This window comes from Diabrotica undecimpunctata, chromosome 9 (assembly GCF_040954645.1).
Source record: "Diabrotica undecimpunctata isolate CICGRU chromosome 9, icDiaUnde3, whole genome shotgun sequence".
Classification (NCBI taxonomy): domain Eukaryota; kingdom Metazoa; phylum Arthropoda; class Insecta; order Coleoptera; family Chrysomelidae; genus Diabrotica; species Diabrotica undecimpunctata.
The window spans coordinates 130,986,625-131,099,587 of NC_092811.1; the positions used below are offsets into that span (position 1 = coordinate 130,986,625).

Consider the following 112,963-nt stretch of genomic DNA (forward strand, 5'->3'; position numbering starts at 1 on the left):
ACCTCTGTGTCAAGATGTTAAAGGCAAATAATGCTTCACGAGTTCCATATCCCTCCCGGAATCCAAACTGAGTTTCTCCTATATCTTCTTCCAATTTTCTGTAAATTTTATTGTGAATTATTTTAAGGAATATTTTTTAGGCTATGGCTCATCAGACTGATCGTGCGATGATCACTGCACTGCTTAGCATGTGCCTTCTTGGGAAGAGGGACAAAGGTTGATCTTCTATACACTACTAGACCTATTTGTTGTACCATGAATTCTCCTTGTAGTGAACTGTCAAAATTTTTATTTAATAAATATATACAATCATTTGCAAATAAAAATACCACATCCATAAAAAATATACATTTTTTAATTAAATTATCGAATATTGAATTGTGCCATTAGATAAGACTTAAGCTAAATATAATCAAAACAAAATTAGAGAATGATCATACATTGGCAACTAGAACAAAACTAATGGAGTTATTGACATTATGTACTGATAATACCCATTTTCAACTAAATAATGGATTCTGTAAACTAAATTTTGGATATCCATATAGTCCATATGAATATTCATATAGTTTCAAGGATCACAGTTGTTGGACACATTCCTGAATGATATAAATGATAAAGAAACAATAACATTTACCATGGAAAAGGAGTATATGTGGCTTACTCCCAATACAAATAGTAATTGCGTTAAGATGCCACAAGAAAATAGCTTCACAACAATACCTCATACTGGATATCACTATTGTTATCACTATCATATAGTAAAGAGACAATTTTTCCCGGATAAAAAATTTCAGTGCATTTGACAATTACAAAATTATTTTTCCGATACATTTCTGTAGCTATTTGAGACTTTGAGATAATTTTTCGTCATCTTCTTCTTTGATAATTTAGCATCAGCAACTTTTCCTTTCTTTGACTTTATATTTGTATCATTTCCTCTTTCTGTATTTTATTCTTTTTTAAGTCCATCAGTCTTCTTCTTTTCTTCTTTTGTTTTAAAATGTTCTTGCCATTGTAGAGATGTGGCTACAGTAGGAACTTTATCTTTGCGCCTCTGTTTTTGTTTACCTTTTCAGCAGGTTGTGGCAAAAATAAATTTTTTTAAGGGTGGTAGTATGGGTGTAGAGTCATTATCTTGTGCAGTCATTTTATGTGTCTGGTGTGACGTATTCATCAGATTGACAGTGCTGTACTTTTTTTTCTGGCGTTTTATATTAAATAAATTAAAGGAATGTTTTGATGAGCTTCTAAATTAATAATACATATAAAGAAAACGACAATGGTATGCAAAGGAAAAACAGGATGGGAACATAAATAAAATCAGTGATTTTAGTACTCGACAAAAAATTTCCTTGTGCTTAAACTAAATTCATATATGACCGCAGCTCGTTAACACTCTTCCAAAATAAAATTACTCTAACGGTACGAACGCAAATTCTTAACAATCAGTTATATCAACCCATTCATACCGTAAAGAACAAATTAAGAGTTTAAAATTTATTATGCTGGGATTGTATTCCGACGACATACTTTCCCAAATACCTTAAATTTGATGTGCAAAAGTAACTGTAACGCCAAGTACGAGTATATCTTATTCTTTTGTATGGGAACATTACGTCAAGAAAGAAGTACGAAAATTTTTAAACACTGCTAATAAAGAAACTGTTTTGATAATTTATTATAAGAGTCACTTCATATTCATTCACAAATATAGTGCCTTGACTTATGAATCTATTGTATTGCGTGAAGACATCTATTACTACAATTTCGCATGAATATCTAAAATCAAAAAGAAAAAAGAAGCAAGAATGGATGACAGATAAAATATTACAGATGATGGAAGAGCAAAGAAAATTGAAAGGTAGAAATGACAACGTATACAAAAAGTTGCATAAGGCTATACTAAAGAAGATAAAAGTAGTAAAAGAAGCATGGCTGACGGAGAAATGTACGGAAATTGAAACACTACAACGCAAACATGACGGCTACAACTACGGCCCAGAAATAACAAACGAACAAGTAACTATGGCCATTAAGCGTATTAAAGATGGGAAATCACCAGGACCTGATGAGGTGCACACCAAAGCACAGCTCTTACGAAGCTATTCAACAACATCTACTAGACTGGTTATTTACCAAAAGACTGGCTACTATCAATATTCATTCCACTTCCTAAAGAAGCCAACGCTAGAAAATGTGAGGAACATAGATTAATTAGTTTGATGAACCATGTACTTAAAGTACTCCTTACTATCATTCACTCACGCATAAATATTTTAGGGATTCTACAGTATTCACTGCCTTCCCTCGCTCAACCGTTTCCATCTCTCTCTGTTGTTCCATTCTCCATCGTTTAGCCCTCTCTTACTCATGGCGTCGTCTACTTCGTTCCTCCAGGATTTTCGGGGTCGTCCTCTTTTCCTCCTTCCTATGGGGCTCCATTCGGTTATTCTTTTTATCCATCTGCTGTCGCTAGCTCTTCTTACATGTCCATACCACTTTAGTCTTTTTTGTTCTATATATGTTAGTATGTCTGTTTCTATTGATGTTCTTTGCTTTATTTCGTCATTACTTCTCCTATCCATTCTTGTTACTCTGCAGCATCTTCGCAGGCATTCCATCTCTGTTGCTATTATCTTACTGCTGTTTTTCTTGTTTATGATCCAATTTTCGGCCCCATATGTCATAATACTTCGCACTAATGTTTTATAAATCTGCGTTTTTGTCTTCATATTTAGGTGTCTATCCCACCATACTGAGTTAAGTTGTCGGATTGCTGTTCTTGTTTGTCCTAATCTTTGTGTAATTTCTTCCTCTGTTGTTGCCTTTTTCGTGATTATAAACCCCAGGTATTTGAATTTATCCTTTCCTTTGATTGTCACGTTGTCATCAATCTGTAGATCTTCTATGTCTTCTTCACTTGTAGATAGGTACTCTGTTTTCGCGAGGTTAATATCTAGGCCAGCCTTGGTATATTCTTCTTGTAGTTTCTTCATCATGTAGCTGAGGTCGTCTTGGTCTTGTGCAATCACTACTTGATCGTCTGCAAAACTTAACGTATATAGGTATTCGTTCCGTACCGGTACTCCCATGCCTTCGCATTTTCTTTTCCATGTAGTCAATTCTTTCTCTAAGTATATTTTGAATAGGGTTGGAGATGTGGAACAACCCTGCAGGAGCCCTTTTGTTGTGGTGAAGTCTCCTATGATTCTTGTTCCCATTTTAATGGACACTTTATTTTCTTTATACAGAGCTTTTGTAGCTTCTATGAGTTCCGTCTGTATTTCTAATTTGTACATTGCCTCCCATAGTTCTGACCTTGGTACAGAATCATACGCCTTTCTCAGATCCACAAATGCCAAGTGTATATCTCTATTTTTTGCTTTTTTCTTTTCCAACAGTTGTTCCAGTGTGTATATGTGGTCTATGCATGATCTTCCTGCCGTGAAGCCTGCCTGATCCTCCCCGATTTTGCCTTTTATCGCTTGCTCTATCTTTTCTCGCAGTATCTTCCCATATAATCTTCCTATTGATGATATTACGCTTATTCCTCTGTAGTTTTCGCATCGTTTTCTATCTCCTTTCTTAAATATAGATGTCATATATGCCGCCGTCCATTCCTTTGGGAGCTGTTCTCCATTTATGGCTTTCTGAAATATCCATTGTATCATCCGGTGTAATTTTTTTGATCCGTATTTTATAAGCTCAGGTGAGATGCCTCCAGGTCCCGGTGCTTTCTTATTTTTGATTGCTTTTATGGCCGTTCTCATTTCCCTATCTGTTATTTATATTTCTTGTTGTGGGAATCTGCTTCGTCTTCGCCTGTTTTCTTTTCCAATGAATTGTGGTCTTTGTTCTGTTAATAGTTCCTTGTAGTAGTCCTTCCATTCTTTGTCCTGTATATTTTCCCAATTTAGTTTTTTCTTTTGAGTTTTGTTTCAATCCTCTCAGTACTTTCCATGACTCCGAAGTTCTTGTACCTCCTATATATGTTTCAATATTTAAGCAGATTCTTTCCCATTCTTCATTCTTTTGCTGTGTTATTTGTTTTTTCACTTCTCTATCTTTTTTTCTATATTCTTTATAAACTTCATCGTTGTTTGTAGTCAGCCATTTTCTGTATAGTTGCTTTTTTTCTTCAATTATTCTTTTTGTTGGTTCATTTATTTCATTATAGTGCTGTTTATTTGTTATATGTTCTTTTTCCCCAAGGGCTTCGAATGCTGCTTGCTTTATACTCGCCTTTATATGCTCGTATATTTCTTCGATGTTGCCGTATCTAAATTCTATTAATTTTTGGTCTAGACATTGTTGGTATAGTTCTCTTATTGATTGTTGGAGTAGTTCTATATTGTATTGTTTTTCTCTTATAGTGTTCAACGGTTCTTCTGTGGAGGGGGTCTTGTTATATTTCCAATTAATGCCCATTTTTGCTGTCAGTAGTCTATGGTCCGTTCCACATTCTGCTCCTCTTTTGACTCGCACATCTTTGATCTTTATTGTGGTATCTTGTTTGATTATTATGTAGTCTATTATCGATTTCAGCTTTCGTGTTTCTTGCGTCCATGTATATTTATGAATATTTTTATGTCTGAAGAATCCGTTGGTGATTTTTAGGTTGTTTAGTTCGCATAATTCAATCAGACGTTCTCCGTTATCGTTTTGTTCATCCTCTCCAAATCTCCCCACTACTTTATCGTTTTCTTTCCTTCCGGTTCTGCCGTTAAGGTCTCCTGCTATAATTATCTCCACGTTCTTTTTAATTAGCTCTATTTGATTCTGGAGTTGTTCCGTGAAATGTTCTTTTTTTTTTCACGCATATACACCAAATTAGAAGAACTGAGTGAAGTTCAATTTGGATTCAAAGTAGGACTCGGAACGAGGGAAGCACTTTTTAGTTTGCAAGTTCTAATACATAGAACCAGGGATGTCAACTGCGATGTGTATGCATGTTTCATTAATTTCGAGAATGCATTTTGATATCCTAAAAACATCAGGACTCGAAGGTAAGGGTATAAGACTGATCTCAAACTTATATACCTATCCAACAAAAACTAACAGTGCAATTAGAAAATGAACTGCCCGAGATCTTCACAGTCGAAAAAGGAGTTAGCCAGGGTTGCATATTGTCACCGGCATCATTTAACGTATACTCTGAAAACATCTTTAGAGAGGCCTTGGACGAATCACAAGATGGGATTGCTGTAAATGGCCAACTTATAAACAATATTAGATATGCAGACAATACAGTGTTGCTAGCAGATAATGACTATTTAAATGGGAATAAGCCACAATTAAAGGTTAAAATACGTTTATTGACGTTTCAATTTCCACTTCGGAAATCGTTCTCAAAATACAAACATTAGTAAAGTAAACAATGTATTTTGAGACCGATTTCCGAAGTGGAAATTGAAACGTCAATAAACGTATTTTAACCTTTAATTGTGGCTTATTCCCATTTAGATAGTAATTAATGAAGATAGGAATTTTTAACTTTTTCTAATATGTGTAATTATATGCTGCCAGCTGATAATATTAATATTTTGTACTTCACTATTAATAAGTTGACTTACAAAAGCGATTAGAGTAGGTGTAACATTGTTTCTCCTGATCCCAGATTTTAATTGATGCCACATGTGTTCTACAGGAATAAAAATGCAATAATATGATGGCAGTCTTTGTATGACCCATACTTTCTTTTTTTATTTTCATACACTTTTTTTATAGATAAGATCTTTAAAATTGAAATAAATCGGTTTTCATATATGTTTCTTCAAAATAAATATCATTATCCAACATGTAATTTTTAATAGTAACTTTATTTACTAACACAAGGAGATTTCTTTAATTATCCAAGCACTGGCCATACCAAAGACACTGTTTGGTGGTACATATATATTTGCTATTAATTTATTTTTAACCACTATTCAAATACTTTCTCGGGTGTGTGTTGGTGATAATCGACGCAATATTTACTAAAGTTTGGCAAATAAAGACCCGAGAGTTTGGAACACACCCGACTACTGATCCCGCGTGGAATATTGAATATTGTTACGAGTTTTCCTTTATTGGAAGGTGCTTTTGTTGCACAGTGTTCTCTGTTTTCAAACCAATCTTTTGATAAAGTAAGTGTGTGTCGAACCAGGTCTCACCTATATAAATATTTGATTTATTTTTTCTCCGGTACTATTTTATTTTCGTTAAATATTCCGTTCGCCATAGGCGCAGACGATAGGAGTTTATAAGTATATGCCTTTTGTTTATTTTCTTAAACAGTCAATCCTATGCGTGCAAATACTTTCGCAAACTTGTTCCACCACACTTAATTCTAATGTCATCTGTATTGAGATTATTGAGAAGATTATCCAATGTTATACTGTATACATAGCGTTTTACTTTACAATGAATTATATCTTCATCCGCACTATTACCCCACGTCAAATATGCAAAGTTCGGGCATATTCTATATCTATACTCTAAAATATGATGATTTAGAGGTAATGGATTTTGACAAGAATTATGAGTCATCCCGATGCAGTACACAAGTTTACCCGTTATATACAAGGTCACAGCTCTTGTCAAAATTGTCTATTACCTATACCAAATTTTAACCTTCTATGTCCAAAATAGCGCTCTATATGCATAATTAAATAATTTTTTCGTATTTTTATCACTTTTTCTTGCATAGCGGGTTCTAGATGCTCAAAAAAATATCCAAAAATACATTTTAGAAGTAAAATTTTCTGCTGAACACGATCCCGATATTAAAATTAGACCAACTGTCAAGGGAAATTAACAAAATGTAAAAAAGCCTCTTTTTCTTAAAAAAATCATATCTCAAAAACATATTTTTTTTTCTTTCAACATTTAGAAAACATTGTTAAAAGATGTATACAGGGTGTACAGAAACTCTCCTGACAAACCAAAACCACAGATTCCTTAGATAATTTTAAGAAAATTTAATCCAATTGACCTAGTGCGAAAATGCTTCCTAAGGGAGCTAGAACTCTTTGCAGATGGCGCCATGTAAGTATTTTTTTTAATAACTCGAGAACGCTTCTGTTCGGCTCACGATTAGTTTACCGTGAGATATATTTGCTATAAAATACTAATTTATCAAATTAAAATAATATACGATGACAAATTTTGATAGAACTTTTATTGACTAAGCCAAACGTATGTACAGAACTGTGTTTCGAATGATACCCCCAAACAATACATTACAAAGCGTCTAACAGAAGCCCCTAGTGGAGGGGAGGTCGTTTCTAAAAACTATAAAATTTTATCTTGGGAAAGCACGTATTGTCCTTCTCAGAAATACATAAATACGTAGCGGGTACGAGAACAATGAACCGCTTGATTCGACTAATTGTAAATGTTAAAACTACCTAGTTTCCAAAGACAGGGATGGTTATCTACAAATTTTTCCCAGAAATATGTAAAACTGATAAACATTTTAATCTCTTAATAGATTTATGGAAGCTAATTTACCCAAAATTTAAGAATTGCCGATATCAATCTAAAATAATAAAGTAAAATTGACAAACAACATGAAGTAAATTATAATGAGACGGAACAGCTTCTATTTAGAAAAATGAAAACTGGCACGATTATTTATCCTTCAGAGCTGAATCGATTCCATTAATTGCGAATTTCTAGTACCGTTCATAGAAGGTATATCTATTAATGGAGAAGTTTTGAATAACTTACGTTTTGCAGACGATACAGTAATCATGACAGATAACAACAATGATTTACAGAACGTAATGCAACGCCTTAATGAACGCTGTCATGAGTATGGACTGAAGATAAATTTAAAGAGAACTAAATGCATGATCATGACTAAATCTGCACATGCAAATATCCAACTGACTATTGAAGATACTGCAATTGAGAGTGTTAATAACTATAAATACTTAGGAACATGGATAACATCAGATGTAGACCAAACCAAAGAAATTAAGACACGCATTGAAATAGCACGTGCATCATTCATTAAACTTAAAAAGTTTGTTTGTTGTCGGGATATAAGGTTAGAACTACGCCTGAGAATACTTCGATGTTACGTGTTCTCTACTCTTCTTTATGGCTTGGAAGCGTGGACACTAAAACAAGTCCATCTGAATAAGTTGGCCGCCTTTGGATTTTGGTGTTACAGAAGAATCGTACGAATATCATGGATTTAAAGAATGTCAAACGTGGAAGTAACTAGAAGGATAGGAAAAGATGAAAACTTGAGTACTTGGGACATGTGATGAGAGGGCAAAAATACGCATTATTACAACTTATTATGCAAGGCAAAATCCGAGGAAAGCGAAATGTGGAAAGACGAAGAATATCCTGGCTTAAGAACTTAAGGGAATGGTTTGAATGCAGTAGTGCAGAACTTTTTAGAGCGGCAGTCAACAGAGTCCGCATAGCCATGATGATTTCCAACCTTCGATAGAAGATGGAACTTAAACAAGAAGAAGTACAGTTCATAGGCGTCTGTTTTGGGTAAGTCAACGGGTATTTTAACGCATAACTTTTTTGTCTGTAACTTGTAAGCATTTGTGATACTGACTTATTAAATTTTCAGGTATTCTAGTACTAAAAGGTACTCTTACTTTAAGACGGTAGGATTCACTGTTTTCGATAAAAATCAATTTGAAAATTTTTCGTTTTTGGTCATGACAGTTAAATTAATATTTTTTGCACTAGTAGGCTTTGAACTGTAAACAAAACTATAACCAACGGTTTTTGTTGTCAAACTCTTGTCAGTTCGTGAAGTTGCTCTTGTGGTTTTTACTTTGTGGCATTTAAAAACAATAATTTCAATTAAACAAAAATGGATTTTACTAATGAGAAATACGCTGATATACATTTAGTTTGTTGCAAAATGAGATGTAAACTCATTTTAAAAAACTAATGATGCCACAAAATTCATTTGATTTGAACGTACTCAAAAGTTTGGGGGGATATAGTGCTGCACACCTTCCTTAAAATTTTTCTGTGAGCTTAGATTTTGTTATTTCTTTGTATGTAAGATGCTTTCAGGACAAGAAAGTAACGTGTCCATTTTTATTACAAACTGTCAAGTAGTTTAGAAGTTAATGCAAAAAACTAATTTTTATTTTGTAACTTCAAAGGGCTGTAACATTTTTTTGTGTACACGTTTGTACTAAGGTAAGTTGGATTCAATCAATTTATTTTTGTCCCCGGAATGCGTGATTTAATTTACGATATACCTTTTTGAAACACCCAGTATAAAGAAACGAGAATATTTGTCCATCCCGTATACATACGTGATACAGATAATACATTTATAATCAAAGATGCAGAGTATATAATTTTTTGTGCAAATCTTCATCTACCATTACCACAGCAGCCGAAGAGAGTACAAAACCAAATGAAGTACTCGCTACCCAAGACCTCAAAATTTACTTCCGCCATTTACGGTACACTGTGCACGGGGAAACATTCTGTGTACTGTGTGTTTGCGTAGTAGATTCCAAAATAACATCCGTCAGACAACCAGACTTGACTTTGTTAAATCATATCGGTTTTTGAGTTGGTGCACGCATACATAAGTCAATTAAAGGTACCATTCGTGTACTAAAACATCTTCATTTGTCGTTTGTGCAGTGTTATTTGTGTTTAACCGGTTCACTGGATGGTTGTTGGTGGTACCGGGTTAGTGTCCGAAGTTGTTGTTGATTCTAGCACTTGGACTAACTGTAACTACAATATTTACTTGTTTTTGTTAAGTTAATAGGGCTAACAGTGGTGGGAATGAAAGGTAAGTACCTCATGTACAATTTTTTGTGTAGTACTAATGTAAAAATATTTATAAACATTGAAATCTATAGTGACAGCAAGACAGTGACCTTTCTTTGTAAAATGTTAATATAATTGGATCAAAAACATCTTTAATCAAACAGATGAGACAATAATTTTCCATAAATAAAACTGTCATATCAGCGGGAGTTCCAATTTGCTATTTGGTTCAAAAAGTGTTTGTGAAATAAAACATATTTTTTAAAATAAATTATAAAATGTATTTTTTGTTACTGACCCTTGTAATTTCATCATTTGACTGTCAAATATTGCGTTATTTTTTATACTCAGTGTGTTTTTTGTCTCGATTCTCTTTCTGTAGTGTCACCTATATTACTCTCTAGCTGAACCTTTTTTTCTTTTATTCGGTATATACATATTCAAACCACGTCAGTTCCCATTTTTGAATACCAATGTTTTTATTTGCATTTTTTCTTTAATGAAATCTTTTTAGTATGTTCTAGCGTTGATTAAAATATTGAATCCCTCCGATAATATTTTAATCAACGGTTCTAGTCTGAATTTTCGGCTGATTGTCATTTTACCCACATATCTGCACCATAGTTTATTATAATTTTCATCAAACCTCCATAGATTTTTTCTCTGATAAATTCCATGTCAAAGTAGGTATTTAGTCCTTATTCTCATTCCGTGTTGGATCTTATTCATCAACATTCTCATTAGTGTTGGATCAGATAATAAGTAAACTCCATGGTAACATTCCCGGTATCTTGATGATTAGTGTTAGTAGGAGATACTGAAAAAGATTTAAAACAAAAGCTGGAAAAGTGGAGTCAAGCTCTTGAGGAAAAAGGTTTGAAATTTAGTTCTTCTTCTTATTGGGCCGTTCTCTTTTCGCAGGTTGGCGATTCAAATGGCAATTGTAGCTTCGGAAATTGCTGCACGAAAGATTTCTGGGGAGGAGCGGTCAAACTATCTCCTCAGGTCTTTCAGTCACGAGTTCTGGCGTCTTCCAACTGACCTTTTGCCTGCACTTCACCTTCCATCGTCCATTGTCCAACTTTCACAGCAATACAGCAAAACAGAGAAAACGTAACATCTGATCATTGTTGAAAATGTTGTCAAAATATTTTCATGTTCATGAGTGCTTTCCTCGCTTATTCGATTCTTAACAGGATTTCTTGTTTTGTGTTACACTGGCTGTTGATATTTGCCCCCAAATATTTTAGGGAAGATACCTGTTCTATTATTTGTCCCTCGGCGTACAAATGCAAGTTTGTTGGTATGTTTGGAAATACTAGAATTTTAGTTTTAGACACATTTAGGTGTCAACTGAATATTTTGCTATCACGAACTACCGCATTTATTATATTTTGTAGTTCTTAGGACGGTATCATCAGCGGACCTCATGTTGTCTATGTTGGTTCCGTTAATCTTGATTCCACCTTGAACCTCGTATACTGCTTTTCTGAATATAGATTCCGAATACAGATTAAATAATAGTGGTGATAAGAAGCAACCTTGTCGCAATCCTCGTCGCATTCGTATATTTTCGGATGTTGTGTGCTCTATTTCAATTGTTGCCGTTTTGTACCAATAGAGCTCTGAGATAATTTGCAAGTCTTTTTTGACATCTCAAAATTTCGATCATCTTCTGATGGTTAACGCAGTCAAATGCTTTTCGACAATCAATAAAACATGCATATACATCTACATTCAAGTTTCTGCATCGTTGTGTTAACACATTTAAGGCAAGAAGAGCTTCTTGTGTTTCCAATCCATTTCGAAATCCGAATTGAGTACCATTCATCTGAAACTTACATTTTAGTAGGACAAAAACAGAGTATTTGATACGTTTACTCAAAGATAGAGTCTAGATCTTTATTTAAAGATTAAATAAAATGATTTACACAATAGTTTTAAGTACCTAGGAGCGTCATTACTGCTTAATAACAAGGAAATATATGTACATGCATGTGGTAGAATTAGGGTTGTATGGATGAAGCAAAAGGAAGCGAATGGTGTGTTGTGAAACACACCACTATTAGAAAGATTCCAATACTACTGAAAGGAAAATTCTACAAAACTCTTATAGGACATCTTCTTCTAGTTCCATGACCGTTATCGATCGTTGTATATCATGTTGGCTATCATATTCGCTATCGTGACTTTATTGACAGTAGCTCTAAATAACGATGTAGTGGATTTTCCATACCATTGACTTAGATTTTTCAGCCATGATGTTCGTCTTCGACCAGGACCACGATTACCTTGGATCTTTCCCTGAATGATCAGATATAAAAGATCATATTTTTCAGGGTGTCTCATAATGTGACCGAAGTATTCTAGCTTGCGTTTCTTTATTATATTGACCAGTTGTGTTGTTTGGTTCAGCCGTCTAAGGACCTTCTCATTTCTAACTCTGTCGACCCAGCTTATTTTCAGTAGTCGTCTGTATACCCACATCTCAAAGGCTGTCAAGCGTCTAAGGATAGCCTCAGTTAGAGTGCACGCTTCCACTCCATACAGTAGGACAGGAAAGATGTAGCAAGATATCATTCGAACTCATAAGGTCAATGCTAAGATCGTGACTGCAAAGTACGTTTCTCATTTTTACAAAGACAGCTCGGGCTTGTTCTATTCGGCTTTGAATTTCGGCGGTTGGATCCCAGCTCTCATTGATATTACTGCCAAGATACATGAGTTTCTCTACTCTGTCCAGTGTGGCATCTCCGACTTTTATATCGTCATCCTGTATACAATTTTGTTTGCTAACTATCATTTATTTAGTTTTCTTAACGTTGAGTTTTATTCCATACTGATTACTAAGTCTGTTTTATTTTGTTTATTAGATTTTGAAGGTCTTCTCCGCAATTAGCAAGCACTAAGGTATCGTCAGCATATCTAATATTGTTGACGGTTACCATTCACAATAATACCTTCGGTTGTCTCCATTAAGGCTTCCTTAAATATTTCCTCCGAATATAAGTTAAAAAGTAAAGGCGACAATATACAGCCTTGTTCAACCTTTATTTTTGCCACTTGATGCCAGTATAGATTTGTAATTATTCGTAGATCTTTATCGTCCAATCCAGCTGTTTCCAATATTTCTAGCATTTTGTTATGTCGGACTTTGTCAAAAACCTTTTCAAAATCGATTGCACAAATGTACACATCTTGATTTACATCTCTGCATCTCTGTACTAGCACCTGTATACTAAACAAGGCTTCTCTTGTACCCAAGCCACTCCTAAACCCAAATTGAGTATAGCTAATTCTGTCCTCTAACAGCGTGTAAATTCTGCTGTGTATTACTCGCAGGAAGATCTTCAAAACGTTTTATTCAATCAAATCTTCAAATTTATTTTCCGATAATCACCGCATGTCTTTGGACGATGTTTCTTAGGTATTGTGACAAATGTCGACTTCAACCAATCAGTTGGTAATATACCAGTGTCATAAATTCTGTTAAAGAGATTACACAGAGCTTTAATTCCATTTTCTCCCAAAAACTTTAGTATTTCAGCACTTACTTCATAGGACTTATAGGACAAGGCAAGTTAATCAAAAAGATATTGTACTTATTTTGAAACAATGACTTAAACTAACACAATATGTCAGATCATGCAGGGGAGCAAACGCTGAAAAAAACGGTCAAAACTGAAGATATAGAGAATGATTGGAACAACATCAAAACAAGCGACAAAAGCAATAGAGCAAATTAAAAGAGTAGTTTGATGAAGCATATAAAGCCGAAAACTTAGAGAAGAAATAAGTATGGATGGTATGGATAAAAATCGGAAATTCAGATCAAAAACTGAATGAATTAAAGAGTAAATGAAAGCAATATAGGCAAATAACAAACACAACAAAATACTATACGTACTAACTTACCAGTACAAAATTAAATAAAGCAGGAATATTGAGAAAGTAGATAAAAGGGATGAAAGAGACGAAAAAAAAACGCTCTCACGTACAAGGAATTTATTGAACCAGTGAAGAAGTTGATATAGAGAAAAGCAGCAGGACTGGATGCAATTAACAATGCATTAATAAAAAATGGAGGTAAAGAACTCATACACCCGATTCATAAAATGATAAAAAATATATGGAATTCGGAAAATATGTCGATGGAGGGGCGAAAGAGCCACGCAATAACATAAATACCAGTAACTATAGAGGATAATGCTACTGAACTCCGCATACCAAATATTGACAAGCATTTTGAGAAACAGAATATATATAAATGCACCAAAAATACACTAGGGCTAAATACCAATAAGGCTTAAGAAAAAAAAATAGACCATAGACGTCATTCACCTATTATGCAACTGATTGAATAGTGCTTAAGACATAACATAAATTTACACCTATCGTTTATAGACTTTCGGCAACTCTTTGTTACTTTGCAACTCACACTAAAGTGTTATGTGTGGTCTCTATTACTATATGGCTGTGAGACCTGGATATTAAAACAGGAATGTTAAGAATAAGCTGGACCAGCAGAACTACGAATGATGAATTACTGAGAGCAATGAACACACTCCCTTATCTGGTCAATACAATCAAAATTAGAAAGACTTCATATCTAGGACACATAATGCGCCATAGGGAATTTGAGCAGCTCCAAGTAATATTAGAAGGCAAGATTGAAGGTAAAAGGGGCATAGGACTAAAGAAAAAATCTTGTCTACGAAACATCAGAGATTGGACCCACACAAAAGGAAATGAATTAATTCATCAAGCCCAGAATAGAGAGAAATTTGTCATATTGATCGCCAACCTCAACAGAGAAGGCACTTAAGAGGAGGAGGTTAATTTTAAGAAAAACTTGTAACGTAGAAAATCTAAAGATTGAACAATGTATATTTCGAAACATAGAGAGATTTAAATATCTAGGTGTAACAATAGACAGCTCAAACGACAAGAGCGTAGAGATACCTGAAAGAGTAAAAACAGGCAATAGACCATATTGTTAATACCAAAAACTACTAATAGACAGATATATCAACGAAAAAAAAGATAGCGTTAAATTATCCGTGAATTTTGGGCGAAAAATGACGATATAATGGTCGAAATGAGAAAACTGCATAAAGAACAAAAAGAGACACTGGATTCAAACAGAAAAATTTAGAACTAGAGAAGGAACTTATTGAGGCAAATAAGAGAATCGAACAGCTAGAGAAAGACAAAACAAAGATACATATAGTTATAAAAGGCTAAGATCTAAAAACTAATGATGGGAGAGATACTAAAGATATAAACTAGAGCAATTTATGAAAACAAATCTGCACCCCAACATTAAATTAAAGGAAGGTAGCAAAGTAGGCGAAAAAATGTTTCTCGGTAAAATGGAAAACATGACGGACAAAGTGAATGTGCTGGAAACCAAAAGCAAAGACAGAGCATATATAGAGTCGCGCATGATAAGACAAAAATAGAAAGAGGAGTACAGGCTGCAATTAAAAAAATAGCAAGAGAAGAAAATATCACGGGATGGAAAAGAAAACACGAAACTTCAAATAAAAACGGCATGCTGCTATAAATTTTGCAATAGAACAAAATATGAAAATCATAAATACACATTTTGACAGAAAAGATGTCTATAAAACAACATGGATTTCCCTGGATGGTAATACTACCAATTAGATAGACCACGTTTTTATTGAAAATAAACACGTCAATACCATCACAAATGTTAGAAGTTTCCGAGGGAGAGGCTGCAACATGGATCATTTGAAGGTAGTAGCAACTATAAAAGAAGAAATTCTAAGGGACCTAAGCAAAAACTAAATGCAACCAAGCATTTTAATATAAAAAAGATAAAGGAGAAAAGTATCAAAAATTTGTTAAAACGGAATATAACAAAAATATTTGAAGACATAATTCCAAATGAAGATACTGACCAAGAATGGAAACAAATAGAAAAGATAATCTAACCTAACCTAACCTAACTTAACCTAACCTAACGGAAGCAACAGAAAAGGCATTAGGAAACATAAACAAATCAAACAGTAAATATTAGTTCGAATGTAAAAGGGATTTAGAAGCCAGAAGAAAAGCTAAAATATAAATAAATATACTAATACAACAGAAACGAGGAAAAGCTATGAACCAGCAAAAAAAAGCAAAACAGGCCTGTCGCAAAAAAAACGAGAATACTGGGAAATGAAGTTAGAGGACATGGAAAATTATATAATAAACAAAGAGATTAAGAAGTTTTACCAAGAAGTTAAAGTCATTAAAACTACAGGTCCCGGAATCAGAAGTGCAGAAGTAAAGAAGGCACGCTAATGGGTGACTAACCAAGAAAACTAGAGAGAAAGGCAGAATACTTTGAGGAACTGCTGAACCCAGAGAAAAATACCAATAAAATAGTTTCACAAACCGGACCGAAGCAATGCAATAATGAGGTCTAAATAAATGATGAGTGGAAAAAATAGTGAAGAGAATATAAGCCATGGGTCTCCAGGCCTGAAGAGCTGTTACGAGAATAAACGTTAAAATCTACAAATACAAGACCTATCAGAAGATCGAAGTGCAGATGGGAAGATCAGGACAGAGAAGTTATTAATAGAATCAAGATACCTCCCTAGAAAATAAAAATAGAACATAGAAAGGAATGGAGCTTATTCACCAATCGGCCCAAATCACACAACAACCTGTGAAGCAAGATAACAGAGAACAACAAAACAAAGAAAAGGCGGAGGGATCACCGGCGAAAAACAGATGATCAGAAGAGCTTATATTATATATATATATATATATATATATATATATATATATATATATATATATATATATATATATATATATATATATATATATATATATATATATATATATTATTTGAAGCTTTTATTGGACTACTATTAACATTTTTGGAATTGATTCCCATATTACTCTTACCTCTATTTACCACGGTATCTAAATTTAGACCATCTTGTATAACAAACCTTTCGTTTCATTTCTGCTTTCATCAACGTGGGTACGAAAATATTCAGTCAAACATTACATACGAAGAACTTGTTTAAACTTCACATAACAGTGTTCCACTTTTGTTTGGTCGAAATATTTTTGTTTATATAACATTGAGTTTATTGGGGTGAAAATTTTATATAATGATTCTAATTAATTAGTTGAAACCTCATAAATATTAAAATACCATTGAAATTGTGCCATATGTGCCACACTGTGATTTAATAGTACTGTTCAGGTATGAAAAATTATCATTGGGAAGTAAGGTACATTCACAAATATGGTGTCTTGACTTATGCATGATTTTGGTAAGCGGTAAACCAAGCAACAAACACAGTGAAGGTTAAAGAATGAAAAGCTTTAACTTTGAACTTTTAAAAGGGTCGTACTAAGCCCAAGTACCCATCATTACCAATATTTATAAAAAAGTTAAGCACATGAATATACAAAATTGAAGAACTGAAGAAATAAAAGCAAATGCAATATTTATTTAATATTAATTACATGTTTAGTTACAAAATTATAATACTAGTACGGTCGTCAGAGATCTCAAAAGACAAGATCAATCAAGTATAGATATTTAAATCATGACAAATCATGAATGTGTTGCTTATGTGAGTCCATTTTAAAAAGGTAAAAAAGAAATAATTAGACTTACTCACAATCAGTTTAATTTTACTACCTCAGACTACCGGTTTCGCTTTCTAAAATTTGCAAAGCATCATCAGGTCGGTGGTACAAAGTAAATTAAATGCTGAAATTATAAAAAGCCCATATTAGGGTGCTGTCTTATAAGGATATAGATCAAAAAGTTATAGATCAAAAAAAAGTTTTAGTAATTATGCCAATATTACATGTCTGTGTTAATTAATATGCATAAATTGCATTAGCAGACAGAGTAACAACCAACAAATTGGTAATAGAAAAAGTATGTTGAATTGTGATACATTAGAAATAAACAAAATATTACTTACATTCCGGCACAAGAATTACTATATAGTGATTGGTGATTCATAGTTCAAACTATCTCTTATTACTGATAATGAGTGATCTTCGGTCAATGTTGTAACTGTCTAACAAGTTAGGAGGAAGTTTCTTGAGGGGATGGGTGTTAACAGATGATGTAGGAGTAAGGTATATGTTATTGTTTGTTGAAAGAAAATGTGATGTTTTATATTATTTAAATTATTATAGTTATTTATATTTATTGAAGAGATATATTTTGAAATGTGTGTTAAATTATTGAAATTTATTTATAAAGAAAGAGGACAGTTATATGACGATGAATGAAAGTACTTGTACTGTTTTGTGGGTGTGCAATTTCTTTGACTTGTAATTATAAACTTTTGATTGAAAAGCATTTAATTTCTGCTAGGAAGAGAATTGTGATGTGATGTTAAATGTTAAAAATAATAAATTAAAACACAATTATGGACAAACAGGACACAATTAACAGGACAAAACAAACATAAAACTTTAAAATAGGGATTTATAGGCACTACATTACTTGCTAGGATGGGAATTGGAATTTTTGTTGTCTACTAGTATTTTTAAGAGGTAAATTTGACAAGATATTTTACCTTTTTATAGATATTTAGTTTTTTTGTTAATTGTTTAAGTTTTATTTTAAACCTGAACTGGTGGCTCCCCATATCGAAACGCCAGTAGTGGCGCCAAGTCTGACAGACCCAATGAATAATTATTAAAATTATTAATTAGAAAATCAAAACACTTCTACTACATTATCAAGCTTTACTTCTTTATGAATATCATTTAAACGATAAAATGTAATTGGGCTTAATAAATAATATAACCTTATAAAATAATTATTAAATCCTGGATGTTCATGAATTGTCGTCATGTAATCGTGAAAAATAAAACAAAAGTTCATGCAACTTAATTTTTATTATATTATGGGTACAAAACATTAAAATAGAAGATTTATTTGTGCAACTGGATCCTATGAATTGCACTTTAAACATTTTGTAGGTCCACGATATAATCAGGGCACTGAAACTTGGCATTTGTTAAGCAAATAAATTTTTAGCATATTTAACAAAAATAACATCGTTTTTTAATATTTAAATGTACGGAATTACCTCTTGGAAGTTAATTTAAAGTTCCAGCCATTTATTGGCGTCGTTTGGTAGTATCTCGAGAGATATTTTCCACCATTGAACGACGCTTTAGATTCTGGTCGATTAGCTCTGTGAACAAACGATTTATGTATATTCTACGAAGCAACTTATCATTTTGATTATTAGCCAGATATATAATTTTTGAGTTTATTTCAGTCACATTCATAACTGAACAAAAAATCAACATTGGCCATCTCCGAGAATTTCGAGCTACATTATACGTGGCACAAAGTTCGTCAACGGTATCGACCTCACCTTTCGTTGAATTATAAAACATTATAATCTCTGGCTTTTTCGTCTACGTGATCATTACTGTGCATTCTTGGGTAGATAGGACACTATTGTAGTATTTTCTTGGAATCCAAACATACTTGAATAAACAGGTCAATGTTTGGTGTTTATAAACTGCAATAGTAAATTATCTTTTTTTTCCCGCTATACCGACAAACGAGTTCTCAATTGTCCCATGTGTATATCAAGATTTCCACCAGCCGAGCGCTGTCGCATCATTGTCAAAAGCGCCACCTCTTTGTAGCACTTTTAGTACCCAAATAATGGCTCCGTAAGTTAGCATTGAACTAATAACAGCAGTGTAGACCGACGATCCAGTATGTTGGACCAATTAATACTAGCTGGACCATTTTTTAAATGAAAGCGTCCCTCTGGATGTAAACCAACATAATAGTTCTAGATTTAAAGTAAATCTGGTATTTGCATCAACTAAGGCAAAACATTTTAATCCGTATTTGATGGATTTGATAGATTTGAAAGGGATGTACTGTTTAAAACCGCATCTTCCCCGAAAAGTTTCTCGTCTATAGTGCCATACTTGCTAATTGTATAGACATTTTTGCAATTTTTTACAAAACTTGTAAACAGTTGTCTTCTAAACCTAAGTTTATCAGACAATTTTCTTTCGTCTTCAGTTTCTAAATCATAAAATCTAAGATGTCTTAACAAAAATAAAGAACGTTGCTGCAACATTGTTAACCAAAATATTTCAACCCCGCTGCCATTTTGCTCCCAAAATTCTTCTGTGCTTAACCGATTACTTTTAAAACACCCAGTTAAATATAGCAAACCTAGTAAAGCTCTTATTTTAATTACATCAGTGTTTTCATCAGAACTTTCCTTTGATCTATATGTTTATTCGTACTTTTAACGATAATGTTTAATATATTTTCAGAAAAAAAAAACAAATTCAAACAATCAGTTATGGATTTGGCATTCTTGCCATATGATTTTACATCCGTAAACTTTATTATTTTGGCGGATTCTTACCGTTTGCACCGGGCAGTGATTTTTCCAGACTGCTCCATCATTGCCTATAAAATAGCAATCCGTGAAAATTTCCAGGTATTACATAAACTTCGCAATCATCGCCATCTTATCCTACACAGTGCCTGTAAACAAGAACAGTTACTTAAGCTACTTAAGTGGTCGCGCCAAGTCTAATAGACCCTAATATAAAGAAGGCACCAAGAGCACGAAGTTCATACGCAAGCAAGAAATTTAATAAAACTCAGCCTGTGAGACTTGTACACCCCTTAGAATTACGTTCAGGTGTAACAATTTATTGGAGCGAGGTGTATTAACTCGAGTAAAAACAGGAAGATCTACAGATTGATGACAACGTAACAATCAAAGGAAAGGATACATTCAAATACCTGGGGGTTATAATCACGAAAAAGGCAACAACAGAGGAAGAAATTACACAAAGATTAGGACAAACAAGAACAGCAATCCGACAACTTAACTCAGTATGGTGGGATAGACACCTAAATATGAAGACAAAAACGCAGATTTATAAAACATTAGTGCGAAGTATTATGACATATGGGGCTGAAAATTTGATCATAAACAAGAAAAACAGCAATAAGATAGTAGCAACAGAGATGGAATGCCTGCGAAGATGCTGCAGAGTACCAAGAATGGATAGGAGAAGTAATGACGAAATAAAGCAAAGAACATCAATAGAAACAGACATACTAACATATATAGAACAAAAAAGACTAAAGTGGTATGGATATGTAAGAAGAACTAGCGACAGCAGATGGATAAAGAGAATAACCGAATGGAACCCCATAGGAAGGAGGAAAAGAGGACGACCCCGAAAATCCTGGAGGAACGAATTAGACGACGCCATGAGTAAGAGAGGACTAAACGATGGAGAATGGAACAACAGAGAGAGATGGAAACGGTTGAGCGAGGGAAGGCAGTGAATACTGTAGAATCCCTAAATATATATATATATAAAAACAGGAGTCACTCTACCTCGCTCCAATGCTCCAGACCATAGCATTTTCATGTCCCTTTTCCCCCTATAGCACTCTGATGTGCGATAGGGGCACAACTATCAGCCAAATGCTCTTCATGTGGGAGTCCTGGGTAATAGAACTCCAACACGGTTCCCTAACCGATTCAACTTTATTCCTGTGATGTGACTTATACGCGGAACTGAAATTGCTTGCTTGGGCCTTAAGTCTCTGCTCTGAGCTGACGCTCAATTCGGAGAGTTTGGGCCTTACGTGCCTGGTTTTTTGGGTTTTTTAAATTTTGTTGTGAGTGGCTTGCGTCGGTTTTTTGTTAGTAATTTTTTGATTTTATTTAATGTTTTTTATTGATTTTTTTTAGTAGGATGTCGTGGTGGTAAGATGTTTTTTGTTAGGGCCTACACAGTGTTTTGTGTTAGTCTGAATTTATAGAGCTACGAACTATACTCTTTCTTTCCTTTATTTTCTTGCTGAAGGGTTGTTCTCTATAGGATTTGTATTCTCTCCGGGTATTTATATTAGTTCTCTCTCTTGGGTTTGTTTTCTCTATAGGGTTTGTATTTATTCATGCCTTTCTGACAAATTCTGCAGAATACTGAGTCGGATAAAAAATGGTTATTAATAAAGACAGAAATAGATAAAAGTCAAAAAGAAAATCCAATACCAACCAGATATAAAAAGAAGCAATGGATGACGCAATAAATTTTAGATTTAATGTAAGAAAGACGTCAATATAAAAACAAAGATAATCAGATGTACAAAAAGTGGATAAACAGATAAAATACAGAATTAAGAAAGCGAAAGAACAATGGTTAAAAAAACAATGCGCAGAAATAGAAGAATACCAGAAAAGACATGATGGTTTTAACACACATAAAAAAAAATTAAAGAATTAACTCACAACAATAGAACAAGAAAACCGGGAATAGTGAAATATGTAAATGAGAAACTTGTGTTGAATACTAACGATAAATTAAAGAGATGGACATAATACATCAATGAACTGTTCAAAGACAATAGAACAGAACAAATGAAGATAGAAGTAGAAGAGGATATGTTTTTAAAGATATTAAAAGAGGAAATTAAAATGGCATTAAAAAACAGCGAAAATGATAAAGCAGTAGGTCCAGACCAAATCCCTATAGAAACCTTAAAATGCATAAATGATGAAACCTTAGACATTATAGTAGACTTATTTAACTCAGTATACAAAACAGGACACATACCGAAACTATGGTTACTCTCCACCTTTTGTGCTATCCCTAAAAATACAAACGCTAAATATTGGAGTGAATACAGAACAATATCACTAATAAGTCACATTCTCAAATTATTCCTGAAAATAATACATGGTCGTATAAATAAAAAACTAGAAGAAGGAATAGATGATAGTCAGTTTGGGTTCAGAAACGGACTAGGAACCAGAGAAGCGTTATTTGCTTTTAATGTGTTAGCTCAAAGATGCATGGATATGCATGTTTGATAGAAAGGGTTGATAAATACAAATACCTAGGAACCTGGATTTTAAAAAATAATGATCAAACAACCGAAATAAGAGCCAGGATAGAAATAGCAAGAAATGCGTTTGTAAAAATGAAAACAATTCTCTGCAACAAAGACCTTAGATTAGAACTGAGAGTAAGAGTACTGAGATGCTACTCAGATGCTGAGTGTTTTCGATACTGCAATATGGACTTGAAAGCTGGTCATTAAAGCAAGAACATATAAATAAGTTAAAGTCCTTTGAAATGTGGTGTTACAGGAGAATGCTTAGAACAGCATGGAAACAGAAGAAAACTAACACAGAAGTATTGCCAGAAATGGGCAAACAATGCCAAATAGTAAACACAATAAAAATAAGTAAGTTACAATATCTGGGACACGTAATGAGGGGACAGCGATATGAACTGCTAAGTCTGATAATACAGGGAAAGATAAAAGAAGGAAGGAGTATAGGAAGAAGGAGAGTGTCATGGTTGAAAAATTTAAGGGACTAGTTTAAATGCAGTTCTATAGAACTCTTCAGAGCATCAGTAGATAGAGTAAAGATAGTGATGATGATATTCAACCTCCGATCGGGAGACGGCACCTAAAGAAGAAGGATACCTTTTATGTTATTCCACTACTTGTTGTTTTGGACGTTTGTGTTTCCGTCGATGGAATGCGTCGTATCTCGTGATCTCTGGCAGTATGGGACTGGATGATTCTCCAGTTTTTATCGAATTTTATCCTTGATTTTTTCTTTATTATGTCCGTCACCCTGATTTGTTGCAGTTCTCTGAAAAGAAAACGTTCTCCAACGTATCTTGGAACGAAGTTCATAGTTTAAACCCTACTCTTTTTATACCGTCCAGTACGACGCTTGGGTTTCAGAGACTTGGCCCCACCGCTGCAGGGTTAATTAATTTAAACAATGATGTATTTTATGCACAGTAAAATGCAGTAATATATTTTATAATTATTATAAAATTACTCTAAAAATAATAATCGTTGGACCTTCAGCAAGTTATACTCGTATAAGTACTTTCATCTATCTTACCAACCTATCATGCAAAAAACTAGTTAAAAACTTTTAAACGCTTGTTTCAGTTTGCGTAAAAACCAATGAATCACAAAAAGTGATTAAACCACTTAAACCACTACATTTAAGGACATGTAAAATCCTGAGCAATTCCTCCTGCGTGCCATTGACTTAAAACGAAATAAAAAATATTTCATGTCTGATTACCAAGATTCCTCGAACACAGATCTGAAGGCCAGATAAAAGAATGCAGCCATTGTATTAATCTACCGGAACTTGCGCATGCAGACATTAAAATCCGCATTTACTGGAACAAGAAAAGACGTATTTATGTAGCAATCACTGTTATTGATATTCATCGGCGGCTCTAGCTTCTCTTTAACAACAGAATGCGCGCTTTAATAGGGGATATCTCGCAACGATGACTATTAAAGCAAGTCACAGAGATAAAATCATACATTTCTTGGAAAATATTTCTACAGTGGTTGTAAAACGTAAACTTTTATTTTCGAGTTCAAAGCGAAAATTATGTACAATCTAGAGCAGGGGTTACTAAACTTTTTTGTACCACTCCTCCTTTTGTTGAAGTTAAAGTTTCTCGCGCCCCCCCCCCCCACTCCTTAACAATAAATTGTATGGGCATAGGAACAAAACAACAATAAATAAGTATTACATAGAAAACAAAAACATGTATTTATACTGCCATAAGATACAATAATTCAGTTTTTACAAAATACAAAAATTATTAATAAAAGGCATAAAGATTAGGTTGGTTAGTGAGATGGATGTGCTTGCATTTTCTTTACTAGTACGTCTATACGTGGCTGAGTTCTAGTAAGCGCACAAGGCAAGTAACTAGCAGCATCAAGTTTATTCCGATACTTTGTTTTAATTGCCACAAGTATTTAAAATGCTTTTTTGCACAAATAGGTGCTTGAAAAAGGAAAATATAAATGAAGAGCTTCCCGTGATACACTGGGATACACTTTGAAATATTTTAACCAAAATGAAGGTTAGTCCATTATATCAAAGTTATATTTGGCAGAGTTATGTTTTACTTGCAAAGCATCTTCTTGAAGTGATTCAGGCAGGGAGTTATGTTGACACGGAATGGGTCAATTGACATTCTGAAAATACTATCGTCACAAGTGCTTGGGAAGTATTTCTGGAACTCTTCAATTAGGTTCTACAAATGGTTTGATATTTGGATTTTCAAACTTGATCCTTCATAAATGTCCTTGAAGCGTATTTCTTCTGAGATTGACTCTACTTCTCGAATAATTATGGAGGTTTGCTGATATTTTACGCTTCTAAAGTTGCAATTTCTCAATATACATCTTCATCGCATCACGATGAGTAACTATATTTGAGTTTCCACCCTGCAGTTTTAGGTTAACGCTGTTCAGCGAGTCAAAGATTTCTGACAAATAAGCCAATATTAATTGGGTACAATGTTTTTTGAAGCTTATTTCATTTTAATTTTCCTGTTCCAAGAAGGTGATTACTTTATCTCGAAGGTCAAATAATCTTGCCAACACGTTTCCTTTTGAGAGCCATCGTACTTCTGTATGAAATAGCAGTGTTTTGTGATCACCCCTTAAATCTTCATAAAGAGTTTTCAACAGCCGAGTATTCAACGCACTGTTTTTATGTAATTCACTACTTTAATACACAACTCTAACACAGCATTCAGTTCATTTGAAAGAGTTTGTGCTGCCAAGGCTTACTGATGTATAACACAATGTATTCCAGTCACATCAGCATTTTTCTCTCTTACTAATTGTACAAATCCTGAGCGAGAACCAAGCATTGAAGGAGCGCCATCCGTAGATACACCGATCAGTTTTTGCCAAGAGAGTTCATGTTTGTCAAAAAAGTCTGACACTGCTTTCATAACATCAATAGCTTTTGTCGTGGTCTCCAACTCTGTAAAAAAGGGTAGCTCGTCTTTCATTCTTTCATTTTCAATATATCGAACATAAACAATTAATATTGTTCTGAAGCTATTTTCTTGTGACATTTTAAATTAATTTATATTTAAATGGGAATAAGCCACAATTAAAGGTTAAAATACGTTTATTGACGTTTCAATTTCCACTTCGGAAATCGTTCTCAAAATACAAACATTAGTTTGTATTTTGAGAACGATTTCCGAAGTGGAAATTGAAACGTCAATAAACGTATTTTAACCTTTAATTGTGCTTATTCCCATTTAAATATAAAATAAACCATTAACTGAAAACATTGTGCTGTCTGTACTCTCGCCTAACTAAATCGCAAAAAATGGCGATTGTTTTACTGCATCAACTACCTAGTTTTGTATGTCTTCGGCCTTATCATTAATGCAACGTTTCACAGTGTTGTCAAAAAGAGGTATTTAAGATAACTTTTGCTTACTCTGCGTTCCAAGAGGGAGGCAGTGCTTGGAAACACTCGGTTGTTAAATGCGCGCTATTGCCACATTGAATGGCTCACATTCCATTCTTTCAAGCATTCGATTTCCAATTTATGTGTAAACTCAGATGTAACAGTGGTTTGTTTTAATTTTCTAAACATCATGATTAATTTAGAATTTTAGAAATTTAAATTTAATTTTTGACTTGTCTCGTGCCCCTCCTGACATGTCCCCACACCCCCAGGAGTGGCGAGCCTATAGTTTAGGAACCCCCGATCTCGAGAAATAAGTTTTTCCCAGGACTTAACAATAGATATATATTTGACGAGTTTTTCGATAATATATTAAGAGAGTATTGTGAGAATAACCGCATACTTTGATGCTGAATTTTGATATGATGAAAAGCCAAATATGAAAAAAAAATAAAATTATTTAGTTGCAATGCTTATATTTTAAGAAGATCAAAGCTTGATTCTCGTAGTGAAAAGCTAATTACAATGGTTTATTCCATCCAAAAGGGATTTTATCCCAAAAGGGATATAATACATGCACGGAATATAATTGTTGATGAAATTTCAAGTGAAAAAGATAAAATTAGAATAATTATTGAGCATGAACAAATTGCAGAAATTCAAACTGATAATAGAGTGCAAAATATTCCAGAAAGAATCACTGAGAAAAATATACAGAAAGAAGGAGAAGTAGGTGAAGGAATTAATAAAAATAGAAGAAATACAAGAAATAAAGAGACCAACGTATCTTGAAGACTACCATTGTGAGTATGATTCAAATACAAATCTACTAGCAGCTTTATCATTTTCTTGATGATGTTCTTCAAACCTTTGCTGAAGCAGACAAAGACGTGGCATGAAAACAAGCAATAGCAATAAACTTTAGTTACTGGAAGAAAACATCACATAGACTTTGGTGAAACAACCAAAAAGTATGAGTGTAATAGGCTTGAAAGTGTTTGACAGTTGACAACCCTTGCTAGTTGGTGAATTACAAATAATGAACTTGATAGTCTCTTTGTTATCTGGATTATTATGGTAATTACTTGCAGATATAACTGTATCATCTGCAAATTGTACGGATTTGTACAAAGATATGAATTTAGGCTAATCGTTGACATCAATAATAAACAAAAGAGGTCCTAAGACCGAACCTTGTGGGACTTTATGTTTTACGGAGAGAAAATCGTAGAGATGACCTTTAGATACTACCGCCTGGTGTTTGCCACATCAATAAGAAGTTGTAAGTTTAAGAGGGATATCTCTGATTCCATAGTAATTTAATTTATGGAGAAAACTGTCGTGTAAAACGCAGTCAAAAGAGAAAATGCTATGCGATTGCCGCGTTCAAGCCCCTTAATAACCTCGCCCAAACATTAAATACCGCGTTGCTAGTAGAACGAGCACTTCTGAATCCTATTGTGAGTTGCTAAAGTAATCATTTAACTCAAAATAGCAATAAAATTGTTGTTTGATAACCTTTTCAATAACTTTCCCAAAAGTAGAAACAATTCTTATGGGTCTGTAATTGTCGATTTTTGAGGAATCACCTTTTTTGTAGATAGGTCGTACTTTTGAATATTTTAGTACTTTCCGAAATACTCCAGTTGATATAATTAAATTAATAAGATGAGTGAAAGGTGTTTGGTAAAATTCTTTTAAAATTTTGCTAGTAATTTCGTGAACATTCCTACAATTAGAATTACTAAGAGACTTTATTATTTGAGAGACCTCTTCTTAAACAACGGGACGAAAAAAGGACTTACTCTGATAAGGATAATATCTTTAATTGAAGAGAATACGTTAATAGTGGGAAGAGATCTAATTATATTCTCTGCAATTATAGTAAAAAATTAATTTATTTCGTCTGGAGGTAGATTAGGTTTTACCGAACTGGATCTTGTATTGTTTCTTTAGCAATTTACGATTTTCCATGAGTCTCTAAGTTTATTATTGGAATTAGTAATATACATAATCCAGTAAGCTGACTTTTTAGTATTTTGTAATTGCCGATTATGTTCAAATTTTTGTTATTTATATACTTTAAACAAATAGGGATTCTTAGTGGCATCTGCAATGTTTTTAATAAGAGAAAGATTAGGTTAGATCTGTAAAACCCTAATTCATTATTAAACCATTGGACGGGTGTTTTTTTAGCAGTTTGTCGTACTTTTTTAGTGGAAAATGCTTTAATATTAAGTTGTAATGAGTTTCCGTAAGAAATACTGTCAAAAAATCAGGATCATTATTAGTATCATAGAAAAGTCCATCTTTGTACTAGCTAGCTCACGTTTGAGCTTCTGTAAACCAGAAGAAGTAATAAACCGTTAAAATGTTTGATTAGTGTCAACAACTTTATGCTCAGAGTCAATAAATAAAAATTGAGCTTAATGGTCAGAAAAACAAGGTTGAAATACTCCCACTCTATAGATATTTTCAGAAAAATTTGTCATAATGTTGTCGATGCAACTACTGGTAATCATTTATAGTAACTTTTAGACCAAAAGAATTTAATAGATTTTGAATAACAAAAGGAGGGTCAGATTTAATTTTAAAATTTATATTAAAATAACCAAGTATGATCAGTTTGTCTGCTTTACTAAGCAAGGACGTTATGACATTCTCAAAATTCACCAAAAACAAGTCAAAGTGACCCTTATCCTATCTGTATATGGTTAAAATATTGGTTTTTATTGAAGGTACATAAATTGCACAAAACTCTGAACTTTGCTCTACATTATATTTATTTAGATGAAGAGAAGAATACATAAGATTTTCTTTGACATAAATTGCAACCCCACCTCCTCCCCCTCCAAAGTAAACGAAAAGTTAGTTAAGAAACCTAGATTGGTAACTTTCGTAAAATATAAATTAGAAAAAACAAATGAATTATACTAAGAATATATAAGAAGTGAAGCTTATACTCGCCCACCGAAGAAAAGGCGATCCAACATCAGTTGAGGCTAAAAACCAAAGTAAAACAGGCATGAGCCTTTCAATAAAGGAGGAGGATGACGAAAATTATAGACGGCTAAAGCATAAAACTTGTTTGTTTTTGTAAGCATCATAAATATGTCAAAAATATTCTCTAACAGGACATGATTTCCTATACGGTTGAATTAAACAACGACCTTCTTATAGGTGTTAGCCAATTAGCAACATTAGCAGATTCGTAATGGTGTAATAATATTTGACCGTGTCATTAACGCATATCAATCACATAGAGGTTACAGCTTGTTTTATCAATACACGGTACATTCCAATAGCGTTTTTTTTATTATAATTATTAAACTGAAGATAAATGTATCACCAAAATAGATTAAAAATGCGTAAAAATATGAAAGAAAACTGTAAATACACATTTTTAACTTATTGTTTTTTAGAAAGATTAAAAAAAAAAATTTTACATTTTGTAGCAAATTTAATTATAAATAATTATTTGTTTAAATATTTTCAGGTCCGAGATAACACAGACCATGATGCGTAGCCGCACCCCCTCTCAAGGAGGGGGCTCGCAAGGATTCGAAATGGAGAGGAAATACTCAGTACCGTCTAACCCGGAATCCAGAGCTTTTTCGGGAGGAACCACCAGCGAAGATCTGCACGCATGGTCCATATATAGGTCAGCATTTTATTTTAAAAAAATATCTTTTATTTAAGAATAAAAATAATTTTTTATACATTTTTTAAAATAGCTTGAATAGATAACGAGCCCCTTTCCATATAAGTTGGGCCACCTATGCAATTTGCAATTTAAGTCGATTACCATAAACAAATTATACTCTGCATGTTCTTATAAGTTCCCATATTAATTAATATGACATTTTTATTAATATTTTTGAGAAACATTACCCTTATGGTTTTTTATTTATTTTCAACAATAAAACAAATTTCACTAAACCCTGGCTATGGATTTACTTATGATTTTTTTATAATTACGTTTAATCCAGAGGTATCTATGGGAAAATGACACCAAAACAATAATGTTGTCAGTTAATGTCAAATGTATTTTGTAGTATTGTAAAGCTTTTTGCCGTTTGTGGATTGTACAATTGGTGGAGGTAAAGTTATAATCATCATCATCACTGGCTCGACAACCCTTTTTGGGTCTTGGCCTGTTCCAGGATTCTTCTCCATTCTGATCTGTTTCGTGCTTTTTTTCTCCAGTTTTTTATTTTTAAGGTTGTTATATCATTTTCTATTTGTTCTAAGTATCTCAGTTTTGGTCTTCCTCTTGTTCTTTTTTCTACTGGCATCTGTTTGAATATTTTGTTTGGTATTTCGCCTTCTTCCATTCTTTCTACATGTCCTATCCAACGCAGCCGTCCTATTTTAATGAATGTTATAATATCCGGATCCTGGTATATTTTGTATAGTTCAGAGTTGTATCGTCTTCGAAATATTTCGTTTTCTTTTGTGCCCTTATCTATGTGTCGCAAGATTTTTCTTTCGAAGGTGGCTAACAACGTTTCCTCTCTTTTAGTGAGTGTCCAGGTTTCTGAGCCATGTGTGAGTACCGGTCTTATTAGGGTTTTATATATTTGGCATTTTGTCTTTCTTGCGACGTTATCTGATCTTAGGTGTCTAATTAAGCCATGGTAACATTTATTTGCAATAAATATTCGCCTCTTCACTTCCTCCGTAACGTTATTATCAGACGTGACTAGGGATCCCAAGTATATATAAGTTTTTTACCCCCTCTATGTTGTATTCTCCTATTGTTATATTTTGTGGCTGCCTTATTTTTGCGTTTTTACTTACCTGCATATATTTTGTTTTGGTCTGATTGATTTTAAGACCACTATTTTGTGCAGCTCGTTCTATTTGGTTGTATGCCTCTATCATTTCTCTTCTTGATCTTGCGATTATGTCAACATCATCTGCAAATGCTAGTATTTGCACGCTTTTATTAATGATTGTTTCTCGTGTATTGACTGTTGTGTCCCTCAGTATTTTCTCGAGTACGATGTTGAACAAGATGCATGATAGAGCGTCTCCCTGGCGTAGTCCCTTTTTCACGTCTATTGTTTCCGGTAATTCATTTTGTATCCGGATTCTACTATCTACTTTTAGAGATTCTTTTATCAGTTCTATTAGTTGTGTTGGTATATTAAATTCTTTCATTGCTTTTATTAAGAATTCTCGGTTTATATTGTCATATGCGCTTTCAAAGTCTATGAAGAGATGATGTGTGTCGATGTTATATTCACTTGTTTTTTCGAGGATCTGTCGCACAACAAATATCTGGTCTATTGTTGACTTCTGTCTACAGAAGCCACTTATTGGTATTTGCCAACTATTTTTTCAGCGTGTGGTCTGTCTTTCATAAATGACATTGGACATTATTTTGTATGCTGCATTCAGCAGCGTGATTCCACGGTAGTTTCCACATTCTAACTGATTTCTTTTTTTATGTTATGGTACAATAATACCGCTATTCCACTCTGTTGGTAGCTGTTTATTCGACCATATCTTTGTTATCAATTCATGTATTGTTTTTTGTAGTGCGTCTCCTCCTTCCTTTAGTAACTCCGATGCTATTTGGTCCGATCCCGGTGCTTTATTGTTCTTTAATTTTTCTACTGCTGCTCTAATCTCGGCTATTGTTGGTGGAGTCTTTTCTCTGTTGTCTGCTTGGTCTGATGGTATGTCAGGGGTCGTCTCTCTCCGATCTCCTTCAAACTTTTCCGTAAAATGTTCTGGTTATCTACTTAGTATCTCTTGCTGTTCTGTCAATATATTACCTTTCTTATCTCTACACATCGTTGTTCTCGGTTTGAAGTCTTTTCTGCTTTTGTTTAGTCTCTGATAAAATTTTCTTGTCTCTGTTGATTTACTTAGTTCTTGTACTTCTTGAAGTTATTTGTTCATATATTCTCTCTTTTTTCTTCGGTGAGTTTTCTTTTCTTCTTTGCGTAGTCGTTTATATTCTTCCTCTGCTTGTCGGGTTCTGTGCCCCTGTTGCATCAGTAAATATGCTCTGTTTTTTTTTGTCTGTGATAATCTGACATTCTTCGTCAAACCAGTCATTCGTTCTTGTTTTTCTTTCTCTACCTTTTATGCCTAGTACTTCTTTAGCTGCCTCTTTTATGATGTCTCTGCATTCTTCTCACTCTTTATTTAGGTTTTCATGTGTTATTCTGTTTTCTAGTTTGTTGTTTATCTTTTCTTTATACTCTTTATTTTTGTTTGTTTCTTTGAGTCTTTCTACCTTGTATCGTTCATGTTTAGAGCCTCTTTCCTTTTTGATGTTTGAAATTCTAGACCTTACCCTACTTTCGACCAGGTAGTGATCAGAATCCGCATTTGCCCCTCTTCTGGTGCGGAGGTAAAGTTATCGATGAGAAAATTTGTTCAATCATTATTAGATTTTTTAATTCTGGAAAATCCAATTCGGAAATCGCGAATATGTTGCAATTGTCACGCTATAGTGTAAGAAATACACTACTCAACAATTGAAGTGGATAATTTTAAAATTCCTAAAATTAACATATAAAACTATTTTTTTAAATAATTCCCTGTACTATACTCTATATGCTATCTTTATTGCCAATATTTTTGCATGTGGTTTTTTTCTTCCTATTCTTATCGGCCCTTATCTCGTACAAAGAGAGACATGTTGTTCCAATCATGAATATATCATTCGTATAAAAGTGCTTGTATTGGCTTTACCAGTTGTCAATAAGTCAAGAAATCTATTTATCACAAAAACATTATGCCGCAAAGACGTTTAGAACTAGTGCAGCTCGAGCAATTAGTTCGTTGGATCCAACAAGGCATAACTGAACAAGAGGTTGCTATGAGGCCAAATGCGTCGCAAAGTGTGATAAGTCGTGCATGGAATCGGTATGTAGCAACGATCTACAACTCGTCAGCAAGATCGTTTTGTAATTCTGACGGCAAGAAGAAACCCAACATTCACGGCTTCCAGAATTAACAGTATCTTCAGCCATGCTACTGGACGAGCGATTTCCAGTCAAACTGTCAGAAGACGGTTACACGCATCCAATTTAAGGGCTAGACGGCGCGCTACCCATCCACGACTAACTAGGGAGCTGCGTGCATGCAGATATCGCTGGGCGATGGAACACTATCAGTGGAATTTCGAAAATTGAAGGAATTAATTGTCTATTTACTGACGAGTCCAGATTTCGTTTGTATACGAATGATAGCCTAATATTTGTGTGGAGGGAAAGAGGACAGAGTTACAATGAAAATCTGAGAGTCCCAACCACTCTTTTTGGAGGTGGATCCGTTTGCGTGTGGGGAGACATATGTTTTGACGGTCGCACGGACTTATAGTCGTCTTAATTAATGAGACAATGACTGCTACACAATATCGAGACAGAGTCATAGTACCAATAGTTGTTCAATTTTTTGGTGCAATAGGCGAACAATTTGTTCTGATTGATGATAATGCTCGCCCTCCCCGTGCGAGATAGTTCCTCTTCTACTTTTACTTTTATTGTGTCGTTTTGGTAGATATTTTCGATCGTTTTGATTCTTCCTTAAGATATTTTTCTTACGTATAATAAGTTGATAACGATAATTGGACCCGGTCAAATTCATTTTTAAGATCCACGAGACATAGAAATGCTGGTTTGCTGTATCCTAATGAATTCGCTTGCACTTGCCTCATTATAAATAGTGTCGGTGCATGGTCTTCCCGACCTAAAACCTCTATCTTCTGCTAGAGCTATAATCTCATTCAGTTTGTTTGTTATTACCTTGGTTGTTTAATAAATTAATTCCTCTGTAGGAATTCTGTTTTGTTTTGTTATTTTTTTTGGATTAGGTTTAATAGTTCTTTGGTCAGATCTGGTCCTCCATAGTTTGGGAATTCGGTCGGTATTCTGTCCTCTGCTGGTGATTTTCTATTTTTTAATTTCCTTAATGCTTTCTTTTTTTGTAATTTGTAAATATGTATTCTATGAATTTTTTTCGTATAACTTCGTGAATAGCAAAAAATGCGTGTTTTAGTAAAGCACTAAATAAACAAAACATTTTTTCAGCTTCGATAAAAGTCATTATGATAGTACGACCCGTTTTACATCGACCCAGTTCATAAAATTTTAACATTTGCTTGAATTATGCAGTGAAGACCTAAATGATAACAAAAATTGTGCGTTCGCTATCAGACTATTAGAAATATAGTAGCTAAAATTTTTGTATACGGGGTTTGATAAAATATTCAATTTGTAAAGAATAAATATTTGTTATGTGATTGCAAATATTTCATTTTAGAATATTTTATGTATGTAATAAACTAAGAGAGTCAGTAATTACCACAGCTTTGGAGACTCTTAATTCTTAACACTTAGAATTACTTGCAGGATACTTACTTGTTTCCCAGAGAGGATATTACTGATTGATGGTAATTTAAATTGTAATATTTATAGTTTTTGAAGTATTAACTCCTAATCCTACATCATCATCAACAGTGGCTCTACAATCCGTTGTGGATCTTGGCCTGCTCACAAATAAGTCGCCACTGCTGTCGATTCCGGGCAACTTCCCTCCATAATCTGACACTTATAATCTGTAGGTATTTTTCCACATCATCCATCCAGCTTCATCGTGGTCGTCCTCTCCTTCTTGTGCCTTCTGGTTTTGAAAATGTTAATCTCTTCGTGTATTCGTCATCCGACATCCTAGCAATGTGTCTAGCCCATCTAAGCCTCTGCACTTTAACGAATTTCACAATATCTGGATCGGTATATAGTTCAAAGTTGTATCTTCGATGCCATAGTCCATTTTCATTTACAGCCCCAAAAATCTTTCTAAGAATTTTTCTCTCAAAAATACCAATAAGTCTTTCATCATTTTGAGATAAGGTCCACGTTTCAGCCCCATATATCAAAACCGATCTTATTAAGATCTTGTATATATTGAGCTTTATTGCACGTTTTATATTTTTATTTTTTAAATATTTCTGGAGACCATTAACCATTCTGTTTACCATGCGTCTTTTTATTTCGTCGCTTGTCGTGTTTGTTGCATTTACTAGCGATCCAAGATATGTGAATTCTTAGACTTGTTCAAAGAAATGGTTGTTAATTTGAATTCTCTATTCGGTATTACAGGGGTTTTTAGAAACCAAAATAATATTTGGTTTTTTCCCCGTTTTCCACAAGTCCTAATTCACGTGTCGAGTCCGCAAGCATTATAAAACACTGCACCATGTCTCTCATACTTCTGTTCACTATAACTACATCGTCAGCGAATGCGAGAATTTGCGTCGATCAATTAAAAATAGTTCCATTCATTCTTATATTTAATTGTCTGATTGTTTTTTCCAAGGTAATATTAAAGATGAGGCACGCCAGCGCGTCCTCTTGTCTTAGACCACGTCAAAGAACGTATAGTTTTCTCCTTCAGTCTAACTAACTAACTTGGGTGAGATCCCAAAGTCTATCATTGATTTATATAACGCAGTTCTTTTCACACTGTCATAGGCTGCTTTGAAGTCGACGAAAAGATGGTGTGTATCTATGTTATATTCTATTGACTTTTCTAGAATCTGGCTATGTGCTTTAATTTGATATGTAGTTGACTTTACGGACACATTACTCCCTTTAGCCACTCTTCTGGTACCAATTCATTCTGCCATATAAGTACTATTTGTTTATGAATTGCTGCAAAAAGTTGATCGCCACCTTTTTTTATACATTTTTGAACAGATTTCATCGATTCCTGGGGCTTTATTGCCTTTGAGTTTAGGACAGCATTTGACACTTCTTCCCTTGTTAGATCTTCACTGTGTAGTTGACGTTGTAGATTTTGTTGATTGTCTATGTTAAGAACTATGTAAGTTTTTATCACGTAGAATTTTACCGTTAGTGTCTTTACAAATTTTTAATCGTGGTTTAAATTCTCGACGGCTATTATTTAAGGATTTGTAGAATTTTTCGTTTCATTTTTATCGAATAAACTTCCTATCTTATTGAGAGTGTTCTGTCTATATTTTCTCTTCTTGTGAAAGTCGATGGATACGTTTTTCCTCTCTTCTAAGACGTCTACACTATTTTTTTTTCTCCGTGTACAACCAGCGTCGATGGTTTTTTGATATGCTGCGTTCTTTCTATTTGTGACCATTTCGCACTCATGATCAAACCAATGATTTTTTTTTCTGACTTGGATTTGCACAATATTTTAACCGATTTCTGAAATTCTGCTAATTCTACACCATTAGTAATTTCGATTCACCTGTAAAAATGTGGTAATAATGGAAATAACAGCAAAGTTTGTTATAGAAATAATGATTTAATGTGGCGTCAGAGGTTTCAAATTTATTATATTTAGTGAAAGTTAGATCACATTCTATAGGTGTAGTCTACGATAGAGTTTAAGTACAATAAAGCATTATTTGACTGATTTTACTGTAAGTACTGAATATCTGACGAAAAGAAGGACGAAACTTAAAAATAAGGAGCAATGTTAAAGAAATGACTAAGCACTGGAATACACAAAAAGAAGAAATGTTTTTCAGTATCCTAAATCTCGTATATGAAAGCAAAATTAATATTACAAACCCACTGAAACATTTCCAAACATTTCATAATTATATGCGGGTTCAAATTTGAAATAACTTATTAGCAATTGTCATTTAAATAAATTCATACTAGAGGCACACTCCTCGCTATTTCGTTAGTATTCCGAAAAGTAGGCCAACTTTAATGAAAATCGTTACATCATAGAAACCTATTTGTTTCTCCTTGGCTGAAGTAATTACCATGTGGTTGTTGATAAAATTTAATAGAGGCTTTAACGTATTATGAGATATTAGATAGTCAAATTTTTTATAAATGATAACCTGGTTTTTTGACTTTTTTCTTGTCAGTCATTTATGGTACAAAGTTATTGTAGTGTTCGTTCATTTGTAAGTGTTACACTTTCTTCTCAATTTTGTTTTTTAATTAATTTGTTTTTTCTTTAGAATCTTATTCAGGTTTCATCCACTCGTCAGTATGAAACCTGAATAAGATTTAGGTTTCACACTGAAAAGTGTGAGTTTAAGAACCGCCTTTAAAGAAGGTGATTGATAAAATCACCAGTTTTAACTGACAGTGACAGTCTGGGTAACTAACGGTTTTTTTTTATTTATCGTGTGGTACTTAATACATTTATATTTAAATTTACATATATTTTTGTATAAAATATAATACATATGTTTACAAAGACACCTAACTTATTTATATAGTCTATCGACTCTGGATTGGCAATTATTAAATCCTCTGACCTGCCTTGATAGGATCTTGTGAGACACTGTTCTGTGATTTAACAGATGGTTTGTGGTTGTTCGCAGTCACAGAGTGGGGATGGTCATTTACTCCATTTGTGCATCATGTAACCACATCTGCTGTGTTGGGTTCTGATTCGGTTCAGCATAGTCCATGTGTTGCGTGGTAAGTCAAAACCTGGTGTTTTTTGTGTGATGCAGGGTAAGCTGCTATTTTGTTGTTCCATCCATTCTCTTCTCCAATGGTTGTTAAGTTGAACTAATTTTTCACAGCAGTCTGTGCTGTTTTTATTGGTGGTCGTCTGGAGCGTAGACGGTTACCGTTGGCAGCGTCTATATCTTGATGGATTGGCAGGATCTCGTTGCTAAGTATCTTTCTGTACTCACTAGTGGGGGAGTATATGTGCCGTAGTTTGGGTGGTGGAATGTGGCTCAGTACTAGGAGCCATTGCGTACGGGTGGATTTGATAACGTCAGCAATCATTCTCATTGTATTGTTCAATTGTGCATCCACTTTGTGTTTATGTGGGCTGTTAAGCCAGGATGAAGAGCAGTTTCGCGGTTGAGAAGATAAGGCCCAGGGCAGATGATCGCAAGGTTCAAGCCGATGCTCCCTATGTTGTACCGCACAGCTTCTTGTTTCTGGATTTAAGTTTTTCCCCTGTTTTTAACATATTCCTTGGAAGATAGGGTTCTGTCAAGAGTCACCCCAAGGTACTTTGGTATTTTATTGTAGGCGAGAGTGGTGTTTTTGAATTGGATGTTGATTATTCTTCCTGCAAGCTTTTTATTTAGATGAAAACTGGAAACCTCTGTTTTGGTAGCGTTGGGTTGGAGCCTCCATTTACGAAAATACTTTCTCACTGCTTTTAAGTCCTCCGTGAGGATTTTTTCTGCTTCTTCAAATGACTTACACCTTGTTGCAAGGACCCTGTCATCGGCGTAATCAAACTTTCTTGATTTGGTTTCTGGTATATCCGCGATGTACAGGCTAAAGAGAAGAGGAGCTAGGATAGATCCCTGAGGCAGTGGATTCTTCAGTTTTCTTGGGGTTTTCAATAGTTGAATCGATCGGTCGGCTAGTATGCTGTTGATTATTCCAACAGTGGATTTACAGAAGATTGTACGGAGGAGGTTGTATATCATGCCTTCTCTCCAAACTGTATGTAGGCCGCTGTTAGGTCTATGAATACCGCTGCAGTTTAAAGTTTTCTCTAGAACCCTGCCTCAATAAATGTGGTAAGTTAAAGAACCTGATCTGCAATGCTTCTTTTCGGTCGGAAACCTGCCTGATCAACCGGTATTGATTCAAGTAGCTCTGGACTAATTCTGTTGTAGATAAGTCGTTCTAGTAGCTTGAACGTCGCCGATAGTAGGGCTATTGATCTGTAGTTCTTAGGGTTGTTATCATTTGGTTTTCCTGGTTTTAATATGGCAATAACCTTCGAGCATTTGAGTTCCTGTGGTATGGTACCGGTCTTCATAATTACTGTGAAAAAGTGGGCAATCCATTCTCTCGTATATTTGCTGCTGTTAATTAAGAATTCGGGATGAATATTGTTAAAACTTGGGGCTTTAACTAGCTTTACATAGCTTTACATCCTTGAGAGCTATAGTGACTTCTTCATAATTGAAAGGGCAGGAGTATTTGATTTCTGTAGATTGGAATTTTAAAGTTTTGAGCTCTAGTTTTACCTTGATTGTGTGTGGCTTGTCTTTCGGGGCTCTAGATGTCGATACCCGCCAGATGTGAGGCAATAGTGTTTGAGTTAACTGTTGTTTTGTTCCTTGTTGTGGGAGTTCTATTTCCTAATGTTTGCCTACTTAATGTTTGAAAACGATGACTTTCTACATTTTCTGTCGATTTTTGTTAGTGTCGCTGCATCTAGGCTATGGAGCAATTCATCGGCTAATCTTGATCGCTGCTTTCAAGAAAATTTTGGTACAGTTCCTCGCTGTTATGGGACCAATCATGAATGTATTCTTTTTGATAGCTTTTTGGTATATGCTTTTTGGCCGTGCTTATTACGGCTCCAACAAATCTTCTGCAATTTCTGATGATAGGGGGTATCCAGCCTAGAGTCTTGTCCAGTTCCGTCGAAAACCTTCCCCACACATAGCTTTTTTAGATTCCACAGTGGTCGAGGGATGGATGTAATTATATGAATTTGGGTTCCTGCCATTATGATCACTGAGCAGTGTTGGCTCTGTGGGAAGTCGTCCATTACTTTTCGAGAGACTGCTAGAGGTTGCCCGTTTTACTAACAGTGGTGTGCACTATTCACTATATTCGGATTCAGGAGAAGAATTCAGTGCTGTCCTTATGGCAAGCGAGGTTGCCGTTTAAAAGTTACGCACGTTCTTTATCGGCACGCACAAAACAGGGCCGTGCTGGCCATCATTTCAAATGTTAATTGTAATTTTGCTTACTAAATTATACAGGGTATGACAACGAGACGGAGTCTACTAGGGAAATTGTTCAACAAAAATATGTAGATCCACTTGGATTAATAACACAGGAGTGCAAAAAGTATTTTTTGAAAGTTGTTTGAAATTTGATAACTCACTTTTATGTACTTTCTTGCGCTGATTTCAAAAATATTTTTTTTTTTTCATTTTTGTCTATCACGTCAGGTTTTCTCAAAAAGTAGGGAGTATGTTTGGGTATAATAATAAAATTTAAGTAATGTTTCACCTTTTTCCAACGTTATAAAATTTAGTTCATTTATTAATAATATCCTAAACTAATTTCCATTACAGTTATATTTCTCTTTAGGTTCCTAAATCCTTATAATAACGCTTTCGCTTTCTGTCAAAACTCCTTTTACTGCTTTTCTAGCTGTGAAGTCGTTGAGAATCATCTCTTTTCATAATCCAACAGTAGTTTGCTATCATGCTCACATTCTATCTTCCTTGGTATCTTCTTTTCATTTCTTTGATGCCTTGGTGAAATCTTCCGCTTTATTGACATCACCAAGGTTTGCCGGGAAGTATCAAGATGTGAGTGAAGAAAGTGAAGTTGATTGTTCATGTTACAGTTGTCGATCATGTCTGCGACGATTTTCTTATAGTTGGGATGTCTTTTTATCTAGAAAGCTAATAACAACTACTTTAAAATATGTCCATGCTGCTTTTTTATTTGTTTCCATTTTGTCCACAAAGTTGCCTCCCCTTCTTTAGTCAATACCTTGACAAATTGTTTTATCAGCCTCAACTTCATGTGAAGTGGTGGAAGTGATGTTTCGTTAGTTTTCTAATGACAGATCACTCCCCTTCTTTAGTCAATGCCTTGACAAATTGTTTTATCAGCCTCAACTTAATACGAAGTGGTGGACATAACACCTTTGTGGGCTCTTCCTCTCGTCAACATTTTTAACCCCTACTTGTAAGATTTCTCTCAAGGGCCACGCTTCTTTTTAATGTGGTGTTGCTTTCTGTCTCGACTGTCCTATGACAGAGAAAGCAAGGGAACTTTGTATAGAAACTTTATTGACCAAGCAGCATTAAAATCACTTTTAAATCAGCACATAATGTCCATTTGTAATCTGAATAGCACAGTTTGCTTAAAACCACTTTAAAGTTTTCGTAATATTCTTTCCCGTAAACCGAGTGTCCAACTGGTATAGAAGCATACTTATTGCTATTGTGTAGAAATACTGCTTTAGGGCTTCTTTTTAAAGAATCTATCAAAAGTCTCCACTTATCAGGAGCATATTCTAGTTTGAAATGTGTCATAAGTCCAAGAACATCACTGTAGAACACCAGGTCATCTTCTTGGGAGAAGAAAAATACAAATATTTTTCTTAGATCGATACCAAGAAAAGAACGTTTTCGGAACAAACATATGTTTAATTTTCAATCTAGATCCTAAAACTTCTGCCGATTCTTTTACTAAATCATTCACTGTCTTCTTCACTATCACCTTGCTGATCCAATGGCTCGTGACCATCATGTATATCATCCAAAGAATCTGGAGGAGAAGGTATGGCACTTCAAGTCCACGAGGAACAGGGCGAATGGCTGATTAAATATTAGGGTAAGAAATATCTTTTTTGTTTCTCAAATTAAAACCTCGTACGTTGCAAGAACAAAAATAACAGTCATTACTATGATTTTTGGGCTCACTCTATACCATTAGTATTCCAAAACGTAAGAACTCACTTTGAAACCATTACTTCAGTTCTTCAACACACACTGAACAACACTTTGTGTGGGTCCCAAGGCTTATCTTGATCGCCTAACTTTATACCAAAATAAGCAAAATGTACTTTTTCAACGAAATCGGAAACGTTTCTTTGTTGATGTTTAACGGTATAGTTATCGCAAATGTAACAAAAGCAATCTGGCAAGTTTATACGTTCTCTGGTAGCCATTGTCCAATGTCTAGACAGCACAATAACTTCACAATACAAGAAAATAGTCACTACTTTAAAGCACGAATAAAAACAACACCAAGCAAAGAGCTGCTGTGAATTGTAAGGCATTTCCAAAGGCTCACTGCTTGTTATTGGTGGAGAAAGGGGCAGCACGACAGATAGTTACTGACACGAAGTAAAGCACAGTGTGTCATCAAGTGGATGGGTAGGGGGTACGCAAGAACAAGTGCTGACTTGAAAATACTGCTCTTTATATCATTTTGTGAAATAACTGTACGTAATGGAATTTTTTCACTATTTTTTCCGAAATCAGCGTTAAACACAGTATGAAAATCAGTTATTAAATTTTAAACAATTTTTTGGTCGCAGACCTGTGTAATACATATATTTTAATATTTTATAAAGCAAATCCTTTATGGTTTTTGGGTACGTCTGCATTATGATCCAATCCTATTTGATGAAGTTTCCATACAGAGCTGTACTTATAGAAACAATTTATGTTGGAGTCACATTGAAATTTGTTTTTGTTGTATACAAATCCAAGATTTGTCCTTGTTTGAAACTTTTCACCTTTGAATGCTCCATGTTTTTGACGCAGTAGATAAAAGAAGTTTAAAAATAAATTGCATTTATTTTTTGATTGGTTAACGTCTCTTTTCGAATACACAAACAAAACTGTTAAAATGTTTATAGAATTGCAATTCGTCAGTAAGCTGTTTTCTTATTTATTAAATTAAAGGCTTCAATATATCGATTTAGTTTATGTGAGTAGGAAAGAGACGTAATATAAAAATAATGTCATACTTGTGCAAAGATCTAACGGATGGACTGTAATTACATTCCTTATCCTTATAGTGTAAATCATATTTCGATCATAAACGAACGATAATTTACCTATCGATTTCTCGCATAACTAATCACAAACATTTTTATGCGTATACTTTTCTATAATAGCTGATTCTTCCGCTATAAGTAAAGATGATGTTGTTTATTTTTGTTAACCGCATACCTACATAAACCGTTCGTAGATAATCCACGTATTTAATTTCTTTTATTCGTAAGCAATAAACCTACTTTAACTTAGGTGTGTCTCAAGAGATCTCTCCAACGAACAATAAAAAGCGAACGGCGCGGCGGTGTGTACCTAGATTATTAAGAAGTGTTGTTTTTATTTAAATGTAACTAATATAATTAGAGTTGTCCTGGAAATAGCATAAAAACTAAGCTTTAACGTTTTATTATGTAGGTATAGCAATAGCCTGTTGCAATGGAATAAAAATATTACAAAAACAAAAAATTTAATGTATATAAATCTTTAATATAAACCATTTATTGTATATATATTTTCCTGGGTTTGTCGGTCTGATGTAAATAAAACTATTTAACTTTTGCTTAAACGTTTCGGCATATTTGCCATTTTCAATAAGCACTTTATTTTATTTTATAAACATTACATTTTACAATTTAATTTCATGTTTACACTTTTTTAAAGGTTTAACATGGATTAAAAAATTGGTATCCGACATTTGTAACGATAATATTTTGCCTACCATAGGGTAAGATTTTGGGGGTAGAAAATTGGGGACAGAAACTATGGGGGCGAAGATAGGGTAAGCAAAATAAACGCTACTTGTGCGAACGGCACTCAGGGTTTGTTAGGAGAGCTGGGGTCGTGGATAAGTAAATATCATCAAGGGGTTTGAATTGGGGCAACTACAAAAATATGAAACAAACGGTCATGAATCTCTTGGGACAAAATAAAAAGAAACAGGAAACACCTCTAGTAATTTATAAAGAGCGCCACTTCAAGGTGCCTAATTATAACTATTACAACAACTAGTTGTAACTTGAGATATAATTATTAAACATAAAAAACATATCTTTTCCAAATGGAAACTCAAAAAAAAGGGTTAGTTAAAAAAAGAATAAACAAAATGTTAACAAACAAAATTTAACATTTATTTTTGTGTCACCACAAACAGTTACAAAATAGACAGTGAAAAAATAATACAACAATAGTCGCAAAATACAAAAATACAAAAAAGACTTACATGTTTCATCTGTTTACAAATTCCAGGAGTTGGAGATACTATTATAAACTTACAAAATTTACCGCACAGAGATTAACCTTTTTTTAAAAATAAAACAAATTAAAATCAAAAATAATAAAACAAGCTGTCGTGAGTTAACATTAAATTAAAAAAAAAACTGAACAAATAAATTGACAGCTAAAGTCAAACCCTAAAATTTTACAATTTATTAATTATTACAAATCCTTTTTGTTATATGAAAGCAAATTCTTATTATTAAAAAAATGTCTGTCTTTACTTTAAAACTTGAAAGTTACCTGGATTTCACAAAAATTACACTTGCGCTGTAAACTGAACTTCTTAAAAACTCAACAATGGCTGGGAATTTATGACACACGAACAAAAAGGAAAATGGGTCACTGGAACACAAACCTTGGAAACTAAACTGGACTTGGCTTCTTAAAAACAGGAAAAGGTACAACTGGATACAATGGCAACATTTTAAAACTCACTTAAAACTGTAACTGAACCATTAAACTGCTACTATATTTTACATATTTTTCATAAAAAAAGACGAACAACGAGGAACATTTCAAATTTGACGTAAAATTTGGACATAACGCTGAAGACCACCGCTCTTCACCGCGGCTCCAACGAAAGTAACCAAACTATTTAAAAAAATTGATCGCATAAGTTGGAATAAACAAAACACTTTGGGTTTAAGACACATAAACAAGACACAACGGAAATTAAGACGTAAATTCTTAATTTGAAAACGCAATATTGGGCGGTTTGAACAAAGAAATATCGAAGAAATTTGCGCCTCTGACATAAACAAACAATAAAATGATTTATTATCGACGGCGGCGACCTAAAAAGAACGAAAGATTATTTGGGTTTTAAATTGAAGGATACGAACTAAGAAACATTGAAAAATTCTTCGTTATTATAATGCATATATAAGGGGATTTCAATTGACACATATACGAGGGGATTCCAATAAATTTCAAATGCTACACATTTACAGATGACATTTGGCAGGTATCTTAAAATAGAAGTGGTTTAGGGTCGTATCTTAAATATCTGCCATAGTGCATTTAAAAAACAACTTAATTTATTATTTGTAATATTTAATACTTAAATTCCTTACCAGAGTAATGAGACTTTTCGACTGGAAATGTCGTTGTGTGGCTCCGGATAAGTTCCCCAGTTCCAGCATCAATAATGTTCCCTTTTATATTTTTCCCTTTTTAGCTGTAGGTATCACAATACATACCACAAGTCTGTTAATTCTTTTTAGCCTTTCTCTTCCAATGGCGTGAATACTTTCCAAAACATTTTCGGATATCTTTTTTTTAGTCTGATCAATATTAACAAAGAGCTTGTAACTTCTGGTCCTATCTTTACCATCTTCATTACGTTTTCTTCTTCTAGACACCTCCATTACTTCTATTAATGCTTTTAGATATATATCCTGTTCGTTTTTTGTTGTCATACTGTGAAAATTACCAAAAAAATGTTCCTTTGATCTTCGTTCTCGATTTCAAAACATTTGAGTAGACACCTAAAAAATGTATTTACAAACTGAAAAATTTTATATTTTTATTGTCTTACTTGCACTGTGTTATTTGCTTTGCTTCCATTGCCTTATTTTTGTAGCTAATATACAGAGTGTTTCAAAAAGGTATGTCATAAATTAAATGACGCATTCCGGGGACAAAAATAAATTGATTGAATCCAACTTACCTTAGTACAAAAGTGTACACAAAAAAAGTTACAGCCCTTTGAAGTTACAAAATAAAAGTTGTTTTTCTGCATTATCTCCTAAACTACTTGACATTTTGTAATAAAAATAGACACGTTCCGTTCTTGTTCTGAAAGCATTTTTCATACAAATCAAACAACAAAAGCTAAGCGCACAGAAAAATTTTAAGGGGGGTGTGCAGCCCTAAACCCCCCAAACTTTTGAGTACGTTCAAATTGAATGAATTTTGTGGCATCATTAGTTTAACACATTATTTTTAAAACTTTTTTGGCTCTTATCAATTTTTTCAAAAAACAGTTTTTATCGAGTTACGGCCCTTTTCATTAACTTTTAAAAAATTACGTGCAACTAAATAAATGGCTTAAATGAATTAACAAGTACAAAAAATGTCTATTCGCTCCGTGCGTGACCATGGTAGAGGTACCTTGAAACGATGCCAGCGTTCGTAGCGGCGAAATATGACAAAATTGAAATCATGGAATCTTTTTACGCATAAATTTTATCAAAAATGTGTGCAAATACATGTTTATTTAATTGTGCTAATAATAGCAAAAATAGTAAGTGTAGTTTTTATAGGTTCCCAAAGATTACATATAAATTAGAGAAAAGAAAAAGATGGATCCGTGCCATTAATATGAAAAAGTAAATATCACATAACCTCATTTTTATGCAATTGAAATAGGAAATATTTAAATAATTTACCTTAAATGATATTTTATAAGGCTTCAAGCTAACTGCAGAGTGCCTGATGACTTTAGCTTTTATATCATACCTTTTACTATTACTGTTTTTAATTATATGCTCTTTCACGTGAAAAACTTGATTTGCCAGTACTAGATTTTTCCATTCTTTTCCGTTTGTGGTTGAAGAGATATATTATGATGAATTTTGAGAAACCCAGTTTTTAATACTTCATTTATTTTGTACATAAACTGAAAAAATATAATTAAAAAGTTAATTATTAATTATTGTCAATTTCGCCTGTATTTAACAATGTCAAACATATGTCATATGTTTAACCTGAAAATTGGTAGGTCCAAAACAGTCAGATGAAGGCGGTAGGTGTCGCGTCAGTCACGCACGGAGCGAATAACCTCTATAAATATGATAATTGAAAATTGAAATTGATCAGGATTTGTTTTAGCATAAAAATTTGATTGGTTATTGATCTTTCTTTCCGAAACCCTCCCTGAAAATTCTTTTCTATATATATTTCTAATCGTTTTTTAATCAGTATGGCGAGCAATTTATATATTACCTCTAATAAGGATATTCCTCTATAGTTTGCTCATTCAGTTCTATCTCCCTTTTTGTGTATAGGAATTATAATCGACTAATTTCATTCTTGAGGCATTTCTTCGGGATCCCACACTTCTAGTTTTAGCTAAGTTGGTATATTAAAGCCTCTTTTCCATATTTTAATTTCTCTGCCACAATGCCATTCTCCCCGCGGCTTTTTGATTTTTCATATCTTTTATTATTTCTTCAATCTCTTCTCTTGTGGGCTTTGGTATTTCTTCTATTACTATTTTGAGGTTTAGGAACATTATGATTTTCTTCAGTATTCACTCCGTCATTTAGCATCTCTTCGAAATATTCTTTCCACCTTTCACATATTTGGCTTCATCACCACACAGCTTAGAAAAATAAAAAAAATAATAATAACAATAACAATTAAAATTTACTAAAATTAGATAAATCGTCACTACACTATTACAGATTAAAACATAATAAAATAAAATAAACAATACAAGATGTGGTCCATTTGATTAGTTTCATTTGATCCTGGAGTTTTCCACGTTCCTTTATATATTTTTTCTCCTGAAATCCGTACTTATTATTTTTATCCTGTTTTTAATTGCGAATGTAATCAATCTTTGGCCATTATCATTTGTATTGATATGTTTACTTTCACCCCCTGTTTCGCCTTTAATAATTTTAATATCTTGTCTGGGCGTTTCTTCAGACAATGACTCTTATTCTTCATAAAATTCATCTTTCACTTCTCTTTTTTCGTTTGTTGGAGCATGTATATTTATCAGCGATATCATGTTTTCTTTTCCTTTAATTCTAATTGCATACATTCTGTCAGATTTAGCTTCGAATCGTTTTACCTGCTTCATGTCTTCATGCACCAAAAAACCCACACCAAAGTTCATATTATCGCCTTCAATTGTATACAACGTATATGGGCTAATCTTCTCAATGTTGTTTACAGTCATATGTGTTTCTTGTATGGCTATGATGTGCATTTTATATTTTTTAAGTTCTTCTATTAGGTTAATTAATGCTCCGTCCTCGTACATTCCATGTCGCAATGTTTAGGTACGTAGTCTTATACTAGGTGTATTCTGCATTAAATTGTGAAAGGTTTTTTCTGAAATAAGCGATTCCATTATATTTCTCAATAAGTTTTTATTTTGGGTGTTTCCAATGTCGATCCGTTTTTGGCTGAATGAATAATGTTTATGCCATTAAAAAAATAATATGTCCTGCCTTAACGTCATACATGTTACAGAAAAAGATTATTGTTTATAAACTAATCTTGAATAACCTGGAAATAATACTCAAACCGTATACATTGTTATTATTTAAACAGGTTATCAATTTATTATTTCTCTTTTATTTCATTCAATAACTAGCGTAGCAATTCCTGATATAATTGAAATATTAAAAATTTTCCTATAAAATGGGACGATTTTCAGAGCTCATATAACAATTTCAATAAATATTTTGCTTTTTGTCCTACTTTTCAATTCGAGCACATTTTATTCGTCACTCCAATATATTTTCCCTCTATTCGAGGCAATGTTTTAAAATATTTGTACTTCAGTTAGGGATTTGTAGAGTATTTTATAAAGAATGATTGAATTCGTGATGTAAATTTTTTTCACCATTTGTATATAGTATTGTGCGATGTGCGAATTAATGTGAATACAACATAAGTATTACCACCGTGAGGAATTTAAAACCGGTACACAACCTGCTGCATCATCTTCGTAAATTCACATGATTTCAATGGGAATCCATCTTCCTCTGCCATGTGCTAGACCGTATGTTCGCAATTTAAAACTGTTTTATAATGGTGTATTTACTTCGAAAGATATCTATATATGTTTCTAGTTGTACTCGTACATCGTTTTATAGATATAGTGAGTATTAAGGGGCGGCAGTAAATGTTCATACAAATTCTACACATCATTTAAAAACAAACCAAAATAAAAAGAATTCCTTGAAAAACTAAGAAATAGTCAAAATAGCCAAATACATAAAAAAGAAAGGAATAATATCAGTTTTCAGGACAACTTAGGCAAATATATTAATACCAAAAAGAGCCAAAAGAAAAAACAATTAAACAGCGGTGTATACAAACTTAAATGTGGCGACTGCTCAAAAACTTACATCGGTCAAACTGGTAGAACTTTTATCAAACGTCTAGCAGAACATAAAAGGGCTTTCAATAATAGAAAAACAGACTCTACGTACGCACTTCACCTTTTAGATGATAATCATTATTTTATAGACGAATTTCAAATTCTTCACATTTAAAATAAAGGCCTTAAGCTGTCTTTACTAGAATCTATGGAAATCAACAAATTAAAAAATACAGACATAATTCTGAATGATTAACTTGAGACGAACAGTTCTCCTCTCCTCAACTTATTCAGTTAAAGACTATAAAGTGTAAACACATACCAAAACTAGATCACTTGAGAAAGACACTCTGGTCGAAACAGCGGTAGTGATAATCATTTAAAATAAATTTTGTAGAAGTGTTCAAAACTAGAGTTTTCAGTGTTAGGGTGAGAAATTAATGTGACTGGCAATATGGGGATTGTCTGATAGAATTAAAAGACGTTTCTGAGAAAGAAAAAATAATGCAGAATAAATACAAATTAAAAAGTTTGTATAAATCACGATTTGAGTAAAAAAAGAAAGGAAAATGCAGAGCATGATAATTCAAAGAGCAATTGAAGAAAGAAAAACTGGAAAACAAGTAAAAATACGCTATAGTAAGATAAGAATAGAAGGATAGATGTGAAAGTGGAATAAAGAAATTGAAAAATTAGAAAAAGCAAAATACTGATGTGAGGATAGGACTGAAGAAAGGCAATGATTATTGGTTATAATAAGTTGTAAAGTATAAACAGGAAAAATAATAGAAAGGAGAAAAAAAAAACCTGATAGGGGAGCCTAAAAAAGAAAACGCACAGACGAGATGATACTAGCTACCTGAAATATTAGAGGGTCGTTTTATGAGGGAGCGTTTAAAGAGCTAACTAACGAGAAAAAAAAAACGGGTGTGGCAGTCCAGTGGGACTGCCGGTGGAAGTTACACTTCTATACACGCATTCGCCGTTACAAATTTATTTGGGAGTCAATCTGCACAATCATTACATATGTAATTCTATAGGTAAGACATATCAGAAAGAGAAACAGAATTAATAACAACTTACTAACAATGAAGGATTGAATCAATATTTTGATGAAAATGTATATTTTTATTTTCATATATGTATGAAAAGAGTTGAATGCAAATTTTTTTTACACATACTCTGCAGTAAAATTCATTGTTTATTTGGTTATTAATATAATAATACAATTGTGTTTTCATCTTGTTCAGCATTTGTGTTTGGGCATAAAATGTTATGAGTATGATTGTAGATATGCTTTTCTCGATTTGAACTGTCTTTTAGCAAAGCAAGTTCCATATACGAGCTAGACTTTTGCTTATATTTAGTACAAGTTTGTTTTTCGTTGTTAGAAAAGTCTTCTAATTTTATTTTAGAAAACGGTAAAAAGATATTTAAAATACCAAAATTTAGACCTAAAATAATACACTACAATACAGTGCAACATAATTCCATATAACAATACAATACAAATTAAAATGTAATATCCATAAGTATTTAAAAATGACAATAATGTAATAATATTAACAAAAAAGTCCTCCCCGACTGGGAATCGAACCCCGGTCTCCCGCGTGATAGGTGGGGATACTGACTACTACACTACCGAGGACATAACACAAATGTATTTCAAAATTGACAGTTCTGGATCATACAGTGATTTATTGAGATTATTATTTCGAAATACAAAAGAATAATATAATTATGAACATTTAATAAATAATACAAAACATATCACATAAATAATAATATTAATAAATATTTTATTACATGTATAATATTATATGTACATATATCTTTATATAATATATATAATATTAAATTATATATACAAAAGGAACATTTTTATATTCGAGAGAGGAAGAGAGAGAAAATATATCTTCTGTCTCTTTCTTACTCATTATCTTACATATGTAATGATTTCACAGATTCACTCCCATACAAATTTCCAACGTGGAGCGCGCGTATAGAAGTATAACTTCAAAAAATAAAAAAATTATGTTATGGTTCTACAAGAAACTAATCAAATGGAAAACGAAATAAAGGAAGTTGAGGGTATTTAAGAGTGACAGGAAAGACAGGATACTGGGAACAGGTTTATATATTTTTTATATGCTTGTACTTTTTTTTTTATTTTTTTATTCTCATAATCGCATCGACCAAATGGCCATTAGCGAAAAATTAATAGATTACATAAATTTATTTAATTTTGTGATACTTATTAATATCTTTTAAGAAATTTATAATATTGGTGAAATTACAGTCTGCACTTAGAGCTTCTAGAAGTGTTGCTGGTATTTTGTTGTTCATCCATCCATCCAATGGCGCTACAGCCAAATCGGGCCTTGGCCTCCTTCAACAGGCTTCTCCAACCATCTCTATTTACCGCTGTTCTTTTCCATGAACGCGTTCCCAGGCAGTTCCTGGCATCCTCATCGACTTCATCTTCCCATCTCTTTTTAGGTCTTCCAACAGGTCTTTTTCCCTGCATTCTTGCATTTAATAATTTTCTGGGGATTCTATTCTCATGCATGCGGACCACGTGCCCTGCCCATCGTAATCTCTGCAGTTTAGTATGTTGTGCTAGAGTTGGTTCGCTATATTGCTCGTATATTTCTCTATTGTACCTAATTCGCCAGTTGTTGTTTTCACTTATTGGGCCCAGGATCCTACGTAATATTTTTCTTTCAAACACATCTAATGCATTGGCAGATTTCTGTGTCACCACCCATGTTTCGCAACCATAACTTACTATGGGCCTGATTATTGTTTTATAGACCCGGAGTTTTGTTTTCCGGTGTACGTCTCGCGATTTGAATATGTGGCCCATCGCGAAATAGGCTTTATTTGCCAGCACAAGCCTTCTATTTATTTCCGGTTCTTCTTCATTACTTGCGACCAGATCCATTCCTAGGTATGTGAATCTATTTACATGTTCTATATCGTCAATAAAGTGTTGTTGCACCGGTCTATTTGATCTGGTTTGTATGAGTAGTTTTGTTTTATTTGTATTTATTGCTAGCCCTACTGCTTCTGCACTCTGTTTCAACTCAACGTAGGTTTCTTCCGCTGCATTCATTGTTCTGCTCATTTTGTTGTTACTTCGTTGATTATTATAGAGGGGACATTCACATAGTGTGTACGTGTTTTATTGTTAGATAAAAAGATGAAAAACAACAAAGCGCCAGGAGAAGATGGAGTCGTAATAGAGTCTATAATGATGGGCGGACGTGCCCTTTTCAACCAAATAAAAATGTTGTTTAACCTTTGTCTAACAGATTGTTGCATACCGAAAACATGGAACAATGCAGTAACAATTTTACTATACAAGAATGGAGACAAGGCGCACCTAGAAAACTATAGACCAATCAGCTTATTGAACCACATCTATAAAATGTTTACCCGAATACTTACGACAAGAATAGAGAAAAAATTAGATTCCTACCAGCCCCGAGAACAAGCTGGCTTCCGCTCAAAATTCGGAACAAACGATCACCTGCAAACAGTAAAAACCTTAATAAAAAAGTCGCTAGAATATAACAGACCACTGGTGCTTATCTTCGTAGACTTTCACAAAGCTTTCGACACTGTGGAATTAGACTGCATTATAACTGCTCTGAACAATAGTAGAATAGATTACCGGCTCACAAAGTTAGTACAAACATTATACCAAAACGCCACAATGCATGTAAAACTACATGATACCACCAAAAAAATTCATATCAAGCGAGGTGTGAGACAGGGCGACACTCTCTCACCTAAATTATTTATAACGGTCCTCGAATACGCCTTTAAAAGGCTTAAGTGGGAAAATGGAGGAATAGAAATAGATGGAGAAATGCTCAATCATCTGCGTTTTACCGACGACATAGTACTTATTACCGAAGACCTGGGTGAAGCATAACAAATGGTTCAAGAATTAGAAAACGTATCTTCAACAATAGGTCTAAAAATGAACATCAGTAAGACCAAATTTATGACAAATTTAGTTCCCAGCGAACACCTAATCATCCAAAATCAAGTGGTAGAATTGACAGAAAAGTACATATATCTTGGTCATGAAATCAGAATAGGCAAGGACAACCAGACCTGCGAATTTCATCGACGAATAACACTGGTTTGGGCAGCGTATGGTTCACTAAGAGACATCTTTAAGAGCAACATCCCGATAGCTATGAAACGGAAGACATTTGACCAATGCGTTCTTCCTATTATGACATACGGAGCAGAAACTCTCACGCTCACAAAAACATCAGCAGTAAAAATGCGAGTGGCACAAAGGCGCATGGAAAGATCAATTCTCGGCGTAACAAAAAAAAGACAAAATAAAGAATCAAGATTTAAGGAAAAGACCAAGTATCAGTGATGTCGTCGAACGTATAGCCAAGCTGAAATGGAATTGGGCAGGTCACATAGCGAGACTGAAAGACACAAGATGAGCCAGAAAAGAAAACTAATTGACTGGCGCCCACGAGAAGACAAACGCAGCAGAGGACGACCAAAAACACGCTGGATGGACTACAGTAGACGAATATCCAAGAAATGGCAACAAGAAGCACAGAACCGCGAAGAGTGGCGAAAAATGGGAGAGACCTATGTCCAGGAGTGGACAGAAGAGGTTGCATGATAATGATGATGAGGTAACACATTCCATGTCTCTATGCGGGTTTTTATCTTTGACTTTGACACACTACATTTATTTTTCCACGCACCTAATATTGAATTTTTATATAAGTTTTTATATTCAATGATACGATGTGTTCAGAAACATCACTCACAATCGTTTATTTAGCACTATAGTCAGCAATTTCGTTTTTTCCCATATGGGATGGAATCCAGATGAAATTTATCTCATTATGATTGATATGAGTCTGATAAAGGACAGTTTTAATTTTTTTTAATAGCAGGTTTTTTGGTAAGAGTTGTCAGATGCTTGGTATGGCACTAAGTGAGTCTGTTAAGATAATATATTTGCTGTTTATTGTCAGATTAGTTAGTTCTATGGCGCGAGAGAAAGCATACAGTTTGGCTGTATATATAGTACTAACACTAGCTTCTTATAGCGACTAAGGATTTTTCTAAAATGGGAAATAATTAAATCATGATTAGTGGAGTTTTTGTCAAATGACGTAAGTTCAAAGTTATATTTTATGATTGTATGCGTTAAATCCAAGGTGGATTATGATCAGGTGTGTAAGGAATACATTCAGGTAGGACAATGTCAGATCGATGCAAATGATCTTTCATTCTTTTATAGAAAGGTTTAGCAGAACGGGGAATTGGGTTTGTACCTTTGAGTAAAATATATATTTTTTTTCGGTTCTCTCTAAAATTTTTCTATTTTTTTATTTATTTTGTCCTTTCCGTAAATTTTTGATTTTCTCCATCATATCGTTTATTTCAAGCAAAATTTCTTGCATCATTTACATCGTTTCATCTTTATATAGCACATAATTCGAAGAAGATGGTTTAAAAAAACCACAAATGACAAAAAGTGTTTATTTTTGCCAAATTTGCCCCAAAAATAGAACTTGCGATACCTATTTTTATTCTTCGTTCACAAATTGTTGAGAACACGAAATATGCCTCAAACTCATTAAACGGTCGTAAATCATAGGCGTTCCTAAGGTGTTTATTCATTAAATAATAATATAATGTTTTAATACTGTTATATATAATATTGATAATATTTTAATACTAATATATTTAGCAAAAAAACAATTAAAACTTTCACGACTAATGTTGGTTATTATATTATAATAATAAAAATAAGAATTTAACCATTAACAATTTTGTAAATAAGAATACCTTATCTCTTTGGATATTTCAATACTAATCTTCGCGTTTAATCACTTTACTAGAAAACCTGCAATTCATATCCGAAGGTACTATTCGTTGCAAGATAATTAGGATGGAATTCCCCAGATTTTTAATAATATAATTATATTCGAAACTTAACTTGAAAGGGTGAAGTTATTACGAACGAAAACAATTTTTTTGTTTAGTACTTTTTTGATCGCATGTAATTTACGGCTCGTCGGTGTTTCCGCGTCTACGGCAGTAATTAGCGTCTCGAATATTTCTTTTGCGTATTATATGCAGTGCGTGAGTGATTTTTTATTCCATATACCTATACATGAACACATACCACCAAATTCAATTATAGTATTAGATAATGCACCTTATCATTCACGACTAGTAGAAAGACTTCTAACGAATGCGTGGAAGAAACAGGATATTCTTGACTGGCTGCGGAATAAGTATCTGCCTTACGAAGATGGAATGGTAAAAGCAGAACTTTTAAAAATTGCCCGGCAACACAAATCTAAGTTCAAGAAATACGTAGTTGACAAAATGGCGGAAAGCCGAAACATCACAGTCTTTAGACTTCCACCCTACCACTGCGAAATAAATCCAATTGAACTCATTTGGGCACAAATGAAAAGTTATGTGGCTAGAAAAAATACGTCATATAAAATACAAGCTGTACGTGAATTGTTATACGAGTCTTTATAACATATTACAAAACAAAACTGGAAAGATGCAGTAAGACATGTAATAGAAGAAGAACAAAAAATGTGGGATCTTGATAACATAATTGATGCGACCGTAGAGATTATTAACCTAATTATTAACTCTCAAGACGACTCGGATTCCGAATTTGATCCTATTTATTTTGAATTTGAATAGTTTTCTAATCGTAATTATATAAGGTAAGTAATAGTAGTTGTAATCGTAAGGTATTAAAGGGGAAAGGCGCAAAATGTCGCCTGTCAAAATGTTCAATGTGTTTTAAATGTATCCATTTTTTTTCAAATCCTGAGAAAACTAAAAAGCATTTTTGAAAAATTTAAAGGCAGAATGAAATATTTTTTAGAATAAATAAAAAGTTTCTTTTGCATGCAATATTTTCAATTAAAAATTATACTATATTTTCTCTCTTATTTTCACCCCTGTTACATAACATATTAAAATAAACATTGTAGAAGTTTTCAGGGACTTTCTGCCCTGAGTGATAATGTAATCTTTCATTCTGCGTTTAAATTTTTCAAAAATATTTATTAGTTTTCTCCGGATTCGAAAATAATGGATACATTTAAAACACATTGGAAATTTTGCCAGGCGACATTTGGCGCCTTTTTCCTTAATTAAATAAATGTATCTTTTACAAATGGCAAGAAACTTTTTATTTTTGAATAAAATAAATAAGTTTTATTAAAAAATACAATTTACATAAGTACAATTTAAAAAATATATTTATTTAGTTCAAATAAATGTTTCAATCATATACTCTACGATACTGGTCGTTCATCTCTAACCATTCAAAATACCCCCGTAATAGGATTATAAGGTATTGTATTCCTTCAGATATAAGGTGGGTTAGTCGAAAACGTCTTAAACCGTCAGTTTTAGGTTGGTTTTTACTATTATATCGTATTACCTATCCTCTCTGTATTTCCGTTTTCTAATTAGGGTTAAACTTGTAGTGAGCTATCAACAAATTGTGAACCGACTGTAACTTTTTCAATTTTGCCTCAAATTGTTGATAATAAATTATGTGGCATTCGTATAAAAAATATTTAGGTTTTTTGTTTCAAATGACACAAGGAATAGATTTAACTTTATTTGATTTAGGTAGTTGCCTTTTTTCTGGGTTATTCTGTCTTTTTGTGCATCTTTGTATGGTGCTCCATTCGCCTATTAGATACTGATGATGTAAATGGCTTATCCGTCAGTTGCATCACAATTCGTTTCGAGCATGTCATCACGTTTATTACTTATATTATCACGAGTATTATTATATTGCATATTAAAATATACTTCAAGCATAAAATAACGTTTTTAATATCGAAAAAACAAACTAATATATCTTAAATTGAAAAGAGAAACTCACCACATGTACATCAATTCCTAAATTTTAAATTAACATTTTCTTTTTTTCTCACCATGAAAGTCATCATAGAAAGTTCCAGTTTAATCACTAACCATAATACTTTTCGTAAATTGATGTGTCGTCCAAATTATTATCTGAAGTGGATATTGTAATCATCGTTGACCATTAGACACGCTGAATGGTTATTTTCTTTTTTATTTAATTAAAATAATCTGATCTACTTATCTTTTGGGTACATCTAATGTTTCATTACCAAGAAATTGATTAGTGGAAAAAGGTTCTGCTAGAAAATATTGCAAATATTTAAATATTGTTTTATATTTGTCTATATTGTCTATATATATCTGCAAGTTTCAGATTAAATAAAATACTTTTATTGAACATTTTCTGATCTCATCCATCCTTATAGATCTTGACATTTATATTATTCTTGAGATTATCATTTCATGTATAAGTATCTTTTTGTTGTATTAAATAAACCAAGTACCAGCCAAAACGCAGACGCAATGACATAACAATTAGCTATCTTCCCTAATGGATCAAAAAATATGTTCAATCAGCTTATCAATCAAAACTTTTTGAAGTTATACTTATATACGCGCGCTCCACGTTGGAAATTTGTATGGGAGTGAATCTGTGAAATCATTACATATGTAAGATAATGAGTAAGAGAGAGACAGAAGATATATTTTCTCTCTCTTCCTCTCTCGAATATAAAAATGTTCCTTTTGTATATAAAATTTAACATTATATATATTATACAAAGATATATATACATATAATATTATACATATAATAAAATATTTATTAATATTATTATTTATGTGATATGTTTTGTATTATTTATTAAATGTTCATAATTATATTAGTCTTTTGTATTTCAAAATAATAATCTCAATAAGTCACTGTATGATCCAGAACTGTCAATTTTGAAATATTTCTATGTTTTGTCCTCGGTAGTATAGTAGTCAGTATCCCTGCCTGTCATGCGGGAGACCGGGGTTCGATTCCCAGTCGGGGAGAATTTTTTTATTAATATTATTACATTATTGTCATTTTTAAATACTTATGGATATTGCATTTTAATTTGTATTGTATTATTATATGGAATTATGTTGCACTGTATTGTAGTGTATTTTTTTATGTATATTATTGTCATTTTTAAATACCTATAAATATTGCAGTTTAATTTGTATTGTATTATTATATTAATAACAAAATAAACAATGAATTTTACTGCAGAGTATGGGAAAAAAAAATTTTGCATTCAAATCCTTTTATACATATATGAAAATAAAAATATACATTTTCATCAAAATATTGATTTAATCCTTCATTGTTAGTAAGTTGTTATTGATTCTGTTTCTCTTTCTGCTATGTCTTACCTATAGAAATAAATATGTAATGATTGTGCAGATTGACTCCCAAATAAATTTGTAACATGCGTGTATAGAAGTGTAACTTCCACCGGCAGTCCCACTGGACTGTCACACCTGTTTTTTCCGTTTATTTACTATTACAGTCAGTTTATAAATGACCAAGGTGTCAAATTTCTCGATGTCAAGGATCCGCTGTAACTCTTGTTGATATTTTAGCAACCCATTACATGATTCTGATTTCACTAGCCATTTCTGATTTTGGGAACAGCACCCTTCAGCGCTATGTTCCAGGAGAGTAACCCTTTCACTCAATGTTTTTAGTTCATTTAGTATGAGCTGCAGAGTTGAGTCTGGTTCTTTCTCATTCCGATTTTCCATTTGTAGATTTGCATTGTTGGTTTTTAATGCATCGCTATATTTATTATTTACAATACCTCTCCCTGTTGGTTTCCAATTAGTAAATTTTCTTTATTTTTAGTTACTCTTCTTTCAGGATGATTTGGTAGGTTCACGGTTTTTGTATTTTGGTTTTTTTTTATTTTCTGCATCTCTTTTGCGTGCATGAACGCATGCTCGCAAAAGAGATGCAGAATGAATGCATTTTGATTCTGCGTTTTTTGAATTGTCACAATCTTTAGTTAAATGTTTTTTTATGCATTTCACACATCTTGGGCCTTTGGCACAGTGTTTCCAAATATGCCCATATCCTTGGCATCTCTTACATTGTGGCACTATTTTATTATTATTATTATTATACATAAGCAAGGACAGTCCCTATTATGCCCAAAAACAAAGAAATTTTATTAGTAACCTACTAGCAAATTACAAAATTACAAAAAAATAACAAAGTTAAAATTTTTGGTTTAAAAGAAAAACAATATTTTAATTATAATGTAAACCGGCCAAGTCTGTTTTTGAACGAGTTGGTAGAGGAGCAGAGACAATGTTATTATTAAGGTTATTCCAGCACTTAGATATTCCAGGAATATCTAATAGCGTAATGTTAATTTTGAAAGTTGTGGTAATAATATTAGATAAGTAAATGCATGCACCGCCACCCACACGATTTTCTCTGTCTTTACGATATATTGTATATCCATTTACATTAACAGATGAGTCAGGAATTGAGGATTTTAACCAGGATTCGGCAATACAAATAATGTCCGGTTTAAGAAGTTGCACTGTGCATACAAATTCGTCAAACTTAGCGGAAAGTGAATCTAAATTAGTATATAGAAATAGCCAGTCATTAAATTAGCCGCTAGAAAAATTATAAATGAAATTTCGTGATTCTGGGAGTGCCATTAATGTATTTAATAGTTAAATCATGTACACCGTTTGCGAGTTTCTAGTTCACTTCAGAGTTCTTTTAACCCTTAACTACCATGGCCAAAAATAGTAACATTTGTACCATGGCAGGGTCAAATTGGACCCCCCATTGTTTTTTGTATCAAAAAATATTATTTTTTTAACTTGTTTTATTTTAAATTATTTTGTTTACAGCTACTTTTACATTTATATAAAAATAAACGAATTTGGTTAATTAGATATAACTTTATTTAAAAAAAACTTTTGTATTCATTCAAATTAACATAGCTATGCACTTTCTCGAATTGTCAGAAAAATATTGTTCTGAAGCTATTTTCTTGTGGCATTTTAAATTAATTACTATTTAAATGGGAATAAGCCACAATTAAAGGTTAAAATACGTTTATTGACGTTTCAATTTCCACTTCGGAAATTGTTCTTAAAATACAAACATTAGTGTCAATAAACGTATTTTAACCTTTAATTGTGGCTTATTCCCATTTAAATAGTAATTAATAAGAAAAATAATAACAATGTGCAGTTTTTTTATATCCAATTGTGAAATCTAGGTATCATACCTCCTACCGAAAATAAAAAAAATCGATTTAGATTTCGTATCTCAAAAATGACAAGCATGATTTTACCTTAATTTTCAACACAGCTTATGCATAACGTCTGTATGCGGGAATGATTTTTGCAAATAAAATCTCGACATTTATCGCAGGATGAGCTTTCTTTCTTTTGGTTTTTGGAATATGGACATATTTTACACCTTCCCCTCTTTTTTCGTCGTTGTGGCTCTGGATTTGCGGCAGGCATTGGTTCCTGAAGTCCGGAAACTTTAAAAATGGCACTACGAATTTCTCTCGGTAAACAAGTTTGCTGAGCTCTACGAGTTAAATGGGCCTTAATAAGTTCTTGACCTAAAGTGGTTAGAAACAATCTTCTTTCCAATATTTGATTTTGCCGAACTCCATTAAAAATTACGTTTGCATTTAATCCTGCAATGTCCAAAATACGAAACCATATTACTTGAGGCCATCTACGAGTTCTTCTGCCAGTTTTATAGCATGCACATTTCTTATCCAATGAATCCACCCCACCTTTTGTCTCGTTGTAAAAATTTATAATCTCTGGCTTTCCATTAACCATTGTATTGGAATGATGCATAGTTGACACTAACAACACTGCACGATTTTTCTTAGGAACAAAAGATACAAGGCTCTCTCTTCCTGTAAAACCAAATAAGGCAGAATTAGGTGGCCTGTTTTTTTTGGGGTTGAAATTCAGCAGGAACCTCTCTTTTATTTCTTTTTAGAGTTCCAACATATGAAATTTTATGACTTCTCAGTTCTTTTATGAGCTCAATGGACGAAAACCAATTATCTGCTATTATGTTTCTATTTGTACCAGAAATTGGTGGAATAAGTGTCAAAACATCTAGAGTGGGGATGGATAACTTTTTTGGATTTGCTCTGCGTGTATCTTTTCCAGTATATATAAAACCATTTAGCAAATAATGTGTCTTAGAGTCTACTAAACACTGCATTTTCAGACCGTATTTGTCTGGCTTATTTTTGAGATACATCTTGAATTGGCACCTTCGTCTAAATGCAATAAGCATTTCATCTATTGTGAGATATTCACCACAGCTATAATTGGACTGGTAATTAATTATAAACATATTAAAAATATTGGATATAGCTGCCAGTTTATCTCCGTGCGCAATACGTTCTTGTCTAGTAGCTGGGTCGTCAAAACAAAGGCTTTCAAGCAAAAAATAAAATCGGTTTAGTGACATGGTTGCTCGAAATATATCACGGCCAGTCCCATTCGTAGCAAATAAAGACATTAAATCTTCATTATTGGATTTAAATACCCCAGCTAAATATAATAAGCCTAAGAAGGCCTTTAATACAATTATGTCAAGATGATTGGTATATTGACACGATAAATTGTGTAAAAATATATTTAGAAGCCATATTAGTTATTCGTTCATTGGTTTTCTCAAGAATTTCTTGCAATATATCGTGGCTAATAATACATTCCCAAGCATCAACTGGTTTCTCTGGCATACTAGCTCGAGCTTTTCCAATAACACCAGGTAAATGACTAATTAAATTATGCTTACGTGTACGAGAAAAGGTGGGGGAAGTTTTAGACCACTTGTACCTATTTTTGCCATAAAACACATCCCTTGAGTCAGTTATATCACTTTCTTCACCCGAATATTCACTACCAGTTTCGGAATTATTAGTTTGCCAATTTTTTTTGTCATCATCGTCCCATTCCTCTTCACTGTCTGTTTCGTGATCACTGTGTTCACTAGCCTGGTCTAAAAACGCACTGTCACTATCTAGTCCATTGTCCATAATTTTTTGTCCCTCCTCTTCAAGTTCTTTCTGTGTCAGAGGACGTTTATTGCGACTACACCCCGCCATTTCAAATTACTCATTAATTACACTAGAAACACTTATACCATAAGCGGGTCAAAATTGACCCTATGCGTGCCTAACTCTGCAGTAGTAACAGATAAACTAACGGAATTTTCGTAGATCGATAAATCACCTAGACCTTTCGTAGGTCGAAGATTAGCAGAAAGCGCGCAATGCTCAATCTATGTTTCGGTAGCGAAACTTGGCATTAAAATCGCGGGGGGTCAATTTTGACCCCGACATGGTACTTAAGGGTTAAACGTTAAAATTGTTAGATGGGCGTCTTGTCGTAAATTATTGAGAATTTTTCCGTGGCATTGTTCTCCAAAAGTTTTGCTTTATTTCTCAGAATATCTTTAACGTGGTATTCCGAATATTCCGAACTCATTACTACCTTTATTATTCGGGAAAATCGTTGGTTCGCTTTGCCGACTCTGTAAAAGGTGATTTGCTTTTCCCGACAGCCAACAGTTTCCAAAACAAGCTTAACCTTATTCGCGTCGTCATCTTTTCTACGTTGTGCAACTCTTAACTGGCAGCATCTCCAGTCCTAAAATGTTTTTCATCCCATAAATCTCATTGACATCTCCATCTTGTCTAAAGGTAACTATGAATATGTCTAATGGCTGTTTGGTTTGCTATTTAAATTTATTGTAGATCAACAACAATATCTTTCTCTGAATAACAGTAAGGTATTATTTTCATTATAACTTTAAACGGCCTGTCTTGCTTATATTTAAAAAAAGAGTGGTATTAATAATTTTCCTCATTTAAAGCTCTTGTTAACTTTCTATATTGTTCACCATCTTGAACTATAATTTTTATTACATCAATATTAACAATTAATCAAAACAGCATGAGTATGCTTACATTATTATAAAAAAAAATACAAAATAATGAGACATAGTAAATAAGAATTGCCGTATGGAACTCAAACGTTCTCAAAAACCACGTTCGCCAATAAGATTATTTTTAAACATTAATAAAATAGATAAACTGTTAATATCAGAGAATCACTCAACTGAATAAATTGACTTTCAAATAGCAATACTGTTGTATTTACTATGCAAATCATTCTGATCCGCATGCATGCTCAGCCATCATCGTAAAATCTAGCTTGAAGCACTATGCCATAAAGCGTTATTTTACAAAGTATCAAAACTTTTCGTGTGATATCCTAATTTGTTTGATATTACTCTTGCTATGAGTTGTAAACAAAATACTCGTTTGGTTTATTTATGGGCTATATTTATGAACACCATTACCATTAGACATTTTAATTACAGTTATTTGCTTTTCTTCAGTTATCATTTCTTCCACCGAGCTATATTTCCAGTCACTGAACTTTTTCCTGCAAATACTAATCAATGCGCCAAGTCACTGAAGCAGCAATGGAAAATTATGAATATTAGTATAAAGTGCTGCTCTACGAGGGTTATTGGATAAATGTGTGGCCTATTCGACCACGTACTAATTCTAACAACAAAAAACAACAAAATTGAAATTTCGTGCTCCATTTTCAACATTTAAAAAGGTAGTTGTCACATATGTATTATTGTGAAAATTATAATAGAATATTGTTTATACAGTGTTACGAATCACATTAAAAGTTTTTTTTTTTTTCGTGAAAAATGACTTTGGCAAAGCCAGTTAGCTAGACTTGTAACATTGAAAGTTGATTTACGGAGTAATTGCTGAGCGTAGTATTTTCCTTCTTCAAATCTGATCTCCGTTATATAGATTGGCAGTAACGGTGGTCACCAACTTCAAATCAACTGCTCTAAAAATGTGTCTTGAACTGCAACCATATTATTCTTTGAGGTTTTTCAGCCAAGATATTCGTCTTCTTTCCATAGTCTTCTTCTTCTTTTTATGTCATATTTGTCCTAGACAATATGCAATATTTTTCTGTATAAAATATACAGTGATGAGTGTCTTACCACCCGGCTTTTTAACGTAAGAGATAGAAAACACAGTTACCTTGTGAAATAAAAAGAGATGAAACTCGTAGAGGTGAGAAATAATCGGAAAAACCTATAATTTATATTACATTACATTACCACTAACGATAGTCTCACACCTTTAGACGTTAGATTCGAGCTAAATCACCTCGGTCATAATTATTATGAGTAACGTCGAATGTGTGACGTATTTCCATTTTTTAATTTCGCATAAAGTATTGTAAAAACTGATTGACCACAATAAAGCAAAAATGTGTAGTGATTATTTAATCTAAAGTTTTAAATTATTAACCAAGAATAATTTCTACTATGATTTGAGGAGTTTTATACACTCTTGTCACGAAATAATTATAAATCCTTCGTGGATTAGTGGTAAGAATTCGACATTGCGATACAGACATCGCAGACGATTAGAGTTCAAAACCCACATGTGGTTTCATTTTTTTTTTAATAATTTGAAATTATGCAAAGATCGTTTTGCTTTGAATCACTAAACAAAACTAAACAAAAACTAAAGTTAAAACAAAAAATCTTATTGACAAATAGTATCGTCGTACTTTCGAAAATAAAGTAAAAACTTTTAAAGAATGTTTAAATACGTAAAAATTCTACAAAAATAAAAAAATATACGTTGCCACTAATCAATCGATTAGGAAAAGTCGCACTGAGATATTCACTGACGATGCGAGAATTATGTGCAGGACAACCATCGTGTTGAAATCATATGGAATCGAAAGGTATTGGTAAATTACAAAGGCCTGGGACAATTTTATTTTGCAGAAGTTCCAAGTATTTCCGCCCAGTCAACATACCGTCTATAAAAAATGGACCAATGACATGATTTCCTATTATGCCTCCCCAAACATTTACTTTTTGAAGACGCTGGGTACGAGCGACATAAATCTGACGAGGATTTCCTCGAGATCAATACCTAGCATTGATTGAATTGTGACGGCCATGCAATGAAAACGTACATTCATCGGTGGACAAAACGTTCTCTAAAAAATGTTCATCTTGATGTGATATTTCCATTGCAGTTTAACAAAATTCTAAACGTCTATATTGATCCCCAGGGAATTGTTCGTTGGATTTATGAAGTTTATAGGGACGGTATCGATGTCTTTACAAAATTTCACCTACTCTAAATCTTGGAATTCCACATTGTTCTCCGAGACGAGGTGTTGATTGGGTAGGATTTTGCTCAATACTTGCACAAATCAAAGTGTCCCTTAGTTCCAAATCTGGATTTACCTCCCTTCGTCTGCGAACTCCTCTTGGATCGAACACGGATCCATAAATAAAAAAATTACGTATAATAGACTGAATTGTTGATCGTGCTGGAGCCGGCCTATTTGGAAACATATTTACAAATTGTTGTCTACTCATGTTGTCTGATAATCCATTTACATGCCAGACAGCAATTTGCACTTTTTCCTCGACCGTTAAAATCCTTTTCACGAATTGTTTTTTCAATAAAAAGTTTCTGTTTACCGTAAAAAACACTTCTCGATGTGTTATTATTTGATAACTTGAAGGCTTGATGATTTGGTTAGCTATAAATCAGGTAGCTGTTCGCGCGCATCCATTCCAATGTCGTCAATTGTTTTGAAAATCATTACCTGTACAGAGGAATTGATATTAACACTGAGAATTAAGTGATGGATTTGACATTAAACAGTCTTCAATGGATTATTTTCCATTCACAACTGAAGACTGTAAAACTGGAATTGAATTTGAAATATTTTGTATTTCTATTTTATAACATTGAAATAAGAATAAATTGTAAATAATGAGTTTTTCGAAAACTTGTTACCTAATATGTATCATATTTTCTATTATTTTTGATTGAGTAAAACAAAAATTTTACCCTTGGTGTGAATTGAATCTCAGTCTTCTTATCGATAGACAACGTCTCTAACTATTACACCAATTCTAGAGACAATAATTGTTTTCGGACTGATCATACCTATTTAGTTTAGTCAAATATTTCAGTTGAGTTATTTTTATTATTAAATAAATTTAAAGATTTATAATTTAATGTTTTTTACTATAATATATCTTAATATATTTAATCATTTATTCTAACATCAGAAATTATTAAAATAAAATATTATCGAGGTCATCCGTATAATTATGACTGAAGTCAAATAGACACGTCTAATAACTAGCCTTATCTCGTACTATCTTACAACTTAATCTGTCTTCTATCCTTTCCGCTATTTTGCCGGGTGGTAAGACACTCATCACTGTATATCGTATAAAAGATATTGCAATTTTTTTTCGTTTATTGTCGCTTTAACTTCTTTTTTCGTTGAAAATCCGTTACATGCGACACTAAAACATGTTGTACACAAGGTGGATTACGTTCTAGAAAACTAAGAGGTGGCGCTAGATTAACTATTTGATATAGAGGGTGAATTCGACAATACTTCTTACAAACAATCACAAAACAATTTCGTCTGAAAGGAATAGACGAAGCAAGCTGCAGATGGATAGATTGCATTCTAAAGAAGGCGTTTTGTGTTTGTATGAACTTCGTAGATACGGTGGCCTACCTAGAATTTTCCTGGGGAGGGGGTTTAATTGAGCACCAAAATTTTTTTTGTGAGACCTAGATTTTGAGTCCTTAAAATGTGGGCTTTAGTTTAATTTAAAGTACTTAAGATAGCAGTACCAAAGATTCCGGTATCTTTTATCCTGCCTACCAACTAAAACCACCCTCTCCTACTTGTTGGCGGTTAACTGTGACTCGTACCGTACTCCGAAAGTGGGATGGCTGCTGTAAGGCTGACGACATTTTTGGAACACTCCCTTCTCTTATCTAGATCGCTTTTTTTCATATGTGGAAAATTAATCAGGGGTAAGAGATCTATCGATAAAAGCTTGTGTTTCTTTGATAGGCCGTATAGTTAATGTACGTCCCCCATATTCTCTACTGACCATATAGTCCCTCAGTTGTTCCAGATTGCATTACAGATATATAACTCAATATATTTTTACTAATCCTCATGTTATTGTGTAAATTGCATTTAATATTTCGATAAAATTTTGTCTTATTTTGTTCTTAAATAAAACTAACTAACACGAGAAATCACTATAAACTTTCTTCTTAAAACAAAAGTTTTAAAACAGTTTTGAGAAAGTATAATATCATAAAAATATTGGAATGGGTTATAAAAATAAATATAAGGAAAATATGCAGATGTCGTGTGAACTACAGAAAGCACTTTAAATCCAATAACAACCTAAAGGCAGATAAAACAACGAATGATGAAAAATATACAGAATGAAACGTTCCTAATAATACTTGTTGTGTTGAAAATTTTTAATTAATCCCTCAAAATACTGGAAGATTCGTAAGATGACATTTATATAAATATATCATGCCATAATACTGGTTTTACTGTTGTACACAAACAGTATACTTATGAATAAAAAATGTGAAAAATGCCATAAATTATTGTAAGCGAAAGTGTTGCATAAATATTTAAAAACCACATTGTGAAAGTTTGGCCATCATTTTAATCGATACTATACAATATGGAATTTTTAAACAACCTTAAAGTAATAATAAAAATACAAATTTTTTGAATAAAACGTATAAACTTGTGTATACAAGTAACTTTATGCAATCATTACAGAAATAAATCGATGAAATTTAAACTTATTTTTTATCATTGAGTAATACATACGAACATAATCGTCAAGATGCTTATCGGGAAGTGCCAGGCTATTGCTGCTACTGAATATAAGAAACAGTCGAACAGATAATCCATCAAAATAGAATCCTCCTCCTCTATCCTTTATCCTTCGTAAGGATGTGGTGACGTTATGGTATTTGACGAAAGGTTGCTATCCATTCTTCTCTCTCCTGGGCGCGATGTGCTGCCTCAGACAGAGAGATTTACCGGTGGCGCACTTTATTTGCTCTGACCATCGGAGTGTCGATCTTCCTCGAGTTCTTTTACCTATTACCTTGCCTTCAACCACCAACCTCTCCATGCCTTCCATTCGTCCAGTAATGTGTGCAAAGTACCTCAATATATTTTGGTTGATGATTGTGGTAAGCCTAGTATTGATGTCGAGTTCTGTCAATATTGAGACGGTTGTGCGATGTGCTGTCCAGGGTATGCGCATCATTCTACCAGCCACTTGAAGACACTTTGACCTTTGATCTCTGACGTCATAAGCCCCATCTACATTCGTCGCCACTCCACGCTCAAGCCGCTCAGCTCATGCAAACTGCTTAAAATTGGTTAAAGCTGTTCAAGACCTGATCAAGAGCTGTTCGAGACCTGTTCAAAACCTGATCAAAACCTGTTCAAGACCTGTTCAAGACCTGTTCGAGACCTGATCAAGACCTGTTCGAGATCTGATTAAAACCTTTGAACAGGTCACGAACAGGTCTTGATCAGGTCTTGAACAGCTTTAACCAATTTTAAGCAGTTTGCATGAGCTGAGCGGCTTAAGCGTGGAGTGGGGACGAATGTAGACGGAGCTTGTGACGTCAGAGGTCAAAAGTCAAAGTGTGTTCAAGTGGCTACCCTTCTACTTACGTAGAATAAGATCACCCCTACGGATTTTTGTTCGGATCTACAGAATGACACAGAATGCTCTTCTAAAATTGCTCCAGTACTATTTTATTTCACGTAGGTTTTCAACGGTGTTGTCTCAACATAGTAGAGAGAAAGCATTTATTGGTTTATAAAACTAATAAAATTTTCACTTTAAGAGTAACTTAAAACTACTGGATTGGTATGTTTTATAATCAAGGATTGCTCGACCAACAACAGCTTCAACAGAATTTTGCATCATAACATATCGTTAAATTTATATATAAATTTTTTTCTTACAGGCAAAATCTAAATTCAGATTTCACTGACAGTGCTTTGGGATCCACAGATAAAAGTCCCCTTCCTTATGGCAATTTTCAGCTACGAGATACAACGGTACAATCTATCCTCTCTCATCCTCGTTATGGTCCTAAGTAAGTACTTCCATTATTTATATATTTAATTATTTTTAAGTTAAATATGTTGTACAAACAAATAGTTGTTAGCAAATAAACAAAGAAGAAATTCCCTGATGAACCAGAGGTGGTGCTCAGGGATTACACTCATTTACCCTATTCAAATATCTGTTTTACAGTACCATGAGGTTGATAATATAAAATATTATTACAAAGTATAGAGTATAGTATTATTTATATGATGAATTTAATTAAAGAAGATGGCTTCAAAAATTTCTGATCCAGCGTTCAATTATGTTGAATGAGTTGATTTTTCTCATGTAAGTTCTATAGATCTCGAGTAAACAGTTAAATTTTCTTTAAATAAAGGGTGTGAAATTGTGTCTTACAATTGATGTATAAGCACTAGTAATTTGGATATAGTCATGAACTTTTCTTCTAGTGCTGTAAGTATGATCAATTGATTTTATTACATGTTTATTTCTGTATGTAAGCAAAATTATGTTTAGTAAATATCACTGTCTAATAATAAAAATACCTACTTGCTAATAAAGAAGTTCTGATGAATATAAGCGAGATTTTTTTAGCATTATTTTCAAAAACCTTCCTTTTAGCATTTCGAGTTTACTCAAAGGAGAAGCATATGTTCCAGCCCATGCTAAAAGACGTGACTATCAAAGACGTATACTATCTTTACGTAAGACAAATTAAGGATTGCTGAGATCTGTATAGTAACATTCTTAGGATTTTACATACCATAATAATATGTACATCCCACTTCAAGTGACAATCAATATAAACGCCTAAATGTTTTATTTATTTTTCCCTATTTATTTTAATGTACGCGTTATTATAGCTTAGATTGAATTCCTAGAAGTCGGATAAATTATTTTTGTATATTGAGAATAGTATGACTCTGTGACTGAATGACTGAATTGAGAATGGTATATTGGGAATGGTATGAGAATGGTATGAAGTTTTATCAGTATTAACTGTCAGTAATTTCCTATTTAGCCATACTAGAACCTTTATAGCTTCTGTTTCTGCTAAGGCTTTAAGCTTATTCCAAGAATAACTAAAAGTGTAAAGTATGACAAGTATTGTCAGCAATACAAATAATCTTTCCATGTATTTTTATTGCTGCTAGATAATTTATTCTTCTTCTTCAGCCTTAATTAATCCAACTTTGGACATAGGCCTCTCTCAAATCAATCCAGTTTCTTCTATTTTGCGCCACTTGCTTCCAGTTGTGTCCAGTTGTATCTTCTTAATGTCATCGGACCATCTCATTTGTGGTTTTCCTTTGCTTCTCTTTCCTAACCATGGTCTCTACGGTTGTATTTCGTGGTTCCATCTTTTATCCTTTAGTCGGGCATTGTGTCCTGCGTAGCTTCATTTTAATTTGCCAGCATTTTCTCCTGCGTCTATTACTTTGGTTTTACATCTAATCCATTTGTTTGTTTTTTGTCTATAAGTCTCACCCCGAGCATTGATCTTTCCATCGCTCTTTGTGCTTTTACTATTTTATCCATATTAGACTTGGCGAGTGTCCACGTCTGTGAACCATACGTGAGTATAGGGAGGATACACTGATCGTAAATTCTGGTTTTCAAATATTGTTCTATTTTAGATCCAACTCTGTTTGCCAAATCCTGCCCACGCTAACCTTATTCTTCTGGTAATTTCGGCAGATTTTCTTTGTTAACTTTCATTATCTGTCCCAGGTAGATGTATTTGCTTACTGCTTCTAAATTTATGTCGATCATTGTTTTTTCCAAGTTCATCTTAAAACCTACTTTTTCCGAAGCTTAAAATAGTTGCGTCATCATGGTCTGTAGTTCTTCGAAACTTGTAGCGAATATTACAATGTCATTAGCGTATCTCAAATGACTCAGTTTTCTTCCATTAACATTTATTCCTTTATTTACCCAGCTAATGTCTTTGAACATGTCTTCCAGTCCAAGTGTGAATAGCTTTGGTGAGATAACATCTCCCTGGCGAACTCCTCTGTTGATTGGTATAGCTTTGGTTTTCGCATCTATTTGTATTGTCATTGTAGCTTTCTTGTAAATATTATGCATGAGCATTCTGTATCTGGAGTCTATCTTGCAGTTGTTCATAGTTCTCTCTATTGCCCAAAGTTCTATGGAGTCGAATGTCTTTTCATAATCAACGAAGCCAATGTATAAGTTCAAGTGATATTCATTGGCTTTCTCTATTAGCGTTCTGACTCTAAGAAGATGATCCGCTGTACTGTAACCCCTTCGGAATCCTGCCTGTTCTACCGGTTAATAGCTATCGAGGTTCAACGTTAATCTGTTAGTTATTACTCTCGTAATAAGAGCAGACAGCAGGGAGATTGGCCTATAGTTCTTCAGATCTCCCCTGTCTCCCTTTTTGAAGAAAAGTATTGTCAAACTTTCATTCCAAATATTATAGATCATTTATTTAAATTGAACATAGTGAAGCACCTAAAACAGTACCTTGAGGCACACCATACGCAATGATTTTTTCAGCATTTACTTTGTTATTAATTTTGACAATTTGCGATCTATTTTTTAAATAACTTTGAAATAGTAAGTACGGTATACATACATAATATAAAAAATTATGTTCACTCATATACTTAAATACTCAGAAGACTTTGGTGCCATATTTGTGATATTAATATTAATATCACCCAATAAAACATGATATTTACAAACAGAATTTTTAGTGATCTCTAAATATTTATCTAGACCAATGCAAAAATGCTTTTCACCTGTCGATGATAGTCTGTAAATTATTGTTAATATTGTATTTTGATTATATTTACCTAATATAGTTTACAATCTTCCACGTAAATCTTAAATTCTTTTATGTATACATCGACACCATCATTTTGATTTATATCTCCTTCATTATAATAAAATGTTATAATAATCTATTTGAAATAAAGATATATCAGGATTAATCCAAGTTTACGTTAGACATAATATACATATACAGTCACAATCAAGTGTCATCTGTTGTATGTTTAATCGTGAACCAGATTTTTATTAAGCTTCTAATATTTTGGTAAAATTTATGGATCCATAATATAACGATATCTAAAAAAATTTGATAGTGACCTAAGAAATAATATTTGTCTTACAAAATTCTAGCACTTACTGCATTGCTGCTCAGTATTAACTCTTTTTTTGGTACCTGAAGTTTTCCTTCTTCGTGTCTATCTTCGTTTTTGTTCTTCTCCACTCCTCTAAGTACTTCTTTATGGTCTATAACATTTTTATTTTCTGAACTCTTTTTTTTTCTGATTTACTTTTATCAGTATCTGATTCCTCTGTCAGTTTTTCAATCAGTGTAGTTATAAGGTTAAGCTTTTGTTGCTGGGTAGCCTCTTCTTTCTGTGATGAATTCTAAATGAATGATAAAAGATAAATTCAAATTCCTTTTATTTGTCCAGAGTCTAAATAGTATGGTTAATTAAATTTCTTAAAAATAAAATTAAGTACGATAAAATAGTTTTAATTTTTTTTCTAGGTCAGCCCTCGGCTCCAACATGTACACTTACTTAAAATTCGGGCTTCCTAGGGTGTTCCCACCGAACCACAATGGTTCTAATCGCTCCGGTACCCCACAGCATTTTCGACGAAACTCGTCCACTAGACCGCATAACATTCGGTAAGTGTTCTTAAATTCTCGTATTAACAATTGTTAATACAGCTATGCTAGACACTAATAGCGGTACCGTTAGATGGTACCATAGAATTGAAGCGTGTATTGTGATTACAGTGTGGGTAAAATATAATTATATGTATTTATAAACAATTGGGTAGTACAAACAACAGCTGGCAAAAAATAGAAACAGTTACTTTATGTTTCGTTTATGAAATCTCTACTTTAAATAATTTTTAGCAATGTATATTAACTGAAACTTTCTTTCTGTCAGAAATCCTTTTTTTACTTTTGTATGTGCTAGACTTAAGTTCTATTACCTTTTGGATTATATTGATACTGATTTTGAGTTTGAAAATGAAGACGATGAGTGATAGCCTACACTTGAACCTACATGACCTAGTTATAAATCAGGAAATAGTGATTCTGATGATGATAACTTGATAAATGAAAATGTTACTTCAACAAGTAATGCTATAAATCCAAACGCAAAAAAAATGTAAATAAAACCAAGAAATGTTATAAAAGGGAGCAAAATTTTACGTGGGAGAAAATAACATTTCATTAAATAGATTTTTTAAATGAAGCAATTGAGGCTATTGGAGAAATATTATCGCCATTTAAATAATTTAATAAATAATTTTCACATTATAAAAGCAATAGCATTTTTTGATTTGGTCACAGTACGTTCAAATCAATAGTCCAATGGTCCAATGAGTCTTGTTAAGTAGAAAGACAATAAAGGTGTCCTGATGTTGTCTAATGCACTTAGTGTCGAGTGATAACCTTTGGCTCGGTGACGTAGTGGACAAAGACGCAGCAAGTAGGAGCAATAAGGCTGCTAGGTAATACACAAAGGCTAGCATGCCTGTGTATTACGGGGGCCATAAAAACAACTCCTACTGCATCGTTGGAAGTCCTGTTGAATCTACCACCACTTCATATCTTTATACAGGGCGAAGCCAGATCAGTGATGCACATATTAACCCATAGTCAGCGACATATAAGCCAGATACATGGTACTGACAACAGAAAGCTAATCGAGGAGCTAAAAGCCGATATTGGAATGGGGAAACCCATCGATGCAACAGCTACGAGATATAGCTTTAACAATGAGTTCACAATTAAGATATCAGGTAGGGAAGACAGGAATAAAGGTGTACCCATACAAGCTGCTGCTACCTGGTACACGGATGGCTCAAAAATATCGGAGGGTGTGGGAGCCGGTATAGTAGGGACAAATCAAGGGATACATTTCTCGGTAAGTCTATCTAAGGATGTGACAGTTTTTCAGGCGGAAATAACTGCAATCTATTACTGCGTGGAAGAAATAGAAAGGCAGGAAAGAACGTTCTGTTTAGTTGCCATCTTCACAGATAGTCAGGCAGCGCTTAAGGCACTCAATTCTGTAGAGATCAATTCTAAGCTAGTATGGGATTGCGTGCGTGTCCTAAATAAACTTGGAGAGCGTAGCAAGGTCACGGTAGCCTGGGTACCGGGGCACGAGGGTCACAAGGGCAATGAAAAAGCGGAAGAAATGGCCAAACTAGGCTCATCAATGCCATTGATTGGACCGGAACCCTTCTGCGGCGTTGCAAAGTCAGTAACAAGAATGGCTACAAGAAAGTAGGTAGCTCATAAATCTCTGGAATTCACCAGGACAAAGACAGGCAAAACAGTTCATTACAGAACATTTGCCAAAATTTACGGCAGACCTAATAAGAAAAGACAGGACAACAGTTAAAGCCATAGTAGGTCTTCTAAAAGGGCACTGTAAGCTGAATAGGTACTTGAAGCTGATGGGATTATCAGATGATGACCTGTGCAGACTCTGTAATCTCGAAGAAGAAACAGCAGAGAACATTTTATGTCAGTGTTACAGTCTGGCTGTTTATTATAAAAATTAAGATGTCGCTGGTTAAATGATGTTAGATAAATAATAATGAAGAAAAAGTGCAATATTTTGTTTGTAAATAAATTAGCGAAAAATAGCAAATACAACTGTGAATAAATTACGAAATTAACTAGCCATACTCATTATTGTTGTCTGTATAAAGAACATAGACTTACCCTTTGAAATATTGAAGTCGTATTCTTAGCCAGTGGAATCTCGTTGGTACCACGTCGGGACGCCGCCGCCGAGGCTCGATAGGACAAGAACCGATCACACTAGGTCGGTTTGGTTCGGTGTCTTGGGATGAAGTGTTTTGAGACTTAAGACGGTCAGAAAAGAACCCTCTAACCGTTACGTGTGGTCTGTATACCAAGAGGGTACACCAATAAATCACTCTATTGTATTGCGATTATGAGTGGCGATAATTTAAGTTAATTGTCAAAGTAATACGAAACCGTACACTTGTTTCTATATTTGTGACCCAAAATACAAAAGAGAAGCCAAATTCTCCGCACTTAAAACATAATAATGAGATAGCCAGTTTAACAATTTTGCGAAATAACAGGAAGCAATATATTTTAACAAAGTCGTTAGAATACAGCATTGAATTAGATCACATGATAGTACACTAAAAGAAAAATATTAAATGTAATAATATGAAAAGAAATACCACATACTTTAGAACTAGAGGACCACAGTAGATTTGAAAAGGTCGCAAATAGGAATAGGCCGAAAGGTCACCTCTCTTAATCTAATCTAAATCTAGTGTCGAGCTAAAAGCCGTAGTAAAAAGATAGTGTAAATCTGAAAACGGTTTATTGAAGTATTATGCCCTAATATTGTTAAAACATACAATCAGAATATAGGCGGGGTAGACACGTGATCAAATGATGGAATTATATATGTTAGTCCGGTAAAATAAGGATGTAACCTCGGAATGAAAGATAATAACATGAAAATTTGCATACGTCTTTATTTTGATGGTATAAAACTTACCTCAAAAGTCTCATATAATCACGTGTCCGCGACTTAAGATATTTAAGGTCAAAGGTCACGAAAATGAGTTTTCTGCAAATATCTCGTTTCCCTTACACTTTATGACATTTAAGGTGGTAAGAAAAATTGTAGAATGGAAAATTCTCTTCAATTTTTGTCTCAAGTACTTTTATGTACCTTCAACCCTTCTTAAGATAGAGCGCAAAGAGTGGGGGACCGCTTACCTGTGTATACAATAACGCGAAGTCAGTCACTAGGATTAATAAATAATAAGTAATATAGTTAATTATTCACTTAAAATACTATTATTATCATTAAATTTTTATTATTTATTATTTAATAAACTATATTTATAGATATTAATTATAAAATATATATTTTTTATATAATTTTTATTTTTAACAAACATACAATATTAATGAAATATTTCAAATGAACTTTAATGATATTTTTAACAGCTGTATATACGATAAATTAAGATCAAGTGCAGGATTCAACAATAATCATTTTTATATTTAATTAAATACTGAAAAAATCATATTTATTATTTTTTTAAATTATATATTTATTTATTAATCCAATAATCGATTTATTAAAGTTACAAATATAACATATATTTTTTTATTATGTATGGTTAATATTTTTGTATTAATTTTCTTCTTCGTTGTCTTCTTCTTCTTCTTCTTCTTCTTCCTCTGACTGCTCAATATCCGATTCATCATCATCATTCTCGTTTATTAAAGTATCAGAATAAAAATATTCAAGAATATCAGGTGCATATTCACTTTCTTCATTAAAATCATCTGAAGTTGATGAAGCGTTTAGATATGATTGTCCATTACACTGCCCACAAATTAAAGTACATTGCAATCCTGATTTCCTGCATCCGCAATTAGAACCAAAACCTTTCTTGCAATTGCAAAATATTGTATTCAGCAGTTCTTCTGGTGCTGACGGTAATAATGTTGTTATTGGTTCCAGAAATTCATTTTGCATTACCCAGCCGAATTCTTGGGGTTCTAAATCATTTCCCAACCAAATTTGGGTCTGATAATAGACACGAATGATATGCTGACGTGTTGATGCACTTGAAGGTGGAAGACTTGATAACTGCACTGGTTTGTTGAGTCTTGTTGATTTGATGAACTGGGTGTATCGAAAAGAGTCTATATCGTCTTCTGATGTTGGAGCATTATACGCTGCTAAGAAAATACGTACTCCATTTTCAAATAATTCATGTACAGAGCAGTTTTTTTGTTGAAATAGTTGAGGTGACTGATGTAAATGGTGATTTTTTTCGAACATTTTAATAAACGATATTTTACTTTTCCTATAAATCGCAGAAGTCGTACCACATCCACTAAACGCGTGTAAAAATAAGATGTGTTTCTTAGAATGAGGGTATTTATCAAAACTTTTCGATGAATATAATTTTGTCTCCGCATTACCCTTACCAATTTTTAAAAAAAAAAATTTCTTGTTGATGTGATTGAGCTCGTCCTATCAAGATAACTAGCAAATCAATATCTTCTCCTACAATGACGGAAGTTTTTCCTACATGTTCAGACTCTGCAATAGCTGTTTCTACAATGAGAACATCAGCATCATCTCTGGCTTGTTTTGTAGTGATATTAACAGCTTTTAATTTGTCGATAAGCATGTCTATAAAGATTTTTTTATTAGATGTGTTCGATAAAAATTGTTCTTGGCTGATAGGCACATTCATTGTTTCATCAAAACGGAGTTCGTAAGATTTTGAAATACCGGCAGTTCTTCTTAGTTGTTCCATTGCTTTAATGTTCTTAGTGTAGTCTGAGTAACCATCAAATACAACAACGATACTTGAGCCATAATGTGTTTGTAAATATCTGACGTATTTATGTAAAATATTACAGAAAGTATCATGTTTATTCCATACAACGCGGTGCAAAAGAAATCCACCATCGATAATATATGTTGTAGTGATTTCGTCCAGTTCAATATCAATAGGAGTCATACTTTTATATAGTTCTGATTTTGTTGTTTTTCCCATGCCATTATTATCCAATAAAGATGTTGGATACGAACTTAACTCATATTGTAGATATTCTTTTAGATTATTTTGGAATTTTTTGTTTGCTGTTATTCTCTGGAAGAGTAGTAATGGATCGATGGAAACTTTACAATTGTTAATTTTGACAGAGTTATTAACCGCTGAAAGTGGTAGTACTTTGTTAACACGTTTTAGTTTTATCTCATTAAAGCTCAAACCAGTTATTTTCGCCATTGATTCGATGCCGATATCATACGCTCTATGACAATTTATTTGGTCACTGCCCACGATTCCAGAAGCTATAGATATCACCTGTTTTGTACTTTGAAAAGGATTATGAAAAGTAAACCAATCTAGAAGTTTACTTACATCGCTATTATCTCTTTTCACTCGTGAATCTCTATTATCAACGTGTTGTTCTGAAGAATCCAAAGAAACGTTACAAAATTTTTCAATTTCCACGCAGATTGTATTCGTAGCGTACATAGCATATACCCATTTTAAGTGAATAATTAACTATATAACTTATTATTTATTGAATCCTACTGGCTGACTTCGCGTTACCGTATACACAGGTAAGCGGTCCCCCACTCTTTGCGCTCTATCTTAAGAAGGGTTGCAGGTACATAAAAGTACTTGAGACAAAAATTTAAGAGAATTTTCCATTCTACAATTTTTTTTACCACCTTAAATGCCATAAAGTGTAAGGGAAACGAGATATTTGCAGAAAACTCATTTTCGTGACCTTTGACCTTTAATATCTTAAGTCGCGGACACGTAATTATATGAGACTTTTGAGGTAAGTTTTATACCATCAAAATAAAGACGTATGCAAATTTTCAGCTTATTATCTTTCATTCCGAGGTTTGCCCCCTTTTTTGCCTTATTTTACTGGATTATGTAGAACATATTTCAATGAAGATAAATGGAGTATATTAGGGACTGTAGGGCTAATAGTTCTCACAGGAAAAATATAATGGATTTTCTGTCGTTCAGGATAGCTTTGGGAGAGTTTCTGATTAGAGGTTTAAGCCTAAAAGAAGTAATAACACAGAAGGTGCAGGAAGTGAAGACGAAGAAAATAAAGACAGTTTTGGAAATTCTCAGAAAATATAATGATTTCCGGTTAAATTACCCAAGCAAGATAAACGTTACGAGGGTTATGAACGTTGGCCTCTGAATGATGATTTACAAAACCCAATTTGTTGTCGTTTGAAAGCTTGCCAAAGCCGTTCACGTATACGTTGTGGTAAATGTGATTTTTAATTATGTTTAAGCATAGACAAAAATTATTTCAAAGCATTTTATACAAGATAGTTTTAAGTAATATATGTTTGCATTATGTGTTAAGTTGTTTAATATTTTTGAATGAAATATTTTAATATCGTCTTTATGATACACATTTACTAAGAACATTTTTAAGTTCCAGAGTATACAATTGCGCCTATCTCACAATTGTGCGAGTGTTTTGTATGATACCAAGACACACAATTGTATGCTTTATTATGATAGTGTTTCTAGCTTCTATTATTTAGTAGATAGTAATAAAACACTTGTAGCTGATTACATTGTCATACTCAATTTTTTCTTTTTATGACCGATTCTCAAATATATTATGGCATGTTTCCATTTTTAGACGTTCAAAAGTAGGAAGTCATGGACCAAGAGATGGTAGTTCTGGATATGACAGTTCTGACAATGAAACTACCAACAACTATAAGCAAAATCGAAAATACCGATCGGACCCAGACTTTAGAAATCAAAGTGTGTATCACGCTGAGGTAAGATGAGCTACTAACTAATAATATATTACATAATGACTCAATTGGCTGCCGCATCAGTATATATATATATATATATATATATATATATATATATATATATATTATATATATATATATATTATATATATATATATATATATATTAATGAATTTGCAATTTTAAACTATTTTGGATTAAGGGTGTAATATTTGACTTAAACGGTCCGCTGTGTTGAGAAAGTTAATAGTAAATTCTCTGGCAAAAATACAGTTTTAACTGATAATGTCATTTACATTTATTTAGAGAAATATACAATAGGGATGTTCACTAATTTTGAAATATTGTTAAATTCAATAGGTTATAACATATATAAAAACATAGCAAACATAAAATTGTTTAAAAATATATATTTCTTAAGATAAATCAATTCTTAATTTCATTTCTGATGGAGGCCAGAAAAACGGCTCCTCGCAGCGAGGCTACGGTGTGTGACATCAGCAGTCGTATCGACAACTTGATTTGTATACGTATTTACGAAGTGTGACCAGTTCTTTAAGTATTTAATCACTGATAATGAAGCCAAATAAGTGGTGTTTTGTTCCCGGGTGTCTAAATACATCTAAAAACAATTCTGAGAAGATTTTTATTACAGTTCCAAACAATTTAGCACCATATTCACATAAAATTGTCAAATCACAGGTTTTCATATCTGTACCTCGGAGGGATACAACACTATGACCATTTTTTTCAATTTTGACACTTTTACAGACTAATAATTAACTTTTTTAACTTTATTTAAAGGAGTAGAGCACTAGGTCCTAAACCATTTGCTGATAAAGAAAGTGACCTTTAAAAGAACACCAAGTCAATTTTTACTTAGAGGGATAAAACACCATGTGGACTTAATGTTTTGTCCTTCTACGCATGTGAATTACCGCTGCGCATATCTCTATGATGAGAGGTAGACTGTTATTGATCTAATAATAATACTTTTGCCATTTATGGTGTGTTTACAGTGGTTTGTTACTAATAATAAGAACAATGAACCATAATTCTCGTCGAAGAAAGATTCTTGAAGTACCTACTAAAAAGTTCTGCGAATTCTTCTACTGCATTTACAGGTAAGCTACCTTTTTGCTCATTATTTTTAAATTATTAAAAAAACATAACCTCAAAAGGGCAATGTAGTGATTTAATACCAACCTTAGACTAGCAATATTATTAAATCTTTTACAACCAATATTATACGCCTTGTTTAATTTCAGAATCAAATAATACACCAAGCAATGACGTTTTAAATGAAGAGCATATTATTAGAGATGCCCTGAATTTTGATAACGAAGATCAGTCTGATATAGACAAAAGTTCTGATAAACTATTCGTAGTGGAAATGAAATAAGATCTGCATTACTAAAATGGGCAGATACCATCATTCCTGACAGTAGCATAGAAGAAATCATATTACGGTCTTACAAATGTTACGGCCAGAATAAAAATGTTAGCATTAATACTTGTTTAAAAAAGTAAAAATTATCATCCAGAAGTTTCTACTAAAGAGTAATACCCACATGGACGCGGACACTGTCCATGCCCTGATAGAGCGAAAGAGAAAAAACTTAACATTTCTATTCACACGTCCTGGGACTGGCAGCAATTAGTCAGACAAACCTCAATGAAATATACCGTACATACTATGGAACTAGAAGATTTTAAAAATTTAAGGTCTTTGTATGATGTCAAAACATCTTAAAATCCGCCTTTGATTAATAGAAAAGAGACATTAACAAACAACAAGTTCTTCTGTCAGACTGTGTTTAACTGCAAGTTAAACAAAACAGCATTGGAACTCTGTTTTTAAAAGGTAATTTTCATGACGAAAACCAGGAGATTGACCTTGTTAGGTTTCGAACGCGACACCTTACATTGCCAAAAGATTTGCAACTGGTATCACAAAGTCCAATACTTATATCACAACAAAAGTATAACGATCTATTGGCATTACTGTCAAATGTTCCTACATTTTGCCATGATTTTCATCAAAACTTAAAGCATACCTACTAGTAATACCAATAGTGACTATCCAGAAGAAGACTTACTTGAGGATGACTGAGTGGTTTGTACCTAAAATGCCATTTTTACATACATATTTGTATTTGTAAAGGAAAATTGTATGGTTAAATAAATTTTGTCAGTAAAAGTCAAATAGGATTGTAGTTGTTATTGAATACCCCATACTAACTCTTACAGTACAATAACTTTATTAGATGGATACAACACCATGTCCGTTAAAAGGGTTAAAAAACACAGGAACAAATTTGTTTTTAATTATAACAAATGTATTATGTAAATAACAATAAACAGAATGTTCTAGTAAAATATTGTTTCGATATCTCAATAAATAGCTGCAGCAATAATACTTTTTGGTGAAAAAAAGGTTAAAACTGCTCTCCTGTAAAGTTTTAAAAATGAACATAGTGTTGATTCCTTCCGAGGTACAGATATTTGCATTTATTTTTTTTCTAACTTGCATAATAACTGCCTTTTCTAGTTTTTCCCTCTCTTTGTAGCAAACACCACTTATTCGGCTTCATTATCACTGTATAAATACTTAAAGAACTGGTTACACTTCGTAAATACGTATACACAACAAGTTGTCGATACGACTGTTGACGTCACACACCGTAGCCTCGCTGCGAGGAGCCGTTTTTCTAGCCTCCATCAAAATTAAAATTAAGAATTGATTTATCTTAAAAAATATATATTTTTAAACAATTTCATGTTGACTATATTTTTATATAGTTTATAATCTATTGAATTTAATTGAATTTAACTATATTTAAAAATTTGTGAACATCCCTATTATTGCGCAAAAGTAGAAGAACATTATAACTTCTATTATTTCTTAATTGTAGTGGCAAATATTTACTGATAAAATAATAACAATAACACTAAAAATTTCATAATGAGAAAATGAAAACATATTATCGTACACTGTAATCAAGAATTACAGCCATACTCATAATCATTTTCGTCGGTATCTTCATTTGTATTGTAAATGATGACTGGTTTGCAGCACGACATGCTTCCATAACTTCTGCGTCACTCTAACCGTTACGTCCAATAAAATTATCATAATAAATTTTGCATGGTACTTCTCAAATATGTTCAATGGGATTGCACTCACAATGGTAAGGAGACAGTCTTAACACATTATCTAATATCTCTATCTAATATCTATATAATTTCGTCTACTATAAATAGTTTTTGTTTTTCATTCCTTTTTACTAATTGTAATAATTCTGGCTAGAAATCTCTTCCTTGCCATTTTCCATCCACTCCTGAATGTAGGTCTCTCCCAATTGCTTCCATCTTTCTCTATCTTGCGCCAATCTAATCCACTGTTTGCCCGCCACTGCTCTTATGTCATCTACCCATCTTTTTTGAGGTCTTCCCATGCTTCTTGTTGTCATCCTAGGTCTCCATTCTAGAATTCTCCGTGTCCACCTGTTGTAATTATATCGAGCTACGTGACCTGTCCAGCACCATTTCATTTTTGTAATTTCTTCCACAGTATCCTTATTCTTCGTTCTACGTCATATCTCGGTGTTTCTAATTTTGTCTCTCAGTGATATTCCAAGCATGATTCGTTCCATTGCTCTTTGCGTTGTTGGCTAGAAATAATCCTGAAGAAATAAAATATTTTCATCCGTTAACTATTCTTTTATTTTATGTACTGTAAAGGAATTTGTTGGTTGGTTATTTAGAATTTCCGAATGGGATGGGGCACTATCTAAAAATATAACAGACGGTTCATATAAATTTGGAAACAGTTTTTGAAACAGTGAGTTTCATATTTTCTGCTGTAGTTGAGAAGAAGGTAAACGCATCCTATGTTTTTCGTCGATGCCAGTGATCAGATCCAGACCTTCAAATTTTTAGATCATCCCGATAACTTGCTTTGATTTATTGAATACACTTTTCCTACTGTATAAGTGGGCAATTTTTAGAGACTTGTATAGTGCATAATTGGTTGGTACATTCTAATATTTGCCGTAGCCCTAAGATCTAGTTATTGTGTACGTAATTGATATATACTTGAATGTCTTTTATAAACAATTCGTTTTTATCTTTCAAATTACGTATTTTTCTTTACCATTAGTTTCTTTCTGTTATGTTTTCTTAAATACTCAAAATATATTTAAAACAACTTGAGTATTACATAAAACAACTCTTAGAGTAATATTGTTGTACACATTTTATTTCAGCAAACGAGTCCTGGAATCCCTCTGGCAGCCATGCACCAAGGTGATATACGACACTCAAACAGTCAATGGAATAGAAATAAGAGTATCTCGGAAGCCAACCTCTTAGCGTTAGGATATAATAGATCATCTCATAATAGCGAGCGCCATCTAATAGATCCTCGAAGAAACAGTGTTGCTGATTATGGACACAACCACGACATCGTGGATCATAGGTAATCACACCCTTAAGTGCTTAATTGTTTTCCCTGTTCGGATTATGTAGTTCTGAGGGACCTGTTTATACATTTTTGAAATATGTTTTGCTCTGTTTTACACTTGTTTCTAAAAATATTTCAGATACAGCTTAAATTCTGCGTTTTTAGACATATTTTAAATGCCTTATATTTGTTGCCAAAACTTATGTTATAAGTTTAAAAGATTATACTCTAACAATAGAAATTCAACTTCGACCGAATAATGAAAGTGATAAATTTTATTTTTGACATACACATTTAACGAACACTCAGTACAAAAGCTTCCCCATTTGTTATGTCTTGCGATGAGGAGGAGTGGTTGATTATAGCTTGGTGGTCAGATATACAGATTGAACAAATTTAAAACGGAACATACAATTTAATATATGTCTGTTTGAACTGCATTTGAAATAGTGGACCAATATAAAACTTGGACAAAAATAAATCCATACCCGGTGATAGACATTGTATAAAATATCGTTCAACTATCTGTCTCCTTTAAAGGAAAGAGGAGCTTGCCTAATAGTCGGAGAGATAAAGCCGAAATTTTGAACTGATCAATAATATGACATTTCTCTATTGGAATATATTCATTGTAACTGGGTTAAGACTTTGCCTTACAGGCGGACGCCCCTCGTGGTACAGGGGGTGGCTATACAGGGATGAAGTTGTAATTTTTTTCGGAAAAAATAACGATCGATAATATGGCTGAAAATTTGCCCAGAGTAAGATGTTGGTATAACTAGACGAAATCCCAAAGGGCGGACGCGAGAGTGGATACATAAGGGGTGGCGGACAGGGATGAAATTGCAATTTTTTGGGGAAAAAGTAACGATAAGTAATATGTCCGCCATTTTCATGGCTCATTATTTAGCCCCTAAAACTCTAAATCCAAAAGAGCGGACAGCTCGGTTGGTACAGAGAGCCATAAAACGGAGTCAAATGTACCACTTGCCTGCGCATTTTAGGTCTCGGTAACAATTTTCAAACTGATTTTATTATGATATTTTTATAGCGATTGATTTGAAAATTTGTATGCTCACTGCTGTTACTATTCTGAGAAGCGTCAAGTAGAGTTTTCCTCAAAATTTTCCAAAAAAATTTCCGTAAATGAAAATTTTCGTAATTTTTTGAGGTAAAATCTAATTTGTAGAATCCTTTCGATTTTCTGTCAGTTATACCATGAATTTTTCCAAAAATTTTCAAACGATTTTTCCGATAAGAAAAAAACATTTAGAAAAACTTTAAAAATTTCGTCATTTTTCTCACTCTCACTGATGTCATCACATCTTCGCCACTTTCACTTTCAATAATATCACATTCATTATCTGCTTCATTTTCAATCACTACTTCTCGAACTGATTCTGGCATCTGAGGTCCACTAAACCATTTGAATTTATATGTTTCATCTTCAAACTCCCAACCATGTTCTTCAACAATCAATTCTGTTGGTACTTTTTTATGAGCATTTGTCCAAATATTTGAAATATAATGGGCTCGCAGTAGATGTTAATGTAATTCGTCTTGACATGGTGGTAAGCTTGAAGCATCGAAATTTTTTAGTTTTTTTTTTAAAGGCTCGTTCATATCATGCAACTTATACTGCCGGTTAAATAGTGAAAATCTGACATCGTTTACTTTTCTTTTTGGAATTGTTCTCGTCAGTCCTGTTCCATATAAGTGACATATGAAAGTTTCTAAGGTTTCAAAAACTTCATTACAATCGAAGTCAGTTTCACCAAGTTGGATAAAAGCATCTTGATACTTATTACATTTAGCGCATGCGTCTAGAATTACTGATCTAAATGGAACGCGCATCATTATTATTTTAATATTTTAAAATAATAATGATGCAAAATTAATGTCCAAACAGAATTTGTAAAATTATAATTAACTAATGAAAAAAAATTCAATCAATTTGAAAGTTAAAAAAAATATTGAAAATATCTAAGTACAAAGTAAATTTCAAAACTTATAAAATTGATAATTCCACTATTAAATTGATTTTTATTAATAATTATTTGTAAAATGTTAAAGGAATTCTACAAATTGAATTTTACCTATTGATAAATAGAAATAATATATTTTGTATTTGATTATTAATGTAATAATAAATCAAATTTTTCTTTTATCTGAACAACCATTATTTATGCAATATAAATTTAAAAACCTTTTTATTGTAATAAAAAATAAGTAAAATTACTATTTGTTATACCAAAAATATTTAATAGTTAACATTATAAAATTACTTTAATTTAATAAAATATCAAATATCAAACATTTATTCAATTAAAATTAATTCGTAAAATATTTATATTTAAGAAAAAAAATGTAATTTGTAAAGTAAATATGACTTTAGTTTGAAAAAAAAAAACATTATCATAATATCATTTTAAAACTACAAAATATTCTATAAAAGATTCAGACGATGACGTAGAGTTTTATCAAATGTTTTAGAAAAGTTTTTCAAATTTTTTTTTCTTATCGGAAAAATCGTTTGAAAATTTTTGGAAAAAAATCATGGTATAACTTACAGAAAATCGAAAGGATTCTATAAATTAGATTTTACCTCAAAAAATTACGAAAATTTTCATTTACGGAAATTTTTTTGGAAAATTTTGAGGAAAACACTACTTGACGCTTCTCAGAATAGTAACAGAAGTGAGCATACAAATTTTCAAATCAATCGGTATAAAAATATCATAATAAAATCAGTTTGAAAATTGTTACCGAGACCTAAAATGCGCAGGCAAGTGGTACATTTGACCCCGTTTTATGGCTCTCTGTACCAACCCAGCTGTCCGCCCTTTTGGATTTAGAGTTTTTAGGGGCTAAATAATGAGCCATGAAAATGGCGGACATATTACTTATCGTTAATTTTTCCCCAAAAAATTGCAATTTCACCCCTGTCCGCCACCCCTTATGTATCCACTCTCGCGTCCGCCCTTTGGGATTTCGTCTGGTTATACCAAGATCTTACTCTGGGCAAATTTTCAGCCATATTATCGATCGTTAATTTTTCTAAAAAAAATTACAACTTCATCCCTGTATAGCCACCCCCTGTTCCACGAGGGGCGTCCGCCTGTAAGGCAAAGTCTTAACCCAGTTACAATGAATATATCCAATAGAGAAATGTCATATTACTGACCAGTTCAAAATTTCGGCTCTATCTCTTGGACTATAAGGAAGCGATAAGTGGTTTGACAGCATAATAAGTCAAATAAGTCAAATTATAAGTCAAAAATATATCGAGGATACATCATTTATATCGAGGATACATCATTAAACATTAATTTAATTGAGTTATACAAGTCAGTTTTTAGTGAAATTTTCACAAAGTGTTTATTATCACAAGATCCACAACCGTGAGTACCTATTTTTATTGGTCATCCTTTGCGAATCCCGATATATGCAACAATTGGTTATATTGCCGTTCATATCAGCAAACAGGCAAAAAAACTGGTTTAATTTATCATTTGTCGAATATCGATTATCTACCTACAAAGTATAATTGCTATTTAATTGATTTGGTTTAAATCGAAAATTGGACGAAAAATAATTAATTATGCCTGTGTGTATAAACTGTAAGCAATCTACCATAAACACTCAAATTATAAAATGTTCGGGATGTATGAATTCTTTGCATACTTCATGCATTGGCTTACAGGGCGAGGATGTCAGTCGGATTACACGAATGCGTAGTAAAAATATCAAAGTACTATGTAATACTTGTAGCAACGGAGAGGACAAGTTTGTTCAATTAAAGCAATTTTTAACGAATCTTGTGGAAACTAAAATGCAGGAGCTGGAAAGGAAAATAGCTAATATTAATCCTACAATACAATCCGAACATCAGGAAGAGATAATCGAAGAAGCCATGGACCGTATTAATCGATCGCACAATATCATTTTGTATAACGTCCCAGAAACTAATTCTGCTATGGAAGATAATAATAAAGTAAATGATATTCTAACTACAATACAAGGTGGTAATGCAAATCCGATTTCTGCAAGACATGTACACAGAATTGGTAAACGATCTAATAAGGCCCGTCTAATGAAAGTGACCTTTTCAACACCCGCGCAGGCTAAGTCTATTTTGCGTATCAAGAATAAATTAGCCACATCTACCTTCTCTGCTATTTCAATTTCTGATGATAAAACACCTCGACAGAGACAATACCTAAATGAACTCCGGACAGAACTGAAACGTCGAACAGACAATGGAGAACAAAATCTGATCATTAAGTATGTAAGGGGTAGACCTACCATAGTCAGTAAAACTGAGAGCTCTTTAAACTAAATGTGTCCAGCAATTCCAGATCAAGTAAATCCCAACACGTTGAAATTACATGTTATTACCAAAATGTACGCGGCCTTAATAGCAAAATTTCATTGTTTAATGCCAACGTTAGTGATTGTGAATTCGACATCATAGCATTAAGTGAAACGTGGTTACGCAGTGATGTTTCGAGTATGGAACTTTTTCCGAATAATTATGTCGTATACAGAAAAGACCGAAAATTCCATGAGGTGGACAAGGTGAAGGGTGGTGGTGTAGTGCTCGCGTTAAAAGATTTCATAACATCTGAAATATTGGACACTACGGCTTTCGACGCACAATTTCCACTTATTGATCTTATTATTGTCAAGTGCCGGATTGGTTACAAATATTTTTATATAGTTGTTGTTTATTTACCTGATAGGTTAAGTTTGGTAGACTTTGAATATTTTCTCGATTGCTTAGGGCAATTTGATTACTTAAATAATGACTGCATAGTACTAGGCGATTTCAATGTTTCAAGGTTTATAGATAATGATATGTCTGATTTCAAAACTTCTGTAGTTTTAAGTTTTGCGGGCTCTACTGGCCTTAGACAATTTAACAATGTTGTTAATCACTTGGGTAGACTGCTAGATTTGGTCTTATCGCATTTCAGTTGTGAAGTTAAGCATGATGACTCACCTTTGGTCTATGAAGACTCTCATCACCCAGCTCTTCTAATATCATTTACGGATATATTTGTAAAAGAGCCTAAATTTAGGTATGGTTTGGAGCAGTTAACTTACAACTTTAAAAAAGCCAATTTTCCTGCTTTATATCGAGAACTGTATGAAACGGATTGGAACTCTCTGGATACTTCTAATGACGTTAATGAAACTTTAAATAACTTTTACGATAAGATTTTTTCTGTGTTCAATAAGTATATTCCAGTTTACAAAAACTTTAGCCATAAATACCCACCCTGGTTCGATGCTGATATCATTCACAACATCAAATTAAAAGCAAAGTTTAGAAAAAAGTTTAAACGATTCAAAAATCAGTGTGATTTGCTTGAGTTTCAACGGTTAAGACACCTTGTCAAATCAAAAATCAGTTTGGCCTACAATGTATATGTCGAGAATATACAAATTGCCTTATCCATCAACCCCAAGAAGTTTTGGTCGTACGTAAATTCAAAAAATAAAAGTTCAAGAATTCCTGGTGTGATGAAATATAATGACATTACTACCTCCGACCCACAAAATATTGTGAATATGTTTGCAGAATTTTTCAAGAGTGTTTTTCTGTCATCAGATATTAATTTCAAGGCTAACTCTTCCTCAATCAATGCAGATTACTTAAATTTTTATCCTATTTTAGAGTCTGAGATAATTTTGGCTAGTAAGAAATTGAAAGACAAAATGACGTGTGGACCTGATAATATTCCATCCTTTTTGGTTAAGGATTGCATAGGTGCCTTAACTGTGCCACTATTAAAAATTTTTAATTTATGTCTTCTTAACAAGGAATATCCGAGTCTCTGGAAGGAGTCAAAAGTGTGCCCAATATTCAAAACTGGTGAAAAGGGTCAGGTAGAAAACTACAGACCAATTTCCATTATTTGCAATCTATCGAAAGTCTTTGAAATAGTTTTGTATAATCGTATTTACTCACGCACTCGTAATCAGCTGTCTCAATATCAACATGGTTTTGTCTCCAACCGGTCCACTGTGACAAACTTATTAATGGTCACACAATATATCTCAGCGGCCCTAGATAATAGAAGTCAAGTTGACGTCATATATACTGACTTTACGAAGGCGTTCGACAGAATTCACCACGGCGTATTACTTTCTAAATTATGTCTCTTTGGTCTTTCTGAGGATGCCGTGACTTTTATGAGGTCTTACTTGTCAAATAGAACGCAGTTTGTTGCTTATAATGGTTACAAATCGGAAAAGTACCTAGCTTCTTCAGGGGTTCCACAAGGTTCTAATCTAGGTCCATTATTATTCTTGTTATTTATTAACGATCTGTGTGAATTAATTTCTGCACCATGTTTATGTTATGCCGATGATTTAAAGATTTATTCATTGATAAGTGACCTTAATGATTGTCATTTTTTGCAGAGTGAACTGAATCGTGTACATGAATGGTGTAATGCAAATCATTTGAATCTTAATGCCAATAAGTGCAAAGTAGTTAGTTATTCTAGGAAACAATCTAATTTATACCATCCTTATATTATCAATGGCAATGAACTTGAACGTTTAAATAAAATTAAAGACCTTGGAGTTACATTTGATTATAAACTCACCTTTGTTGAACATGTAAATTTAAAGGTTAAAGAAGCACTTAAATCTTATGGATTCATAATTAGAAATAGTCGAAATCTCACTAATATTAAGGCAATTAAATTACTTTATTACACTTTTGTACGCTGTAAACTGGAATATGCCTCTGTCATTTGGTCACCTTTTTATGATGTACATATCCAACTTATAGAGCAGGTGCAGCGTAAATTTTTAAAATTTTTGTCTTTCAAAATTAACGGCATATATCCCAAGAGGGGCATCAGCAATAGTGAGTTGTGTAGCGGCTTGGACGTAGTATCATTAGAATCTAGACGAATTAATGCCTCCCTAATATTCCTGTACAAGCTACTACATAATCTCATTGACTGCCCTGATATTCTTCGGCAAATAAATTTTAACGTTCCATCTTATCCAGTGAGAAATTCAATTACGTTCAGAAATACACAAGCTAGAACTAATCTTATGTTAAATTCTCCTCTATTTCTCATGTGCAACTATTATAATTCCTTAAGTGCTTACTGCGATATATTTCACTGCAGTTTAAAGCAGCTTACTAGGATGGCTGAGATCTACCTAGGTGATTGAGTAGTTTCTTTATGTTAACGTAAAATACTCGAAAAATGTGTTATTTAGTTAGTACTTATGAATTATTAATATATCATTTAATTGTAGTATTGTATTTTGTCCTATAAATGGATTCTGTTGGACAATAAACGCTATTATTATTATTATTATTATTATTATAATAACTGCTTGTGTAGTCTAGTTTTCACAGTGATTCTAGGCAACCTATTTGGGTGGAGTTTTGACTTGTTCTTGAATGAATTCAGAATCCAGCAGCCCGCCGAAGTATTGGATTTTTTAATATAATTATTTGACAACCTTTTGTTGGCCAACCACCTAGAGCGGAGTTGAGCCGAAATACATTGATTTCGTATGTTCCGTTTTAAATTCGTTCAATCTCCACTCCATTACGGAGTGTGACCGGTTTAATCTTCGGACATATAGGTCCTAATGTTTCATTGAAACACACATATCACTCGGAGCTGGGGTTTGTACAAATTGTGTGTATAAACCTCAGGATTAACAGTTTGAGTGTTTTGCTATTATCTAATATTTAATAAAACTGTTGTTATATAAAATTTAATATATTTTTTTATATTTAGTGTTATAGGTCATATGGGACGACCAATGTCTAAAGCTGAAAGTCATTTCTCTGTGCCTCATTCACGAAGAGGACCGCCATCTATTCTTCGAACCGATTATCTCAATCAAGACGATGAATCTGGAACAACGTTTATGTTTCCACATTTACAGGTATATTTTGAAAAAACCATTCTAATAATATCAAAATAAATATAAAAAAATTGATCAAACTTTTTAAAAATAGATAATAGAATCATATTAATGCAAAAATCGATTTTTTTTCTCTACATCGAAAATAGATACAGCTTTTGAAGCTTTCTTCTGTTTTAGTTTTTTTACATTTCAATAGTTTTTTTATGTATGACTTCTCGCAATCATTCCCTGTAGTTCTTTTTACCTTGCAGGTCTTCTTTGTATCGGAATAACCCCTAATTCCTTTATCCTATCGCACCTTATTCCATAACTTTGTTTATCCAGCGTCCTCACAACAAAATCCTTCTTTTATTCTTCCTAACGATGTACCTAACATCTATATCTAAAGGAATAGATAAAAGAAATCAAACTAATTATTCAACTAATAATTACCTATTGGGAGAAAGGAATGGAGATATGTTGGTACTCTTCTATTAAAAAGAAAAACTTGTTATTAAAAATACATACCCAGAAGATTAAACAGGGTGAGTCATAACTATTGGGACATAGACTAAGGACAGGTAATTTGGACCAAAATATGGCCTTAATAAAATGTTGCTGAGAAAAAAGATACAAAGTGTTAAGTTAAAGTTAATTTTTGTTTTTCGTTTTTTGCTAATAGTTTCCCTGTATATTTATAAATTGCTATCAAAATTGGTACAGAGGCATAATCTTGGACAAGAAATAGTATTTTATTTACAATTTTACGTTTTGTCATAGAGGGCGCCACGTGGATCATTCCTAATGATCAAATTGAGTCTAAACTTTTTCTGATGAAACTTTTTAGTAATTTTTATTAGAAAATATGACGTAAACATTATTTTTACGTAAAATTGGTACTCTTGTTTAAACATGATAATTTCAACCGTTTTCGATAAAAACGCAGTCGAACTGCTTAGAGTCTTAAAAAAGGATTTCAAATATTATTTCATTTATGAAAAGTATGCTTTGGACTGTCAGATAATTGTTGTTGGTAACAGATAATTGTTGTTGGTAAATGTCATTTGTTCAGAGTAAATCATTTTTGATGTAACAGTGTAGTGTAATGTTGCATTTTTTAAAAGTAATCATTACTTTTTTTGATTGAAATGCCTCGTCACAATCATTTTACTAATGAAGAAATGCGAGATATGATTTGCGTATACGCACAAGAAAATTTTTGCGGTCGCTCGGCAGCCAGAAGGTATGGAATATTATACGCAAACAGAAGGCAACCAAATCACAAAACTTTTGCAAGATTATGTCGTAGTTTAGGTGAAAGTGGGTCATTTCACACTAAAAATCGGGGTGGTCGACCGAAACAAATCACACCTAATCAAGAGGATGAACTTTTGGTTCGAGTAGATGAAAATCCTGAAATAAGTTCACGACATCTATCAGCAGCAACAGGAGTAAGTCAGTCGTCTATTGTTAGAATTCTAAAAAAAGAGAACCTCCATCCTTATCACTTCACTCCTGTTCAAAATTTACTTCCAACAGATCTTCCACGACGGTTACAGTTTTGCCAACGTATTCTGAATAAACATCGCAATCACAGACACTTTATTAAGAATATTATGTTCACCGACGAAGCAACTTTTACCAGACGAGGGGTTTTTAATTGGCGAAATAGTCATTATTGGGAAGAAGAAAACCCGCATGCTATTATAGCTAGACATTCTCAGCATGAGTTTAAATTGAATATTTGGTGTGGCATTATAGGCGACCAACTACTAGGGCCTTATGTTCTTCCTCCGAATTTAAATGAAGATTCTTATTTATTCTTTTTGGAAAATACTCTTAGTGATATTTTAGATGATCTGTCACTGGATGTAAAAAAAAAATGTGGTTTATGCAGGATGGAGCGCCACCTCATCTTTCATTAGCTGTTAGAAATCATCTTAATGACGTATTTCCTCAACGATGGATTGGCAGAGGCAGTGATTTCTTATCAGAAACAAAAGAATGGGTTGTGAATTCGTTACTGCCAACTTAAAACGATAGAACGTTAGATCTTAATGATGATGCAAATAAAGATTTGCGAAAGCTTGGTTAACTAAAAAGAGTACTTCTTTGTCCTATCTTCCGCTGCACACCCAAATATTTGAGTTTTGTATATATATATATATATATATATATATATATATATATATATATATATATATAGTAAAACCTCCCTTAACCGAAACCTTTTTAACCGAAACATCGTTTAACCGAAACGGCTGACAGTTTCAATAATTTCGTTAATAAAAAGTAAATGTTTGTCGCAAAACGTAAACAATTCCGTTAATTTTACTCACCAATTGATGTCTATGTGTGTTGGGAAATTTATTTTATTCACTTTATTTTTAGAATGGTTTGAAAATGAATTCGTCTAAGTGTAAAATCCTTTTTAAAATCAAAAAACCTTCTCATCAAAGCATTGTTGCTTGTTGGCAATGCGCCCTCACCCTCAAAATCTACAAAATGGTGACAATTGTCAGATTTTTGCCACTGAATGTCACAAGCTTAATCCAGCCGTTAGACCAGGGAGTCATAGAGACATTCAAGAGACATTATAGAGAAGCATTCTTAAGACATCTGTTATTACAGGAGACGAATTAATCCAAAAATGTTCCCGAAATTCTCAAATCTTTAACAATAAAACATTTTTATTGATGAGCTGAGTCGTGGGCCAAGATCAAATCTTTAACTTTGGAAAAATGCTGGAACAAACTTTTTGATAAGATTTTGATTGACCATCCTGAAGAAGAAAATGGTAAGAAAACAACAAAAGAAATTAAACCTTTTATTAAAAATTTGCCGGGACATGTCGAAATTAACTAAGAAGAGATACGTGACTGGTTAGCAGCTGATGACTCAGAACGTGAATTCATCGACCAGGACATCATTGATATGGTTCTTTATCAAGACAACCTAAGCATATCAGATGACGAAGATGCCGACCCAAGAGGCAACAGGCTGCACAAGACCGTCGACGAGATTTTCAATGCTTTAGAGGAAAAAATTTTATACAGTAGGCCTAATTAGTTAGGGACACGACTAGATTCTTAATTTTTGTTGTCATTACATAAAGTTTTGTCCTTTTCAGATTGCTTTACGTTTCGTCGAACAATCGAATGAGGCAAACTCATGACGTTCTGCAAATTAACGATGGGGAGAGAGAGAAACATCGTTGTCAAACGAAAACGCAAAAAAAATAGCAGATTTCTTTAAAAGAGCATGTTATACTTGTTCATTTTCCTTAATTTTATTACTTTATTTTGAATTTACTTATTAGAAAACATTACGAAATCAACTCATAGTATTTTTTTAATACCAATACTTTGATCAAGAATATTATAAAAAACAATCTTATTTATTAACCGAAATTCTTGTTATCCGAAATGGCCTCCCCCCCAATTTTTTCGGTTAACGGAGGTTTTACTGTATATATATATATATATATATATATATATATATATATATATATATATATATATATATATATATATATATATATATATATATATATATAGGTTTTGTTTTATTGAAAGTTTTTAACGTTTCACTTTTATCGCAGGCGCATGGATTAGGCATATTCCCAACTTCCCAGTCTTGCACCAAATCTCGACAACACCTTCTTCTTAACGAAATCTCATTTGAAATTCGAGGAGGCGAAATAATGGCCATCATGACGACTTCTGAGGAAGAAGGTACCGCGTTGTTGGACATCATTGCTGGGTTCACGTCGCCAGCTTTAGGAACAATATTTTTGAATGGACATAGTGTTAGAGCACATACTTTGAAATCTAGAGTGGCGTACGTCCAAAATGACTTGAATTTATGTAAAGATATGACGGTTGTACAGACGTTAAGATTTCATTATGATCTTAAAAAACCTACAGAGAAATTAGGCTATTTAAAAATTGAATCTATGGATAGGGTAAGTATTTTTGTACTATTATATTTATTATCTCATTTAATTGCTGTGAATTCGTATGGTATTTTATTTTTACGTAAACTAAGAAGTATTTATTGATGAAATTATTGTAAATTTCTTCAATTTTAATCATGTATACAATTTTATCAAAAATTTTCAAAATCTTTACATGAAACTTGTCACTAGTGTTATAATTCATATACCAAAAGTATTTGGTCTAACAGTAGCCACCCAAATGAACAAGAACTTAGATCAAGTGATGGCTATCCATCTTCCTACCACCACACTGCACACATTTATTGCAGCCGATGAATCAAAATATTATTCAAAAAGCAAAGTCCTTTTACAAAAATAAATTGTTTATCCATATTATTGGATTATTGGGTATTATTATTATTATATGATAACAGGAATAATATTGCCGAATTCTACCAAAACTGTACTGATGGCCAAGAAATTATGACATGTTAGGTAGAACACGCTATAAATCATGCTAAAATTAGAAAAGCTTGTGGTCCAGATGATACATCGACTGAGTTGCTGAAACTAATAAAGGATAATAACATAAAAGTAGTAGTCATCATCATCAATGGCGCTACAACTCTTCGTGAGTCTTTGCCGCGTTTACTATTGCCTTCCATGTTTGTCGGTCCTGTGCCAGCAATTCCCATTGTCGCTCTCCCATTTTCTCTAGATCTGCTTTGACTGCATCTTTCATAAAAGCAGTAGTAATACTTTTTAATTCAATATATAACACCGGAGTGATTCCCACAGATTGGCCATCTTTGTCGCAATATCTAAAAAACACAATTCCAGCAAATGCTCAGAACATCGATTAATGAGCCACACCCTTAAAATATTCCTAAGAATACTTCAACACAGAATTAGACGCAAATGCGAAGAAGATCTCGAAGATACCCAATTTGGTTTTAGAAATGCTATGGGAACCAGGGAGGCATTTTTTGCGCTTAACATCCTATTACAAAAATGTAATGCAGTGACCAAAGAAAAGATGTATGTGCATGTTTCGTGAACTTCGAAAAGACATTCGATAAAGTATAGCATATAAAATTAATGCAAATACTGAAAAATATCGAAATAAATGACAAGCATACTCGTGTCATTAAAAATTTGTACTGGAATTGAACTGTTATCGTAAAACTTGGAGATAACTACACCGATGAAATCCCCATACAACGAGGAGTCAGACAAGGTTGCATTTTGTCGCCAACATTGTTCAATGTTTACTCGGACTAGTTATTTAAAAAGGCACTTGAGAGACAACCATATGGAATAAGAATCAACGGGGAAGTACTTAATGTGATTAGATATGCAGACGATATAGTAGTTCTGTCTGATAATATTGAAGGTCTCCAAATTCTGCTTGATCGTATTCACGAAGTAGGAGAGGAAAAGGGCAATAAAATAAACTCAAACAAAACTAAATTCTGAGTGTTTAGTCGTGACTCTCACCTCGATGGAATGCTTCAATTAAACGGAGTCTAAGTTGAGGTCCTGTGATAACGGACCAACTAAATCCAGACATTTCTATTAATTATTCGTCTATTTCGTTTTAGGGATATCGCTGTGCATTTGTCTGAGAGAAATAATCTGTACGGTTCAAGATGAAGAAGATCTGTGCTATATGCTCCGAAAATTAGAAAAGGAATAGACAAAAAATGGACTGGAAATAAATCTAGAAAAGACCGAATACTTAACAACAGAGCAAGAACCAGTAAAAAACTTGGAAATAGACAATAATAGGGAAATTAACGGCAGTGACAAATTCAAATATTTAGGATTCATACTCTCAAAAAATGGAACCACCGAGCAAGAGATAACCAGCAGATTAGCACAGACAAGAACATGTATTAAACAAATGAACGGGGTACTGTGGGATAGACAGATTACCAGAAATACAAAGAAGAGAATTTATAACACCTTAGTACGCAGTATAATGACCTATGGAGCAGAGAACTGGGAAATAAATAAACGAAACAGGTCCAAAATCACAGCAACTGAAATGGAGTTCATGAGAAGAAGCGTGACAAAAATGGATCGCATCAGAAATGAGGAGATAAAACGAAGAATGGCAGTGGAACAAGACATACTCAGCGACATCGAAGAAAAACGTTTAATTTGGTATGGACATGTGAGAAGAACAGATCATACAAGGTGGATAGCAAAAATTTCGGATTGGAGCCCAATAGGAACGAGGAAAAGAGGTAAACCCCGAAGATCATGGAGGGATGAAGTGGACGAGGCCATGGAAAGACGAGACCTTAGAGATGGAGAATGGCAGAACATAAAGGACTGGAGACGTTGGCTGAAAGAAGGAAGGCGGCGACAGCTGTAAAAATCCTTATATACATAGATAGATAGATATATATGTAAATAGGTAGAAATCTGATTTGTACTACTTACTTACTCTGGCGAAAATGTGTGGTACAAGGGTAATACCAGAGATTCTTAAAGAGTTAAATGTGCATTTTGCAATTTTTTTAACACAATGTTTGCTGCTAACAGAGCTTTACACAGGTCTTGATTGAACAAACATTTTTCATTTTTTTGATTCATCTTGATTTTGAAAATTTTGAAGATATGTATGAAAAGACTGCTGAATGGTCTGATGCAACTTTTTTAGCTTCAAATTTTTAAATATTGGTTGACTTGAAACTTTTTCTCACAGAAAATCAGTAAGCAGAAAAAAAATGTTCAAGCACCCAAACGAAATGAATTTTGATACGAACAGCTGAAGCACAAAAACGGAATTGTCTACAATTAATGAATTCTTGTATTTTGACTCTTTTCTCTATGTCCACCTTTATATAAGTAAAAGCAAATTTGTCCAATAAAAATACTCGTTCCTTAAAAATTTCTGTAGTGCGACACGATGCTTTTATCTGTCAGTTCCTCATTTAAGAAATGAAATGTGAAAGTCAATGTAATTTACTATTTTAGAACAGGCCTTGCAAAATATTTGGCTTTAACTCTTAAAAAAACACTTTATTCAAGCACCTTTTTGAAGGGTAGACATATATTGATTATATTTAAATACTTAAAAAAAAACACTAAACACGATGTATCGTTTACTTTAAACAAATATGAACTTGAAACTGACAAAATAATTAGATCCTAAAAAGTAGGAAGGTACCTATGACTTGCTACGCTAATAAAATAATATTTTTCTTAGCAAACCCATACCTATTTAATTAAGATAGTGTAGGGGATGTCCAGATAGATAATGAGCTTGTTCATATCCAAGTTATAATATTCCAGAGAGACATTTTAAACTTTTATTTAATTTATTTTTAAAATATTCAAAATAAATTGGATTTAGCCTAAATATAATCGGACACCTTCTGGTCTATATAGAACCAGATTAGTAAGATCCTACTGTATTTTCAGTTAAAGATAACTTACTTATAGTTGGCGTTGATTTTAACTAATACTAACTTCTAATTTTCAGATAAACGTTTTAATAGACGATCTAGGCTTAGAGCAAGTCCGAAACACAAAGGTATCTATGATGACAATCTCAGAGAGAAGAAGACTGAACGTAGCGTGTCACCTAATCCTTGACACGGACATCGTAATCTTAGACCAACCCACCAAAAGCATGGACATTTTCGATACCTTTTTTTTAGTCGAATATTTAAAGCAGTGGGCGAACGGTGGGGCAGGTAGTACTTTGGGGCGTATTGTGATATTGACGATGCATCCCCCCACGTACGAGATATTTACTATGCTGTCTAGAATTTTATTAGTATCGGCGGGTAGGACTATGTATAGTGGAAGACGACGGGACATGCTGCCATATTTTGCTTTAGTTGAGTATCCTTGTCCGGCGTTCAAAAATCCCTCAGATTACTACCGTAAGTTTGTCTTTTTTGTATATTTACATGTCAATGAAAATTTGAACTTATTATATAAGGCGGTGAAAGGTAAAGTGGTGTAAGTCATCTGAGCAGCATTTTGAGATACAAAAGGTTTTATTAGAAATATTGTAATGAAATCTATGTAACATTTATAAACATGCTTGTGTTATTTTTGTAGAAGAACATATGTAACTCTACTAACATTTTTGTAACAATAAAACTATGTTAAGGGTAGTTTTTAAGGGGTGAGATGACTTACACCACTTTTCCATTAAGAGTTTAAAGAGAATGTACAGAAAGCAAAACATGTTTATTGTTTTTACATTAGAAAATCAAAAATAAATTGACTAGTTTCTTCTATATAAGGAGGTGGTCCAGCTGCGTCATTGACTTCATCAGATGATATAAGATTTCTAAAATAAGAATGGTGGACTGGAGGAATGTATGGTAGTAAATCACACATTATATTCCGTTTTTTGGCTGGCATGACTGGTCGAGGTGCTGTGTACAGGCAATCCAGTTGAAAGATTTTTCAACAATGTTGGTCTTCCCTTCTGCTTGCTTCGAAGAATATTAATTTCTGAAAAGTAAAAATCTTCATTTAGTGTTTCTTTATAGAACAATGAAAATGGCTCATCTTTTTAACTCTAATCCACTGCATTTTTAACCATGACACTGATTGGTTATCTGTATTGGTTTTTCTTTTTGTAATTGATTTAGTGAGTTGTGTCAGATCTTTAAAGCCTTCTCTAAGCATTTTTTTAAAAAGGAGGGCTTTTTCCTTTCTACACCGAACTATGACTGTAAACCAATCTTCAAGCATATAAATCTGTTTACCTTCAGAGTGAGTTTCAATTGAACCAAAGACTAGTTTGGTAAGTAAGAGTGTCCGCTTATCATAAACTTGTGATCAACTATTTTAATACTATTATTTTCACTTTAAAGTAACTGTAACAAGGCCATGGTAAAATTCCAGTTCCTATTTTGGCCGGTGCAGCTGTTAATGTACAATATAAAATGTTCTGAATTGGCTGCACGTAATTCTATCTTTGTGACACAGACACTGATTTCCTGATATCCTCTCGAAGCTGTTATTTCATCCCATCCATACATGTGGAGAAATACACCTTGCTCCAACTGACTATGCAGGGAAAGATACAAGGAAAGAGAAGCATAGGGAGGCGTAGAATGTCATGGCTGCGCAACCTGAGAGAGTGGTACGGATGTACATCAAAATGAACTTTTCAGAGCAGCCGTCTCAAAAGTCCGAATAGCTATGTGATTGCCGACCTCCACCGCGGAGATGGCACTTGAAGAAGAAGATTCATGTATCTTAAGCCAGATGATCCCTATGGCAGCCCAAGTTGTAAATGTACAAATTACGTTTATATTATGCCATAGATGTGGTTAGTTTTGGGGAAGCTAGGGCTTTCTCTAGGTCAAAAGTGCCATAGTAAGAAAAAACGGCTCATAGTAAGAATCGTCAGTCTGGGCCTTTTCTGTATCATTTTTCATAGAAGTACGTGCAAGCTCGGCCTTTCTAAGATGAAATTCGTGTTCTACTTCAATTTATCTTTTGTCATTATCATGTGTTATTGCAGCTTTTTTTTTTGATTTGTAAGCATCACACTTAGAACACGTATCTTTTTGTGATACATGAAAATGAAGATTGTACTTATTATTAAATGTAGGCGATAAATATCACAAGAAATGGGGACAGGGCCTTGTTCCTGACAGTACCTAATGTAAAAGTGATACAGAAGGGTAACATTAAGGTCAGAAGATAAATACATACGATTGGGATTCTTATTCCTTAGTGCAATTGGTAAGATGGAAAATTTTCAATATGTTTCCCGACACAGTTCATATGTTCTTTAGATATTTTATTGGTTGGTATACCATAGCCTTGATTATCTGAACCAGGTGGTTCCGCTTGTTTTATCTTATGAACGGCCCGTGCCATTCGTCTATCAGATATCTGAAAAGTTCCAAGAAAGTATTTTTTACATACTTTCGTTGTTTCGCCTTATTTATGAATGAAATATTGGTTAGACACTGTCTTAGCAGGTCGTAACTGATGTCTAGGACGTTTTACTTTAGGTTTCTTTTGCTTGATCAAATCACAAATAAAAGCATTCTGTGAAATTGAAAAATTACAACCGCAAAATACTAAATAACTGCCTTAAGAATGAAGAAATAGTGGTGTAAGTCTGACTTGTACCACTATTCCCCTTACTACTGTAGAGATTTTGTTTGACTGTCAAGTTTGTGCTGCTATCTATGAGCAAATAGAAGAGGTATGGTTTACACCACTGTTGCTTCTGATAGATTTGAATATGCGCTTATCTCAGTTGTATAAAAAAATGCCTTACACCACTTTTCCTTTCACCTACTAAAGGTCAAAAGAAAAACCATGACTTTATTGTATCTAACTTGACCGGTTTTGAGCTCTACAATTTTAGCCCATCATCAGGTAACCGATAAAAGTTGCTTAACTACTAAAAAAAGGAAGCAGAAAAGCTATAGTTGTTATAGGTTGTTAAAGCATAAATTATGCCCAACTTGGAATATAGCGATATTTTCATTAATTACTATAATAATTTTAATACAAATTTAACTTTCCAGTTGATCTCGTGACTTTGGACGATCTCGCTGCGGAAGCTATGTTAGAATCATCACAACGAATTGAACAGCTGGCTGAGATATTTAGACAAAAACAGGAACCCTTAAGCGACCCAGGACCTCCTTCATCTTTGCCACTCACTGTACGAAACTGTAATTGTTTGGTAGCATCATTTGCTTTGTTTACGTAAGTATAAGTCTTCTGTTTACAAAGTACATTAATAATTAAAATTAATTATTAAAAAGAGCAAATTGGGAAAAAATAAATTAAAGAATTAGTTGCCATCTTTCAAGCATATTAAAATTGTTTTTTATATTACAGAAAATCCATGATTTACACGCAACCGGTGACCTTCCTTAGCTGGCTTACAGTAATAATCCTTTCAGCTAGTCTGTCCTTAATTCTTGGCGCCATATTTTGGGATATTCCTACCACTGATCCTCAACTTATATTAAACGACAGGTACGGTTACCACTACAGCGTCATGTGCATAGTACATTGGCCATTGTTACTGGCGATGACTGTCAACGAAGTTAGAAGAAATAGAAAGGTCATTGAGAGAGATATTAAAGATGGGCTGTATGGGAGAGTTACCTATATCATAACAAAAGTAAGTAGATTGCTAAAATATATATTTATATAAATGTACCTAAAAAAATGATGGATTTGCGACTGGGAACCTGGAATGTTCAAACCATGCTGCAGGCAGGCAAAATGCAAAGTATTGCACAGGAACTATTGAAGTACGAAGTAGACATAGCAGCTCTCCAAGAAATCAGATTTAAAGGGCATGGTTGCATAAATAAAAAAGAATACAGTATGTACTACTGTGGAGCAGAAAGACAAGGAGACTTTGAAGTGGGTTTTATCGTAAACCATAAATGCCGCAGGTCAGTATTGGGTTTTACTCCAGTTAATGAAAGAATATGCAAAATACGTCTAAGGGGAAAATTTCATAATGTTACAATTATTAATATCCATGCCCCAACAGAAGCAGCAGATGAACTAGTAACCGACCAATTCTATGACCAACTACAAGTAGAATGTGAAAACGCACCGAAGAGAGATGCAGTTATAGTTCTGGGTGATATGAACGCGAAGCTGGGAAAAGAGAAAATATATGCAGAATCCTTTGGTAAGCATAGTTTACATGATATTACCAGCAACAACGGTATGAGAGTGGCACAGTTGGCAATGGCAAACAAACTAAGAGTTGTTAGTACGTGTTTTCCTCATAAAAATATTCATAAAGGAACCTGGATGATACCTGGTACTAAAAAATTTAATCAAATTGATCACATATTAATATCTAAGCGGTGGGCAACCTCCGTAACAGATGTTAGAACATATAGAGGCGCAAATTGCGATTCGGACCATTTCTTGGTTATATCGAAGATAAAACAAAGAATATCAATGGTAAGAAAAGAGAAAGGCGCCAAACAAAGAAAATGGAATACATATATGTTTAAAAATCCTAAAAAGAAGAATGAGTACCAGCAGAAAATAAAAGTAATATTAAGTGAAAGAGGAGAACAAAACAACATTGAAGAAGAATGGAATATCATCAAAACGACAATTACAAATATGGCAAAGGAAACATTAGGTGAAACCTCAACCCAAAGAAACGAGGAATGGTTTGACCAAGATTGCCAACAAGTAATAAATAGCAAAAATATAGCTAGACAGAAATGTCTACAAAGGGATTCCCGATCGAATAGAAAGGCATATGAAGAACTCAGAAAAGATGCAAAGAAAATATGCAGAAGGAAAAAGAGAGAAATGTTGAATAGAAAAATACAACAAATTACAGATTATAATAATAGAAGAGAGGCTAGAAAATTTTACAAGGAAATCAAGCAATGCACCCAAGGATACATAACAAGATCAACAGTTTGCAAGGACAAAAATGGGGCAATTATCAGCGAGAAAGAGGAAATAATGAAAAGGTGGAAGGAGCATTTTCAAGAGCTGTTAAACCCAGAAAAAGAACAAAACGAAGATGAAGAGATAATTCACCACACAGCAGAACAACTAGTTGAGCAACCAACATTGGAAGAAACGATAAACGTCATAAAACATTTAAAAAATAACAAAGCACCTGGCACAGATGGAATAACTGCAGAACTGATAAAGAATGGTGGACATGCGCTATGGAGGCGTATCCATAAACTAATCGACCGCATATGGACACTAGAAGTCATCCCAGAAGATTGGAAAGTGGGAATCATACTTCCTATGTAAAAAGGGGGAGACAAACGACTCTGCAAAAATTATAGGGGCATAACAGTTTTAAATGTCATCTACAAGATATTATCAGGAATTATATATAGCCGCCTGGAATCGTTTTCGGAGGAGATTATTGGTGAATACCAATGTGGCTTCAGACCAAAGAGGTCAACTATTGACCAAATACATATGTTAAGAGGTATACATGAAAAATGTGTTGAACATAACATACCTATTTACAACTTGTATATCGATTTCAAACAGGCGTTTGATGGAGTAGATCGACAAAAGATGTTAAAGCAACTATCTATGTTAGGGATACCCAATAAGTTGGTTAAACTTATACGAATGACTCTGGAGGGTTCCAAAGCTATGGTGAAAATAGATGGAGATATGACGCAGGCCTTTGATATTGAAAATGGAGTTAGACAAGAGGATGCCTTATCAACAACACTTTTTAATCTAACTTTAGAAGCTGTTGTTAGAAAACTGGATATAAACGGCTGTATTAATACAAGATCTATGCAAATATGCGCATATGCGGATGATGTTGCCATAATAAGCCGCAACAAAAGTGTATTAAGCGAAAAAGTTATAGAACTGAAACGAGAAGCTGCTACGTTTGGTCTATATATAAATGAAAGCAAAACAAAATATATGGAGTGCACAAAATCGAATGAACATGAGAATCTGAAGGTAGACAACCATACCTACAAATATGCCTCCACTTTTCCCTACCTAGGCTCAATAATAAATGACAACAACAACATCAGTCAAGAAATACAAGCACGGATTCTTAGCGGTAATAAGTGCTTTTATGCATACAAAGACTTAATGAAAAGTAAGTTACTGAATCGTGAGTCTAAGCTGAGAATCTACAAAACAGTAATTAGACCAGTGGTCACATATGGATGTGAAACGTGGACCCTCTCAACCACTGTTGAAAATCAACTGAGAATATTTGAGCGCAAAATACTAAGGAAGATATTTGGACCAACCCAATGCAGCGATGGTTCGTGGAGAATTAAAATGAATCACGAGCTGGATGAACTAATGCAGAGCGCAGATATTGTCAGATTTGTAAAGTCACAAAGACTAAACTGGCTTGGTCACCTAGAAAGAATGCCAGATAATCGAGCTGTAAAAGTAGTCCAGAGATGGAAGCCCCAAGGAAACAGAACAAGAGGAAGGCCCCGTAAAAGATGGATAGACGACGTAGAGAGGGATCTTAAAACCATGAACATCAGGCAGTGGCTAAGGAAAGTATCCGACAGGGCAGAATGGAAGAACATTGTTAAGCAGTCCAAGACTCACAAAGGGTTGTAGCGCCATTAGAAGAAGAAGAAGAAGACCTAAAAAAACATATAAATGTATTACTCTTCAAGACTACGATTGACTTTCGAAATTTTGCCCATTATTGCAGAGAGACAGACAAAGTATTCATAGAGAAAGAAACGAATGAAAGCCGAGACTTGGCTACGTGATTTTTAAACATAGTTTATAGGTCGAGTTTACTTCTCCTACTAAAATAATTTCGATGGCAATTGTAGGATTTTTAAAGTTATTTCTAGTTTTATCATATATATTTACATTGTGTTCTTATAATTTTTTATCTTGACTATTTTTATTAGTAATTTTTTGTTTTTGTACTATTTGCAGTCCATCATCAATTTATTTCCATCACTGTTTGTATGGCTGATCTATGTAGTGCCTAGTTACTCTATGACCGGTTTATATATGCAGCATTTGAATAATTATGACGGCTTCTATATTTATATAGGTAAGATTTTTAATACTTATGCAACAATTGTAGTTTTCTTCCGAAATATGCGAAGGAATTGCCACATTTTGACTACCATTGACTTTTTCAGCGGTAATTAAAATGTTTGTAACTTTAACTGTCTGTAAGCAAACAAAGTGATGCTTCTATACCTATATGACATTTTTTTTCAGGAGTAATGTTATTATATCTTAGCTGTATTCAAATATTTTTGATGGCGTTTATATACACAATCCCTTTGAGCAATACTGCCACAATATTCAGCGGTACAGCACTCTCAGCATTCTTCCTAACTGCTGGTTACTCATTGCACCTCAAAGATATTCCTACATATTTACAATGGATTGAAAAAATAAGCCCGAGCGAGTGGCTTATACCATATTTACTAAACAGGGAACTTTCTGCAGAAGCCATACAGAGTTTGCAGGGCGCAATAACGACACTTTGCAGAAATAAACAGGTAACACGGTTTAATATACGCACCTCTAATAATAAAGTGGCATAACTCAAAAAATACGATTTTGCAGAAAACGCAAAAAACGTTTCTATAATTACGGTTATCTCTTTTGTATCGTTGTTAGTGCCGAACTTATAATACTTCTGAGACAATATATTTCACTGAAAGGTAGTTTTCAGTGTAATCTGTGCAAATTTCGTGTAATGTAATACTTTTATTATAATTGAAATTTTGATATTTTTAGTAAAAAAAAACTTGTGTCACTTTAGTACCAAAATTTGTTTTAATATGAAAGTATTATTAACAAATGTGCCAATTTATGATTGAAAGTAAAGCTACAACATAAGGACGGTTTCGAAGTTGGGTGTGTACATGTGCTTTTTGTGTCGTCATGTTGTTTATTGTTTTCTTTGAAGACAATGTTCAGATTATCCTAAATATTCGAACACAGCTGCAAAATGGAATTCTTAATACTAAAAACGTGAAAGTGTTTTGCTACTAACAATAATTTTTGAATCTTCTAATTCAGTAAATATTTTGTTCTTATTCGTGCTATGCTCCGAATCATTAGTTTTCGGTATTGAAATCATGTTGGTAATGAGCTTTCCTCTCCCTAGCACGGTATTTGCATCCATGATAACTTTTAAATTGATTAATTTCTTAAAAACTCTACAACAGAGATTTTTATCAAAATAATTCAAACAGACTATCTAAATATTTGATGATAAACTGACATAATTCATAGAAGTTCTACTAAATTTAAAGGATTTTGAGCAATAAAATGATACAACTATGAATATCACTGTTTATAATTAAAAAAAATAAGTACCTTAAGTTTAAGTAATAAACTGACACAATCCTGAATATTTCAACGATCGACGATGTTCTTCCTTTAGCTGCTGAAGTGACACTAAAACCGGTCAGTTTATGACTGAACCGCCAAAATTGTACAGTGCAGTACTAAACTGACCCAAGCAGAAATCTACCCACAGGGGTGTTCGATTTCAACATGTGTTAGCATTAAATCGATAGAGGGCACTATGTTCGGTGGTTTTATGATTAAACTCAAAATTTAAGAATTTTGAGTTGTGCCATTTTATTATTAAAGGGGAGATAAGTTAAACGTGATTTTTGTGATTTCGGTCTTCATACATTGATCTCTTTTTTAAATAGTGCTTTAATAAAACCATAACACTTTATTCCAGATACAACACCAGGATATTATAGTCCAACTGCCATGTCCACCACCAAATGGAACAAATAGTCTAAAGAGCTTTGGTTACTTAAAGTCTGACAACTTAACTTACGACTATGATAACCCAGTTATAGCAATGGGCGTATTTTACTGCATATTCTTCGTTATTTCTTGCTTGATGTTCGCTCTAAATTTGTGCAGAAGCAGAAGAAGACGTAGACAGGATGCAAAGAATGATGCAAATAAACCGTGAAATTAATCTGTTGACATAAAACATGAATTTTAACTAAAGAAGTTGTAAAGGAGATTACGAAGCTATAGAAGATGAACGACATTACAATAAAACACAAAGTTGTAGTGTCAATGCTATGAGAAGAAATAAAGCTATGAGTTTGTTTGAAAAATATTAAAACATTGTTATAGATATATGTGACAATAACTATATAACGTGGAGTAGCTTTATATCATGAAATAACATAAATTATTATTTAAATAATGCCGTTTTTAATCAAAGTTAGCTAGCTATAAAAATTGCCGTTAAAACAGTTAGCGCCAATTCATCAGTCAAACATTGCGCCAAATTAACGGTGCTAAAAACACCGCTCCAATATGAATGCACCAAATAAATGACGCCGCAGTAGATGAACCACTTTAGAACCCTTATATTCTCAGCCGTTAGAAATGCGCGGCATTTAAGAAGCATATGCGCGCCAATTGAATGGCCGCTCCGAATAAGGTTGTAACCCACAAAATCATGTTTCGGCAGTAAACATTTTGTTCGTTTGTAATTAAATTTAAGATCAATAATGTACTTTTTATTATTGGATAAGGAAAACAAATTTATGAGAGGATAATATAGCATACACTTTTATATATAAAAAACAAGGCTATATACGGCGATAGAAAATCAGTTTAGTGGAACAAGGTAGTAACATCACGGAAATTGATCAAAATGCGTTGGTTACAACCTTTTAACATATTGTGTGGAAACGTAAGGAAATAAGACAAATATGACTGCTTGTTAAGAAAATGATATTTATTTATCAAGGAACACTTATACCTATATTTGTTTATACTTACTTACTACTAACTAGCCAACGCCCACCCTTGGCATGTTAGCCATTTGGTGGCGCGCTGACCAGTATAGACGAGCCGTTTCTCGTAGGCGATCTTCATCTTCCTCGGGTCAGCCTGTTTTCAGGGCTGGGCACTCTGGAAGGTGAGCAGCATCCATCTGGGGCTGATCACATAGTGGACAGTTGTCATTTTCGCGGACGCCGATGCGATGTAGATGGGAGGCCAGGTAGTCATGCCCCGTAGTTGTTCTGAACACGGCTACACTAATGGGTCTCGGCAAGTTGCGAGGGATTGGTGACTCTATTAGGTGGGCCCAAGATTTTCCAGCACCGGCTTGTATTTGCTGCTCTTTTATCTTCTCTTTGATTCCTCTTCTCATGGTAGACTTTGCTGATGTGTATGATTAGAAGCTAGGGGGCTGTGGAAGAGTAGTGCCTTCTTTTGCAAGTTCATCCGCCGCTTCATTTCCTTCAACACCGACATGACTTGGGATCCATTGTAGAGTAATCAGCCACCCTTTTTCCATCAAGTTTGATAGTTGGACGCGGCAAGATATTGTTTTGGCACAGTCGGTGTATCGATTTGTCGACAGGGCGAGGATTGCGGCTTGGCAGTCGATGAAGAAGGCAACTCTTTGGGGGTGTTGGAAATTCTCAAAATTTTTTGCAGCTTCGTGTATAGCAGCAATTTCGCCGTCGTAGTTGGTGAGAGGGGCACCCACAGCTATAGAGCCTTTGAAGAACGTTGAGACATATCCTGCTCTTGTTCTTCCTGAGTCCGGCATCGAGGATCCATCGCAGTAGATGTGGAGCCACTCATGTGCTGGGTACTTGGTGTGTATCGTCTCTAGGGCGGCTTTCCTTAGGGCAATGTCTGACGATAAGTGCTTCGGGTCGTTATGGTTGTCAAGCAGTAATTCTGTGTTTGGTAGACAGCGGGCCAGTGTGGTTTGCGCTGGGAAGGGGGCGGCTTCCGACAGGACAATGTGGTATTTTTCCATGATTTGGTTTGCTACTGTAAGCGGAGTGGTTTGTGTTTTAAGACGTAAGGCTGCTTGTCTATATTCGTCCCATTTTTGTGGAAGTATTCGTCTTTGCCTTTCCCATAAGATTAACGCGTGTTGCTCTCTGCTGCATTGTATTGGTTCAATACCGGTCTGGGCTTCCATTGATGTAATGGGTGTTGATTTTGGAGCACCGGTGATGACGCGAAGGGCAGTATTCTGGGCGATTTCAAGCTTGGAGGTGGTGTTTGTACTCGCAGTTATTGTAGCTTCACTCCCCTATTCTAATATCGGCCGGACATAGGTTTTGTATGTTGCTACCAGGACATCTTGCGTGGCGCCCCACTTTGTTGCTGTGAGACGTTTGAGTAGTCGACATCTTTTTGTGGCTTTCTCTGTAATGTCGTCGATTTGAGGTTTCCACGTCATTTTCTTATCTATGTACACCCCCAAGTATTTTGTTACGTCCTGTCTTTCTAGATCAACTCCTTTATACGTCAGCTTGTCAGCAGTCTGTTTTGTTGAAAGGCTAAGTACTTGATATACGGTTTTGGTTGTACTGACTGTTAGGCAGTTTTTATCCGCCCATTTTTCTAGATTTTTCAGAGCCTGGTTCATTACTCCCTCGAGCACTCTCAGACTGCTACTTGATGCCCATATTAGGAGGTCATCAGCATACAGGAGGGCTTCCACACCAGGTGTCTTTCTAATCATTTCAAGCACATCGTTTATCATTAAGTTGAACAATTGACAGCTGATGACAGCTCCTTGTGGCAGCCCTTGTCTTTGCAGTCTGAATTTGAAACAGTGGTTGTGAAATTTGACTCTCTGATACCTTTCCCCGAGATAGGATTTTATCCAATTAAATAGTTGGTTTATATTTGTTTATATAAACCTACATTATTAACAAAGATAATAAAAAATTATTTTTAATTTTCCATTGAAATAAGGTTTAAATAAAATTCCCTATATTCTGGATTAGGAATATAAGCACACATATCCAATAAGTTATTTTCTTTCTTTCTTTACTGGAAAAGGACTCTTATACAACATAGGAAGACTTTCAATTGGAATGGCAACTAGTGGCAAAAAAAGATTTTTAAGTCCTTGCTTGATTATAACATGAATATTGACGTTGATAGAATATGTTAAAATATTTTAGCGTCGGGCAGAACAGTACCTTCTGTAGATCTGTACATAGAACAATAATATTGGGATTATTTTGAGCTAATTCTATATCCTCGTTTAAGGTAGCATATGCCTGTTCTGCTTTTGCGTGGTGTAGCTTGCTTTCGATTTGAAGTCTCTGAATTTCGGCCTTAGATTTGGCACATACAAGCTCAACATAAAACTTATCGCATCTAGCGCAGGTGTCCGATCTAGGTGTGCCAAATCTCAAGTTGAAGTCAGAATTAAATATGTATCGATAGAGATTTTCACTGCAACGAAAATTGGGAAATTTTGCCTTAAAAAGTAGATACAGTTTGTTTATGGATAAATCTGGATGCAAAATAAGCTTTTATGTGTTATTTCTGGAATAGTGGATCACTTCTTTTGGAAAATTTAGTTTTCCATATCTATTCATTCTATTTTTATGTTTTCCTCTTTGATCAGACAATGTTTGATTAAGCTTAATTTTTTCTTGCAATTTTTGGATACGTCTGGGCTAAACTTATAATATTAACTATCAAAAGACAAAAACTTGAGTACTTACGACATGTGATGAGAGGGCAAAAATACGCATTATTACAACTTATTATGCAAGGCAAAATCCGAGGAAAGCGAAATGTGGGAAGACGAAGAATATCCTCGCTTAAGAACTTAAGGGAATGGTTTGAATGCAGTAGTGCAGAACTTTTTAGAGCAGCAGTCAACAGATTCCGCATAGCTATGATAATTTCCAACCTTCGATAGAAGATGGAACTTAAAGTAGAAGAAGGGCTAAACTTTTAATATGGAACATAGAGTTTTTTAACATACACGTATATTTGTGCTTGCAACAGGCAATGTATAATTAAACGAACAGTTTCGTCGTGATTCACCTTCAGGAACATGGCGTCTTTTCACATCTACTAAATCCATATATTGGCGTAACAATATTGTTTGTCTATCGTAGCTAACACTGTAGAATTGTTTAAAAAGCAATTGTTTTTCCTCCAAGTCCGTCACACCCATACTTACAACGATAAGTTCAAGCCTGCAACAAAAAAACGCGTTGAAGCAAAACACAGTTGCCAACAAAATTTCAGTTTACTTATTTTTGTATTAAAATTTATTTTTTTATAGATAATTAAAATATAAACGTTGCTTTCAATTAGGATTAAACACATTTTCGTGCCAGCGTTTTAATAATGTATAATTTGACACGCTCCAGTAGTGTTAAACATATTTAAAAAATGACCAATATTAACCTTGTTAAAATAATTTATATATAAAGCTATTTAGTTACTTAAACATCAGGAAATAAATACAATAATCTGTACCTACGTTTACTGGAAGTACTTTTTCAGGAACTACAGTATTTTTTCTGGAAACATATTGCTTTCCAGTGTCTCGTAGGGTCTTTCTTTTTTTGTCCTTCCACTCACTAAGCCTAATTTTTCTTTTTTGAGACTTATTAATTGTTTTGCCGTGATCACACTTACATTAACACATGCTTCATCCGCCATGTCTAATATTTCTAATGATGTTACAACCTTATTCGCCGCGGCTCGACTTGAATGCTCTCATAAACATGAAATGAGGTGATTTTCTGTGACCAATTGTATATCAGTATAACAGAAATGATGATTACAACCTTATTCCGCTAATAACACCGATTCACAAATATTGAGGGTTACAACCTTATTCGAGAAGGACTTTCAATTAAACGATACCGAATTAAACGTTCAAATTTTTGAAATATTTCCAATAAAACAATTACATTTGCGCCACAATTATAACTAACATTTGTTGCGTATATCTCTAGCATTACCAATAAATATTAAATTGTTAACATTTAGACTTACTTTGTACATACGATCTGTAATATTTGAAATATTTGATTATCTATTTATTGCTGCTATAAATGATGAGTTTATACTAAATTATACAGTACTACAAATAAAGTATTTTATAAGTGCCTTAATATTAATATATAAGGATCATCATTTTCCAGTTCAGAGGAAAATAAATGATAATTATAGAGATGTGTAATATTAAAAA

The 112,963-nt window shown here is 33.5% G+C and overlaps 1 protein-coding gene across 1 annotated transcript; it reads left to right on the forward strand.

Moving 5' to 3' along the window:
- Window positions 1-9,401: 9,401 nt before the first annotated feature.
- LOC140451471 (ATP-binding cassette sub-family G member 8) lies at window positions 9,402-111,912 on the forward strand. Its single transcript, XM_072545293.1, has 14 exons — window positions 9,402-9,781; window positions 29,554-29,718; window positions 68,749-68,880; window positions 72,385-72,525; window positions 79,078-79,222; window positions 83,470-83,681; window positions 91,448-91,598; window positions 95,161-95,523; window positions 98,990-99,395; window positions 102,024-102,207; window positions 102,343-102,631; window positions 105,907-106,027; window positions 106,201-106,487; window positions 107,690-111,912. The coding sequence occupies exons 2-14, from the start codon at window positions 29,573-29,575 to the stop codon at window positions 107,930-107,932; spliced, it is 2,820 nt and encodes a 939-aa protein (XP_072401394.1). The 5' UTR covers window positions 9,402-9,781; window positions 29,554-29,572; the 3' UTR covers window positions 107,933-111,912.
- Window positions 111,913-112,963: the final 1,051 nt, after the last annotated feature.

Bases quoted from the DNA above. Each gene is read 5' to 3' on its own strand.
- LOC140451471 (XM_072545293.1), top strand. From the start codon at position 29,573: ATGATGCGTAGCCGCACCCCCTCTCAAGGAGGGGGCTCGCAAGGATTC. The intron at 72,526-79,077 runs GTAAGTGTTCTT...TTCCATTTTTAG, and splicing joins ACTAGACCGCATAACATTCG to ACGTTCAAAAGTAGGAAGTC. The intron at 102,632-105,906 runs GTAAGTAGATTG...TACTATTTGCAG, and splicing joins TTACCTATATCATAACAAAA to TCCATCATCAATTTATTTCC.